This window comes from Anomaloglossus baeobatrachus, chromosome 2 (genome assembly GCF_048569485.1).
Source record: "Anomaloglossus baeobatrachus isolate aAnoBae1 chromosome 2, aAnoBae1.hap1, whole genome shotgun sequence".
Classification (NCBI taxonomy): Eukaryota; Metazoa; Chordata; class Amphibia; order Anura; family Aromobatidae; genus Anomaloglossus; species Anomaloglossus baeobatrachus.
Window position 1 is genome coordinate 66361322 of NC_134354.1, and position 144179 is coordinate 66505500.

The 144179-nt window shown below is 45.5% G+C and overlaps 3 protein-coding genes across 5 annotated transcripts in view; 2 read left to right on the forward strand and 1 right to left on the reverse strand.

Moving 5' to 3' along the window:
- Positions 1-4236: 4236 nt before the first annotated feature.
- On the reverse strand, positions 4237-20699 carry RBM11 (RNA binding motif protein 11). Its single transcript, XM_075333079.1, has 5 exons — positions 20429-20699; positions 12937-13099; positions 8139-8211; positions 6162-6258; positions 4237-4772 (listed from the first exon to the last, which is right to left on the reverse strand). The coding sequence occupies exons 1-5, from the start codon at positions 20579-20581 to the stop codon at positions 4452-4454; spliced, it is 807 nt and encodes a 268-aa protein (XP_075189194.1). The 5' UTR covers positions 20582-20699; the 3' UTR covers positions 4237-4451.
- On the forward strand, positions 20647-113409 carry LOC142282989 (stomatin-like). 3 transcript variants are annotated; one of them, XM_075333072.1, is made up of 8 exons: positions 20647-20827; positions 44961-45091; positions 66525-66622; positions 77507-77576; positions 87089-87171; positions 95023-95226; positions 98834-98968; positions 113144-113409. In XM_075333072.1, exons 1-8 carry the CDS (start codon positions 20784-20786, stop codon positions 113330-113332), a joined length of 954 nt encoding a protein of 317 aa, XP_075189187.1. In that variant the 5' UTR covers positions 20647-20783; the 3' UTR covers positions 113333-113409. The 3 variants fall into 3 exon arrangements, with proteins under 3 accessions (XP_075189187.1, XP_075189191.1, XP_075189192.1); XM_075333076.1 differs by lacking the exon at positions 44961-45091; XM_075333077.1 differs by lacking the exons at positions 20647-20827; positions 44961-45091 and adding an exon at positions 63476-63538.
- A 13524-nt stretch (positions 113410-126933) lies between these two features.
- Positions 126934-144179, forward strand: part of LIPI (lipase I) — a 94183-nt gene continuing 76937 nt past the window's right edge. Inside the window, exon 1 of the mRNA XM_075335076.1 lies at positions 126934-127089. Coding sequence (XP_075191191.1) covers positions 127023-127089 — 67 coding nt within the window. The 5' untranslated portion in view covers positions 126934-127022. The remainder of the gene's footprint in view (positions 127090-144179) is intronic.

Below are 144179 nucleotides of genomic sequence, written 5' to 3' on the forward strand. Positions count from 1 at the left end.
CTATTTGATGATTTCTATGGATATCGTTTATATTCGTTTTATATTGTACTTTATCTATGAAAACTGTTGGTGCAACTGTGCTGATGTGTATGTTATGTGTTGATGACATGTACATTAATATATGTTATATGATCTGTATATGTGTGATTCTTTTGGAATCTAATCATTCCATATGTGGTTTCCTACACGCTTCTTATATCTTCAGTATATATTATATATATATATACCGTATATGCCGGCGTATAAGACGACTGGGCGTATAAGACGACCCCCAACTTCTGCCCTAAAAATATAGAATTTGGGATATACTCACTGTATAAGACTACCCCGCTCCCAAATGAAAAAAAGTCTGCTTTGATTGCAACATGTTAATTTTAATTCCGCGAGAGCCGTACAATATGTTTTTAAAGGGCCATTGACAGATCAATCACTCCAATGTTCACTTAGTACAGCAAGGAATGCTCCTCCCTGCTGTATAAAGCCACAACTGGACTGAAACAATGGTACTACACTCTGCTACAAACAGACAAACACACACAACTCTGCTACAAACAGACAAACACACACAACTCTGCTACATACAGACAAACACATACAACTCTGCTACATACAGACAAACACATACAACTCTGCTACATACAGACAAACACATACAACTCTGCTACATACAGACACATACAACTCTGCTACATACAGACAAACACATACAACTCTGCTACATACAGACAAACACATACAACTCTGCTACATACAGACACATACAACTCTGCTACATACAGACAAACACATACAACTCTGCTACATACAGACAAACACACAACTCTGCTACATACAGACAAACACACAACTCTGCTACATACAGACAAACACACAACTCTGCTACATACAGACAAACACACAACTCTGCTACATACAGACAAACACATACAACTCTGCTACATACAGACAAACACACACAACCCTGCTACATACAGACAAACACATACAACTCTGCTACATACAGACAAATACACACAACTCTGCTGCTCTGTGGGGCCTGCACCCGCGGCTCGGCGGGTACAGCACCCGCGGCATCGGCGGGGGGGGGGGGGGGGGATTGGCAGGGCATACATCTGGGGGGTTAGAAGCAGCTCACCGGGGCCCATAATGGGGAGGCGGGGAGGGCATTTACCCGATTAGGTCACGGTGGAGAGGGGGCCCACACAGCGCCGGACAGAAGCTCGCCTCCTTCATCTGTGGGACTGAGAAGGCGGTAGCTCCGCCCACAGATGAAATTCAAAACAGGATGTCTGCGCGCCTTAAAGTGACGGCGCCGCAGATTGCTGCCGAGGACTGCGGTCCCCGGAACTCGGCCGGGGGCAGCAGAACTATAAAGGCGAGTGGGCCCCGGCCAAGGGACAGGAGAACTGACGAGGCCGAGTGGGCCCCCCCGGCTCTCCAGGGCCCCGGCATTTGCCCATAGACAGGTAGGAGCCCTGTCTGCGAGCCAGATACGGCCATCAAAAGAGCCATATCTGGCTCGCGAGCCATAGGTTCCCGACCCCTGCTGTATGATATATACCGTATTTTTCGCTTTATAAGACGCACCTGATTATAAGACGCACCCCCAAATTTGGTGAAGGAAAAGAGAATTTTTTTTTTTTAATGTTAAATGGGGTCCATCTTATAATGCCAGTGTCCCTCTAACAAATCATATAGGGTATATGTCCCTCATAGCCCCCCATCCTAAAATTAGCCCCCTTAATCTGGATATGGCCCCCTTATATTGAATATAGCCCCCTTGTGATGGCACACGTTCCCCTGTGCTGCCTATGGTCCCCTATGGATTGCACACGTTCCCGTGTTAGATAACGCCCCCATGCTGCTGCCCATGGCCCCTATAGATCGCACAAGTCCCCCTGTGTTAGATATCGCCCCCATAGTGCTGCCCATGGCTCCTATATAGATCGCACAAGTCCCCCTGTGTTATATATCGCCCCCATAGTGCTGCCCATGGTCCCTATATAGATCGCACAAGTCCCCCTGTGTTATATATCGCCCCCATAGTGCTGCCCATGGTCCCTATAGATCGCACAAGTACCCCTGTGTTAGATATCGCCCCCATAGTGCTGCCCATGGTCCCTATAGATCGCACAAGTCCCCCTGTGTTAGATATCGCCCCCATAGTGCTGCCCATGGCCCCTATATAGATCGCACAAGTCCCCCTGTGTCAGATATCGCCCCCATAGTGCTGCCCATGGCCCCTATAGATCGCACAAGTCCCCCTGTGTCAGATATCGCCCCCAGGCTGCTGCCCAAAGTAAAATAAAACCCTCTTTCCTTATCTCCTGCAGCGCTGAGCTCCCTCCTGTCTGGCTCCGTGCTTCTGTTCTTCCACTTCCTGGTTCTCAGTGCGGTCATGTGATCGGCACAGCAGCCTGAGCTCTCTGCCTGCCTGATCACAGTGGAAGCAGGGACACTGGGAGAAACGCTGCAGGGGTAAGTAAAGCTTTTTTATTTTAGAATGAGCAGCAGCCTGGAGGCCAAATCCAACACAGGGGTGGGCATGTGCGATCACACTGGGACGCAGGCTCATATAATATGCACCGCTGCCCCAGCCCCTCACTGCGTGCGATTTCAGCACCATTGGAGATGGACAGCGGCTGTGCATATTATATGAGCGGGTGCAGGAGATCAAAGGCTGCAGCCCGCAGCGTTCCCCTGTGCTCCAGAGCTGCTGCCCCCACCTCCCCTGGACGCTGCAGTGTACATATATATATACACCCCCCCCCGTATATCCGGCGTATAAGACGACCCCCCACTGTAGCCATTATTTTAAGGGGGTAAAAAGTCGTCTTATACGCCAGTATATACGGTATTTAAGTTACCTGATTAATATATGGCAGGATAATAGCGCCTATCTTGTGGCGATTGCTGTACGCTCGCGCTTTCGGGCCTGCGGGCCGCCGACCGGCCTGTCGCGTCATTACAGGTCATCTGACCGGGAGTTCCCGATCATGTGACTCTGACGCGGCCGCCGCTCTGCGTCCCGTGATGACTCGTCAGCGCGAGCGTCACTATGCACTTCGCCTCTGATAGGTTGCGGCTGAGGTTAAATACCCGGCACTCCCTGACGCCACTACCGCCCCGTGACGAAGGTACTCGAAACGGCCGTCGGGCCGCTTCCTGCTGGCTACTGCACATGTCTCCCAACTTTCCATCAGGTATGGTGGTCACCATCTAGGTGCTTTTTTATGCAAACACTTACTAATGGGATTCAGTGACTACTATCACTGGGATATGCTAAGCAGTCAACCGCGGCTCTATTGTGAGCTATTTAGCTAGTCATTAGGTATGTTAATTATCATTCGCCGTATGTGTGACTGCTGACGTATTTAGCTTGTTGTTTGACATGCTAATTTTTTTCTGTCTGAATCCCTTAGTATATATATATATATATATATATATATCTCTTCTTGGCTCACAAATTAGGTATTGTTGGGGATTATCTATCAATACCACTTAGCTATTGTGGTTAGGGTTCACACTGGTTGGTTTGTTTCCCCCCCTTTTTTTGATTAGTATACTTAGAAGGGTAGCCGACCATTACTTATTTGAATTATATTAATTGTGTGATATATATACCCCATATTGGTGGCCATGGGATTTTTCCTATGACTCAAAATAAGTATTTGTATATTATAGGTGAATTACATGTGAGGTTTCTGGGACTGCTATGTAGTTGTGGCTTTAATTGTTGCATTGATTGTGATACCCCTTTATACGGTGGTGATTCTATTCAGTGGGGGATTATTTATCGATGCAACTCAGCTGCTGTGACTTATTGAATTTCTAGCAGACTTCTATAGATTGGTCTTGGGAGATTGCATTGTTATATTAGCGGCTGCAGGAACCTCCCATGTATTTACATACATTTTTTTCCCCTTTTTGCCACTATTAAAATACTAGATGTGAGCCTATAAGCATCTCTTGTGACAGTGATACCATTGGGCCAACATTTCCATACATTGTGGATGTAATTCTGCTTTGGACCCTTTTATGTATACGGATTTGTGTACTTTATTTAATGTTGGGTCCTACGTGCAGCGCTCAGTGGGACATATTTATATCTACTACTCACCGCTATTTCCTTCATACCATATATTTCCATTCACTGTTCCATTTAAATCTATTTTTGATATATAAAATATTACTGAATAAATTATTTTCTTGATGATATTGGACGTTGTTCGCCTCTTTTTCTTTCTTACTACTTGCCTTAGCGAATGTCCTTTAGAAATTATTATATCCATGAATGTCTTGACGAGATATTTATTATTATGAATATTTCACACTGTTCATTGTTGTTCTTATACATTTAGCAGTGTGTACGCTGTGGCCCGGGTTATGGGTCCATTCTGCACCATCTCTGCGGTACACCCAGCAGTGGACGCAGATTGTGCTCTTCTCAGTCACGGCTTTCTCCTTTTGGACTTTTGGCGTTTTTTCAGTTTCTGTGTAGACTTGGATTTCTCAGCCTCTGACTCCTCATTATCGGTATCGCTGCTCTCCGCCTCTCTTTGTCGCTTTCTGGCCCGGGTAGACTTAGATTTATACTCGTATAAAACCTTTAAATTCCGTCTCTGAGAACTCGGGCCAGCGCGGAAATTCTCCGTGGGTTCGTTACATGGGGGAAAGGTCTCGTTGGTCCATGGATGAGTTGTCCTGCCGGGATGAGGTTCTTGAGCGGTGGCACCAAATGGAGGCTGCTGGAAAGCGAAAAACTGGTTCATCTAAATGGGGAAACAGATTACATTCACATGTTACAGATGAAATCCCAACAAAAATATTAACGTCAGATGTTGTCCTAATTATCCACGCAATTACATGTATTCATTTATTTACCAATCACCATCTTCCCCGGTTCCCAGCATTGCTATGGTCTTTTTTTTTCTGCACACATGACCTGCCAGCAAACTAAAGCGGGCTTTACACGCTGCGACATCACTAGCGATAGCACCCGCCCACGTTGGTGGCGCGTCACAAGTTGATCCCTGCCGTAGCGAACAATATCGCTACGGCAGCGTCACACGCAATTACCTGGTCACCGACATCGCTGTGGCCGAACAATCTCTCCTTTAAGGGGGGGGAGGTTGGTTCGGCGTCACTAAGCGGCCGCACAATAGAAGCGGAGGGGCGGAGATGAGCGGGAAGTAACATCCCACCCACCTTCTTCCTTCCTCGTTGCCGGCGGCCGCAGGTACGATGTTGTTCCTCGTTCCTGCGGTGTCACACATAGCAGTGTGTGCTGCCGCAGGAACGACAAAAAACCTGCGTCCCAAAACGAGGAACGATTTTTTAAAAATAAACAACAAACTATTTGACACCTTTTTGCGATCGTTACTGAAAGGTGTCACACACAACAACATTGCTAACGAGGCCGGATGTGCGTCACCAACACCGTGACCCCGACGATATCTCGTTAGCAATGTCGTTGTGTGTAAATGGGCCTTAAGTCCCTCACACAGGGTTTGTGTGTGAGCCAAGGGGTGCTCTCTCTGTATAAGTCTATGGAGCCACATAGGCTTACATTGAAGGAAGAGGCTCCCACACAGAAAAAAAAGAGGAGTGGGACCGTCACTACGCTGGAAACCAGAGAAGATGGCGATCGGTAAGTATGCCAATACACAAGTAAATTAGGACAGTTTAGGAGATAAAAAATATTGGGTATGGACAACACTTATTGCATTTGTGGTGGAAGGTTCAGTGAGACAATTTACCATTTACTGTATAGGTTAAATAATCTTATAAGACTTTTACAAATGTGACCAAATGTGTTTTTAGGGGGGGAATTTGGTAGGTTTTTACTATAATATCTGATAATGTAGTAATAAGTAAGATAAGTAATGCAGGGGCGTAACTCCCTTATTTAATGTTTGCATGCTATAGTGCTACAGAGTGCAGCTGTCTATTTTTTAGTCATGTGCAGAGCAGTCAGGCATCACTAGGTCCACCTCAGTGTGTATAGAAGGTGTCAAGGAAATCAGGTCCCACGGGCAGCGAATTCTGGTTTGGGCCACTCATTGACCACGGCATCAGCCAAAGACACTAATTTGAATGACCGTTGTTTCCCACTTCTGGACTGAATGCTAAAAAGATTTCTTTCCCCATTAGTCACTTACCATGCCTTGAAAATAGTAATATGCATCTGAGAAGTAGTTACTGTTCATGCAGGGCACAGGGCAACCGGGTGTGAACGGTTCCGCCACTTCAGGCATTCTGGGGAGACAAAAAGCAAAATGTCTTTATTCCTAGCTAAAATCTTCTTTACACAATTTGGGCAGAGGGGCAGCATATTGGCCATGTGATCCAATCCACCAATCCAGGCAGTACGATCAATACGCCACACGAGTGTTTCTTCTGCGCTTGTGAATAGAACAAGCTAACACTGTCCCTCAACTTCCTATATTAAAGGCTGCTTTACGCACAACGATATCGCTAGCGATCTCGTTAGCGATGTGACACGCCAGATCGTAGGTACGATTTGCCAAGATCGCACATCGGCGCTACAAAAACGACCTATGTGCGATCTCGGCAAATCATATCTACGATCTGGCGTGTCACATCGCTAACGAGATAGCTAGCGATATCGTTGTGTGTAAAGCAGCCTTAAAGGCACCGCAGATCTACAGATGGGTTGTCCGGTGAAAACACGTCATCACCTACCCATAGGACTTGCTAATCGATTGGTCGGGTGTCCGAAAGCTGGGACCACAACGATCAGGAGAATGGAGAATTGTTATCACCATCACAAAATGTCATCTGAACGCGGCTTTACACATTATCTATGTGACTAAGCCGAGCGAGGCACTTTGCAGCTCCGTATGGGACGGATGGAATGGCATCAAGTATGGACACTGCGGCTCCGTTCTAATGGAGATTAAAGTTCCTCGTTCTACCGGTGAGGGTCCAAGTAATCAGACCCCCACTGATCAATGCGGATAGGTGATCACTGGTTTTCACAGGACAACCCTTTTAAAGCAGAGTCCATGTAGGTCATGCAACAAGAGCCTTTTCACCAACTTACGGATTCACAAATATGCAAGGCCTGCGATTTGCTTTACAGAAAAAAAGCAAACAAGACTTAGGGGTACTTCACACATAGCGAGATCGCTGCTGAGTCACGGTTTTTGTGACGCAGCAGTGACCTCATTAGCGATCTCGCTGTGTGTGACACTGAGCAGCGATCTGGCCCCTGCTGTGAGATCGCTGCTCGTTACACACAGTGCTGGTTCATTTTTTGGACGTTGCTCTCCCGCTGTGAAGCACACATCGCTGTGTTTGACAGTTGAGAGAGCAACGATCTGAATGTGCAGGGAGCCGGATTCTGGCAGCCTGCGGTAAGCTGTAACCAAGGTAAAATATCGAGTAACCAAGCAAAGCGCTTTGCTTGGTTACACGATATTTACCTTGGTTACTAGCGTCCACCACTCTCACGCTACCAGTGCTGGCTCCCTGCACAAGTAGCCGGAGTACACATCGGGTAAATAAGCAAAGCGGTTTGCTTATGAACCCGATGTGTACTCTGGCTACGAGTGCAGGGAGCCAGCGCTAAGCGGTGTATGCTGGTAACCAAGGTAAATATCGAGTAACCAAGTAAAGTGCTTTGCTTGGTTACCCAATATTTACCTTAGTTACCAAGCGCAGCGTCGCTTGTGGCTGGGGGCTGGTCACTGGTGAGATCTGCCTGACAGCTCACCAGCGACCATGTAGCGACGCACCAGCGAACCTGACCAGATCGGATCGCTGGTGGAATTGCTGGAGCGTCGCTAAAGTGCGACGGTACCCATACACACAGTCAAATAGCAGATAAGCCACAATCACAATGTGACAAAGTAGGAAATTATCAGGCGAGATATTGCAATAGGACATATACAAGTAAGGTACTTGGTTAACTTGTTTTTTCTTTGTTATTAGGGTCTATCCACATGGATGTGCTGACGCACACTGTCCACAGATGTCCAATGCGACACATAGCCATGGCCTCAATGTCATCTCTCCCAGTTTGTATAGTGGTTACAGTGGAAACAATTATTTGGGACAAGTTTGTTTTTAGATTATCACCAAATTCTGTATCTGAGAGCCAACTACAACCTCACCCAGCTTGGTTTGCCACAAAGCCGTTTCCAGGTCCTTGGAAGACATTGTTCGCGTCACCAGAATAGGAGCTACCTAGAAGAAGAAAACACCAACATTATTGAGTAAAGCAGCAGCGATGAATGGAAACCTCCACACATTTGTGACTAATGGGATAAGTAAATGTCTCTCACACCACGCTCCATCCTACAAAGTGACAGATATAAAAGGGCAAGGTCTATTTTTCTACATTCAATTTAGATAAATCTAAAACATGAGAAAGAGAGGGAATAATTTAATGTACATAAAAAAAAGCAGTCTGACACAGTGGAGGCAGGACTACGCAATGGACAGAGCATGGCCTCATCATGAAAGCTGCAGCGGTTTGTAAATAGATTAAATTCTGAGCGTTATGGATTGTTTTCTGGTAATGTGGCGCCTCAACTGATTTCTCATATTCCTTGTACCTTTAATGGCACCAAGGCTCAGCCCCATACAACTCAACAGCCTCAATATGCAAGTGCACACGAACGCCAACAACCTCAACGGACATACATAGGTGCGGCTTAGCACAGGGATGCACAATCTGCGGACCGGACCTCACCAGGGGGCTGCCATGCTATTTGGGGCTCCTCACACATACTTGTCTGTATCTGGTGGCTACTCATGTCTCAAGAGAGAAGCGAAAAGGGGAGCGAAAAGAGGAGCGAAAATAGAAGACACCCCATGTGTAGCCTCCTTTACTGTATATAAACACATACACCGTGTGCAGAATTATTAGGCAAGTTGTATTTTAGAGGATTTTTTTTTTATTCTTGATCAACAACTATGTTCTCAATCAACCCAAAAGACTCAAATATCAAAGCTTTCTGTTTTTTTGGAAGTTGGAGTGTTTTGTTTGTTTTTTTTAAAGATTTGGCTATCTTAGGAGGATATCTGTTTGTGCTGGTAACTATTACTGTGCAGAATTATTAGGCAACTTAATAAAAAACAAATATATTCCCATCTCACTTGTTTATTTTCACCAGGTAAAACAATATAACTGCACAAAATTTAGAAATAAACATTTCTGATATGCAAAAACAAAACCCAAAAAATTAGTGACCAATATAGCAAATTTTCTTTCTGATGACACTCAACAGCCTACCATCCATAGATTCTGTCAGTTGCTTGATCTGTTTACGATCAACATTGCGTGCAGCAGCCACCACAGCCTCCCAGACACTGTTTCGAGAGGTGTACTGTTTTCCCTCCCTGTAGATCTCACATTTTATGGGGGACCACAGGTTCTCTATGGGGTTCAGATCAGGTGAACAAGGGGGCCATGTCATTATTTTGTCATCTTTTAGACCTTTACTGGCCAGCCACGCTGTGGAGTAGTTGGATGCATGTGATGGAGCATTGTTCTGCATGAAAATCATGTTTTTCTTGAACGATAACGACTTCTTCCTGTACCACTGCTTGAAGTTGTCTTCCAGAAACTGGCAGTGGGTCTGGGAGTTGAGCTTCACTCCATCCTCAACCCAAAAAGGTCGCACAAGCTCATCTTTGATGATACCAGCCCATACCAGTACATCACCTCCACCTTGCTGGCGTCTGAGTCGGGAGTGGAGCTCTCTGCCCTTTACTGATCCAGCCTCTGGCCCATCCATCTGGCCCATCAAGAGTAACTCTCATTTCATCAGTCCATAAAACCTTTTGAAAAATCAGTCTTAAGATATTTCTTGGCCCAGTCTTGACGTTTTATCTTATGTTTCTTGTTCAAAGGTGGTCATTTTTCAGCCTTCCTTACCTTGGCCATGTCCCCGAGTATGGCACACCTTGTGCTTTTTGATACTTTAATAACGTTGCAGCTCTGAAATATGGCCAGACTGGTGGCAAATGGCATCTTGGCAGCTTCACGCTTGATTTTCCTCAATTCATGGGCAGTTATTTTGTGCCTTTTTTGCCCAACATGCTTGTCGCAACCCTGTTGGCTATTTGCCATGAAACGCTTGATTGTTCAGTGATCACGCTTCATAAGTTTGGCAATTTCAAGACTGCTGCATCCCTCTGCAAGACATCACCATTTTGGACTTTTCAGAGCCCGTCAAATCTCTCTTCTGACCCATTTTGCCAAAGGAAAGGAAGTTGCCTAATAATTAAGCACCCCTTATATAGGGTGTTGATGTCATTACACCGCACCCCTCCTCATTACAGAGATGCACATCACCTGATTTACTTAATTGGTAGTTGGCTCTCAAGCCTATACAGATTGGAGTAGGACAACATGTATAAAGAGCATCATGTGATCAAAATGCTAATTTGCCTATTAATTCTGCACAGTGTGTATACGTACGCACAGAAAGTAGCAAAGCTCAAGAGCAGCTGTCCTGGAGAGCGAGTAAGAAGTGTGCCCGGTCTCATCAATCTGGAGAACCCATCAGTCCCTGATATTAGCCATTACCGGAGGTGAACCCGACATCTAGCCGATTTGTTAAACATCGGTCGTTTAGTATTTTATGAAAGAAAACCAGGCATCAGGTGTACACCGAGATCTGTAGTAAATCACATAGGCGGCCATTGGCCATTGTTCTCGGCAGCACAGCTTCTGTCTATAGTGCACTGCCGAGAACAATTATTTTTTGCGCAAACTCAAAAATTATTTTACCTGATGAACAAGCTTTTGGTTGAGTCACTGGCAGCCTGATTACACTGCAGGGTTATAGGGAACCGGGCGTCCAAGGAGTGTATATGGCCCTTAGTTTCTGTGACTAATTTTTTCCCCAGAATCATCACCATTTCTGCATTTTCTTGTCTAAAGGTGGTGTCACACAGAGCGACGCAGCAGCGATCACGACCAGCGATCTGACCTTATCAGGATCACTGCTGCGTCGTTACATGGTCGCTGGTGAGCTGTCAAACAGGCAGAGCTCACCAGCGACCAGCCCCCAGCGACGCGTGGAAGCGTAACTAAGGTAAATATCGGGTAACCAAGGAAAGCACCTCTTGGTTACCCGATATTTACCTTAGTGACTAGCTTCCGCAACTCTCACGCTGCCAGTGCCGGCTCCCTGTTCCCTGCACTGCTAGCCAGAGTACACATCGGGTTAATTACCCGATGTGCAGTCTGGCTATGTGTGCAGGGAGCCGGAACTGGCAGCGTGAGAGTGGCGGAAGCTAGTCACTAAGGTAAATATCGGGTAACCAAGGAAAGGGCTTCTTGGTTACCTGATGTTTACTGTGGTTACAGCTTACCGCAGGCTGCCAGACGCCGGCTCCCTGCTGCCTGCACATTCAGTTGTTGCTATCTCGCTGTCACACAAAGCGATGTGTGCGTCACAGCGGGAGAGCAACGTCCTAAAAATGAAGCAGGACATTCAGCAACGACCGGCGACCTCATAGCAGGGGCCAGGTCGTTGCTGGATGTCACACACAGCGACAGCGACAGGACGTCGCTGCTACATCACAGAAAATGGTGACTTAGCAGCGACGTCGTTGTCGTCGTCGCTATGTGTGACACCACCTTAAGCATGTGTAAGGTGGTAAAGGTTCTCTCTGCTCCTTTAGCAATTTATTTGCTAAGCGTCAAACATTTATCCTGCGCTCTGCCTGACTTCATTTATGTGTCACTTCAATGAAAGGACTTTTCAATCCCACTACTCAATGCTTTCCTGCATATATACAAATAATATATGAAAAGATTACCTAAACTAGTGGATAAAGTTAGGAAAAATTAACAAAGATTCTTTGCCCTTTAACCAAAAAGTGGTAGAAAAGCATAATCTGCTGCGCTTCTCCCCTAAAACAAGGTATAAATATTTCTGGTGCATACACCATATCTTGCTTTTTAGATTTTTGAGTGGTTGATTCTTCATCAGTATTCTGCCAGCACTATGTGACCTGGAACTTCCTTTTCCTCACTTCCCAGCATGCACTGCCACTGCCTAAAATGAAAGCCTGCCTCTCTGTTATGCTCGTATTGCAGGTTCACAGATAGAGAAGCACGAGCAGAGAGACAAAAAAACGTCCTAGCCTCCTGTAATCTTTCTTGATGTCTATGTTGCTGGAGACTGATTTACACTTGATAGAGGGGACACACCTGATGGCTGGACCGGGGAATGATTTTTGGGTCAACAAAAAAAAAAAAAAGAAAAAAAAACAAAAAACAAAAACATGACATGCATATTGTCTATATAGCACATTCAGGGGCTTAACTACAGTGGGTGCAGATTCAGGGGCTTAACTACAGTAGGTGCAGGAGTTGCAATTGCACCTGGGCCCTGGAGCCTAGGGGGGCCCCAGAAGTGCCTTTTGCCTATATAAAGAGACCAATGCTAGTTAAAACTTCCAATAATTGGGGCCCTTTGGAGCTTTTGCATTAAGGCTATATGCGCACATTGCGTATTTGCATGCAGTTACGCTGCCATCTGCACCGCAGCGTAACTGCATGCGTCCTGCGTCCCCTGCATAATCTATGAGGATTGTGCCTAATCCATGCCCACGTGGCGTATTAGAGCGCAGCGCTTCGGCTGCTGCTCGAAGCGCACGTTCTAAGAAGTGACATGTCACTTATTCCGTGTGCTCTGCCTGCAGCCCCCGCTCTGTCTATGGGAGGGGCTGCACTCAGAGCGCATGAAATCGGCTTTTCATTACGGACTCTTTCTGCAGCGATTTGAAGCGCACGTGTGCTGTTCAAATCGCTGCAGAAATTTCTGCAGGGACACAACGCTACGTGCGCACATAGCCTAAGGCCCATTAGCTTCAAGTTTCACCACTGAGCTCATTATCAAATAGAATCAAGTAGCGTGAAAGCTCAGCGTCAGTACAGTGTGAACTTACCGAATCGATACTGGAGTTTAATGGGTCTCCCGAATAAGCGGATGCCATTTAGCAAGGATATGGCATAAGGCACAGACTCGGTGTGTTTGAAGCAGACGAATCCAAACGACTTCAGATTTCCATCTTTATCTTTTGCAATATTCACTTTGGTCAGTGGTCCGGCCTGGAACATGAAGACAATGGTGATTGTGCGGTGCTGGCTCTGGGCTTCTATGTACTAGGCCTAGGGGGTAATTGTGAGAGTGAAATCCCAGCTGTTACCAGGATCCCAGCGAGGGCAATTACTAGAATGTCACAGACCAGCCTGTTACTATATAAAACTCACCGGATCCACCCGAGGATTCTCATGTCACAACAATGCCTGTACCGCCTCATCTATACAGAACAGATCCTAAAGCATCACTTCAGCACTATAGTGGTGCTTTAAATGTAAGCCCCCTGCCCTCTAGTGTCTTCACCTTTCACCAACGCCGCTGTGGACCTGCAGCGCCATCTTGTGCCAGTAGCGCCTCACTAGCTGGAGGTCAGAAGATTTGTTACACAGTCTAAATTTAAGTCTATAAGAGCCATAATGAGGCTCTCATAGACCTGTATTGAGTTGTGACCTCTGATACACCATGAGACACTGGAGAAGTCGGCAGGTCACAAATCAGAGAAGGCCAGCGATAGAAGATGAAGCCGGAGGAGGGCGAGTATAATACGGGGGGAAAAGAGACTTGGATTTAATGCACCACTCCAATTGTGTTAGAGTGAGAAAGAGTCCATATCTGCCTAGTTCACGTGTGCATTTTTAATTTTTTCTTTACAACATAATAGTCAGCTGAAAACGCAGTTATTTGGACGGTGTCACTATAAGGCTGGGGACACAAGGGCATTAATGCGAGTCAATCACATGACACTTGGCTCCCACTCTGCTGAAGCGTAAGCAGAGTGTCATGCCACTGTACTGCGATCCTGCGATCACACCACAGCCGCGGAGGAAAGGGCGTGTGCTGCGGAGGAGAGGCAGGGAGTAATCTACTACATTGTCAGCGGATACGATTGTCGCACTGCACTTGCATTACACCAGTGTAATGTGAGTGCAGAGTGATGTTTCTGTCGCACCCATAGACTTCAATGGGTGTAAGTGAAAACGAATCTGATTACACCCGCAGCATGCGGCGATTGTTTTTTCGGTTTGATTAGGGCTGAGAAAAAAATAAATAAATAATCGCTCATGGGAGCTGCACATAGAGTAACAGCGGTCCAAGTGGAATGTGATTTTTTTTTTTCGCATTCCACTTGCTCCATTTTACTTGCCGCGTGTGCTCAGCCTAACTAATAAAGTGACCATTTATCGTCTGATGTTCGGGTGAACCCCTTTAATTGTCCTTTAGGACCCCGATTAATCACCAGCTACACAAAGCTTTAGTCACAAGAGCTTTTTAATAAAAGCAGTTTCATGTCTGTTGGAGAAAGAATTTATTACAGGCTATTGACACTGCTAGAGACATTTTATTTACTTCTAGAGGTGTAATTAGGGGAAAAGTACATTTTTGTATTTGAGCTTCATTAAAAATGTTGCAGTGTTTGCCTTATATGACTTCTTGTCCCCTTTATCTTCTGGTTCCTTCCTCTTCATGTACTTTTATGTACACTCTGTACCTGTATAATTTCTGGCTGGTGACCGGTCCATGCAGCTGGTTTTGAATCCACTATTAAATCGATGGCTGGACCATATATGACAAGCTCCCCCCCCCCCCTCCATTCACCTTTTATGCCTCCCCTACTCCCTCATAGACTGAGGGTACTTTCACACTTGAGTTCAGCGGAGTCCGTCACTATGGAGAATAGCGCAGTCCGTTAATGCACTGCACTATTCTCCATAGACTTGTATGGACAACGCACTGTAATGCAAGGGTCAGCGTTGCATCCGCTGGACAACACAGTGTCGTTATTTTGACGCTGCGTCAGGCGGAAGGAACGCTGCATGTAACGTTTTTTTGAGCAGCACAATCCGTAGGATTTCACTGCGCATGCTCTTTTTTTTTTTTAAAATCACAAACTTTATTTTGTCTCACAGTGGCCGAATGTTCAGCTGAGCGCCCGGCCGCCGGCATGCGAGAGCGATCAGCTGAGCGCCCGGCCGCCGGCATGCGAGAGCGATCAGCTGAGCGCCCGGCCGCCGGCATGCGAGAGCGATCAGCTGAGCGCCCGGCCGCCGGCATGCGAGAGCGATCAGCTGAGCGCCCGGCCGCCGGCATGCGAGAGCGATCAGCTGAGCGCCCGGCCGCCGGCATGCGAGAGCGATCAGCTGAGCGCCCGGCCGCCGGCATGCGAGAGCGATCAGCTGAGCGCCCGGCCGCCGGCATGCGAGAGCGATCAGCTGAGCGCCCGGCGGTCAGCTGATCATTCACAATAGTCTGCTGCCGGTAAAAACTGTAAAGAAGAAAAATAAATAAATAAAAAAAAAAAAAAAGCTTTCCGTTGTTTTGTACGATCCGTAGCATCCGTTGTGCCACTATATGCAACACATCCGTTGCATCCGTCACACAACGCAATGCTATGGAAGCCGTCCAACGCAAGTGTGAAAGTAGGCTAAGCAGCGAGCAGGGCCCTCACTTCTCCTCTTGGTATTTGAATTTTGTTACTTTGTATTGTCTCATAGTCTGTACATGTCCCCTCTGAATTGTAAAACGCTGTGGAATATGTAGGCGCTATAGAAATAAAAATGATTATTATATTATTCTATGTTGCAGGCTGCAAAGGGAGTTAAGGCTACGTTCCCACAATTAAGTTAAGAGTTGCTAAATCCATCTGAATGAGCTCACTGATAGATTCTCAGATCTCTCCTTCAGGCAGCAACAGACAGTACAAAACAGAGGCCATAGAAGGCAAACGGTGCAACATTTTCATTTAGACCCAATTAAAAAAATGATTTTTAGCCCAAAATACAAACACTTAAAGGGTTATTCCCATCTCAATATGTAGTAGGTGTAATAATAATATTAGCAAACGCCTCCAATTAGAAATGTAGTATAGTTCTCCTGATTCATTGTCGCTTACCTCATGTGCAGGGCATCGCAGAACACAATTTTATTGCTCAGAACAAAGAAAAAAGATTTCTACTAAATGTTTTTTTTTTTTAACATTGCAGTCTATGGAGAATGGATCTGTTAATGGATTGCTATTGTTATTTAGCTATCACTTTTTCATTCATTTCTAAAAGGATCCGTTTTTTTTCTTACTGGATCCGACTGAAATAGAAGATAAATATCAATCGATTAGCGGATCCGGTTTCCTTAAACTCCTATGTTAAAAAAACATCCTGTAAAAATCTATTTTTTCGAAATGAACAAAAAAGTTGTGTTTGCAGCACTTTTATGCCAGCGGATCCATTCTACCGGATGATTACTGGACATGTGAAATCAGCCTTACGCAGTGTTCGCACGTACTGTACCTACTGAATATTCTGCAGTGATTTGCCAGCATATGTGCGCTTCAAATCGCTGCAGAAACAATGCAGTGTTTCAGCAGAAGAAATGCCGATTTCATGCGCTCGGGATGCTGCCCCCACCATAGACAGTGGGAGCAGCATCCAAAGCACACAAATTAATTGACATGCTGCTTTTTTGTATACACGGATTTGGGTCAAAATTTTGGCGTCCAAATCACTAAGTTCAAAAAAAGCAATGTGCGCACATATCATGCATAATCTACATAGATTGTGCAGAGGACGCAGGACACATGCATTTACGCTGTAGTGCTAAACGCAGACGTGCACACATGCCCTTAGGCCCTGTGCACACACTAAAGCAGCATGTCACTTCATTTTACAAATTTTCCCTAGGTTTTCCCATTGAATATAGTGAAAAAAATGTATGGGCAAAACGCAGCAAAAATACATACGTTTTTTTTTTCAGCTACAGAGTGCTTTTTTTGCTGAAGAAACATAACTATAGTGTGTGCACATAGCCTTAGACTGCTGGATCACGTTTTCAGCAGTGCTTGGTCAGTTTCTACCACCTTAGTTTCTTCAGGTCATCAGTTTTTCTTTTTCTGGTCTGCTATTTCAGCTTCTTCTAGTAAACAACCAAGAAAAGGCAGCAGCAGGACGCAACTAGCATCTGAGATTTTCAGAGTTAGGGGTACTTCTCACATAGCGAGATCGTTGCTGAGTCACGGTTTTTGTGACGCAGCAGTGACCTCATTAGCGATCTCGCTGTGTGTGACACTGAGCAGCGATCTGGCCCCTGCTGTGAGATCGCTGCTCGTTACACACAGCCCTGGTTCGTTTTTTTATTGTTGCGCTCCCGCTGATAAGCACACATCGCTGTGTGTGACAGCGAGAGAGCAACAATCCTGAATGTGCAGGGAGCAGGAGCCGGCGTCTGGCAGCCTGCGGTAAGCTGTAACCAAGGTAAATATCTGGTAACCAAGCGAAGCCCTTTGCTTGGTTACCCGATATTTACCTTGGTTACTAGCATCTGCCGCTCTCACGCTGTCCAGTGCTGGCTCCCTGCACAAGTAGCTGGAGTACACATCGGGTAAATAAGCAAAGTGGTTTGCTTACTAACCCGATGTGTACTCTGGCTAGGAGTGCAGGGAGCCAGCGCTAAGCAGTGTGCGCTGGTAACCAAGGTAAATATCGGGTAACCGGGCGCTTGGTTACCCGATATTTACCTTAGTTACCAAGCGCAGCATCGCTTCTATGCGTCGCTGGGGGCTGGTTACTGGTGAGATCTACCTGATTGACAGCTCACCAGCGACCATGTAGCGACGCTCCAGCGATCCTGACCAGGTCAGATCGCTGGTGGGATCGCTGGAGCGTCGCTAAAGTGTGACGGTACCCTTAGGCTAGTTTCACACTTGCGTTCAGCGCATTCCGTCACTTTGGAGAATAGCGCAGTCCGTTAACGGACTGCGCTATTCTCCATAGAGTTGTATGGACGTCGCACTGTAACACAAGTGTCTGCGTTCCATCCGCCCGACGCAGCGTCAAAATAACGACACTGCGTCAGGCGGATGGAACGCTACATGTAGCGTTTTTCTGCGCTTGGCGGAGTGTCAAAAAAACGCAACCTGCAGGAATCTGTTAGGCGTCCGTTGTTTTTATAATGGACGCCTATGGTGGCGGATTCCGTTAGAATGCGTCATTTGACGGATTCCATTAACGCTTCCGTCTTTACACAACTGCGTATGCCCAGATGTGTAAAGTCAAGGAAAAACACTATAACGGATTGCGTTATTTTGTACGATCCGTAGCATCTGTTGTGCCACTATATGCAACGCATCCATTGCATGCGTCATACAACGCAATGCTACGGATCCCGTCCAACGCAAGTGTGAAACTAGCCTTACTTTAAAGGGTGCTTGAGCCGTGACTGATCAAAAAACAATGTGAATAGCCTCATAGTTTATAATATGGTGTGTTTGTGTAATATACACACACATTGTAATTATGTGTGTATATATATATATATATATATATATATATATATATATATATATATATATATATATATATATATATATATATATATATATATATATATATATATATATATATATATATATATATATATACACACACACACACACACACACATATACATACACACACTATTAGATTATATCATAGCTCTGGCAAAAATTAAAGAGACCACTACAAAATTTTCCCCTTTTCCCTTTATAGGTATATTTTTGATGAAAAATGTAATTTGTTACTTTATTCTATAAACTACTGACAATGTCTCTGAATTTCCAAGCAATAAATTTTGTATTTATTTTCTGAAAATGAGAAATGGTCAAAATAACAAAAACAATGCACAGCGCTTTCACACCTGAAATAATGCAAAGAAAACAAGTTCATAATCATTTAGAAACAACAATAATAATGTTTTACCTCAGGAAGAGTTCAGAAATCAATACTTTGTGGAATAACCATGATGTTTAATCACAGCTTTCATGCGTCTCGGCATGCTCCAGTCTTTCACACTGCTTTTGGGTGACCTTATGCCACTCCTGGTGCAAAAATGTAAGCAGTTCTTCTTTGTTTGATGGCTTGTGACTATCCATCTTCCTGGAAAGCAGCGAAGACGCATGAAAGCTGGGATTAAAAATCATGGCGATTCCACAAAATATTGATTTCTGAACTCTTCCCTAGTTAAAGGGAACCTGTCACCAGTTTTTTTCACTATGAAACCAAAAGTCTCCCCTTCTGCAGCTCCTGGGCTGCAGTCTATGAAGGTGAACCTTGTGCCCCGACTCCCCTTACAAAACCCGAATATAACTTTATAAAATCTGACCACCACATATGCTAATGACCTGTTCAGGTCATATGGGCGTGCTTATTTTCGTCTCCTGTCCCTCCTTCTGGCCTTCTTCGCTGTCCTCCTTTCATGATTGACGTGATGACGGCGCAGTCATCATGCACGCTGCTCAGCCAAATCTTGCGTTTGTGCGGTATTCCCCCGGCAGGTGCAGTGTTTGCGCATGCGCGATACTATGGTTGGCAATGTGCATGACATCCCCTGCGTCATCCTCGTACCCGACCATAATATCGTGCATGCGTGAACTGCGCAAGTCGGGGAATTACCGCACAGACGCAAGATTTGGCCGAGCAGCGTGCATGATGACAGCGGAGTCATCACGTCAATCATGAAAGGAGGATGGCGAAGAAGGCCACAAGGAGGGACTGGTGCACAAAATGAGCATGCCCATCTGAGCCCCACAGGTCATTAGCATACCTAACAGTCAAGTTTTATAAAGTTATATTTGGGGTCTGCAAGGGGAGTCAGGAAGAAGGTGCACATTCACAGAACGCAGCCCAGGAGCTGCAGAAGGGGAGACTTTTGGTTTCATAGTGAAAAAAAAACAGTCAATTTTGCAGTAGGCATTTGTGGTTTTCCTGGATAAATCTTGGACCCAAGTGTCAGAAGGTAAAAAAAAAATAATTTTGGGGGATCCAAATCATGGATGAAAATCCCCCATATAAGTCTACGGCGGGTCGATGAGAATCATATACGGCGCATGGATGAAATCTGCCCACGACTAACATTGTTCTTTATAGGAGAAACTTTGCCATATATATTTCCGCTTGAGAACAATGATGGCTGAACATCGATCCATGTTTTTACAAATGGGGAAAAGCAGTGAGATGTCAATGACGGCTTAGTGGAGTCCAGATTTAGGATCTGCGGCCCCCGGGGGAGCACGGGACCCCCGGCCCGTTACATGGCCAGTTATGAGCACGGATCCCACAATACAAAATCACGGTCGCGATTGGCTCCTAGCTTTATGGCTAACAATGCGCCAAAAGTTTTGGAAGCATTTTATTTTATTTTTTTTGGAGGGGGGAGTGGGCGCCTTTTATGCCTTTATTGGAGGCCAATTAAAACTTTTAAGATACAACATACATAATTAATCTCTTTAACCCTTTCCTTTCTGATAGGAGGGAAAAAAATTTAAGAAATAGAGCAGCCCCCCTATATGAGGTTGTTGTGCCCGGTACCTGCAGGAAGAGCTCGTACAGGATCTCCTCCTTCACGTTACAGTCCAGGTTCCCCACGAACACCGTCCTGTCCGCTTCCTCCTGCCTCCGGAACATGATGCCCGAGCTCAGCTCCCCGCATCTCTCACTGAGCGGCTCCACAGCTGCGGCCATGAACCGGTCACTAGAGCGCCTGCTGACGTCACCGCTCCGAGGCGGCGGCCATTTTGGAGAAGACCAAATCCCTGCTGATGACCATAGTATCTGATGTGTGCGGTAAAATTTATTTGTATGAGGCAGCATTTTACCACTATAATGAAATGTTACATTCAGATTTGTCTCATTACTATTTATTTTCAATATTCCACTTGGTGACATGTCTCTACAAAAATGGAGGTGCGGTTCCTGGAGTGCAGACCAGTAAGTGATGATATTTTGATGTAAAAATAAATACATATATAAGTGCTAGACCAGTGAAAGTTACCCATGGCGACCAATCAGATTGCAGCTTGCATTCCTCAAACGACTTATGGCAAATGAGAGCTGAATTCTGATTGGTTGCTATGAGCAACAGCTACCATAATAGCTAGACCAGTGAAAAGTAACCATAGCGACCAATCAGATTGCAGCTTGCATTCCTCAAAGGACTTATGGCAAATAGCTGAATTCTGATTGGTTGCTATGGGTGACATATACCTATTTTTCATATTTAGGCCATGATTTCAGTAACATAAATACTGCATTTTTGCTAAATTTTCTTTCCTAATGGCTTCCATGGAAAGACTATGAAAATATATGTGTAAAAATAAGTTACATTTTTAAGTGCAGAATAAAAGCTTTTGGCCATGTTCCCACCTAGCATAAAGAGTGCAGTTTTTTCCTCAGAGTTGTTTATGCAAACACTGTCCAAGATTAACTTTGGTTTGTCAACAGTATAGGTGATTGAGGTTTAAAGGGAACCTTTCAGCAGAATTTTTGCTTTAAACCTAAAAGATTCCCCTTCTGCAGCTCCTGGGCTGCATTCTACAAGGTTCCTATAGTTTTTGTGCCCCCTTTTAGACCAAATTAAATACTTTATAAAGTTGTACCTTTTGGTATGCAAATCTTCTAAATTATCAATGGGAGCGAGCTGTCTGGTGTCCGTTACTGTCCCTCCTGCCGATTTACGCCGTCCCCCAATGCTCTATTTCATACCTCAGGATGCCGCCCAGTGCGCCCGAGGTCCTTCGCATGCGCCATGCGACTGTACCGGGACTGTGCACTGTGTGCACAGTGTGACCGCTGGTTACGTGTTGCGCAGGCACAAGATTATGGGCGGCGCTGTGATTGTCATCAGCAAGTGCCTGCCCATAATATCGTGCCTGCACAACACGTCACCAGCGGTCACACTGTGCACAGTCCCGGTACAGTCTCACGGCGCATGTGCGGGACCTCAGGCGCACTGGGCGGCGTCCTGAGGTATGAAATGGAGCGTTGGGGGACGGCGTAAATCGGCAGGAGGGACAGTAACGGACACCAGACAGCCCGCCCCATGGATAATTTAGAAGATTTGCATACCAAAAGGTACAACTTTATAAAGTATTTAATTTGGTCTAAAAGGGGGCACAAAAACTATAGGAACATTGTAGAATTCAGCCCAGGAGCTGCCGAAGGGGAAACCTTTAGGTTTAGAGCAAAATTTCTGCTGACAGGTTCCCTTTAACCCCCTGAGATCCTCACCGATTGGCAGAATAGGGCGCTTTGACCCAGTCAGAATCAAGCAGCATGCTCGACCGCCACCACATTCATTCCCTATGGGGCTGCTGAGCGCTGCGTTTGGCCATTTCTATTAACTGAATGGCGGTCGGGCTTCCATTTTGCAAAGGGGATAGGAGTGCCCCGTTGGGGATAAAAATGTCTTGATCTACTGATCAGTTTGGGTCTCAGAGGTCCGACCAGTACCGGTCACCAAGTTCTCACCTATCCTGTGAAATTGGTGATAAAGGAGTTTTCCTTAAGGAAACAGAAATGAGAAATTCCTGGTAAATTCTAGAGCCAGGCTGTGATCATTCCACATTTGAGCCTTTCGTCAGTATATATTTGATGGCTCCAATACATAACACTGTAACCCATAGACCCCCATGATGGAGATACTTCTACTGCACGCCATACATTTTTCTGCTGCGCAAGGTGTACATTACATTTTGTATACAGTTGAAAAAGAGGTGTACTGACATAATACCAGCTGATTAACGCCAAAGGAACGCTCTTGGCATCCGTTAGGGAATGTATAGCGAAGGTTTTTATGTTGAAGGGTGTAAATTCAGTGTGAACACAGACTAAGGCCCCTTTCACACATCAGTTTTTTGCCATCAGTCACAATCTGTTTGCTCGACGGATTCGTCACAGATTGTGGCTAAACTAATGCGACGGATCCGACTAGCTGGGGGCTAAATAATAAATTGGAGCTTGCTCACTTAAAAAAAACAAAATCTGTCGTCAAATTCTGTCATGTGATGGATGACGACGGATCTTGCGCCCATAGGCTTCCATTCCATCATACGACGGACGGTGACGGTTCCGTCGTTGTCCGTTTTTTCGACGTACACAAAAAACATTACATTGGCCGTCGACTCGGTCCGACGGACAAACATTTTTCGACAGAGCCGTTGAATGACGGATGAATTGTGAGGCCAACCGTCGCTAATACAAGTCGATGAGAAAAAAAAACGGATCCAGCGACATCAGTCGCCGGATCCATTTTTTTTCCAAAATTCGACGAATTGTGACTGATGGCAAAAAACTGACGTGTGAAAGGGGCCTAAGAGAGATCTCTCATATGCCACGTTTGGGTTGTATGTCTAACAGAACTGGTCCTAAAGATACATGGGGGCCATTACCATATATGACCTATGCCTATATGCTATATGGCAGCACACATTGAGGTTATACATTCAGCACATATACTATAGCCTTATGGCTCAATGTGAAAATATTGATTAAGGGCTGCTTCTCACTTGCGAGTTTCTCGCATTGGAATCGGACACATGTTAGTGAATGATTCAGCTCGCATTTGCGATTTTTTTCTCAGTCCAAATCGGACTGCGAAAAAAATCGCAGCGTGCTGCTTTTTTGCGAGTTTCTACTGCAAGTTTCTCCAATGCAAGTCTATGGGAGCGTGTAAATAATCGGATGTCACGGGACGGCACTCACACCATCCTAGTGACATCCGATTTTCTAAATACATTTCTCGCATGTTTCCTAAAACACTGGAAACGAGTGATGTCTCACAATGTCTGTCAATCACTATTCTCTGTCAGTCGGTCTCTCCCTCTCAGTCTCTATTCTCTCTCTGTCTGTCGTTCTGTCGGTCGGTCACTATCTCTGTCGCTCACTCTCTGTCTATGTCAGTCTATCCCTCTCCTCCCCTCTCTCATACTCACCGATCCCCGATCACCAGCGTGGTGCTGCACGGCGTTCACACTGCTCCGGTGGCTTCTCCTCTTTTGAAAAAGCCGTCCGCTCATTATTCAATCTCGTATTTACCTGCCCACCGGCACCTATGATTGGTTGCAGTCAGACACGCCCCCCCACGCTGAGTGACAGCTGTCTCACTGCAACCAATCACAGCAGCCGGTGGGCGTGTCTATGCTGTGCAGTAAAATAAATAAATAAATAATAAAAAAAAAAAACGGCGTGCGGTCCCCCCAATTTTAATACCAGCCAGATAAAGCCATATGGCTGAAGGCTGGTATTCTCAGGATGGGGAGCTCCATGTTATGGGGAGCCCCCCAGCCTAACAATATCAGCCAGCAGCCGCCCGGAATTGCCGCATACAATAGATGCGACAATTCTGGGACTGTACCCGGCTCTTCCCGATTTGCCCTGGTGCGTTGGCAATCGGGGTAATAAGGAGTTAATGGCAGCCCACAGCTGCCACTAAGTCCTAAATTAATCATTGCAGGCGTCTATGAGGCACCCCCAATGATTAGCCTGTAAATTAAAGTTAATAAACACACACACTGAAAAAATCCTTTATTTGAAATAATAAACAATAACAAAGACCCTCGTTCACCACGTTATTAAGTACCCAAAAAACCCATCCATGTCCGACGTAATCCACGGAGGTCCAGTGTCGCTTCCAGCTCTGCTACATGAAGGTGACAGGAGCTGCAGAAGACACCACCGCTCCTGTCACCTCCACGCAGCAACTGAGGTGAGAAGCGCGATCAGCTGATGTCACTCAGGTTACTCGCGGACACCGCTGGATCCTCCAACAGTGACAGCAAGTCGCCCGGGTGACAGCAATGAAGTCACAGGTGAGTTGCGGTCACGGGGGGAGAATACAGCTGGCCGCGGGTAGCCTGAGTGACAGCAGAGCTAATTGCGCTGCTCAATTCAGCCACTCAGGAGATTAGCGGTAACCGGTGAGTCCTGCACGGGTGACTGACCGCTAATCAGGACGCGACACAGACAGAGCCGCGGCATGACAATGAAGTCGGGTGAAGTTCACCCGAGTTCATTCAGATCGTGCGGCTCTGTCTGTGTCTGCTGTCATCTGCCATTCAGCTCTGCTACATGGCTGTCTGTGGCTGCTGTCAGCGGCCATGTAGCAGAGCTGAATGGCAGATGACAGCTGCTGAGAAAAAAAAGGATCACACACGGATCACACACGCATTGCACACGCACTGCAATCATGAGAAAAATCTCAGGATCGCAGTGCAGTTGCATTGCACTCTGACCTAACGTGAACTAAAATCAGCCGAGTTTTTTTCAGCCAACTCGGACCGATTTTACACGCATAGATGTGTTTCCAGCCTAAAGATCTGTATGTTGTCGATCTTGTTTCTTTGTATCTGGACCCATGCTTGCGACTCCTCTTTGTGAAGTATCCTGCAGACAGGTTTATTACACATACGAGGTCTCTGAGGGGCTGATTCTCCGGGGTCTGGTTGTTACCATTGTCACTTCTGTTTCTCTCACTAGTATTTTACTATTCTCATAGCAATTAAATTAGAGGTCCATAGTTCTTTATGCTGCACCGTGCATGATAATTTCCTGCACACCGTCACCTGTCTCTTCACATCACATATGTGCAAACAACGATTTTTTTAAGCTGATCAAGCTTCAGGAAGTGCCGGTGTGTTTAAACTGCTAAAAAAAGCAGCTAGGCGTCTTCAGTGAGTCTTTTTGGGCTCCATATGGACTTCTTTATTTAGTTTGTGGCAAGTGGCATTGCACATGAAGAGTACGCAGGTCATTTTTTTTAACCTCTTTGCGTCTTTCATGAAGCGATTAAAAGGCGATCAAAAGACTGAACATATGAACAGCAAACCCATTTGACATAAACATGTATACAGTGTCCACCCATATCCTGAAACCATGAAACCACCTATAGCGCCACCTGGTGGAAAACAACGGAGTTAGCATTTTTATCTCAAAAACGGAATGAGATAGAGAAAAAAAAGTTAATTACCAAGTTGTAGGCCATCATCAAATCGAATCGACTCCTTGCATACAGAAATGCTATGACTAGAACGTGTAAAACTCACAAGGCTGCGGACGTGAAGCGATACCTCATGGAGATCTTCCTACAAGTCATTGGGTATGGTGGCTGTGTGGAGTGGCCTCCACGCTCACCTGACCTGACCCCATTGAACTTCTTTTTGTGAGGTCACATCAAACAGCAGGTGTATGTGTACTGCCCCGCGGCCTCGGCTGCGGCCGCCGAGCCGCTCGGATCCGTACTCGTGTACTGCGGGTGGTGGCTCGAGCCTCTCACGGACCTGGGGGTCACGTCGCTCTGAAAGGGGGTAGTGGCGGTGCACACAGGGGTTTTGGATGGAATAGGTAAAGTTCGTGACGCCACGATTGCTTGGTGGACACCACCGCTGCGGTGGAGGTAGGGGGACTCCCGGGAGCAGTGTAGCGGCGCAGCTTGGTGTTAACCCCTCCGTGGGTAGGGGCGGTGTGTCCCGGGGCCCGGTAGGGAGGTTGCAGGGCGCAGGGTTGCAGTACGGTTCGGTGCCTGATGGCACTGTGGTACTCACGATTAAATCATACAGAGTCACTGGTAAACCAAGTTCGGTGATGATCGGTGCCCGCAGCCGGCTGCGTGGATTCCCAGTAAGGATGGTTGGGTCGCCTTTCTCCTGCACCTCTAATTGTGTATTTGACTCCTATGCTTCAGCAACGTTCGTCCGCTCCCCGACTTTTAGCTGCCGGAGGAGCCCTCTTGCCCACAGGCGCCGGCCCGTTGAATCTCTGGCCCTTGGCGGTGGCTGTTATCCGGAATCGGTGGGCTTTTGCCGTCAGTCGGGACTTTGGGTGGGAATGAACCCCTGAGGTTCAGACCGCAATCAGTGAATTCGACTACACCTAGTAGCTTCTAGGCTAGTTCTGGGTCTGAGTACCCTGCCTGGTGCTCCGGTAGACAAGTTAGCTCCCCGGTTTGGGTCCGTTGGGCCACCACCCGGTCACGGTCCCTACGGTTCCGCAGTTCTGTCCCCCCCGGACTCCTGCAGGCGGCCACCACCAACTGCCTGCCTGACTGATTCAGGGTCCTAGGCTCCAACCTAGGCCCTCACAGCTTCTGCTACTCCTCCTAACTCCTCTCTCTTCCACTCCCTGAACTTGACTCTCTTTTGTATTTCCTGCCTCAGGCCAGCAGACTCCTCGGGAGGCATGTCTATCTGCCTGACTCCGCCCCGCTGGTGTGCCTGTCTAACACTGAGGGAGGCAATCAGGTCTTGATTGACGGGTGTTACCTTACTGGGATGGGGGATGTGTGTGGTGAGTGTTATGACCTGTGACCCCTGGGGGTCCAGGGCGTCACATTCCCCCTAGGTTTAATGCAGACCGTCCGCGGGCTGCCCGTCCATCACCGGTTTTATTTTTCTGTAAAAGATAAACACATAATCAACATTTCAACATTTTATGAACATTATGCATCTCTTTCTCAAATCTTCCCTTACGGGAGGCACATTCTTGAACTGTTACAAACGGGAACATTTTTATTTGCAACAAGGGAACGGGTCCATGTCTTTCCGCTTTCCCACCCAAGCAACCTAGCCCTGATGCTGCCCCTAAGAAGTGGGCAGCACCCCTTTTCCCCAGTCCGGAACAGGAACCTGGCCAGGCCACCCAAGCGGGAATAGGTACGGTACTTCGCACCCTGCAGTCACTCAGAGGCCCCACGTCCAGGGAGACCCCTGACCTGGAGGATAGTCACCGGTTCTGATGGTGACCGGACCCTAGCCTACTCTGCTACAGGTCCCTCCTCCAACCAGCCTCTCCGGAGACTGGTAGTTGTGAGAAGGGCAATTGGGGCATTATTTACAAGCCTAATAGTTATTGGGGTGGCTTGCAAGTTCTCAGCCTTGTCTTTGGGAAAGGGGGACAACAAAAGTCCCAACAGGGACGGGCGCTTCAGTAGCCAGTTCCGCTACCATAAAAACACTGTAGGTCCCAACACGGACTTGCTGTAGGGTCCCAACAGGGACTGTCCTTTAGACAACGGGGAACCGCTGCCCTATTTTAGGTCACCTTCCTCGTACTCCTCCAGCTCCACATCAGGGCTGTACCTGGGAGCGCCCCGGGCCTTCTTGGCGTGCCCGTCTCTGGACGCTAAGGGCAAACCAGCCCCTCTCCCGCAGTGCCGGGTGTAGGTGACTAGCTCTCCCGGGATCAGGTCACGGTCCAGGTGACCCATTGGCAGATACACGTCCCGACGGGTTACGAAGACCTCTGCTTCCAGGCCGGGCTCATACACAAACCCCCATCCTCTGTCGGGGTCAAATCGCCGGACTTGGCCTTCGTACCTTGGGCCCCTCACCCGATAGGTGGCGCACCAGAGATTTTCTTTCTCCCTAATCGTCCGGGCCAGGATCTCGGCTCGCCTCTTTTCCCGGGCCGCTATTTCCCGGCCCAGCTGGCTAGGCTGCCACTCCCAGTACGGAGCGTCTGTCTGCTCCCATTGCACGGGGGTTGGGCCCAGTCGGCGCTCCCCGATGCTGGCTACGACCGGCACCATCTGTGGTTGGGAGCTCCGCTGTGTTGCGGCCTGCTGTGCTGCCTCGCAGTCACGACCCTGCGCCGCCTCCGCCGAGGCCTGGGGTTTGGGAGAGTCCAGCTTTGCCCGCCAGGCGGGCTTCCGGGCAACATCCGCCTCCTCCGTGGCCAGGCGGACTGCCGGGGCCGGGACTACTTTGGACGCGGTCGCTTCCGGGACCGGCGGCTTCACCTCGCGGACGGGCACCTCCCGGGGAATCTTTCACGGCAACGGGATCGGTGCGGGCTGTATGAAGGGCTGTCCGCGGGCGGCGTCCACAGGCTCGTCCTCATGGGCGGATGGAATGAACTCTGCGGCCGGTGTCGGGGGCAGCGGGCCGACTGGCGGGGCGGCGGCAGTCGATACAGGCGGCGGGGGAAGCAGCAAGGTAAGCGGGAGCAGGCCGAGCCCCTCAGCCGCAGCAGCCGGTCCTTCAGGGACACAGGGACGTGGGTCGCTTACCCGCTCCTCTAACACTGCCTCCACCTCGCGTTTCCGCACAGCCGCAGCCACTTCCTCCATTTCGGCCACCCACCTTTCCATAAGGAACCAGACTTGGGCCTGTAGACGGCAGCACATCTGCGCTGTCTGGGCTTCCACCCACACCGCTGTTCCTTGCGCGGGCTGCGGGATTTCAGGGTTGCCTGACGGGATGGACATCTTGCAGAGTGCTTGTCCAGGAACCAGACGGGTGCAGGGTCATGGCGTCCCTGCTCTTTATCTTCTTGGTCACATGAGGCAAGGTCTTCGCCCCCCCCCTTGGTCTTTCCACAGCACCTCTCTCTCTGGGGGCGGGGCTTCACTTTCGCGCCTCCACTGCTCGGGGAAGACGACTCGAGCGGGAAACCTTTGCGCCCAAGATGGCGGATTCTCAGATTTTTCAGCGGGACGCCGCTGACGGGGACTACAAGGTGCACTTCTACTGGTAAGTAGACTGGTTCATTCCTGTTCGTGACGCCAGAAGAGTCGATGTGTACTGCCCCTCGGCTGCGGCCGCCGAGCCGCTCGGATCCGTGCTCGTGTACTGCGGGTGGTGGCTCGAGCCTCTCACGGACCCGGGGGTCACGTCGCTCTGAAAGGGGGTAGTGGCGGTGCACGCAGGGGTTTTGGGTGGAATAGGTAAAGTTCGTGACGCCACCCACGGGTTGTGGTGATTGCTTGGTGGACACCACCGCTGCGGTAGAGGTAGGGGGACTCCCGGGAGCAGTGTAGCGGCGCAGCTTGGTGTTAACTCCTCCGTGGGTAGGGGCGGTGTGTCCTGGGGCCCGGTAGGGAGGTTGCCGGGCGCAGGGTTGCAGTGCCTGATGGCACTGTGGTACTCACGATTAAATCACACAGAGTCACTGGTAAACCAAGTTCGGTGATGATCGGTGCCCGTGGCCGGCTGCGTGGATTCCCAGTAAGGTTGGTGGGGTCGCCTTTCTCCTGCACCTCTAATTGTGTATTTGACTGCTATGCTTCAGCAACGGTAGTCTGCTCCCCGACTTTTAGCTGCCGGAGGAGCCCTCTTGCCCGCAGGCGCCGGCCCATTGGGTCTCTGGCCCTTGGCGATGTCTGTTATCCGGAATCGGTGGGCTTTTGCCGTCAATCGGGACTTTGGGTGGGAATGAACCCCTGAGGTCCAGACCGCAATCAGTGAATTCGACTACACCTAGTAGCTTCTAGGCTAGTTCTGGGTCTGAGTACCCTGCCTGGTGCTCCGGTAGACAAGTTAGCTCCCCGGTTCGGGTCCGTCGGGCCACCACCCGGTCATGGTCCCTACGGTTCCACAGTTCTGTCCCCCCCGGACTCCTGCAGGCGGCCACCACCATTGTCTGCCTGCCTGACTGATTAAGGGTCCTAGGCTCCAACCTAGGCCCTCACAGCTTCTGCTACTCCTCCTAACTCCTCTCTCTTCCTCTCCCTGAACTTGATTCTCTTTTGTATTTCCTGCTTCAGGCCAGCAGACTCCTCGGAGGGCGTGTCTATCTGGCTGACTCCGCCCCACTGGTGTGCCTGTCTAACACTGAGGGAGGCAATCAGGTCTTGATTGACGGGTGTTACCTTACTGGGATGGGGGATGTGTGCGGTGAGTGTTATGACCTGTGACCCCTCGGGGTCCAGGGCGTCACATTTGCGACCCCTCCACCAACATTACAGGACCTATGACGACATATCACAGATGCTTGTGCAAACGTGTCACCTACCATATTGCATAATGTGCAGCAAGATACAGTATGCTGTCCAGAGTCCAGATGTGTTGCAGCTGACGGTGGCCACTTTGAGCATCAAAGTTAAATGAGTGCCATATGCGTGACCAGTATTCAATGTTTTGGGGGGTGGGGTCATGGGTTTCATATCATAGCATTTCTGTATGCAAGGTGTCGATTCGTATTGAATTGATGATGCCCTACAATTTTTTGATTCACTTTTTTTCTCTATCTCGTTGCGTTTTCGAGATAAAAATGCTAACTCCGTTGTTTTCCACCAGGTGGCGCTATAGGTGGTTTAATTGCGTAGCGCATGGCTACTTTACTATACCTAGACACCACTTCTATGCCTATAGCTGCCGCCGTTCTCAAGTTAATGGCGGTGGACAGGATATGGGTGGACACACTGCATAATCAATCTTTTAAATGTATGACCTTCGGGTATGTGCATACGTCTTTTTCAGGAAAATAGAACGTACTGTTAATATCCTCAGCATTTCAAGCTTCTTTTACCAGTTCATGTTTCCCAAAAGGCCAAATTGTTAAAAGATGTGACATGACCATCCTTCTGGCAATTTATGCTAAGAAGACACTATATGCTTAAAAAGGACCAACCAGTAGGATTTTCATATACAAAGTAAAGCCAGTGCTATATTGGCGCTATGATGCTGAATCTTAGCATAGCGATTGGGTGTTTTAGACCCTCAGCTTTAATTTGAAGGTACTCACATTCTAATTGGAGTAAGGGTTTAGCAATTACAGCTTTCTAATATGTAGCTGCCTCTTTTTCAAGGACCAAAGGTTGATGGAATTATCTCAAAAGCTTTTGAATGGGCAGCATGAGCTATTCCTTTAATAATCCAGCAGGAAAAAGATCTGGAGCTGATTCCAAGTGTGGTATTTGCATTTGGAAGCTGTTGCTGTAAATCCACAACATGCGGTCAAAGGAGCTCTCAATGGAAGAGACATAGACCATCATTGATAAGTTTGGTACATTCTACAGCAAAAAAGGGCGCATTGGTGAGCTTGTGAACTCAGAAAGGCCTGGGCGTCCACCGAAGACAACAGTGGTAGATGATCGCACAATCCTTTCCACGGTGAAGAAAAACCTTCACAACATCCACCCCAGTGAAGAGCACGCTCCAGGAATTTGGTGTTTCAGTATCTAAGTCTACTATAAAATAAAAAAAGAGAAAACTTTATGAGAGCAAATATAGAGGATTCATCATAAGATGCAAACCATTAATCAGCTTTAAAAATAGAAATGATAAGTAAGGCACAACACCAAAACGCGTAGATCTGTAAACTATACTAGCCGTGTCTATGACTGTTTGCACACCAATATTTTAATGGATAGAATAAAGGACTACATTTTAAAGAGAATTTCAAGGACTGTGCTGGATTATTTTCTTCATTACTTTTCATTAAAAATTAAAAGGCCAGATTAGAATTTGCCAAAAAAATCTAAAGAAGCTGCCCAGTTCTGGAAAAGTATTGTATGGACATATGAAACTAAGATCAACCTGTACCAGAATTATAGGAAGAAGAACGTGTGGAGAAGGCTTGGAGCGGCTCATGATCCAAAGAACAGCACATCATCTGTAACACAGTGTGATGGCCGGGCATGCATGGCTTCCAATGGCCCTGGGTCACTAGTGATTATTGATGATGTGACTGAAGACAGAAGCAGCCGGATGAATTCTGAAGTGTACAGGGCAAGACTTTCTGCTCAGATTCAACCAAATGCAGCAAGGTTGATTGGAAGATGCTTATAGTACAGATGGACAATGACCCTTAAAAAACCGAGGAGTTTTTTAAGGCAAAGAAGTGAAATATTCTGCAATGGTCGAGTCAATCACTGGATCTCAACCTCACCGAGCTGCATTTCACATCGCGTATCGACCCGGTGTTAGTCGGACTGCTCAGATCCGGGATCGTCGTGGCTCGAGGGGTCCGGACTCAGCTTGGCGGACACTTTGATCCGTAAAAGGGGTATTTACAGGGGATTAGTTCGTGACGCCACCTGCGGGTTGCGGTAATGGGAGTACCGCCGCTGCTGGAAGGAGTACCGGGGCAGATGGTGTTAAGCAGACAGGTGTCAGTCCCTCCGCAGGTAGGGAAGGCCCCGGACTCAGGGAGGTGGTAGAGTAGATTTGGGAGAACAGGGTGCAGGGGACCAGGGTACTCACTGTGGGTAGTCGTGGTGCTGGATGAGGTTTAGAAATAAGACACACACAATGTAGGTAAACCAAAGTCTTTGTGTACAGCTGCCGCTGCCGGGAGCCCGTCCAAGTACCCGGTCCCACCGATGTCACTTAGTGATCCGGAGCCTGCCTCCGGGCACAATTTATTGTCCGTTGGTAGTCCCCGTGGCTTGAAGCTGTTGGGGGCCCTGCTCACTATGTGTAGTGTAGCCGTGCTCTTGAGGGCTGGTATGTGGCACTTTAGTGGGTTACTGTGTCTGAAAACACCCCTGTCCCCCTCATTGTGCTGATGCCCTCAACTTCTGAGCTTGTAGGGAAGTCCTTGAAGATCTTCTCCCTTTCAGGTGAATTGTCAGGACGTTAAATTGCCTCCTGACCTAGGGTCCTGTACCCCGTCGTGCTCGCTACCGGTCAGTTCTGTTGTACTCTTCTGGTGCCAACAGTCCTCCAAGACTATGTGTCGCCCTGGACAAGCCAGGGGCCACAGAGCACAACACCTACACACGCCACACTCCCTGTAGGCACATCAAGGTCAGACACAAAAATCCTTGTTGCCTTCCCCAGGGGCTGATGTCCACACCAGAGGGTGGAGCCAGGCGGTTGGTCTCCACCCACCAAGGAGTTCACAGTCCTGGAGGAAGGAAAAAGTGGCAGTTAGAGTTTGGAGGAGGAAGTGAGAGGAGCAAGTGTGAGGAGCAAAGTAGCAAGCAACTGACTGACAGAGTCCGGGTGTGTGGCCCGTACAGAACAGCAAGGTTGGCAGACGGTGGTGACCGTCTGCAGTGGAGGCCGATTGGAGTCTGCCGTAAGGACCGTGGACGGGTGGTGACCTGGCGGTACCGGACCAGTATACAAAGAGAGGCCAGCACCAGTGGCAGAGGCTTTTCGGACCCCGGCAAGGCTTGTAGTCGCCGTGAATTTGCCAAATCCGTTAGTGAAGGGGACCTCCGGGTTTCCAAACAGTCAAGTCCTGACAGAAGGCAACCGTCCAACCGTGAAGGGGAGACACCGCCACCGCCAAGGGCAACTGTTTCCCAGGGCCAGCGCCTGCGGGCAAAAGGGGCTCCTCCGGCCCACATCCAGGTCGGGGAGCGGGTTACCGGTGGGAACCCATCGGAATCAACATAGAACATAGGTGCAGGGAGAGACAGTCATCACTAACCTGCAGGGAACAACAACACCGCAGCCGTCCGAGGGACCCGTCCATCCAGCCGCTTGTTTTACCGTGAACTGTGTCATCATCATTGGGCTGAGTGAGTACCTCCGTGCCGTGCGGCACAGCACTGCCCCTGCGATCCTGCACCTCACCAGGCCCCGCAACCCGCCTGCCATCCTCTCCTACCCCATCACCGGGCCCCGGGACAACCAACCCCCTACCCACGGAGGGGAGAACTAACAACCAAGCTGCTCCCAGTCACCGCTCCCGGGATCCCCGTCCAGAGCAGCGGTGGTGTTACCAAAATCACCACAACTGTGGGTGGCGTCACGGACAATATCCCTAAAACCAAAACTACCCCTTTTCACTCACGGGCGAGGAGCGCCGCTCGAGTCCCCGGGATCCGGCCCATCGCTTGAGCCACCGAGCAGCAAAGGCCGCAGCAGCGGCAGCCGGACCCGAGCAGTGGGAGAGCGCAGCGTCCCCTCCTCCGCCTGCGACAACTTGGCGTCACGAACAGGATCTTACCGCTCTGCCATCTGGTAGAGGTGCGCCTTGTTACCGCCGGAGGTGTCCGGCCGAAAAATTTCAGAAGCCGCCATCTTTGGTGCGAAAACTTCCCGCTCGAGCGTCTCCTCGAGTAGTGGAGGCGCGAAGGCCAAAAACCCCGCCCCTGGAGAGGAGGAGCGGAAAGAGGCTAAGGGGGACGAAATGGCGACTGGTCGCATGTAGCCGCGGCTATAAAAGCAGGGACGCCAGGACTCTGCGGCCATCTTGTTGCTAGTTCCTGGAAGGCACGATTGCTAAGATGTCCGCTCCAACTAACAACGGCGAAACCCCCGCACCCGGCACAGCGGCGTGGATGGAGGACCGAACTGCCCCGCTGAGTCATCGTCTGCAAGCTCGGATGCAGCTCCTCCTGGAGGAGTGGGAGGCCGACATGGCGGACGTGGTGGCTGCTATGCGGAGATGCGAGGTGGAGGAAGATTTGGAGGAACGGGTAAGAGAGCCACGTCCCTGTATTCCTGAGGGATCGGCCACTGCGGCTGAGGGGCCCGGCCTACACCCGTTCACCCTGCTGCCTCCCCCGCTACCCGCGTTAGTCACTGCCACCCCGCCACCAGGCCCGCTACCTGTCCAACCGGTAGCGGTACCCTGCCTGTCCGCCCAAGCGGACCGACCGGCTGCAGACGCCCGGGGCAGCCCTGAACTGCTTCCCCAGAGGCCACCGGAGCCGCGGCCCTATAACGAATATGTGTTGGAGGCCCAGGCAGTGATTGCACCAGGTTCCGTGCCCGAGCCCGGGACCGTGGCGTGGATGAGGGCCAGAGTAGTTGAGTTCAACCAGCGTCAGCAGAATCAGATCTTCCAGATGATGGAGCAGTGGACCAGTGAGGTGGAAGCGCTGGTTGCGACTGTCCCGATGTATGTGATGGGAGCCGGCGTGATGGAACCGACGGGTGACCCACGTCTCCATGTCCCTCAGGGACCGGCCACTGCGGCTGGGAGGCCCGGTCCAGTTTCGGCTTTTGCACCGTCTCTGCCATTGCCTATGGGGCACCCCAGTGTTGGTCGATCTGATATGCTGCACCGTGCTACTGCGGTAGAGCCTGATGTGCTGGATGTCGGTGGCCTGGAAGCTGCGGCAGTTGGCGGCAACCCGCCTGACGCAGGAACAATTGATGATGGCTCCGGCCCCAGCGCCGAGTCCACCGCTGAGTTTGAGGGGGCAAGTGAGCGTCCCCGCTATGAAGGAGAACCAGTGGTTTTCTACACCCCGCGCACCGGTGGAAATGGATACTAGGCACCCCTGTCACAGCAGGCATGTCAGTGCATGTTTGATATGCTGGTGGCAGAAGATGGGTCCGCCTCAGTTGAAGACTCTGAGTGATGGCAGCGGAGCACCGTTGTCACCGTCCCCGTTGGGACCACCTGTGTTAAAAGTTTTAAAAGTTTTTGAAAATGAAAATAATTAAACCGAAGATTTACCTGATTAACCTGCTGATTGGAACCGGTCGTAGCCGGCAGCTGGTCCCCGTTGGGACCCACTTTACAAATTCACATAGAAACTTCTATGAACATGCCTGAGAACTTGCAGGGCAACCACAAACTTGTGGAATGTAAATAAAAATGTTTATGGCTTTACCGTTACCACCTCCGGAGAGGCAGATTGGAGGAAGGGCCCGCAGTGGAGTAGGCTGGGGCCCAGCCACCATCTGAACCGGTGGCAATCCTTGGGGGGTTTCAGGGGCTCCCCATGGACGTAGGTCCCCTGAAAAGGACAGAACCCGCTCGGGCAACTTGTGCAGGACTGGGGTCAAGGGGTGCTGCCTGTTTGCTTAGGGGCAGCATCAGGGCCAGGTTGCTTGGGTGGGTGAGAGCGGAAGCCGTACCGTTTACCGTTGCAACGTTTAAGTAAGAGTACCTCCCGATGTGGGAAGATGTTATTTTAATTGTAAGTGTGTTACCGTTTTACCTTTTCATATTTTCCAGTTGGTGAAAATAAAACCGGTGATGGACGGGCAGCCCGAGGACGGTCTGCATTTTGCTAAGGGGGAATGTGTCGCCATGGACAAGCCAGGGGCCACAGAGCACAAAACCTACACACCCCACACTCCCTATAGGCACATCAAGGTCAGACAAAAAATCCTTGTTGCCTTCCCCAGGGGCTGATGTCCACACCAGGGGGTGGAGCCAGGCGGTTGGTCTCCACCCACCAAGGAGTTCACAGTCCTGGAGGAAGGAAAAAGTGGCAGTTAGAGTTTGGAGGAGGAAGTGAGAGGAGCAAGTGTGAGGAGCAAAGTAGCAAGCAACTGACTGACAGAGTCCGGGTGTGTGGCCCGTACAGAACAGCAAGGTTGGCAGACGGTGGTGACCGTCTGCAGTGGAGGCCGATTGGAGTCTGCCGTAAGGACCGTGGACGGGTGGTTACCCGGCGGTACCGGACCGGTATACAAAGAGAGGCCAGCACCAGTGGCAGGGGCTTTTCGGACCCCGGCAAGGCTTGGAGTCGCCGTGAATTTGCCAAATCCGTTAGTGAAGGGGACCTCCGGGTTTCCAAACAGTCAAGTCCCGACAGAAGGCAACCGTCCAACCGTGAAGGGGAGACCCCGCCACCGCCAAGGGCAACCGTTTCCCAGGGCCAGCGCCTGCGGGCAAAAGGGGCTCCTCCGGCCCACATCCAGGTCGGGGAGCGGGTTACCGGTGGGAACCCATCGGAATCAACATAGAACATAGGTGCAGGGAGAGACAGTCATCACTAACCTGCAGGGAACAACAACACCGCAGCCGTCCGAGGGACCCGTCCATCCAGTCGCTTGTTTTACCGTGAACTGTGTCATCATCATTGGGCTGAGTGAGTACCTCCGTGCCGTGCGGCACAGCGCTGACCCTGCACCTCACCAGGCCCCGCAACCCGCCTGCCATCCACTCCTACCCCATCACCGGGCCCCGGGACAACCAACCCCCTACCCACGGAGGGGAGAACTAACAACCAAGCTGCTCCCAGTCACCGCTCCTGGGATCCCCGTCCAGAGCAGCGGTGGTGTTACCAAAATCACCACAACCGTGGGTGGCGTCACAGACAATATCCCTAAAACCAAAACTACCCCTTTTCACTCACGGGCGAGGAGCGCCGCTCGAGTCCCCGGGATCCGGCCCATCGCTCGAGCCACCGAGCAGCAAAGGCCGCAGCAGCAGCGGCAGCCGGACCTGAGCAGTGGGAGAGCGCAGCGTCCCCTCCTCCGCCTGCGACAACTACGTCCGTCACACCCTTGTTCAATGCCCCTGCTACCGATCCCCGACTCCTCTGGACCCAAATCACCGCTTGCGACCCAACCAGTTTTCCGTAGCTCTCCAGGAGCTCACTCTTCCAGCTCCAATCTCTGGAACCTACTTCTCTACTCTCCGTCTCCCTCTCACAGTCTGCTCAATCCCCCAGTGGCTGGCCCATTTCCAGTTAGTCCAACCCCCTGGTGTGTCTGGCAGTGACTGCTATGAGGTGATTTGGTTTTGTTGCAGATGGGAGAGACATCGGTTTCTTGGGTACCTGGCCCATGCGGGTTAGGTCCTGCACCCTGGGTAAGGATGCAGTTCCCTGTGGCACCCTGATGTATTCAGGGGAGCCACACATGTTTATGAAAAAACCTAATCAGAAAGATCCACAAACCAGGAACAACTGATGTCAGCTGCAGTAAGGTTGGAAAAGAATCACAAAGGAGGAAGCCCAGAGTTTGATGATGTCCATGGCTTCCAGACTTCAGGCAATCATTGCCTGCAAAGGATTCTCTACAAAGTATTAAAAATGAACATTTTATTTATGGTAAAGTTAATTTCTCCAACTACTTTTGAGCCCCTGAAATGAGGCTTTTTATAAAAATGGTTGCAATTCCTAAACGTTTCAGAGGACATTTTTGTTCAAATCTTTCAAAGAAACCTAAGGCTGTGTGCACACGATGCGTTTTTTACCGCGGAAACGCTGCGTTTTGAACCGCAGCGTTTCAGTGGCAAATTGCATGCGTTCAGCTTTCCCAGCAAAGTGTATGGGAAAGCTGAAAAATCAGTGCACATGCTGCGTTTCTTTCCGCAGCGTTTTGGATGCCAAAAATCGGTGCGGAAAGAAAAGCAGCATGTCACTTCTTTTGTGCGTTGTGGCTGCGTTCTCCCCCCCATTGAAATCAATGATGTGGGGTCAGAACGCAGCCACAACGCATGGACCTGCTTTTTTGTTGCGGTCCGCGGCCTTTGTCGGCACGCCAGAACGCAGGCATTTACCTGGAAGTGAGGTCAAGAGGCTTCCTGTTGACTTCACTTCCTGGCAAAGCCCCCGGTGTCGCCAAAGTGCCCGCCCCGACCCCCGACCCCCCTCCCGAAAATCCAACATGGCCGCGCGCACAGTAGCGCACCGGCCGCCCTGCTCCTATGATTTCTGTCGCATGTGCAATAACACATGCGACAGAAAACTGTTCCCCAGGCCCTGCCCGTTCACCCCAATTCCCCCCCCCGGTGTCATACATACCTGTCCGGTCGCAGCGCTGATCCCCCGCGGCTCCCTCCTCCTTCACAGTGCACGGTGGCCGGTCACATGAGCAGAGCAGCTGACAGCCAGCACTGTGTTCAGAGAGCTGTGCTGGCTGCTCGCACTCTGCAGCTGTGACCCGGTGAGAGTGGGTGCAGATTTTTGCACCCACTCTCCTCAAATGGAGGGTCTGCCCTCCTAGAAAATGGGGGATACGTTCCCTGAACGTGCCCCCATATTCTAGAAGGTCCAGAGGCGACGTGGGACATCCATATGGATTTCTGCGGACCCATTTTTTTTTATTAAATTGGAGAACAAGGGAATGATTTGGGGAGTGTTTTTTCTAATAAAACATTTTTTGTTGTCTTTTTTTGCTTTTGTTTACTGTCAATTAGTTATGTCGGGTGTCTGATAGACGCCGTGACATCACTAATTGCTGGGCTTGATGCCAGGTGACATTACACATCTGGTATCAACCCCATTTATTACCCCGTTAGCCAACGCACCAGGGCGCGGGATGAGTTGGGGCGAAGCGCCAGGATTGGCGCATCTAATGGATGCGCCACTTCTGGGGCGGCTGCGGCCTGCTATTTTTAGGCTGGGAAGAGTCCAATAACCATGGCTCTTCCCACCCTGAGAATACCAGACCCCAGCTGTCAGCTTCACCTTGGCTGGTGATCTAATTTGGGGGGACCCCACGTTATTTTTTTTTTTATTCTTTATTTATAAATAAAAAAAAAAACATGGGGAGCCCTCCAAATTGATCACCAGCCAAGATGAAGCTGCCAGCTGTGGTTTGCAGGCTACAGCTGTCTGCTTTACCCTGACTGGCTATCAAAAATAGGGGGGACCCCACGCCATTTTTTTCATTTTTTTTTTTTTTTTTTTTTTATTGGATAAATACTAAGCTAGGCACCCTTTAGTGCCACATGAAAGGTACTAAAGGTGCCAGCTTAGAATATGCAGGCGGGGGTAGGACGTTCTATATATTTGACATCCCTTCATCCATTGACGCTTTTTAGGCTGTGTGTCCACAATCAGGGTTTGCAGCGTTATGGGCGCTGAGTGTTTTCCCTGCGTCCATAACGCTGCGTTGTGCAGTAGAAGCACAGTGGAAGGATTTTTGGAGATCCCATGCCCACTGTGCTTCTTTTCTCCGCAGCATAAACTGACCGGTAGCGTGGCTTCCCGAGCCTCAGCATGTCAATTTATGCTGCGGAGACGAGTGTTCTCTGCAGGTACCATAGAGCTCCACAGCAGCCTGAACCCAAATCGTGGGCATGGGCAGCTGCAGGAAGGCTGACACTGTGTACTAGACGCCGTGTCGCTGGATCATGGCCACATAGCCTTAGGCCCCTTTCACACGTCAGTGATTCTGGGACGTTTGTGCTTTTTTTTAAACGTACCAGGATCACTGACATACGCAGACCCATTATAATGAATGGGTCTGCTCACACGTCAGTGATTTTTCACTGCACGTGTCTCCATGCGGCGTACCCGCGTGTGCGTGATTGCCGCACGGAGACATGTCCATTTTTTTCTGGCATCACTGATGTCCCACGGACCACGCAGTGGTGTGATCCGTGAAACGCGTGCCAGAAAAAAACGTGCTTTTAAAATAAAAAACATTTTAACTCACCCGGCGTCCAGCGATGTCCTCTGCAGCCCGTCCTCCCTGTTCCTTCTGTGCCGGCTCATTATTGTCGCGCATATTCATGATGCACGACACAGCCAACCCGGAAGCAGCTGCTGCGGGGGTCAGCGCCGGCCGGATGCGGCACCGTGGGAGCGATCAGCACCATGGAGAGCGGGAGCGGGTGCAGGTGAGTTAATCTCTAAGTGCAATCACGGGCCACGGAGAACGGAGCCCGGATTGCACTTAGACAACCCACGTGTGCCGTGATTCACGGCACACGGAGGGACATGTGCGTGTTTTACACGCCAGTGAAAAACGTCAATGTTTTTCACTGACATGTGAAGCGGGCCTAAAAGTGAGAATATTGTTGCTACAGCAACATTTTGGGTGAAGTAGCTATGGATTCAAAATGCTTAATATACTCCTGAATAAAATCCTTGAGGGGTGCAGATTCCAAAATGGGGTCACTTGTGGGGGTTTTCTGACGTATAGGTACCTAAGGGGCTTGGTGCGCGAAGTTTATTTCAACTTTTCCAAAATTCAAATGGTGCTCCTTCCATTCCAAGCCCTCCCATTTATCCAAACAGAATGTGGAGAAGGAAATGACATCACAGGTTTTTTTTTCCAAAGGTCTGTGTTCAACCAACTTTATTATCACTGACAAGTCTTAAAAAACGCACCTAAAAAAACGCATGAAAAACGCATGAAAAACGCATGAAAAACGCATGCGTTTTCGATGCGTTGTTTCTCAAAAAGCATTGTTTACAATTCTCCCCTCTGCCAGAGGGTGCGTTTTTTTCCGCGCGGAAAAAAAAAGCAACGTGTGCACATACCCTAAAAGTCTCCACTTCACTTGCATTTTAATTATTCCATTTGAAATCTAAACTAGTTGCTTGCAGAGCCCAAATAAAGGAGCGGCCACTGTCCAAATATTTCTGGACTTAACTGTAAATAATATTGATTCTGGTCATATGGAAATGTTAAAACTGCAGCCAATCACTGTCTGCAGTGGTGAGCCGTTATTCACTGCTGCAGCTATTGTTTGGCTGTAGGATTCACAATGTTTTTTCTGCCAGAAGAAAAGGATCCAAATTTGGCACAGTAGATGGGTAGTGGTATCATGGAGATTGGCTACTGATAAAATGAAAATATTATGTTTTGGGCACACTAGGACATTTAGTAGAAAATAATAAATCAGAATTATTGTGAATGAAATGCCCTTTAGAGTCCAAGCCAGAGTGATTCTTCCAGTATTTTGAGTGAGTGTCTCTGGTTCTGACACGGCTTGTTTACACACTATGGCCCTGATAGGTATGCTGGAGTAAGAGGCGTCAACCTCTCAAGGTATTTTCTGCATCTTTTAGCTGCTATGCGCCACCTAAAGAAATGGGGTACGTTTCTGTTGAAAAATTTTTGTTGTATGAATTATGAATTTGTCAGCCATGCTCCACCTGTTACGTCACCACTGGAGTCCGCTCCAGCGACTTCTGCTCCGATCGCCAGGTGATGCCGTGTTCCTGTTGTGGATGGTGCTAGTGATGGGAGAGGAGTCGATGCCAGCGGCACCGGTGGGCACAGGCTCCGATCATCCACTGGGCTGGGTTATCTTGGCATCTGCAGTACCACTGGCTGACTGTAGGTGGCGTGTGTCTTCCAGCTGAAGTTGCCAGCGTTCAGCTACAGCCAATGGGAAGACACCACACCCTTCTTAGTTCCCCTCCTGTCTGCTGACCTCTGCCAGAGATATTTCTGATTTCCTGGCTCCTGATCCGCCCTATTCTGTTTTGTGATTCCTGTGTGCTGACTTCTGAGTGTTTTCTGACTACCCATCTGCCTGCTGTTTTTGGACCTTTCTGCCCGATCCGGATTTGACCTCTGCTACGTTTTCTGATTACGTCCTTGCCTGCCGTTCCTGTCCCTGTTCTGCTATTCCTGGTTTGACCCTGCCTGACGACTACTCTCATCGGACTGCAGCCTTCCACAGGTAGTGATCTCCAGGACCCTGTGTAATTCCAAATCCCTGTATAGGGGTTAAAGGGTTTCAGGGTCCTGGGGGACCTGCTTGGTGAGTGGCTTCCCTCTAGCCTGTCCATTACATCCCATCTGAGTCTGTTGATCCAGGCAGGCGTTACACAACCCCACCCAGCTAAGTGTTGCAAAAGGTTGACGGAAATGGTCCTCGCTGTCGTAAAAACACTAAAAGCAGCACATTTTTTTTACTCAACAAAGATGTGCAAAAAGCTTGATATTCCAAAAAAGTGGGGGTCCCCGAGTGTTGAGTAGCAGAGGGCATAAAAGTTGCCAACGTTATGCACAAAAACTAGGCTCTGAATGCATGGGTTTCCAAATCTGATCAGCAATGGCAGATATAAAGTCAAGTGGTGTAAAGCCACCACCACTGGAGCAGTGGAAACGTTATGGATCACGCTTCTCTATCTGAAATTTGATGGACAGGTCTGGGTTTGGCCAATGGCAAGATTATGTTCCCTCCCGACTTCAGTGTCCAGCTGTAAAGTTAAATGGACCAAGTATAATATTATGGGCTTTTTTATCAGGGGTTTCTTAGTTCCAGCAAAGGAAAATCCTAATACGTCAGCATACAAAACATTTTGGACAATTGTATACTTCCTAGTTCTTGGGAACAGTTTGGCAAAGATATGGTTGGGTAAGTATGGCTTGAAAAAACTTGGCCAACTGCACAGAGCCCGGACCTTGACCCCTAGAGCCTGACAAGAAACAGTAGGGGACCCCCAGATGCTCCAAGCTACGGGGTTCCACACAAGTAATAGAGAGCTGCGGGGAAAGAAGCCATCAGGGAACCACACCAGCATTGGAACTACAGGGTCCAGAGGTCTGAACCAGCCGTCCAGTGTTGCCTACCTCAGTGAGTAAAGACCAAAGTTGCACTGCATTCTTATTGTGTGGTCTCCGTTCTTCCACGCCGCACCCCATCATCTACACCCTGGGGCTCAGCCCTATTTGCAGAGGGCCCAACATCCCAGCTGCCATCACCACCAGCCCCAGCGGCCATAAACTGTTCAGCGGCAGCTCCCTCTACTTAGCCGCAACCCGCAAGTGGTGTCACGATATACAAACTCTTTCAAATCCCCTGTAAATATTTCCCTTGTCAAAAGCACCCCCAGGGTCACGGAACCGGGCAACGGCCACAGTACACCCGTGACACAGCATCCCCGTATATATATGGCCTGGGACCGAGTACCCCTTAGCCCTGAGGCGACACAGAAACAGCACAATGGGTTTTAGTAGAGAAAAAAGGGGAAAGTAGATGATCATATGTGTTCACCTCAGTGGATGAACTAGGGCGTATAAATGACCGCTGCTGCAGATCAATAGGCTCAAGGAGTCAATAAGTAGGAAAGCGGAATGATTAGTTTCTGTTCCCGCTGCCGGTCAATGATGATGCTGCACCATATTCCAAAAAACATGGTGTATTAATTCAACGCGTTTTGAAGCTGCCTCATTTCTTCATCTTGTAAAAGAAAATCACAAGTATTTTTTCTTTTTCCTGATGAAGAAGTGAGGGAGCTTTGAAATGCGTTGAATTAATAAACCATGTTTTTTGGAATAATGCACAACATCATGATTGACCGACAGCGTGGAACAACCACTAATCGTCCTTCTTTCCTACGGATTTAGAAATGCATATCAAAAAAGTTCCTGTATTTTTAATGTGCAAGTGACCCCATACTTTAGTCCATCTATTGTATTTTCCTGAACAAGCTCCTTCAGCCAGCAACTACTCCATGGACTCAACCAAAGGGCCACTGAACCAAAGGCCCGATCTATGTGTAATGTTGAAAGGATGCTCCTAGATCATGTTAGAGGGGATGATTTTGAGAAGTCTGTCTCAATTTGTAAGTTGATGGATCCTTCATAAGATTACAGTTGATCACTGGGGATCAAAGTAGCGCCCCTGTAATATCATTGGGGACTTTTCTATTTTTTTATATTATCCTATATCTCCTGTGCAAATACCCCCAGTGTCCAGCCTATTAATATCTTCTACATGGTAAATCCTGTAACCCAATAACCCGGTGACTTGTTCTTGCCATTATTGTGGGTGATCCTATTGCTGTACAATATATCATAGTGGAGGTTTATATTACAAAGGCTGTAAGTGACATGGAAATGATACCTTAGTTACCGCTTATTGTTTACAGCCATGGTCATGTTCTTCTGTATAAGACGGCTCACCCCACCACTGGCAAGTCCTCAAAGTATGACTGTGTCTGTCACTTTTGAAGATCAGATCTACATGAAGGTTCTCTGACGTCAGGCCTGTTCCTTGTTTGCATGCACAGTGAAGTAAGACCCCATACTCTGATATGTGTTCAGACGCATAACAAAGTGCAGCCAGATATGGAGAGCGACTATGGCCAGGAGAAGCCGGGAACATCTGGGGACAAACCGGCCAGTGCACAACCGGACCCTGGTAAGATCCGCATTTTTTATATCGTTCAAATCCTATTTAACATGAAATGTTTGATTAATATAAAGTTACTGTTATGTAGAGAAGGATTTATTTTGGTACTTAGGGGTTTAGTAAAATTCATGGCAACTGAGTAAATTTTACTATTTCAGCATTTCTCAAAATGCATTATGTCCATCCAATTACCTATCAGTTTACTTTATTTTGTAATTTTATGTCTCTTTTTCCAAAGGAATAATTCAAACAATTACGGTATGTCACAGTACTAGAATAGTGTTTTGGTTTGGCTAATGATGATTATTTTTGCATATACAGTTATAATTGATACCACAGTATTTGCATAAGGCACAGTGATGTCTCAGTACAGTAATAAGGCACACAGTGATGTCTCAGTACAGTCGTAAAGTGCACTGTGATGTCTCAGTACAGTCGTAAGGCGCACAGTGATGTCTCAGTACAGTCGTAAGGGGCACAGTGATGTCTCAGTACAGTCGTAAGGGGCACAGTGATGTCTCAGTACCGTCGTAAGGCACACAGTGATGTCTCAGTACAGTAATAAGGCACACAGTGATGTCTCAGTACAGTTATAAGGCACACAGTGATGTCTCAGTACAGTAATAAGGCGCACAGTGATGTCTCAGTACAGTCGTAAGGCGCACAGTGATGTCTTAGTACAGTATTAAGGCACACAGTGATGTCTCAGTACAGTAATAAGGCACACAGTGATGTCTCAGTACAGTCGTAAAGTGCACTGTGATGTCTCAGTACAGTCATAAGGCGCACAGTGATGTCTCAGTACAGTCGTAAGGGGCACTGTGATGTCTCAGTACAGTCGTAAGGCGCACAGTGATGTCTCAGTACCGTCGTAAGGCACACAGTGATGTCTCAGTACAGTAATAAGGCACACAGTGATGTCTCAGTACAGTAATAAGGCGCACAGTGATGTCTCAGTACAGTTATAAGGCACACAGTGATGTCTCAGTACAGTAATAAGGCGCACAGTGATGTCTCAGTACAGTTATAAGGCACACATTGATGTCTCAGTACAGTAATAAGGCGCACAGTGATGTCTCAGTACAGTTATAAGGCACACAGTGATGTCTCAGTACAGTAATAAGGCGCACAGTGATGTCTCAGTACAGTAATAAGGCACACAGTGATGTCTCAGTACAGTAATAAGGTGCACAGTGATGTCTCAGTACAGTAATAAGGCGCACAGTGATGTCTCAGTACAGTTATAAGGCACACAGTGATGTCTCAGTACAGTAATAAGGCACACAGTGATGTCTCAGTACAGTAATAAGGCGCACAGTGATGTCTCAGTACAGTTATAAGGCACACAGTGATGTCTCAGTACAGTAATAAGGCGCACAGTGATGTCTCAGTACAGTTATAAGGCACACATTGATGTCTCAGTACAGTAATAAGGCGCACAGTGATGTCTCAGTACAGTTATAAGGCACACATTGATGTCTCAGTACAGTAATAAGGCGCACAGTGATGTCTCAGTACAGTTATAAGGCACACAGTGATGTCTCAGTACAGTAATAAGGCGCACAGTGATGTCTCAGTACAGTAATAAGGCACACAGTGATGTCTCAGTACAGTAATAAGGTGCACAGTGATGTCTCAGTACAGTAATAAGGCGCACAGTGATGTCTCAGTACAGTTATAAGGCACACAGTGATGTCTCAGTACAGTAATAAGGCACACAGTGATGTCTCAGTACAGTAATAAGGCGCACAGTGATGTCTCAGTACAGTTATAAGGCACACAGTGATGTCTCAGTACAGTAGTAAGGCGCACAGTGATGTCTCAGTACAGTCGTAAGGTGCACAGTGATGTCTCAGTACAGTCGTAAGGTGCACAGTGATGTCTCAGTACAGTCGTAAGGTGCACAGTGATGTCTCAGTACATTCGTAAGGCACACATTGATGTCTCAGTACATTCGTAAGGTGCACAGTGATGTCTCAGTACAGTCGTAAGGTGCACAGTGATGTCTTAGAACAGTTGTAAGGCGCACAGTAATGTTTCGGTACTGTCGTAAGGTGCACAGTGATGTCTCAGTATGTGTTCACTTTTATGTCAATGGAGACATGTGAGGCCTTGTTTTATTGTGTGGCAAGCAAGAATAGAGAATAAAGGGATGTCCCAGTTTAAGAATAATACACATAGTGCTGGTCACTGTACAACAATAATGCATACAGCGATGTCACAGTGTAAGAGTTACTACAGTGATGTCACAGTAGAAGAATAATGCACACAGTGATGTAAAAATACAAGAATAATGCACACAGTGATGTAAAAATACAAGAATAATGCACACAGTGATGTCACAATACAAGAATAGTGCAGAGTGATGTCACAGTACAAGAATCGTGATAATAATCACAGTAATGTCATAGTATAAGTATAATGCACTTAATGATGTCACAGTGCAACAATAATGCACAGTGATGTCACAGTACAAGTTACACATATTGATGTCACAGTATAAGAATATCAAAAATAGCAACAAAAAGAGGAGATAAAAACTCCCCCAAAAATGTATTATAAAATGTACTCACAGCAAAAAAGGGCAACCAGTCCAGTTAGCCCAGGCCAACACATCTAATGCACAAACAGGATGCAGACAAGCCTCTCAACATGATGGACACTTCACAGGTGCAAGGTAAATTGCACACCAGTGGCGCGCATAGGGCACTGTTCACACTTGTATGCGCATGGTGTCCAGCCAGCAACCTATTACCACGCCCTTACTATTAGATTAGGCGGGTTACTCGGACACTACTCACTGCAGCACGCAAGGGACAGAAATTCCACTATGCACGGCCGTATTAAGAAGCCCGGCTGCACCCCGCATAGTCAAAGTGCAAAAAATACATATAAAATATATGTGAGGTATTAGTTTGTAAATTGGCCAATGTACGTAAGCCCACAATCCTCATCACGGATCCTCACGCTTGCGGGTCCCTACACTGATAAATATCAAAAATACAGTATAAGAATACACACATTGATGTCACCGTACAAGAATAAAGCACATAATGATGTCACAGTATAAAAATAATGCACACAGTGATGTCACAGTATAAGAATAATGGATCATACACAGCACAATACATGCATAATGCACCTATATCTCACAGTTTCTATTACAGCAATTGTAATTGTAATGACCTGTAAAATAAAGTGAAAGTGAAATGAACTTTCTACACTGCCCAAAACATGGCAGCAATAAAATCACCAAAGAAATGGTAGATTAGCTGTTCCCTCTCCCAACCGACCCCTCCCTTAAAAAAAAAAAAAAAAAAAAAAAAAAGAGATAAAACGTTTATCATTAAATGATCTATAAATGCCATCATCAAAACCCATTCCTCACATTGCTACATTGGTTAGGTTAGTAAAATAAAAATTGTTGTTTTTTTATGTTATCAGATAAATTTACTTCTTTCTCCTTCTGGATTTATTCGTTCACTCTCAATTCATGGTTAAAATCTGTTTTCAGTGAAGATAGATTTTCCCATTAATGAGATGTCACGGGTATGACACAGTAACCAGGGGTATGGGCACCTAGTACCCACATAGTCAATATCAGACAAGTGTCATATAAAGGTGACAACACACAGTGACGTACTAGGTTGGGTAGAGAGCAATAACCAGGTGTATATAGCGTAGTGCCGCTCCTTATCTATCTATATATATAATTGCCTTATTCTGTCTGTCTGTCTGTCTGTCTTGCTCCAAAATTGTGTCCTACAAAATGTGTGAAAATACACACACGCACACACATAACAGCACACACACACACACACACACACACACATACACACACACATCAGATCGCATCCACATACTCACAACATCCTGGGATATCGCTTGCTTCTCGGCGGCGATATTGTGCTGTGAGCTTCCAGGACCTGCCGGAGGATCACATGGCCAGAAGCATGTGGTATCTCCGAATGTTGTGAGTATGAGCACGTATGTGCAATATCGTCAATGTGTGTGTGTGTGAGTGTATGCGATCGGGTGTGTGTGGGTGTGTGTGAGTGTATGCGATCGAATCTGTGAGTGTCGGCAGAGGAGCACGGCGTGCTGGAGGAGGCCGGGAGGAGAGAGGCTGATCCTGGGGAAGGCTGGGATGGGGAGGCTGGGAGGAGAGAGGCTGATGCTGGGGACCGAAAAGGCATCAGCTGGGGACAGAAAAGGCTGATGCTGGGAGGAGAGAGGCTGATGCTGGGATGAGAGAAGCTGATGCTGGGATGAGAGAGGCTGATGCTGGGGACAGAAAAGGCTGATGCTGGGAGGAGAGAAGCTGATGCTGGGATGAGAGAGGCTGATGCTGGGATGAGAGAGGCTGATGCTGGGATGAGAGAGGCTGATGCTGGGGACAGAGAGGCTGATGCTGGTAGGAGAGAGGCTGATGCTGGGGACAGAAAGGCTCATGCTGGGAGGAGAGAGGCTGATGCTGGGATGAGAGAGGCTGATGCTGGGGACAGAGAGGCTGATGCTGGGAGGAGAGAGGCTGATGCTGGGATGAGAGAGGCTGATGCTGGGGACAGAGAGGCTGATGCTGGGAGGAGAGAGGCTGATGCTGGGAGGAGAGAGGCTGATGCTGGGAGGAGAGAGGCTGATGCTGGGGACAGAGAGGCTGATGCTGGGGACAGAGAGGCTGATGCTGGGGACAGAGAGGCTGATGCTGGGGACAGAGAGGCTGATGCTGCGGGTAGAGAGGCTGATGCTGGGAGGAGAGAGGCTGATGCTGCGGGCAGAGAGGCTGATGCTGCGGGTAGAGAGGCTGATGCTGGTGCAGCATGGGGGATGGAGCACGATGGGGGGTGCGCAGCATGGCGGATGGAGCACGTTTGGGAGTGCGCAGCATGGCGGATGGAGCACGTTTGGGAGTGCGCAGCATGGCGGATGGACCACATTTGGGAGTGCGCAGCATGGCAGATGGACCACATTTGGGAGTGCGCAGCATGGCGGATGGAGCACGTTTGGGAGTGCGCAGCATGGCGGATGGAGCACGTTTGGGAGTGCGCAGCATGGCAGATGGAGCACGTTTGGGAGTGCGCAGCATGGCGGATGGAGCACGTTTGGGAGTGCGCAGCATGGGAGATGGAGCACGATGGGGGGTGCGCAGCATAGGGGATGGAGCACGATGGGGAGTGCGCTGCATGGGGGATGGAGCACGATGGGGAGTGCGGAGTATGGCGGATGGAGCACGTTTGGGAGTGCGCAGCATGGCGGATGGAGCACGTTTGGGAGTGCGCAGCATGGCGGATGGAGCACGTTTGGGAGTGCGCAGCATGGGAGATGGAGCACGATGGGGGGTGCGCAGCATAGGGGATGGAGCACGATGGGGAGTGCGCTGCATGGGGGATGGAGCACGATGGGGAGTGCGCTGCATGGGGGATGGAGCACGATGGCAAGTGCACACCTCCCCCCAACACACACACACACACACACACACACACGCGCACACTGCACAACACACCACAGACACACACTGGGAACCACAAACAACTGCCCTACACAGACACCCACACACACAGACAACGCTGCACACACAAATATACGCACATACCGCACAACACACACATTGCACAAAACATACCTCCCCCAAAACACACCACACACACACAAACCACGCAACACACACACAACGCTACAGACACACAGCGCTCCACAAACAACGCAACACACATACAACACCGCTCTCACCCCCCGTCACACCCAGACAACACCCAGAACATGTACAGCGCCCTACACAAACACTTGGTAACTACACACAACAACATCTATATATATATATAACAAAAATCATACATGAACTACACAATACGTAAATTCTAGAATACCCGATGCGTAGAATCGGGCCACCTTCTAGTACAGTAATAATAGCTGAAAAACAGCAGTATATTAAGGGCAGAGATCTAGGATTCCCTTAAATTAGCCCCTGCTCCTATCTCCTTAATATCAGATGGTGAAACGCTGATCACCAGGCACAAAAGGAGATCTGTCTGATTGTTAAAGGGAACTAAACATCAGGATTTTCGTGTATAAGGTGCAGCCATTGCAGTATTGGCACTATCAGGCACAGGCTGTATACACCATCAGGGGGCAGCTCGGGTGTTTAGGCAGTGAAATCCAACTTTATAAAGTTTGAAAAATCAAGCACTTTTTGATTGGCGTGTGCACCACTCTCCTGATGTCCGGGCGGGTTATGCACATTTAACCCCGCCCCCCCCGCCTGTTCCTCCCTCTCTCTGGTTGTATTCAAATTTCTCTCTTCAGAAACATGGCGCCGGAGTTGGCACCTGCGCATAGCGCTTATCTCCGGTGCCATGTTTCTGAAGCCCGCAGTAGCCAATATTACCTGCAGCTACGATATCGTGCCGCCCCAGGACACCGTGCCAGCACAGCAGCCGCCTAGGACACCGGGACGCCACAGGAAAAAGCCGACAGCATCCTGCCAGCGACATCGGGGGTCAGGTGAGGTAAGTTCACAATGGACTCACATGACCCCGTGACGGCAGTGCTGTGAGACCCGGTCACGGTGTCCTGGGGCGGCACGATATCGTAGCTGCAGGTAATACTAGCTACTGCGGGCTTCAGAAACATGGCGCCGGAGATAAGCGCTATGCGCAGGTGCCAACTCTGGCGCCATGTTTCTGAAGAGAGAAATTTGAATACAACCAGAGAGAGGGAGGAACAGGTGGCGGGGGGGCGGGGATACACGTGCATAACCCGCCCGGACTCTCCATTAGGAGAGTGGTGCACACGTCAATCAAAAAGTGCTTGATTTTTCAAACTTTATAAAGTTGGATTTCGTTGCCTAAACACCCGAGCTGCCCCCTGATGGTATATACAGCCTGTGCCTGATAGTGCCAGTACTGCACTGGCTGTACCTTATACATGAAAATCCTGATGTTTGGTTCCCTTTAAGACCCTCCTGTTGCGATTCACCTCTGGAAGCATCAGGTTGCCTGCCAGACTCTGCAACGTGAATAGAGTCTGGAGTCGCCATGACATGAGATAGAAAATTATTGTTGGTGTTTATAAGATTCTATGGAGGGAGGAGCTAGAGGCCGACACAGACATTCTGCTGCAAGTTCTCCTGAAATAACAGCATTCTCCATAGAACATTATAGCCACCAACTCTCATCTGCCATCTCAGTGATGGGAACATTTGTATTAATTGAAAACAGATTGTCCCTGTTTTCCTGATAATTGTAAGACCACTCCAGGAGGAGAAAAAGCTGATTTTTCTATATTACAAAGTTTCTTATCTTCATTTGTACTGCTGATTTTATAAAAGCAAATAAATTAGGATGACGTATACTCTTTAACAAAAATTATTTTTCATTCCATTTAATATACAAAAGTGTAAAAATATATATTTCCTAGTCATCATACGGCAGCACACAATGGGGTTTAACTCCTTATCCCTAGCTGGAAAATAAATTAGCAATAACACATGATGATTAATTGAGTAGATATTTATTCATCCTCTACCATAAAGGACCTCTTCGAATGTTTTTCACTGTCCGTGGTGTAGATACGTATGTCCATCCATGTGTGTATGTTCTGTGTGCTGTTCATGCGCTATCTGTGTGACATCCGGATAGCACACGGACAGCATGAACTTCTATACTTAACTGTCTCCAACCCTGCTGTCACACTTGCTTCTGGTTCCATAGTCAGTGCAGTGAATATTTATGAGCATAATGAGTGGGCCCAGAAGTAACAGCAATGCTGGAGACAGCAGCTCCGGAGACGGGAAAGTATAAAAATACATTTATTTTTCAATGACATGTGTCACACAGATCAGATCAGTAATGAAGAAAAAGATTAGTCCAGCTGAGTGCTAACGGTGGTTTTATTCGTGCAAATCAGACAGTGCCCAGAAGACGTTTACGCGTTTCTGGCTTAACGCCCTTAATCATAACTATTATTATGGTTATGATTAAGGGTGTTAAGACAGAAACGCGTAAACGTCTTCTGTGCACTGTCTGATTTGCACGAATAAAACCACCGTTAGCACTCAGCTGGACTAATCTTTTTCTTCATTGCTGTGCAGCCGGAGCAGGGCCGATGTCCGAGACTGAGGCACGGTGAGGTCAGGTGGTGGTGAGCTGGAATCTTTGAAGATCACATCAGTGTCCGGTCCATGTGAAATGCGTGCTGCCAGCAGCAAATGGACATGTTGTCGTGTGGAGCAGACAGACATCTGTGTGCTTCACATGGACACACAGTCCATGGCAAAACACGGACGTCTGCTCAAGCCTATTGATTTTAATGGGTCTACGTGTGTCTTGTGTCCGGTACGTGTGAAAACGGATGTTACACGTACTGGACATACGGATGTGTGAAGGAGGCCAAAGGGAGTGAGAGGACTCCACACCATGTATTTTTCTTTCTTCTTGCGGAATAGAAGTTTATCCGGATTTGCACGGGTCCTGTATATACATGCATATGTGTCCTTCGCTTCCTGCTGTGCATTCCTCCCTGTATACAAAAGGTGTCTCCTGTCACTCGGGCTAGAAGTCCTAGGCGACTGTATACAAATAGAAATTTATCCCTCAGTCATGAAGTGTGCCAAGTGATCAGGCGACACTCTCAATATAAGCCTGTTTACCCTGCTGCCCAGCCACCTGTAAAGCTGGGTTCATACATAGCGACAGCGACAACGACGTGGCTGTTACGTCACCATTTTCTGTGATGTAACAGCGACCTTGTATGTCGCTGTTATGATCGCTGCTTAGCTGTCAAACACAGCAACGCAGCAGCGATCATAACGTCGCTACATGTGCAGGGAGCCGGGCACACTGCTTAGCGCTGGCTCCCTGCTCTCCTAGCTACAGTACACATCGGATTAATTAACCCGATGTGTACTGCAGCTACATGTGCAGAGAGCAGGAGCTGGCAGCACAGGCAGCGTGAGAGCGGCGGAGGCTGGTAACGAAGGTAAATATCGCTTCATTTCGTCGCTCTCTCGCTGTCACACACAGCGATCTGTGCGTCACAGCGGGAGAACGAGTGTAACGAGCAGCGATCTCACAGCAGGGGCCAGATCGCTGCTCAGTGTCACACACAGCGAAATCGTTAATGAGGTCACTGCTGCGTCACAAAAACCGTGACTCAGCAGCGATCTCGTTGTGTGTGAAGCACCCCTAAGCCCCATGTTGGACTTTAAATTGTTTTTTCCCCCTCTTTTTTTCTCTTTTCACTTACATGTATCCATGTGCATAGTTTCTGGGGAGGGATGTTGGTGGGCCCTACATCTTAGAGAAGTTCCATCACTCACTGGAAGCAGGTACTGTGTGCGCACGTCGCACTGACCTCGCTCATCCGCACTGCAGCTAGGGCGGCAGGAAGGGATGCCCTGGCCGGTGAGGTCACGTGGGCTACCTGTTTAAAGCAGTGCTGCACAAATTTGGTCAGCGCTCACACCAGTCAGCCATTCCATCTGGGTGCAAAGAATATACGTAGTCCTGTATCCCGACGACAGGTTACTGAAGGCCGCCTCCAAAGTGCAGTTGGAGGAGCATCTGCAGAGAGTCCTGGGTTTACTAGCCTCTCGAGGGTTTCTAATAAACAGGGTAAAATTGCAGCTGGTGCCTTCCAGGAAGTTGAAATTCCACAGGTTTGTCATAGATTACCTTTATCTTTCAGTAACATTGTACAGCGAGAGAATTCAGAAGCTTTAGAACAATTTCTCTCATTTTGTCCACTCTTTTCAAATTTCCATTAGAGCAGCAATAAGGTCATGGGGACATTGACCTCATCCATAGATGCAGTTTCATGGGCCTAACATCATTTTCACACTCTAAAAGCAGATATCCTGGCTTGGTTCAGAAACCATACTTCTCTATCTTCCCTGGTGTGGCTCCCGAGAGCCACCAGGAAGAATGTACGTTGGTGATTGTTTCCAGGTCGTCTGATTCAGGAAAGATCTTTTCTTCCTCGTCAACCTGTGGTTCTCAACTCAGATCCATCAAGCTTAACCTGGGGCGCCCATGTCAGCAACAGCTGTGTTCAGAAACCCTGGTCAAGCCAAGAAGATCGTCTGTCATCCAGTCTCAAAGAGTTGAGAGCGATAAGGCTAGCACTTCTTCATTTTCATTAACTTCTATACTAGCAAGCGGTAATAGTCTGCTCCAACAATCTAGCTTCTGTGTTCTACATCAACAAACAGGGGGAACCAGAAGTATCTCGTTGGCAGCGGAAAGTCGATTGATCTTTATCTGGTCAGAGAAAAATCTTCACATCATTGCAACAGTCCATATTCCGAGGATCTACAATGTCAGAGCAGATTAGTTGAGCTGCAACAAGATTCTTCTGGGAGAGTTGGGTCTCAACAACAAAATACTTCATGAGGTTATGGCAATATAGGCTTTCCCGATGTGCACGCAATGGCTACGAGTCAGAATGCGAAAACTCTACATTTTTGTTCTTTTCAAATAGGCGATCATCCATGAGCCTTGGACAGTTTGTCTCTGCTCTGGTCATGCTTGCTGATCTACATCTTCCTACCTCTGAAGTTAATCCTAAAGGTGTTGGACAAGATCAAGGAAGATGGCGCAGAAGTAATATCAATCATTCCCTTCTGGCCTCAAAGAAATTGGTTTCTTCTCGTGTAGCATCTATTGAGAGGAAAATTCTGGAAGCTTACGCCAATACCAGATCTCCTGAGCCAGGGAAACAACTGTCACCCAGATCCAACCAGACTGCACGTGACGGCATGGAGATTGTCTGGGAAAATTTAGCCACCTATTGTCTCCCAGAACAGTTTATAACCACCTTGTCTGCAGCTAGAAGACCAGCAACTCTGAGGGTTTATGCAAGGATATGGATAATCTGTAATGGTGCTTGGCAGATAATGTAGATAGAAAATCTATAGCCTCAGTATTGCAGTTCCTTGAAATAGGATTTATATAATAATAATAATTTTTATTTATATAGCGCCAACGTATTCCGCAGCGCTTTAAAATTCAGATTGAACATGTACTTTGATAAGGGATTAAAGCTCAACACTCTCAAGACGCAGTTTGCAGCCATTGCTCACTTGGATGGCTGACTTACAAAGCACCACCTGGTTAATAAGTTTGTTAAGGTTTTCAAAAATCTAAGGCCTCCCTTTATACCTCCAGTTCCCTCATGAGATCTAACATTGATTCTTAAAGCCCTACAAGGTCCTCTCTTTGAACCTGCGGAGCAGGCATCTACTAAACATCTCTCCTGGAAAGCCTTATTTTTAGTGGCAATTACAATGGCCAGCACTTAGGAAAAATCCAAGCATTATTATCCAGAGAACCTTACCTACGTATAGGTGTAGATCATGAAGCCCTGAGGCTTATACCAGGTTTTCTTCCGAAAGAAGGCTCTTCCTTCAATATTAACCAAGAGATAATCTTGTCGGTGCTGCGCCCTAATCCTCAAAACGATGAAGAGAAAGGTCTTCACTTGCTTCACTTTACTTCACACAAAAAAGTTCATTTTTTTTTCTCATTAATGTACACTCTTCACTTGATCTTGTCAGAAAAAAAACAGAAATGTTGACTGTAAAAACCTTAAAATTAATACATCTAGTTATCAAATATGTTATAGTAAGACATACAAGTCCACAGTTCTGTTTATGTTGGAGGGATATATTTAAATCCTTCCCGAAGCTTCTCGAAGCTTCTAGAAGCTTACGTAATATGGAACTATATTCAACTGTGTTACACTAGAATGCCCTATATGGTTTGAACAGCTGGTATATAATACACGATGGAGGGGGCTACGGGGCGCTCTCCACACTGCCTGCGGTGAGAAGACTCCAGTGCTGCAAGATATGACACGTTGTCCAGGCTAAGAGATGACATCCCCAGCATTGCCGTTCAGGAGCCAAAGAGAGATGGGTAAAGACTTCCCATTGTTCAATATGGACTAAATGAACTCTTTTTACATAAGCTATCAAAGTATATTATTTTTTTTCCTTTCTGTAACTGAACCTTGGCAACCATTTTTAAATAGATAAAATACATTTATTTTTTACATTTTTGAGGTCTTTTCTTTCATGCGGCTTTACGTATTTGAAGAAAAATATATTTAAGAGTATATTTTTTAACATTTGGCGAGTCAGCTATTCGTGATTTTTTTTTTATATTTTTTTTTGTTGTTCCTTCACTTTGCATAAGGGGGGTCGAAGTTATCAAAGTCATAAGTATTTTAAGTATCTCCTGCAAAGGATCAGGAATCAACAATTTATAAAAATCACGTAGAACCTAGGAAATACGTATAAGTCAAGTTGCATGAATGTTTTTTTTTTTTTTAAATTAACTTTAAAGTCTTTACAAAGTTACAGGAGTTAACTTTCGACGTATTTTTGAGCAAGAAAGATAAAGTCAGTCCATAAGAAGTATTGGACGTGTTGAATAAGGTGGATCAAGTCTTACAGGATCATCCATCAGATCATCTGATCATTTCAGGTAAGAAAATGGATTTTATCTCTTCATATGTGAAGCAAAGTAAACTTCAGTTCACTTATCCAGATATTTCTAATGTAGAAGAGATTTGGTTACGCTTTTATGAGGAGTGTGAACTTGAGAATTCACGTATAGAATGTGCAAGGTCTTTTAATAGAGAGAAACAGAAAATCAGAAATGTCTGTCATTTAGTCTATGATTTTCACAAGTTAATCGTAGAAAAGTGTAAAAATGGTGGAAATAGACAACCTGAATTGTCAGGAGAGTCAGTGACAGAGAGATCCAAAGACTGCTTAGAACCTGGAATGTCAGTCAGTGATATTGTGAATTCTGACTGTAATGTTGGCTGTAATTTTGTAAATCAGAATTTTGATAATGGCGGCAGACATGTGCTACGTAATCAAGGTGCCTTTCAAGATACTGAGAAAGAAGCAGGAAATGACGTAGTGAAGCCAGAAGGGGGAGGAGCCAGAATGGGACACGTGCAGAAAAGACACGTGGAGAGAGAAAATGGCGACGATCAGTTTCTAAAAATAGAACAGGCTAAGTTAGGGATTACACTTAGAAAAAATTTATTGGACATATGCAAATTAATTCCCGCATATAATCCTAAAATACATGTTTGCAGAAATTCAGAGGTTTTTGAAGGTTCCATCGAGAAGTTAAATTTAACCAATAGTGAGACGAATCAGTTATTCTGTATGTGGTTACCTCAGCATTTTTTTAGACAATTGGCATTAAAAAAGTCTTCTGACAATGAGACATTTGATTGTTCAAATGATAACGACATCATAAGGCTGAAAAATCTCATATTCTGTACAAGGAATGAATCTGATCCAAACTATGAGATGTTGAAGGAATTACAAATTGAACAGAATGAGAGTACGTTCTCATTTATGTCCGTTTTTGAACGTTTATATAGGGCGGTTATTCCAAATGTCAGATTGGATGGAATGATACGTTTATTCATCAAGAAATTTAATTTCCTTGACAATGCAGCCTGTGCGGTGGCATTAAATAAAAAGTCCCTATTCGAATGTACGACATTTATCGATTTTGTTAGAAATCGCCAAAGTCAATCAAAACAGAAATTAATTAATTCTGAAAAACCAACACAAAAAAGGGTGAGTTTTTGTGAAAAACCAACAGTGTCTCCCAGATCCAAATATTTTTGTGACAAAATTTATGAAATTCGCAGGAAATTTCATGTGAATTATAAGTCATACACCCCCCCTCTTTCCTTGTCACCTTCAATGAAAGAGAAAATTGTCACAAAATCTGATACCGATTATCTCAGACAAGCGATTTTTAAAAGCCCTGAAAGACAGAAACAGGTGTCTTGTGCGGATTCTCTCCCCTGGTCACTAGTGAAAGAAAAAAAGTCGTCCAGAGAATTTGATAGGCAGCGACAGCTGGGTGGTTTTCCAGAGAAAGATATTTTTCCTCATTTAAGGAAAAAAATTGAGTTACAAAATAACTTCAATTCCAATTTTCTGGAAATTACTGTAATAAATCGAATCTTGCAAAAATTGAGGTTTGGTTTTTAGCTGGATAAAAGGGGATTTCTGGATAAATTAATTTTGCTATTTGATAATCATAATTTTTCATATACAGTGAATATATTTATATATTAGAAGTAGTGATAGTAAATCAAGGTCATATTTTCATTTAGTCAAATGATAGTTTAATGTTATAAATTTAATAATTTGATCTCTGTATATGAATAATAATATTTAAAATAAAATAATAAGAGAAAGTAACGGATTTTAAGTGTTTCATTTTTATCATAAATATGATAATAATTTTATTCTTTTATTTCCCTCAGAATTTATCAGTAAAACAGATTGATGAAGTATTAACTTTTTATTTTTACATATGTTCTTGTCTTCAATCAGGTAACATATATTTTCTTGTGTAAGGTTAATTCGCGAAAGCATGATTGAATAATAATTATTATTTTCTCAGGTACCAATGGTCAGAGAAGTATACTTGAACGTTTTTTTTATGAATATATATATCTCCTTTAGAGTTATTAGAAATGTAATCTGAGCTTTGGAATGTAGTAAAACTGCTTGCTGTCTTGGAATGGTGTTCCTTGCACGTGACCAGAGCATGACTTGATACTAAAAGCTAAAAATAAATGTTTGTTCCATGGTCATATGTACAGTGTGTAATACATTGGAATTTGTTTTTTTCGAGAAGTACTTCAAATTAGTAACATAATCTTTGAAATGCGCATAGAATAATTGGGAATACAGGGATTTGAGTCCGTCAATGTTTTTATGTGAAAGTATGTTACAGTCTTGTGTGCATAGATGTGTCAATGAATGATTGATTGTTTGAGCAGCTGCTAAAGTCAAAGTATTTGGATCCAGAGAGAAAAAAAAAAAAAAGAGAATTTTTGTTTTAACTTCGAGGTTATATTATATTATATTATATTATATGTATGTATACTTTTAGATAATAAGTTATAGTACATAAGTATAAATGAAGGAATTTATACCGAATATATATATATATATATATATTATTCTTAGACATATTTCTTTAGTATAGAGATATTAGGATTTTTTATTAAGGGTTTATTCTGAATAGTTACATTCTAGAATAAGGTTATAACGTTTTGATTTTTTTTTTATGTCTTTCGTGTTAGTCACTTTTTTTATTGGTACATAGATTGGAAATCATTTTTCTTTTCAAATATGGAAGTGATATTTATAAATGGTCTTGAAGATTTACAACACAGATTTGAATTAATTTAATCTAAACATATTAATTCTTATAATATCATATTTCATGATATTGAAAGGGAGAGGTTTGGTCTCAATCACACACATTTATATTTGATAAATATGTGTTTACAGGATACTTTAATAATTAATATTTTAAGTACAAAGGAAGAATTGGGAATAAAAAAATATATTTAAAGTATATCATAATGCATTTATATACTAAGAGAAGTGTATTATTTGCAAGGTTACATGACTTAATTATTTTTATTGGTTATTGATAGGTTTGGTAATTTTATAAGATACTGGTAATATTAAGGTTATCTGGTAACATTAAGGTTATGTATTATTAAAGACATAGGTGTTATATACATAGAAGGCCTTATTTTTATTTCAAGTTTTATTTTTATTCCGATTTTCATTTTTCTTTTTATTCCTATTTTTTATATTAATTATTATTTAATATTCACATTTTTAATCAAAATCTAAATTCTACAATTTTTATTTTTTTCTTCAGATTTTAAATATCTCAATTGAGAAAACACTTCAATATTTAGTTCAGTAATATCTAATATAAGAATATTACTTTATTAAATATGAATCATATTAAAAGGGAAAAGTTCCACTTTTTTGGAAGAAAAGATACTTCCTTCATCATATATACAATTGTTTACTTTCTGGTAATACATTATTTTTATATTAGTATGTTAACACAATAAGGATGAAGCATTACTTATAGTTACACATTTCCTTATAGTAGGTTATTTAATAAATAATAGACAAATCAAATAAATTAAATTAGAGTAATAAAGATGGAAGATCGAGGTACATCTAGGTTTACCTTCCTATATTTACAAATAATATATATTATATTTTTAATCAATAATAATTTATAATGGGTATTATTGTGTTTGGATGGTATCATCCAGTCTTTTCTAAAAGGTTATTTGCTTTGGTTTATAATTTACAAATGATCTAACTAATAAGCCACATTGTTGCCTTTCATATTTATAATATGATACATGTTATAGGTACACATTATATTGTTTCATATTTTACATTATATTTTGGTCACATTCAACACATTGCCACCTATGGGTTTGGAAGGGTAATACACCAATGATAAAAAAAGGTCATTACAAGAAAATACTATTGTCTATACCATTATGCAGTATTTTATCATTCTGAGTATCAATTATATTAATACTTTTACGATAATAATAATGACATGGTATTATAGTATTAGAGTTATGATACGCTGTGACATTTATTAGTGATAGTTATTGCCATATTTGGTATCTAGATTAGGGAATGAATCAGTCTTCAATCAAGATTAGAGAAGATAAAAAGACTTTATATTTTTTCCTAAAGTTAAAAGGGATTTTGCAAAAAGGTCCAAAAGGTAACGTCTCAAATAAGACTGTGTAACATACAAAATACACTTACTGTGCTTGCATCTCAGAAACACAATAGTCCTATGATTTCAGGATGGACAATGACACATGGTCTGTGCATTAAGACCTCCCTAAAGTTACTAAGAAGAGCAATGACGTGTTAAAGTTAACCCCTGTCGTGCTGACCAAGAACGTCTTAACATCTGTTATTCGACAACAGGCAGCATGGAGGATAAAAGGTGACTAATGTAAATTGCACTGCACAGACATCAAAGACTTTTGCTATTCTTCTTCTACACTCATGAACTGTGGTTTATCAACATTGGCTATGGACTTTGTAATAAAGAATAAAGTTTATGGACTTTGATCTAACAATGATAAACGCAATACGGGACTGTACTAAATCGGTAACCATTCATTTTTATCAAAGGATTTATTTCTAAGAGACTGTGTTTATGCCGGATTACATCGGAGATAAGAAGACATCAACTCAGAGGACATCATATGGTGACCGGATTTGGTTTTTGCATTTCTTTTTAGGTCTAGCGAAGTATAGTTATATACATTTTTATATGATTGATCAGTCACAGCCTGTCATAACAGGAATCCACAATATTATATTATTGAACTTACAACATGAATAATGCAAATTAATTATTATTCATCATTATTATTGATACTAATCCATTATCGCCAAATAAGGAAAGAAGATTTGTTGTTTTAATGATGTATTAATTAATTTCGGGGTTATTCTACCCGCTTCAAGGGGGAATTGTAAAAACCTTAAAATTAATACATCTAGTTATCAAATATGTTATAGTAAGACATACAAGTCCACAGTTCTGTTTATGTTGGAGGGATATATTTAAATCCTTCCCGAAGCTTCTCGAAGCTTCTAGAAGCTTACGTAATATGGAACTATATTCAACTGTGTTACACTAGAATGCCCTATATGGTTTGAACAGCTGGTATATAATACACGATGGAGGGGGCTACGGGGCGCTCTCCACACTGCCTGCGGTGAGAAGACTCCAGTGCTGCAAGATATGACACGTTGTCCAGGCTAAGAGATGACATCCCCAGCATTGCCGTTCAGGAGCCAAAGAGAGATGGGTAAAGACTTCCCATTGTTCAATATGGACTAAATGAACTCTTTTTACATAAGCTATCAAAGTATATTATTTTTTTTCCTTTCTGTAACTGAACCTTGGCAACCATTTTTAAATAGATAAAATACATTTATTTTTTACATTTTTGAGGTCTTTTCTTTCATGCGGCTTTACGTATTTGAAGAAAAATATATTTAAGAGTATATTTTTTAACATTGACATTTTTGCAAATTTATTAAACAACAAAAACTGAATTTTGGGCTGAGTTAGCGCACGTACTTCTGGATCATATCGGCAAGGCTGAGATGTGGTCTTCATTATGCACGTTCATGAAGCACTACCATCTAGACATCTCTGCTACAGATGGTTCAGTCTTTGGCAAAAAAGTACTAGAGCAAGCTGCATGGTGTGATACCCAACCATAGGGATTTATAAGTCGCCTATTGCTTGTCAATTCCCATTGTGTGTTGCATAGGATGACCAGGAAAGTCTAAAATGGATTTACCAAAAAATGTTCATTTCCTCGCGTCCGTATCCAGCACAAACTTCCCAACCATTCACTATTGCTGCAAAATCATACATGGTGTGGAGTCTTCTTATGCCCTTTATGGTAGAGGATGAGGGAGTGTCTACTAAATTAATGATCATGTGCTTATTGCTAATTAACCTATGTTCTGTTACAGCTAGGGATAAGGAGTTAACTCATTATGTGCTGCCTAAGGACTCCAGGAAATGAAAATTTCAGGTAAATAAATTTTAGACTATTTGGTGTCATTGTAGTGGTAACATTCAGTACAACATAGGGGTCTCTTGAATTATACCAAAATTTGTCTTCCGATGCTGCTAAAATGAACTTATATACTCCCCCTCTTTCATTCCCACTGCTCTCCACTGGTTTACTCTTTACTTTTGGCTGCAGAATTTATAGTCCATATACTGCAAGTCACATCCACAACCAATCCCTGTATTGTCTTGCTGTATGCAGCACACTGTAATATGCAGGTTGTGATGTCTGCAGCCAAAGTAAGGGGCACTTTGCACACTGCGACATCGCCGGTGCGATGTCGGTGGGGTCAAATTGAAAGTGACGCACATCCGGCATCGCATGCGACATCGCAGTGTGTAAAGCCTAGATGATACGATTAACGAGCGCAAAAGCGTCGTAATCGTATCATCGGTGCAGCGTCGGCGTAATTCATAATTACGCTGACGCGACGGTCCGATGTTGTTCCTCGCTCCTGCGGCAGCACACATCGCTGTGTGTGAAGCCGCAGGAGCGAGGAATATCTCCTACCGGCGTCACCGCGGCTTCCGTAGGATATGCGGAAGGAAGGAGGTGGGCAGGATGTTTACATCCTGCTCATCTCCGCCCCTCCGCTCCGATTGGCCGCCTGCCGTGTGATGTCGCAGTGACGCCGCACGACCCGCCCCCTTAACAAGGAGGCGGGTCGCCGGCCACAGGGACGTCGCACGGCAGGTGAGTGTTTGTGTGAAGCTGGTGTAGCGATAATTTTCGCTACGCCAGCTATCACCACATATCGCTGCTGCGACGGGGGCGGGGACTATCGCACTCGGCATCGCAGCATCGGCCTGCGATGTCGCAGTGTGCAAAGTGCCCCTTAGGCTATGTGTCCACGGTAGAATGTACCTGCGGATTTTTCTGCATGAAAATCCGCGACTTTCGCGGCAAATCTGCACCTTATTTTTGCCGCGGATTTGCCACGGATTTACCGCGGATTTGCCGCGGATTTTGATGCGGATTTTTTTTTTTCCCCATTCTATACCCAAAATCCGCACCAAAATCCGCAACAATAATTGACATGCTGCAGATTTTTCCGGATCAAAATCCGCGGCAAATCCGCCGCGGAAAAATCCGCAGCATGGACACAGCATTTCCAAAATGCCATTGAAATGGCTTGGAAGTGCCGCTGCTGCAGATTTTCGGAAAATCCGCGGTAAATCACCGGCAAATCTGCGGCAAAATCCGCGGTAAATCCGCAGCGTGGGCACATAGCCTTAATGTACATTGCCAGGGAGCAGCAGGCACGAATGCTCGAGTTCCCCATTGACTTCCGGTAAACGAGTACCAAGTACCAAACGGTTCACTCATCACTATTTATTAAGAATCCATCTGTGAGCTCTTTCTGATGGGGAGTTTGTAACTTTGGCCGGTGTTCCACTTGCGATTACCTCGCGTGTATCTAGCGTGAGTTTCGCGGTTCATCACCCGTCATGGACTCACATTCTCCTCACAGGAGCGGGTTGGTTGCATGCATCTCTATGCAGCTGAGACGCTCCTGTGAGGAGAGTGTGAGTCCGTGAAGGGTGATGCACCGTGAAACTCGCGTGAGATACACGCGAGGTAATCGCAAATGGGACACCGGCCTTTTATGTTGAGTTCTAAGGTCCTATCAGCTGATTCTTGGCCACATCAAAGTAGAACTCAACTTTGATGTCATGTCTGGTCCTAACTCAGCACAGTGGAGCTCATAAAAAGACAGATAAAAACTACAAACTATTCCAGCATGAATTCATTGGCGGATTCAAATAAAAAAAAAAAATCTCTGAAGATGTCGATAACTTTTAGGTTTCGCTCACACTGTGTATAGCCAGTGTATAATTTGGCTGAATGCTATCGAATGATTTATCGGATAGCACTTGCTCCAATGTTATACTATGGGACAGTGCCGACTAGTGTTTTTCTTCTCATGCCGACAAAAAAACCCCCAAAAACAATGCATGCTGCAATTGGCAGCTAATATCGGACAATGTGCACCCATACAAGTCAAGGAATGCGAGAAACTTATCTGACTGCACTCAGGTGACATCTAAAGGTACTTTCACACTTCCGATGTCTTGGGAATCAGCGGAATCCGTTAACGGATTCTGCTGTTTCCCATAGACTTGTATTGATGACAGATTGTGCCAAAAGTACCTGCGTTGCTTCCGTTGGCCGACGCTCCGTTGCTTCCGCCGAGCGGAAGCAACTCTGAATGTAACGTTATTTGCTTGCGTCAAAATGACGCCGACCAGCGGATTCCGTTGCTTCCGTTAAAATTTATAATGGCTCCCTATGGTAGCGGATTCCGTTGCAAAGTGCTTTACAACGGAATCCGCTGCTGGATTCCGCTAATTTCTACTGAGCATGCCGAGAATGAAAAAAATGGAAAAAAAAAAAACAAAAAAACAGAGCCGACGCATTCCTTTAGACGGACGCCAAACGGATGCAACGGGTCCGTTATTTCACAGGAATCAGCTAACGGATTCCTGTGAAATAACGGATCCGTTGCATCCGCTGACACCACAAAAATATCGGATGCGTCAAAACGACGCAGCAACGGACCCAGCGGATTTCGCCCAACGCAAGTGTGAAACTAGCCTAAGTGCAGTCCGATATATGCCGACAGATGATGGAAAAGATGGAGAAATTAATCTCTCTATCTTCTCTGCACCTGGGATCCGATTATCGCATACGAATGATCAAATCACAGTGACTGACGCTTGGATTACGCTCGCCACAGAGTCTCAGCCGAAAATCTTTACCATATCGCATTCGATGCTATACCCCATTGTGATTAGATCATTAAGTAGTAAAACAATTACTAAACCGTGGTACAATGAGATAGTAGAAATCGACCCAATAATGCAGGATGGTGAGTAATGTAACGCTCATGTTGCTGATGAGCCCCGCTGCTTTTTTAAATGGAATCTTTGTATTTTCTATCCTTTAGGAAAGAAAGGCGTAGGCTGCTGTGGATACCTGCTGATCTTCTTCTCCTTTTTGTTGGTTCTTTTTACTTTTCCCATTTCATTGTGGTCTTGCATCAAGGTAAATGTCATTATAAATAATTGTTTACTACTAGGACTCGCTCAAAATCAGTAAAAAAAAAGGATCTGCACTTGGACCAATGTTATACTATGGGGCAGTGCTGATCTGCGTTTTTTTTTCTCAGCTGTAGTTCAACATGAGAAAAAAAAACAAAACTCAGCATTGTGCAATTTGACTCTGAAATTGGTACAGTGCTAGAAAAAATTCAGATGCCAGATGGACCATCTGATTCTTACGGAGACATTACAAGTCTGTAAAATTGGTCATGTAAAAGATTAATAGCTGCTGAGTAATAACTGATTGCACACGGTGATAAAAAAAATCGTCCTTTCTGGATGAGAATGGGACTGTTTTTTTTTTTATGCACTTGTGTGACACCAGCCTTATATAAATGAGCCTTATGTCCTCATGGGACATTTCCACAGCAGATACGTGGTCACACGTGCGCTTTTAGGCTATGTTCACACTAGAAAAATGATTTTTCTTAAAGGGAACCAAACATCAGGATTTTCGTGTATAAGCTGCAGCCAGTGCAGTACTGGCACTATCATGCACAGTGTGTACATACCATCAGGGGGCAGCTCGGGTGTTTAGGCAGTGAAATACAACTTTATAAAGTTTGAAATTTCGTGCACTTTTTGATTGACGTGTGCACCTCTGCAGATAATGTCCGGGCGGGTTATGCAGGAGTTCCCCGCCCCCCCACCAGCCTGTTCCTCCCTCTCTCCTGATGTCCGGGCGGGTTATGCACGTGTTCCCCGCCCCCCCGCGCCGCCTGTTCCTCCCTCCCTCCTTCTGGCTGTATGTAAATATCTAATCTTCAGAAACATGGCGCCGGAGTGGGCCTCTGCGCATAGCGCTTATCTCCGGCGCCATGTTTCTGAAGCCCCCGCATTACACAACTTGGTGTCTGAGAGGGCGGCGCATGCGCCCTCGTTTCTTCACAGCCCGTTGTGACCGCGGGAGCGCGCGCGATTAGAACAGGACAGAACAGCTGACCGGAGGACGCGATTACCTGCTGCTCCTGTATCGTGCCGTCCCAGGACACCGGGCCAACACACCAGCCAGTGTGACATCGCTGTGGCGCCGCCCTCTCAGACACCAAGTTGTGTAATGCGGGGGCTTCAGAAACATGGCGCCGGAGATAAGCGCTATGCGCAGAGGCCCACTCCGGCGCCATGTTTCTGAAGATTAGATATTTACATACAGCCAGAGAGAGGGAGGGAGGAACAGGCGGCGCGGGGGGGGCGGGGAACACGTGCATAACCAGCCCGGACATCAGGAGAGAGGGAGGAACAGGCTGGTGGGGGGGCGGGGAACTCCTGCATAACCCGCCCGGACATTATCTGAAGAGGTGCACACGTCAATCAAAAAGTGCACGAAATTTCAAACTTTATAAAGTTGTATTTCACTGCCTAAACACCCGAGCTGCCCCCTGATGGTATGTACACACTGTGCATGATAGTGCCAGTACTGCACTGGCTGCAGCTTATACACGAAAATCCTGATGTTTGGTTCCCTTTAAGAAATTTCTTGAGAGTGAAGGATTAGCGGACCTGCGTTAAAAAACACACCAATAACGCAGGTGCGTTTTGGTGCGGTTTTGGTGCGTTTTTTTTTCAGGTTGGTCCCTGCATATTTTAATGCCTTTACAGCAATAAAGCACGTTGAAAATGAAAAAAAAAAATATAGATAGATAGATAATACAGAGATAGATAGATGATAGATAGATAGAGGGATAGATAGATGGATTGATAGATAGATAAATATAGATAGATAATAGATAGATAAGGCTGCTTTCACAGTACGTCTTTTTAACATGCGTCCTGAACGTTTTTTTGCTGCAAAAGCGGATCCTGCTTTTACAGCAAAAAATGCATGCAAACGCATGTGTTACTTTGCAGGATCCTGTCACTGGATGTTTAGGGGCGGGCATTGGAGTCATGTGATCGGGAGTGATGGGAACTAAATGTGCCAGACTGGGAGCCGGCATCTGACAGCTGCGAGGCTCGTAACCAAGGTAAACATCGGGTATACTTGCTTGGATACCCGATATTTACTTTGGTTACAAGCGTCTGCAGCTGCTAGGAGCCGGGCTCCCTGCACACGTTACCAACGTAAACATCGGGTAACTAAGATAAGTGGTTACCCGATATTTACCTTGGTTACGAGTGTCCGCAGCTCTCAGGTGGGAGAGAGAGACAGGAGAGGGAGGGGGAGAGACAGAGAGGGAGAGGGAGGAGAGAGGGAGGAAGAGAGAGGGACTGATCACCCGAGGCTGGTTTCTGTGCATGCTCAGTAGAGCAAGCAGGATCCTGTCTATCAGCACGCCAGCGTTCACATGCGTTTGCGTGCTGTTTAATCAGGATCCAGAAATTTGCAGAAGTTGGACGCAGCTCAAAAACGCTACAAGTAGCGTTTTTGAAAGATGTTAAAAAACTGCAAGTCGCTGGATCCTCACTATAACGCACGCAAACGCAGGTGAACGCATGTTAACGCGAGTCCATTGCAAATGCATTGAAATGAAAACACATTTGCACTGGATCCGTTTCTGCGTTAAAAAAACGTTCAGGACGCATGTTAAAAAGACGTAGTGTGAAAGCAGCCTTATGGATAGATAGATGGATAGATAGATAGATAGATATTTAGGGGAATAGATAGATAGATAATATAGAAAGATAGATAGATAGATATAGATAGATAGATAATATAGAAAGATAGATAATAGATAGATAATAGATAGATAGATAGATAGATAGATAATAGAGGGATAGATATTCCAGCTTTATTTATGATGTTTTCCCTCACACATACTGCACTTCTCACGGCCGGTAGTGTGTTCTCATCACCGGCCATGACAAATGTCCTGGAGTCACCTCTGCACTCGTTCAGGAGCCGCATTCAGCACTCGCTCCCTGACCGAGGCTGCGTGGAGAACTGTCACACGTGGCTGGAGCAGAGCTGGAAGCGCCACAGGACATCGCTATGGATTACATCGGAGCTGTGTGTTGCGGGGGGTTTAATACAGTGGAGAAAGAGGAGCTTTTTGTCTTTTATTCAAAATAAAGGATTTTTCGGTGTTTGTGAGTGTTTCTTTACTTTCACTTACAGATTAGTGATGACGGGTCATAGACACTGCCATTACTAATCTTGGACTTAGCGGCAGCTATTGGTTGCCGTTAACTCCATATTACCCTGATTGCTACCGCATCACGGCAACAGGAAGAGCCTGTAACATGCCGGGACTGCTGCATAATGGATGCGACAGTCCCGGGGCAGCTGCGGGCTGATATTCTGGGCTGCGGGAGGGGGGGGGGGGGCATTAACCCTGACCCTCGCCCTCCCCAGCCTGAGAATATCGGGCCGCCGCTGTGTGTTTACCTCGGCTGGACGGTAAGAATACAGCGGAGCACACGCTTTTTTATTCTCTTCTTCTTCCTCTTCCTGTCCTAGTGACATCTCTTCCCTGCAAAACGCAGGGCAGGGATGTACACTATGTCCCGAAAACGCGAAATAACGCGGGAATAACGCAGGAATAACACAGGAATAACGCACATCACTTGCTACCTGCGTTATTCCTGCGCTATTTGATGATTACGCAGTTAGCTGCAGAAAAGAAGTGACATGCTCATTCTTTTTCTTAAGAAAATCTACTGAAAGAATTTTCTTAAGAAAAAAACGCAGTGTGCGAACAGCTAATTTTTTTTTACATAGGTTTTGCTGGGAAATGTCTGCAGAAAGGTTACAAGAATTTCTCAAGAAATTTCTGCAGCAAAAACGGACCAAAAACGCGGGTAAAAAACGCAGTCTGTGAACATAGCCTTAAACCTGCAGTGCTAGTTCATTTGCTCTGTGGATTTTTTTCTGCAGAGTATGAATAAGATTTTATTCTCCTACAATATACAATGTATTTCCCCACATACTCTGCAAACCTCATATAGTGAAATCAGCAGCGGTATGAGTTAAGCCACGGGAGTAGTCGGTGAGTTTTTTACCTCATAATTTGTAAGCCAAAACCATGAGTGGGTGATAGATGTAGAAGTGGAGCCCGTGTTTCTATTATACTTTTATTCTGATTGTTCCACTCCTGGTTTTGGCTACAAATACTGAGGTAAAAAGCTCACGAAATACTCAATGTGTGCATGTGACCTAAAATTCATTCCCACTTACCATTCGTTAGGCCTCGTGCACACGTTGAGTATTTGGTGAGTTTTTTACCTCAGTATTTGAAGCCAAAGCCAGGCGTGGGTGATAAATACGGAAGTGGTGCCCGTGTTTCTATTATACTTTTCCTCTGATTGTCCCATTCCAGGTTTTGGCTACAAATACTGAGATAAAAAACTCACCAAACACTCAACATGTGCATGTAGCCTAAATGTCATCCCCACTTACCATCCATTAAGCCACGTGTATGTCGCGCCCAGGGATATGGGGTACTCAGTCCTGGGCAGTGTATATCTGGGGAATGTCACTTTGGTGGCCGTTGCCTGGTTCCGTGCCCTGGGCCCTTTTTGTAAGGCCCGTTTCACACAGACGTTTTTCACTGGCGTGTAAAACACGCACATGTCCCTGCGTGTGCCGTGAATCTTGGCACACGTGGGTTGTCTAAGTGCAATCCGGGCTCCGTTCTCCGTGGCCCGTGATTGCACTTAGAAATCAACTCACCTGTGCCTCCGCTCTCCGTGGTGCTGAATCCTTCCGCGGTGCAGCATCCGGCCGGCGCTGACCCCTGCAGCAGCTGCTTCCGGGTCGGCTGTGTCGCGCATAATGAATATGCGCGACAGTAATCAGCCGGCTTAGAAGCAGCAGGGAGAACGGGCTGCAGAGGACATCGCTGGACGCCGGGTGAGTTAAAATGTTTTTTATTTTAAAAGCACGTTTTTTTCTGGCACGTGTTTCACGGACCACACCACTGCGTGGTCCGTGGGACATCAGTGATGCGAGAAAAAAATGGACATGTCTCCGTGCGGCAAACATGCACACGCGGGTACGCCGCACGGAGACACGTGCAGTGACAAATCACTGACGTGTGAGCAGACCCATTCATTAGAATGGCTCTGCGTATGTCAGTGATTCTGGTACGTTTAAAAAAAAGCACAAACGTACCAGAATCACTGACGTGTGAAAGGGGCCTAAAGGGGATATATTTACAGGGGATTAGATTAGTGTTCATACATGACGCCACTTGCGGTGTTGCGGCTATGTGGATGGAGCCGCCGCTGCACAATGTCCACTACTGGGGCTGGTGTTAGTGGCAGCCTGGATGTTGGGCCCTCCGCAAGCAGGGCCGGGCCCCAGAGGGTAGGTGTAATGATGGGTGCCGGAAGAAGATAGTCCACACAAGGGTTCAGTGCAACTGAGTTTTTACTCACTTTTGCTTAATAACTGTTTACCCGAGGCCGGCTGGTTTCACCTTCAGGTCCTCTTTGTCCCAGTGCCAGTTTGGTTCTCTGGTACCTTCTTGCCCTGCAACTGTCTCTGGTTAGTGGGTTCCCGTGGCGTAGCGCAACTGGGGGTCCCCGTCCGGTGGTGTTTCTTTCTACTGTTGTCCGTATGATGATAGCGTGAACCCTGTGGGGTTGGAATCTCTGGTCCTGTCCTCGGCTCTCTCTTTGCTACTGAGTCTCGGATTTTTAGGGTCAGCGAGGTTCTTGATAGTCTCTTCGCTGAGCAGGTGTTAACAGGCCTGCCTGGAGCTTCGGCCTGACCTAGGGTCCTGTACCACGTTGGTGCATAGTTCCGGGAGTACTCCACCAGCAACTATCCTCCTGGGTACCAGGTTACTGTCAACTCCTTGACAGTGCATCTCCTCACGTCCACCTTCACTCCTCTCACTCCTCTGACCGACTGACTGACTCTCTGTCCCTGTCTGCCCCTCCCACCTGGTCAACTAGCGCACTGGCTCCACCTCTAGGCGGCTATCCATTAGTCCGACCCTAGCCTTGTACCATTGTATGGGGGATTGTTAGGAAAAACTGGGATTACCTGGAGTTTTTGTGTGTGACCGGCACTGGTCTTCCGGGGCCCTAGGAGGTAGGCCCAGCATCCTGGTGGGGATGCAGAACCTTGTAGCTCCCTGATGGCTTCAGGGGTGCTACATGTACACGTTGACTACTTGGTGAGATTTTTACCTCAGTATTTGTAGCCAAAACCAGGAGTAGGTGAAAAATGCAGCAGTGGTGCCCATGTTTCTGTTATACTTTTCCTCTGAATTGTCTCACTCCTGGTTTTGTCTTACAAATACTGAAGTACAAAATCTCACCAAATAGTCAATGTGTAAACAAGGCCTCAGGCTATGTGCGCACGCTGTGGATTTACTGCGGATTTTCCGCAGATTTGCTGCAGAAAATGTTTATAACCTTTCTGCAGTCATTCCCCAGCAAAACCTATGGGTATTAAAAAATGCTGTGCGCACAATGCGGTTTTTTATACCTGCAGAGTTATCCGCGGAATTTCCGCTGCGGAATTAATGAGCATGTCACTTCTTTTCTGCAGGTCCCTGCGTTTTTTGCCATAGATAATGGTAAAAATCCGCAAAGACCAACCTGCGGAAAAACCGTGGCAAATCTGCACCAAACCGTGGCAAAACCGCATGTGGATTTCGTTGCGGTTTTGGTGCGTTTTTTTACCGCAGGTACGGGATTCTTTAAGAGGCTCTGGATTTTCCTTGAGAAAAAGTCACTTTCTAGTGCGCACATGACCTCAAAGTGAACCTGATACAGTCTGTCCGAATTACAGGTATAAACACCTATAAATGGCCAACAGCCAAGAGGGGTACTCTCAGAAAATATAGAGGTCCGATAAACAATGGAAGCAAGATACCCAGAATTACAATAATAATCTTTATTGATATACATCAAACAGACGAGAAAAAAAGCAATAAAACTGCAGTATAGAACAAAGAAACTGGACTCTGACCCGGAGACAGCTACACGGTTAATAATTACAATTGTGAGACTTTAGCAATCTGCTTCTAAAGGCAGTTACAAATCAAAGTAAACTGCTGCCCATAGTAATGCCAAGTCTTCAGTGTAAGAGTAGAAAAAGGGGTTAAACCTGCGCAATCCGCCAAATAAGATGTAGAGATGTTGATAGATTAATCACTCTTTTATTCCATAGGTCTATGCGTTTCAAGGTACTGAGACCTCTTCCTCAGGACCAGAAAATCAACAGGATTTTCTGGTCCTGAGGAAGAGGTCTCTGTACCTTGAAACGCGTAGACCTATGGAATAAAAGAGTGATTAATCTATCAACATCTCTACATCTTATTTGGCGGATTGCGCGGGTTTAACCCCTTTTTCTCCTCTTACACTGAAGACTCCCGCACGTGGGGCCGCGGCAGCCGCCATTATCTTATGCTATCTATGGTGGTTGTGACCCATCACAACCATTTTGGGTGAGTGTATTAATATACATTACTAACCTGTTATTTATGGGGTAAAACCCTATTAGCGCTTCTTTCTTCTAGCACACATAGTAATGCCAAAACATGGCAGCAATAGGAATACATCTTATTACCAATATCAGAAGGACATGTACATCATAATAACAACACATAGTGCTACATAAAAAGCGCAGGATAAACACTGGTAAATAGTGTCGGACTGGCTACCAGAGAAACCGCCAGTAATACCAGTCCTGGCTGTGGTTAACTGCATTGAACTCCAGAGCTCTCACCTGAGCTGCGGAGTTCAGCCCGGCCTGTCCACAGCTGTCATGAACTGAACTGCAATCGCCGAGGAATCAGTCGGCCCTTGCAGTTTGGCCCTGAAAACCCACTATTCAGTCCAGGCTGCACTCTGGAGCTCAGGTGAGAGCTCCGGAGTTCAATCCATCCAACCACAGCCAGGACTGGTATTACTGCCGGTTTCTCCGGGAGCCAGTCCGACACTGCTGGTAAAAGCGCTAGTGATGGGTAAACGTGTTTGGCACTGCTCAGAAACCAATTAAGCATTAGTGTGCTCTGGTACTTGTGGAGCTCAGCCAGGTATGGCGGGTGTTCAGATATTTTGTCCGTGAAACAATGAGCACAACACACAGGCTTGCTTCATTGCATGATGTGTGCAGGCACCCCAGGGAGATAAAACACCGTTCTCGGATGTAGTGTGACCCAAAGAAACGAAGAAAAAAAAACCCCTTATCCTCCCTTCTGTCAGAAATGCCCTGTTTATGGCTGGCGGTATGTGGGCGGAGACCTGAACAGGCTAATCATTAATTTTCCATAATGCTCGGTACTCACATTGAGCTTGTCCGAGCGTCTGACCAGCTTGAATCATGGAACAAGCACCCAAGCATTCTAGTGCTTGCCCTTCCCCAAAAAAATACCAATAACACCTCAGAGTGGGAATGGAAAAAAATGTATACCAGTAGTTGATAGGATCCTGAGCAGCCTAGGGGAGTGAGGTACAGATCCCAAACCACTACTGGGGCAATACTGGCATGTATCAGATGCAGGATGTATCATCTAAGCCAAGTATGTTTTATTCTGACACTGTGGAGTTTTAGAGAAAAACATACATTCAATGAGAAACTGTCAGCAGGATTTTGTAATGTAAAGTAAAGACATGGCTGTAATGTCTCTATAATGCTGATTACATTGATACCTTTGGTAAATAAATCCACTTTGTGGTTCTTCTTTACCCATTATTTGCAGTGTTCTGCTAATTAGTTTCACAGATGTGCAGAAAGCTGGGGACATGGGCTCCTAGACTGGCCTTTAGGGGTACTTCTCACATAGCGAGATCGCTAGCGAGATCGCTGCTGAGTCACGGTTTTTGTGACGCACCAGTGACCTCATTAGCGATCTCGCTGTGTGAGACACTGAGCAGCGATCTGGCCCCTGCTGTGAAATCGCTGCTCATTACACACTGCTCTGGTTCATTTTTTGGACGTTGCTCTCCTGCTGTGAAGCACACATCGCTGTGTTTGACAACGAGAGAGCAACGATCTGCATGTGCATGTGCAGGAAGCAGGGAGACGGCTTCTGGCAGCCTGCGGTAAGCTGTAACCAAGGTAAATATCAGGTAACCAAGCGAAGGGCTTTGCGTGGTTACCCAATATTTACCTTGGTTACTAGCGTCCGCCGCTCTCAGGCTGTCAGTGCCGGCTCCCTGCTCCCTACACACGTAGCCGCAGTACACATCGGGTAAATAAGCGAAATGGTTTGCTTATTAACCCGATGTGTACTCTGGCTACGAGTGCAGGGAGCCAGCGCTAAGCGGTGTGCACTGGTAACCAAGGTAAATATCGGGTAACCAAGCACTTGGTTACCCGATATTTACCTTAGTTACCAAGCGCAGCATCGCTTCCACGCGTCGCTGGGGGCTGGTCACTAGTCGCTGGTGAGATCTGCCTGATTGACAGCTCACCAGCGACCATGTAGCGACGCACCAGCGATCCTGACCAGGTCAGATCGCTGGTGGGATCGCTGGAGTGTCGCTAAAATGTGACGGTACCCTTAGGCTAGGGGGACCCTAGCTATCCCTTATCTCAGTTACCTCTGAAGGTGAGAATGTCTTATTTAGCCACCTTCCTTGCCTTACTCCTGTTATACCCCTTGCCCCCACTACCCCAGGGGAGAGCTGAAACAGGAGTGTGATAAAACCAACAGATAGATAAACAGGGGAATCCAAAAACACACACTCATACATAGGTATAAGACAATAAGAGCTAAGGAAGAAAATAAGAGCAGGGAGGAAACAAGAAGACAACGCGAGAATTCCGCAACAACTCCAAGCACCATGCAGTATAATCACCAGCAAGACTGGGACACAACAGCGCACTGACCAACACAGCAATAAACTATAATCAGCATGGGAAGACGAATCCACCATCTTAAAAAGGCGGGGAGTAAATGTGATAGATTTCCAATATGTCATCTCAGAGGTAACCAGCAAGTTAGCAGATGTTAACTCTTGTATGCCTGACCATGAATGAGCACACAGGTGGTAGATGCCTGAACCTGCCTGTGTAATACAGAAACACCAGAGAAACAATAGGGTGCAGTGTCAGAATCTGTAGTGTGAACAGCGTCTGATGCCGCAATGACAATCAGAGTTTTGAACAAAACTCCGTGTGACAATGATTGTCCGACTGTACACTGGGTCTTCTCCTTCCTGACTGTGATTCTTTGGTCCCCATGCATCATATTGACAGATCGCCACAGAGATTTCAAATAGAGGAGACAAGTCATTCATAGACTGGAGACAGGCAAGGAATCGCGGAATCACAGACAGGGAGGAGAAGACCCGGTGTACAGGATGACCCCTGTGCATCCAAACCTAATAAAGAGAAAGCTTCAAATGGAGATTAAAGAACAACAAGGTGGATTTCTTCACCAACAGTGTCAATGTATTCAGGGGCAGACAGCTGTATTGATTATGCTAAAATTTTGATCAACATTTGATCTAAGTATCAGGATTGTGTGCTCCAATTCTCTCGGATGTCTGAGGAAAAAATCTGAATTGTAATTGGCCCCATGGTCTAACATTGGCCCAAGTGTGTTCCAAGATTTGGTCAGATCGCACTCAGATGGGTATTTTCCATCCAAGTGCGATCTAACAAAATCTCGGAATACGCTTGGGCCAATGTTAGACCATGGGGCCAATTACAATTCAGATTTTTTATTCAGACTCGAATAGAAAATACGCTTGTCTGCCTCTGCCCTTACAGCAACATTACAGCCATGTCTTTACTTTACAAAATCATGCTGACAGGTTCTTTTTAAAAGCTGCCTGAGTCCAAACAACACGGGTGACTAGTCCAAAAGGCGGGTCCCCAGCAACTTCTCCCCACCTCATTCTTCTTGAGTGACAGGTTTCTTATTATTCACATGAATAACTTTATAAATGCTCTAAAGACTAATAAGACATGTTCTCTTTCTAGATTGTTCAGGAATATGAGCGAGCCGTCATATTCCGGTTGGGGAGGGTTAGATCCGGAGCTAAAGGACCAGGTATGTATCTGCATATTGGAGCCATTACATGAGATATTCTGTAATACAAGATTTAATCATAAGTGAATATATGAAGCAAATAGTCCTAGAAAATAGAGGACAGTAAAAAAAAGAAGATAGAAGCTGGCTGGTATGGCCACACATAGAAATATAGCAATGCATCCTGGCCTTCTGTGATTGTAAGTGTAAAATATGGGCACTTGGGCCCCAATTCATCATTTGTTTTTTAGCCACTTTAAACATTTTGTCTTGTTGTATTCATTATTTTTTTTAGGCACACAATATTTTCATTATGGTGCATGAATTTTGTTGAAAAATAAAAATGCTCTATATTTCTGTTTACCCCTGTTTGTACATTTTTAGCACAAAAAATTGCATGTTCCACAAAAAGGATTTGCAAAAAAATTTCAGGCATATAAAAAAATCAATGGAGAAAGGGAAAAATTGACCCAGCACCGATTCCAAAAATATAATAATTTTTTTTTTTTCTTTATTGATACATGATTAAAAATTTATATGAAGACCATAATGGAAAGTGTAGTACATAGCACTTAACGCGTTTCAGACTCCATGAAGTTAAAAGCAAAAAAACTAGTCCTTAATCATAACTAATCACTTATGATTAAGGACTATTTTTTTTTGCGGACACGTGCATCCCTGTGATTTTGCGGCTTTGGTTGTCAGGTGAGCTGAAAACTTTTTCTTTTTCCATATAAAAAAATCACTCTGGGAAGGAAGAGGGAGGGGGTAGGTGGACAGGAGTACATATTCCCCAAAAGTTTACAATTTTAAAAAAAGTTGTAACTGATCAAGCAGTCAAAAACACCTGTAAAACGCAAACCTTGCTCATAATGGTGAGCATTTAAAGGGAATCGGTCTGTAGGCTTTTGCTTTATATGCTGAAGCCAGCATGCTGTAAGGGTTAACATAGAAAGTTCAAGCATGCCTGTGTTGTCACAGTCTGATCTTTTATTTGCGATGTTTGTTTTGCAACCAGACCCTTATCATTGCTGTTGGTTAGCTGGCTCATACCATGTTGTCCGGCACACACCCTCCTCTGTTTGGCACCTCACAGCCAATCTTTATAGAGAGCCTTGTGTGGGTGGGAATGGCATTCTGGATACTGCTACATGGCTACATCTAAAAAGGCACATTGTGTCAGAACAGCTGCAGTCAGTAATCTAAGTGATAGATCTTCTGATTCAGAATCTCCCTCTCCTTGCCTACATTATGCTGCTCTCACATGTGGTAGCAAAAACCTGTTGACAGATTTAATTTAAGAAGAAAACAGGAGAACTCATGCAAAATCATCTTTACAAAAGGTGCAGATTAAAAGAAAAATATGTTGCATTTGCGCATGTTTTTTAGCCTAGCTTTTCATCTGCTTTTCATGTGCAATAATTATTCAACCTTTTCTGTCAACCAGAGCTGATCCCATTTTCGGGGAAGTTCACACTCATCTTTTTCTAGTGAATTTTGACTGGAACTCATGTGAAAAAAGTGCTAAAAAAAGAATATATGTACAGCAATTCCAAAACAACTTGCTGTGCACATATTCTGTCTTTTTGAACTTCTTTCAACCACTTCAATCTTTGAAAGCCTTTAATTGACCTAAAGAATGACCGTTCTGCTGGCGGCTTCTTCTTGGAAGTTGTCACTTTCTGATATATGGCAGCAAAGCCAACGCAAAAAGGATACAAAAGACGTAAAAGCGTCTTCCCATAGCAAAGACGATGCGGCTACGCCAGTGTCTTAAAAGTCACCTTGTGCACCTATTTCTACAAGGAATCCTCCTTTGTGATGTCCAAACACCCTAACAGAACTTATGGACAAGGGTTGTTTTTGTTAGACACCCTCTTTAGCACAGGTTTTGTAGTAACAGCAGTTGTCTGCACAGCTTCTTCTCTAGTGAACTCTCAGTCAGTACAGGCATTGAGTGTGTCACACAGTGTTCAGCTCTAAAGTCACTAAGTGTCATGGGGACTTCTGACTGTTCACGCCGCAGAGTGTGGCACGTCACACTATGCTTTCTCTGGTGCTTTTAAGTTGCACAGGGAGGCTCAGGCTTCAACCAATTCTGCGCTTATTAGTGATCATTTTAGCAGTAGCAAATTCTGCTGGCCTGTGAATTGCTGCTAGGGTCATAGTTTACTGGAGGCCTATCACAGCAATCTCCTCCCTTAATGGTGGAGCCTGTTCCCCCATGCCGATTATAGCTTCATTTGCAATGCTGTGTTGATCATGTTCTGGGGATCTCCTGTGCGTTATTTGGAGTGTTGTGGAAATATTCTCGTTGTCCGTTTACTTCCTCCCTGATTCTTTATTTCCTCCTGAGCATATATTGTCTTTTCTCTGTGTGTGCAGTGAGTTTGAGTTTTGTTTTTTCCCTGTCTGTCGATTTGTGAGGTAAACCACTCCTGTCCTGGCCCTCCTCAAGGGTGGGGGAAAGAGGGTGTAGGCCAGGGCTATTCAGGAGCTAAGGTTAGGAAGGTAGATGTATCTATGGGAACAGTGACAGATAGGGCTCCCTAGTCCTAGGGTCAGTTTAGGTGCCCCTGTTCAATGTTACCTCGTCACACCCCGTGACAGACTGCTGTTAAGTTCTTTAAGTTTCTGTCATCTTGTCCATTAATTTACAGACAAAAATAAAGCCTGTTGCTCTTCCTATTTTTGTCCAGCATTTATGGTAAAACTTGTAATGAAGGTTCCCATGAGCGTCTGATGCTGTCACAGTCGTCTCCCTGCTGTTTAGAGACTAGTCACAGCCTTAGGACTGGAGCCCCTGTTTTCCATCTTGACTCCTCATTTAAATGAAGTTTCCTTTCTTTTGGTGTCTCATGAGTTAATGTCAGTTTTGTTGCCAGCAGCTCTTAGCAGTGCAGTTCAGCTGTAGCGGCTTTGAGCCCACGCCTCTTTAGGTTTAAATAGTGGGGTTTTCCCAGAAGTCCTTGCTGTTGAGAGAATTCTTTCTACTCTGGACATCCTTGTGGAAGGAGCTGCTGATGAATTGTCCAGTGCACATCCAACTTCTTGTTTGTAGTCTGTCTGCAGCTGTGGATTTTGGTGTTTAGACCCCTCTATTTACCCCCCTGTCTGTCTTTCCTTTCGCTCTGTTTATTAGTGCAGTGGTGGGACTAGTGCCTCCCGCCGGCCATCTCCCTAGCCAGGGGTGTTTGCAGAGCTAGTGAGGGATTAAGTATCCTTCTCAGTGACGCATTGCAACTCCTCGTATAGGGACGCTAGGGAGCTCAGATAACAGTTTGAGGTGAGTTCAGGAGGTGTCCCCTTACCCTTCTTCCTTGGCGTAGGGCCCACCATTGTTAGAGTGTCCCTGGTGTCCCCCCTTTGATTATGGTGTTTTTTATAGTGCGTCAGATGCCCATCGGCCTGAACGCCTGAACGCGTGTGTCACATGGTGCATATGGACTTCTCCTACTCCGTATGTGACAGATGCGGATTTGAGCCTTGTGTGCAGCTAAAACAAATTATAAATTTGCATTTGCACAGAAATTTTGTGACTAATTTCCCTAGTGCCAGTCCTCTTTACAGAAGACTGGACAGGAATAAACAAAATGGGTGTTTTAAACTGCAATGTAACTAATTTTTTGGAATTTATGCCAGGAAACTGACACACCATGCCTGATTGGATTTACTCAAAACTGACACATGAAACATAGCCTTGATAAATTCCACCCTTGGTGTTTGGGCGCACAGCATCCCCGCACCTAGCACCAATGTAATCAGCACAACACCTGGATGTAGACGTCCCAGGAGTCATCACTAATTACCATGGTATGCTCATGAGATCCCGACTAGTAATTATCTGTAACGTGATCCGCTCCTCACCCCCCTCTAACAAAAGCTTCATAACCTTATATCTCAAAGCTAGGTTCACAAGACCGTATAAAACATTGTCAGTTTCATCCATGAAAACTCGGCTGATTTTTTTGCTTACTTGTCATCCCTTTGTAATTACATTGGTCCAAGTGCGTTCCATGCTTTTTATGGCCAGCAATTGGAGCGATAATTCAGACGTGTGAAATATTAGAATTTCTCATTCAGCCTTTTTTAGCTGTAATTACATAAATATAGATAACAGACCACAAAATATAAGTATAGTAGGTTTACAGCAAAGGGGTGCATTGTAATTGAAAGTTTTAAGTGGATGATGCAAGCAACCAAGGCCTGGTGTATACATCTGCAACTGGGGGATTCTCCTATTCAATGAATACCTTTGGTCAGCCCGGTAGCTCAGTGGTTAGCACTGTATGGTGGCTCAGTGGTTAGCACTGTACGGTGGCTCAGAGGTTAGCACCATACAGCGGCTCAGAGGTTAGCACCATACAGTGGCTCAGAGGTTAGCACTGTACTATGGCTCAGTAGTTAGCACTGTTGCTTTGCAGCGCTGGGGTCCTGGGTTCAAATCCCACCAAGGACAACATCTGTAAGGAGTTTATATGTTCTCCCTGTGTTTGCGTGGGTTTCCTCTGCGGGCTCTGGTTTCCTCCCACACTCCAAAGCCATTGTAATAGGGACTGTAGATTGTGAGCCCCAATGGGGACAGGGATAATGTAGCGCCCCTGAAGCCATCAGGAGCTACAAGGTACTGCATCCTGTCAAAGATGCAGGGCCTACCCCCAAGGACTCGGAAGGCCAGTGCCAGTAACACCAAAACATACTATAATCCCAGTTTTTCCCCATCCCCAAGGACTGGTGACAGACTAGAGTTGGACCCAAAGGATGGCCACCCAGGGGTGGAGCCGATCCAGTCCACTAGACGACAGCCAGGTGGGAGGGGTCGGACAGTCAGTAAGTGGAAGTGAGAGGAGACTGACGTAACCGTACTGACAGGTGTGTGTGACGGTGACCTGAGGGCCCAGGCGTGTGGTTGCTGGTGGAGTACGATGGAGTACTCCCGAAACCATAGCACCAACGGGGTACAGAGCCCTAGGTCAGGCAAATGCTCCAAGCAGACCTGATAAAATCTGCACAGTGAGGGGACCATCCAGGACATCACTGACCCTAAAGTCTGGGGGCATCAGCAGTGATGGGAGAACCAAGGACCGGAACGGAAGACCGACCCTACAGGGTTCAAACTGCCGCTGTACGGACTAAAGACTGAGAGACTACCGGGGGGGACCCTCAGACGCTCCAAGCCCCGGGGACCCACCGACTATAGAAGGGTGCAGGGGAAAGACGCCACCAGGTCACCAAACCGGCACTGGGACTAAGGGAACTAGCGATGAGGACGAGCCTTCCTCCGGGTATCAACTATCAAACTGCTGTGAGTAAAGAACCCAGTTACACAGCCACCCCTTGTGTGGCCTACCTTCTTTCCGCGCCAAACTCCATCATTTACCCCCCTGGGGCCCCGGCCCTACTTGCGGAGGATCCAACATCCTAGCATCATAGCTATATTACTAGAAGAGACACACAGAAGTTGTGATGGATTAAAGGGCACTTTACACGCTGCAATATCGCTAGCAAGCGTACCCGCCTCCGTTGGTTGTGCGTCACGGGCAAATTGCTGCCCGTGGTGCACAACATCGCTTACACCCATCACACGGACTTACCTTCCCTGCGACGTCCCTGTGGCCGGTGAACTGCCTCCTTTCTAAGGGGGCGGTTCGTGCGGCGTCACAGCGACATCACACGCCAGCCGTCCAATAGAAGCAGAGGGGCGGAGATGAGCGGGCGGAACATGCCGCCCACCTCCTTCCTTCCTCAATGCCGGTGGACGCAGGTAAGGAGATGTTCGTCGTTACTGCGATGTCACACATAGCGATGTGTGCAGCCGCAGGAACGACGAACAACCAGCGGCATGCACCACCAACGATATTATGAAAAGGAGCGACGTGTCAACGATCAACGATTTTTGACGTTTTTGCCATCGTTGATTGTCGCTCCTAGCTGTCACACGCTGCGATGTCGCTAACGACGCCGGATGTGCGTCACAAACACCGTGACCCCGACGATATATCGTTAGCGATGTCGCAGCGTGTAAAGCACCCTTAAGAGTAGCCAGGGGCCCAGGCAGTTTTAAAGGTGAGGACCCCCTCCCCCTATATACTGTATGAGCCCAGACACAGACCTCCTTATATATAGTATGAGACTATAAACAGCCCCCCTTATATACAGCATGAGAGCCCACATAGCCATCTATATACAGGATAAGCCCCAACATAGCCCTCTATATACAGGATAAACCACCACCTAGTCCCCTTTATACTTGCACACATCTCATACATATATAAAAAAACCCAACTCATTCCTGCTCTCCGGGCACTCTGCTGTCATTAACCCCAAAAATATTACCTCGATTGTCAGCGCAGCAGGACAATTGGGAAGAGCTGGGCAAAGCGCAAGAATTGGTGCATATAATGCGATGCGCCACTTCTGGGGCTGCTGTGGGCTGCTATTTTTAAGCTGGGATTGGGCCAAATAACCATGAGCCTTCCCAGCCTGATAAAGCTGACAGCTGGTGGCTGGTGTTATCTTGGCTGGTTATCAAAAAATAAGGCAAAGCTCATGCATTTTTTAAAAAATTTACTTAAATTCCCACTATTTTTTATAACCAGCCAAAGTAAAACTGACAGTGAGGGTTACAGCCCGCAGCTGTCTGCTTTACCCACACTGGTTATTAAAAGTAGGCAGGAGCCTACGTCATTTTAAAAAAATAAAAATGTATTTCCTATACACATTTGTTTCCAGGGCAGTCAACCCCTAGCCTTTACTGCAACCATTTTACAGCCATTTTACATTGCCAAAGAACACAGCCAATGGAAAGTGACAGATTGGTCTAAGGTGTTGTGGTCGGATGAATCAAAGTTCAATCTGTTTGGTAGTGATGGCAGCACAATATATACTCCTCAACTGGAAAACATAATGATGTAAGGTACCAAACGCCTACAGTGAAACATGGTGGTAAACAGTGAAACATGGTGGTAATGTCATGATTTGGGGCTGCTTTTCTGCATCTGCCATTGGCCCTCTGCATAGAATTGATGGAAATATGAATGCTACCATGTACAAGGATATACTGAAGAATGTAATGCTGCCACATGGTAAAACCAAAGTAAGCAGGGGCTGGAAATTCCAGCAAGACAATGATCCTAAGCACACATCCAATTTAGTTTAGTTAGCAAAGATAAATGTTCACCTGTTGCAATGGCCAAAGTAAAATCACCGGATTTACACTCTATAGAGCACCATGTGATGAGTTCAGGATAAAAGTTGGGGCCCGTACTCACAGCAAGAAAAATGAATTGTTTGCAGATTTGCAAATAGAATGGAGCAAGATTCCTCAAGATGTCTTGAATTCCCCAGTGGCTTCAATGCCCCGTCGGTGAGGTGTAGTAAGCAAGAGATTATGCTACAAAACGTTATGGCATTGTAAGCAATAAATTACTCTCTGGTTTATGATCATTAAATAGTATATGACCCGTCCTATATTCAGAAGCAAAATTAAAGCGCACTAATCAGCAGGATTTTGCTATATAACCTAAAGCCAGTGCTATATTGGCGCTATCAGGCTGATTCTACAGGGTGGGATATTTATATGGATACACCTAAATAAAATGGGAATGGTTGGTGATATCAACTTCCTGTTTGTGGCTCATTAGTATATAGGAGGGGGAAAGCTTTTCAAGATGGGTAATGACTATGGTGGCCATTTTGAAGTCAGCCATTTTGGATCCAACTTTATTTTTTCTAATGAGAACAGGGTCATGTAACACATCAAACGTATTGAGAATTTCACAAGAAAAACAATGGTGTGCTTGGTTTTAACATAACTTTATTTGTTCATTAGTTATTTTTAATTTTATGACCACTTATAAAATGTGTTCAAAGTGCTGCCCATTGTGTTGGATTGTCAATGCACCCCTCTTCTCCCACTCTTGACAAACTGATAGCAACATCGCAGAAGAAATGCTAGCACAGACTTCCAGTATCCGTTGTTTCAGATTCTGCTCATCTTGTATCTTCACAGCACAGACAATTCAGATGACCCCAAAGATAAAAGTCTAAGGGGGTCAGACCGGGAGACCTTGGTGGCCATTCAACTGCCCACGATGACCAATCCACTTTCCAGGACACTGTTCATGTAGGAATGCTCAGACCTGACACCCATAATGTGATGGTATTCAAAATGGCCGCCATGGTCACCACCCATCTTGAAAAGTTTCTCCCCTCCCATATACTAATGAGCCACAAACAGGAAGTTGATATCACCAACCATACCCATTTTATTTAGGTGTATCCATATAAATGGCCCACCCTGTATACATAACTTTAGTTCTCAGCTCGGATGTATAGGTTTTGAAACACAAGCAAGTAAAGTCTGTAAAATGAGCATCTTGTTGAGTGACAGCAGCTGCAGCAACTGATATCTGGGGTGGGTATTCATAGTTATCCCCCCCCTGTTATTTATGCTAATTCTATTATACAATCATTTTACTTGGTGCCTAAAAGGACCTGTGCTGATGTCATACCCATGTGACCAGAAGGGGCGGGGCCTCAGCCAACATAGCTTATACTAGGAAGCAACATTTTTCTGTTGGCTGAGGACCTGCCCCTTCTGATCACATGGGTATTACATCAGCACAGGTCCTTTTAGTCACAAAGTAAAATTATTGTATAATAGAATTAGCATAAATAACAGGGGGAGGGGATAACTATGAATACCCACCCCAGCTTTCAGCTAATCAGCAGCTGCTGTCACTCAATAAGCTGCTCATTTTACAGACTTTACTTGCTTGTATTTTTAAAACCTATACATTTTAGCTGACAACTACAGGTATGTATAGACTCGGCCTGATAGTGCCAGTATAGCACTGGCTTTAGGTTATATAGGAAAATCCTGCTGATTGGTGCGCTTTAAGGTCTCATGATGACAACTTCATGCACTTTCAACTCATCACCAGGAAAATGGCCTTACAACAACCAGACAGAAATAATCACACTTTAAAAAAGAATACTAAACTTTTGGCCGCTACTATATATGGGGTTCTGTGTCATCTCACTCTAGCGGGCTTTTTATTAAGATCGTGCTAAAGAATACGGTTTAAATAGATTATTCTTAAAAAGTTGCAACAAAATACAGAAAAATAAAACTGCGAACAAACTTTTTAAAAAAAATGTTTTACATGCATTTTTTATTTTTTTTATTTACAAATTCTTTATTTAAATTTTTTTAAGTCATAACAAGGTATAAGACAAGAGAGAAAAGGAATGGCATCTTAACAAATCTTTTAGAAGATATAACATAATATACATGCACGGAGTGTAATACACATTGCGACGTATATGATTCTATATCAATAGAGTACAAAAGAGAGAAGCTTTGATGCCTGAGAAGATATGAGAGTAAGGAGAAGAAAAGGAGGGAGGAGGAGTATTAAGTTTAGGATACGGCAGAAGATGGGTGAATGATATATAGGGGAGAGAGTGTGTTATGGTGAAATGTTACGATATCTTACTCTTGTGAAACTTATTTTGTTTCCTTTCCACAGGAATTTTCTGGATTCTCCCTTGCACAGATGATTTCTGTAGACTCGACTTAAGAACTGTGTCATTCGCCGTCCCTCCCCAAGAAGTAAGTATTAATTATACGTTCTAGTGAAATTAATTGTCAGGGAGAACGGCAAAGACAGGGATCTGGTTTATTGCAGGAAAGTGACCTAGATATTGCTATTTAATTATTTTGTATTGGGCCACATTTATAAAAGGTTTCATTTAGCTAATAGAAAAGAAACAATCTGGAGGAGAAAGTGCAGATATACGGAGAGACACAATACATTTACCAGTAATAGTCTATCCTCCGACTACCATCTAGTGGTCATGGAAGATAATGCATCCTCTGTCTGCCATCTAGTGGTCATGGAAGATAATGCATCCTCTGTCTGCCATCTAGTGGTCATGGAAGATAATGCATCCTCTGTCTGCCATCTAGTGGTCATGGAAGATAATGCATCCTCTGTCTGCCATCTAGTGGTCATGGTAGATAATGCATCCTCTGTCTGCCATCTAGTGGTCATGGAAGATAATGCAGGAATATTGGAAAATACGTTCTGCAGCAATAATGTGCTCCCTACGTTAACTTTGTGATCTGCTGCTTTGTGATAGTAAAACAAGGACCATATGAGTGTCCAGTCTATGCAAATACATGAGAAAGAACCCTATTCCCTCTCAACAGGCAGAGAGTTTGAATATTATGAAAAATTGAAACACAAAGCACAATATACAATGATTAAGCTTTATTGGTTATCATAACTAACATTTTAGTAATCCATATTGGATATTTTTAGTTTGGGCCATGAATATCTGCTAGAAGCCCCACTGCTGGGCAATAACCCTCAGAAATTAAGGAAAAAAACATGTAAGGCTACATTCCTATAATGGGTTTTTGATGCTGTGTATCTTCACTGTGTCAAAAACACAGCATCTTACCGTTTCACTAAAGTGGATGGGATGTATAAAAATCTCCTGCCCACTGCGCTTCTTTTTTACTCCCTGTAATGTGACCTGCGGTTGCGGTTTCAAATCCCTAACATGTCAGTTTCTCTTGCGGATCCGGTGAATTTTCTTGGGAGATTTTCCCCATAGACTTGCATTAGATGCAGGAAATCCGCAGGTAAAAAATGCACATGTGGTTTTAGTGCACTTTCGCAGCGGAAATACATCAAAAACTCATGTAATCTGCACAAAATTATAGCAATAAGATTTTGTCAGAGCTAAATACCAGGAAGTTTCAAAAACAAAGCAGCTTTATGTAAGGCCCGTTTCACACGTCAGTGAAAAACACTGACGTTCTTCACTGACATGTAAAACACGCACATGTCCCTCCATGTTCCGTGATTCATGGCACACGTGGGTTGTCCATGTGCAATTCGTGATCCGTGATTGCAAATGGACATTACTCACCTGCCTTTGCTCCTGCTGTCCATGGTGCTGAACTCCTCGGCTCTGCAGCGTCCGCCCACTGCTCTCTGCAGCTACTTCCGGGTCAGCTGTTCCTGCTTTCATGAATATTCATGAGCCGGGCAGGAGCTGCAGAGAGCGGAGGCTGCACAGCGAATCGCTGGAAAGGTTAGTTGAAAATGTTTATTATTTAATATGTCAGTGTTTTTCTGGTACATGTTTAACGGATTCTCAAGGTAGAGATTTTGGGTAAAGATAGCTAATGGTATCTTCATACAGGGGATACAGAGACCGGTGCCGTATACCTGTATATCAGTGCCGATATTAATGTATCAGACAATGAACACATGAGATATGTTCTCTCCTTGAGCCATTGTCATCAACTGACTTTCGTGTATTCGATAGATCCAATTATACAGGAGGATTCTACTCCCCAATTTCTCCCAGCATGTTATGAAACACATCTTTGATAAAACATTCTTTCTGTGTGAAAGCTACTGATAAGACTTTTGCTCATTATTATAAAACTTTCACTGTTTGTACATCTGTTCACTTATCCTTGGTAACCCCTTCATGACTATACAGCTTAGAATCATATTATGGGCCTATGCGATTGCTACATAGACAGATAATTATGCAACTACATCTATATTTTGATTATTTACATACACAGATATTCTTATTACGTTTAAACAAACAAGCTATAGCTCAGACCACTTCCACAGGATCACACACGGATCACACTATAGTGCCAGAAAAAAACAGACTCCGTGCAGAATCATGGACACGCGTGTACGCTGCACGGAGACATGTTCAGTGAAAAATCACTGATGTGTGAGCAGCCCCATTGATTATAATGTGTCTGCGTATGTCAGTGATTCTGGTACGTATAAAAAAAAGCACATACGTACCAGAATCACTGACGTGTGAAGGGGGCCTAAAACATAACATCCCAACAAGAGATAAAAACTGTAGCATCAAAAACACGATAAAAATACACACAGACACTAAATGAAAAAAAACGCATGTAACCTAATTTACATAATAGGTGCAGAAATTCTGTAATATGAAAAACTCACTAAGAGCTCATTGTGGGAGCGTAGCCTTAGAGAGTTGAAGATCTGTTTATTTAAAGAGGTTGTCCACTACTTTTACATTGATGGCCTGTCTTTAGGATAGGTCATCAATTTCTGGTCGGCCAGGGTCCAACACTGCTCACCCCTGCCAACAGGGCCGGCTCTTGGTTTTTGTGGCCCCCGGGTGGAAGAGTCTCAGTGGGCCCCATCCACACACAGACACACATACGTACATGTACATATACATATTTAAAGACAAACTCACAAAAATACATATAAACAGACAAATCTATACAGTCATATACACTGACATACATAGATACACATCGCACATGCATACAGACAGATACCCGCTTGTCTCCATCCAACTCCTCCTGGGCATATGGCTGTGCTGCATGATGGCCATCACTAACAGACATGGCCGTGCACACTGACACTGCTGTATATACATCACAGGTGGAGCTGGGGGCTACAATATATCCATCCCAGGAGGGGCAGGGGGCATAGACATTACTGGAGGGCATAGATGTTACTGGAGTAGCAAACAGCTCTGGGGGTATACACATTACTGGGGTGGGTTGCATAGTGCTCTTTGGGGCTGCACATACGGCTCTGGGGGGGCGCACAAATGGCTGTGGAGGGGCCACATGCACAGCTCTGATCCATACATACACACTCACACAGCTCTGCTACACACACACACACACACACACACACACACACACACACACTATGATAGCACTGTTGTACACATCTCTAATGCATATGTACAGACACAAACACACACACATAGCTCTGCTGCATATATATATATATATATATATATATACACACACACACACAGCTCTGCCCAAATAGTACATATTCACAAAGCTCTGCTGCATACACAGCTCTGCTGCATACAGACAGACACACGCACACACAGCTCTGCTGCATACATACAGACATACACACACAGCTTGCTGCATACAGACAGACATACAGCTCTGCTGCGTACAGACAGACACACACACACACATCTCTGCTGCATACATACAGACAGACACACACAGCTCTGCTGCATACAGACACACACACACAGTTATGCTGCATACAGACACACACAGCTCTGCTGCATACATACAGACACATACACACACACACAGCTCTACTGCATACAGACACACACAGCTCTGCTACATACAGACAGACACACACTGCTCTGCTGCATACAGACAGACAGACACACACAGCTCTGGTGCATGGATACAGACAGACACACACAGCTCTGCTGCATGCATACAGACAGGAGAAATATACATTCCATAGGGAAAATACAATTTGATAAACCTGGTGGGCAAGCCAGCTCAGGTTTTCAGCAGCTCAAAATACATGGAAAAAAGGAGAACCAGAGCAAAAAGCTGAAAAAAATTTTTAAAAATTTATTTTTTGTTTTATATTCAAGGTGCACAGTGCAATACATGAAACATTGATGTACAATAAAAAGAGGGGGTGGGGAGCATCAGTACAAGACAAGTAAACATTAGCCGGGTGTGGACCAACAGGCAAAAAATGTTCAAAGATGGTAAAACCCCTGATTGCCTACAATGAATGAAAAAGATCAATATGCTATATAAAAGCACTCGAGTGCGGTTAACCTGGGAGAATGAAAACCCAGAGGACCAAACCTGTTGGTGGTCAAATGTGGTTTGGCAAAGAAATGATTGACAGTCAGGAGACAACCCACATTGGGTTGTCTCCTGACTGTCAATCATTTCTTTGCCAAACCACATTTGACCACCAACAGGTTTGGTCCTCTGGGTTTTCATTCTCCCAGGTTAACCGCACTCGAGTGCTTTTATATAGCATATTGATCTTTTTCATTCATTGTAGGCAATCAGGGGTTTTACCATCTTTGAACATTTTTTGCCTGTTGGTCCACACCCGGCTAATGTTTACTTGTCTTGTACTGATGCTCCTCACCCCCTCTTTTTATTGTACATCAATGTTTCATGTATTGCACTGTGCACCTTGAATATAAAACAAAAAATAAATTTTGAAATTTTTTTCAGCTTTTTGCTCTGGTTCTCCTTTTTTCCATGCATACAGACAGACAGACACACACAGCTCTGCTGGATACATATAGACAGACAGAACAGACACACACAGCTCTGCTGCATACATACAGACAGACACACACGTGGCTATAGGTGGCCCACACACGCAGCTCTGGGAGGCCCACACACGCAGCTCTGGGAGGCCCACACACGCGGCTCTGGGAGGCACACACACACGGCTCTGGGGGGCCCAAACACACAGCTCCGGGGTCCAGCACATACGGCTCCAGGGGGGCCAGGGCATACATCTCGGGGGAGGAGAAGCCCATACAGCTCACTGGGTCCCATAAATGGAGGGGCAGGAAAAGCACATACAGATCAAGTGGGGAAGATGGGTGTAGCACATACTGCTCAGGTCACAATGGAGAGGGGGCCCACACAGCATCAGAGGGAAACGCTGTGCTGGGGGTGGGTGGCTGGCACTGCGCCTCCTTCATCTGTGGTACTGAGCAGGACGCCCTGCGGTAGCTCCGCCCACAGATGAAGTTCCAACTAGGAGGACGCAGCGAACACTGTGGTCTGCGCACCTTAAAGGGACAGCAGCTGCAGTTTCCTGCTGAGGACTGCGGTCCCCGGAACTTGGCCCGGGGGCAGCAGAACTAAAGGCGAGTGGGCCCAGGCCCAGGGGCAGCAGAACTGATGAAGGCGAGTGGGCCCCCCCGGCTGTCCAGGGCCCCGGCATTTGACCGGGTGTGCTGGGTGCTGATGCAGGCCCTGCCTGCCAATCAGCTGTTCTCGGCCAGTGACAGCAGCAGGCGGCTGGAAATGCTTAGATCCGGAGCTACTGCATCACCTGATAGAGACCGGGTACTGCATATCTGCCTCCCATTCAAATCAATAGGAGGCGGATATGCAGTACCCGGCAGCGGCCACTATCAGAAGACTGGTCAGCTCCGGAACTGAGTATTTCCTGACACCTGGTGCTGCCTCTGTCACTGAGAACAGATAATCCGTGGGGGTACAAGGTGTCGGACCCTGGCCGATCAGACATTTATGACCTATCCTAAGGATAGGCCATCAGTGTTAAGGGTGCTTTACACGCTGCAACATCGCTACCGATATATCGTCGGGGTCACGTCATTAGTGATGCACATCCGGCGCCGGTAGCGACATCACAACGTGTGACACCAAGGAGCGACGATCAACGATCACAAAATCGTTCAAAAACGGAGATTGTTGACACGTCGCTCCTTTCCTTAATATCGCTGCTGCCACAGGTCCGATGTTGTTCGTCGTTCCTGCAGCATCACACATCGCTGTGTGTGACACCGCAGGAACGACGAACATCTCCTTACCTGCGTCCACGAGCAATGAGGACTAAAGGAGGTGGGCGGGATTGTTATATCCCGCTCATCTCCGCCCCTCCGCTTCTATTGGCCGGCTGCTTAGTGACGCCGCAGTGACGTCGCTATGACGCCGAACGCACCTCCCCCTTGAGGGAGGCATTATTCGGCGGTCACAGCAACGTCGCTGACAAGGTATGTGCTTGTGATGCTGCCGTAGTGATAATGTTCGCTATGGCAGCGAGCACCAAATGTCGCTTGTACGACGGGGGCGGGTGCTATCGCGCTCGACATCGCTAGCTATCGCTAGCGATGTCGAAGCGTGTAAAGCACCCTTTAAAGTAGTGGACAACCCCTATAATGCCCCAATGCGCACGGCAGATCAAAGTATTGTAGTGCACCTGCGCATGATCTCAAAGCTGGCTAGTGTGGGTGACATAGGATGCATCATGCACGCCGCTGCCCCCCATTTGACTCACCTACACCGGAGCGACCTCCTAGGTGAGTATTTTAAAGTGTTTTTTATGTTCTACACAGCGGCCTGAGCTCTTATATACAGCATGTTAGAATGCTGTATATAAGAGCCCACTGGTGGTGGCCGCAGCTAAGGAAAGGAAAAACTCCTCTAAAAAGTTCCCAAAGCTGAAGTGTTTTCTGAAGTGGTTTCCACTACAAAACACATTTTTGACTGCCTCAAAATGTGTGCACGTACAGTAGCTTAACAAGTCAGCCTTCGTTATTCACCCATCAGATGCTGTTCTTGCACGTATGTCATATCTACCTGTTGGGGGATATCAACCAACAGTTATTGTAATAAGGTTATTTTGTTACTGTATTTGTGGGTCTGCTGCATGATTGATGGTGAACATGGTGAAGTGATGTGCAAATGTGGGAATCCATAGGTATTTGGGGATGGGAGAGTTTGCCCCATAGGTACAATGAGCTGGGTTCTCGGGAAGCACTGGGTTGAGGCGCCAGTGTATTAGATGGGATAAAGCTAAATATGTTTTGGCAGCATGTGGTTTGGTAATGTTGCCCCAAGTTTAAATTGGGAGGTTGCATAGACGTAATGTCCCAGGCAGAAAATGATTATTCACCTGTAACGAGAGGACAGGTCGCCCCCATCTTGGGAAGTAAGGTACCACAGCAAATGACTGTGGGGAAGAGAACAGTGGCTGAGTGGAGGCCAGAAAACAGAGTAGGATGGACTGCTTCTAGGCTATAGGGGTGACATATACCACCAACGAACTTGGAATGAGAGAGCAGGGTTTTCTATCATAGTTCAGAGGAGGCCGGAGTGAAATAAAACCCGCTGAGGAGAGTCCTGGTGAGTGATGGGTCTGGAGGACTGGCACATGGTGAGAAGCCTGTGCACAGTACGTGGGAGGGTAGCAGGGCCCAGGTCATTTATCCACCATTGCTTTTCTGGACAAAACTGCAGGGGAGGACTGACAAGTAACACATGGATGTGATTGTGGTAGACCGCTCCCCAGGGACCTGACACTCTAAAGATGCTCATGTCATTATTCATTGACAGACTATTCCCTGACAGAAATGGGGATAATAGTAATAATAATATTTATTCATTTATATAGCGCTGTTAATTCCACAGCACTATACATACATTAGCAACACTGTCCCCATTGGGGCTCACAATCTACGTTCCCTATGAGTATGTTTTTTGGAGTGTGGGAGGAAACCGGAGAACACAGTGGAAACCCATGCAAACACGGGGAGAACATACAAACTCCTTGCAGATGGTGTCCTTGGTGGGATTTGAACTCAGGACCCCAGCGATGCAAAACTGCAGTGCTAACCACTGAGCCACCATGCCGCCCGGAATGGCTACATTTTTGGTGTGATTGGTGACGGTACACTACATGCCTTACACCTCTATGCCTGGAATTACTCTTTACATACAGTATTTTCACCAGTGGTGTACACGTCCTTATATAATTACACATGCATTTCAGATGAGTAGATATTTAGAGTGGCTGTGATACAATACTGAGGTGTCTCACGGCGGACAGTGGATTACTTATAGATTGTTTATGTCCTTTTTTTATTGCAGGTTCTCACCAAGGACTCTGTGACCATCATGGTGGACGCTGTGGTCTTCTACCGTATCTTCAATCCAATTGTTACAGTAGTTAAAGTGGACAATGCCAATCAGGCCACTCAGATGCTGGCACAGACCACACTGAGAAATATGTTGGGCACCAAAAGCCTGACAGAGATTTTAGTCGATCGTGAAGAAATGGCTGATCATATGAGTGTAAGTCAAGGGAAACACCACTGAAAGGGATAATATTATGGGACTCCATTGAAGGCAATAACATTTTCATGGGAGTCCACTGAAAATTCTCATGGGATTGCACATAACTCCAGTATTATAATACTTTGTGACGCTCACAGGGATGCAGTAGTTGCTTGGTCGGATTCTCACAGTGAAAAGCTGCCGTTGCTGTCCCTGTGCCTGCCTATGACATTGTACTATCCCTTGGGTCTGATTTTTTCACCATTTTGTTAATCAGGGAAATAAAATGATCAGTATGTCACTGCTGGGAACTGAAAGCCACAAATGACCAACCTACTGCTGGTCACTAGAGTCCCTCACCACCCTAGATAGGTTCCACACCTATGCGTCGAGCCAGATATCTGACCCTAGGTATCCATAGTGCTGGGCCCTAAATTGGAACGGGTGGAATGAGCTCTTCGCCAACCCGACTAACCACTATAGACGAATACAAGAAGGACACGTAGGAGGAAAATGCATGAACTACTTATCCACGGATGACTCAGGGAGAAGTTCAGGAACGTTTCAGCACTGATACTACAGAGGAGCACAAGCCACCTGCTTGCAACCAGAGCTTCAATGAGCTGAATAATACCACAAGCAAAAGTCTAGGGAAGATGGGAGTATTTAAGCACAAGGGGAATACCGATAATCAGCAGCTGGACCGAAGGAAGGTTCTGCTGGGTCCTAAAGGGTAAGAGATGAAAACCAAACAGGAAAGCTATCTAGTATAATGAATACTTACAGCAGGACCAATGGAAAGTCAGGGAGCTGTGACCTTCTATTGTCAGAAACCACATGACTATTTGTCACTCGCAACACATGCACTTTTGAGTGTGCTATATAGAAAGTGGAAGTTATCTGCAATTTGCAAGTTTTGATTGCAGTTAGGTTTACAGGGGATGCAAAATAAGGTTAAAGGACTCTTGCCTGTACCCATCTATACAGTCTCCACATGCTGCGCAGTGAGAATGACTCCATAAATAAAACGAAACAGGCCACAATTTAAATTTGGAGGCATATGCAGACGGGAACACTATGGTAGTCATATTACACCTGTCTACATGAGCTTTTCAATTAGTATATCTACCCACAGCATAGGATAATAAATACTAAAAATATGGATTCTGCCATATAAAATTACGCTTACGGACAAAAGTATTGGGACGCCTACACATCACACCTACAGGAGGTTTTATGATCTCCCATGCTGAAGCCATGGGTATTAATATGGAGTTGCTTTTCAATTTGTAGTTATAACATCTTCCACTCTTCAGGGAAGACTTTCTACAAGATTTTTAAGGTGTTAATAGGATTTTTAGCCCATGTTTTGGAGGAGAGGCCCTAGCTCTGATTCTCCATTCTAGTTCATAGCACACAGAATACTTTTCCCTTGCGCTGTGTGCAGGCAGTGGTTAATGATCACACACAGTTTCAGTGTGGCTAATTATTACACCGATGATTACTGTGATCTTGGAGAGTGGAGGTGTGATAATGTCAGCCAGGCATAAAGGTGCATAATGCTTTAAAGGCTATTTACATCTTCGCACAGTTGTTTTTTTCAATTGTTAATTTGCTAAATGCAAAGTTAAGCAATGTTCTAAATAAACAATTAAACATATTCCACCGTTTCTCATCTCTGCTTCTACTTCCTTATTTCAGTTTTAGGCTATGTGTGCATGCTGCGTTTTTTTGACGCTGCGTTTTTGTGCGTTTTTGGCCGTTAAAAACGCACAAAAACGCACCCGCGTCGAAAAAACGCGCCAAAGAACGCATGCGTTTTTACCGCAATTTGGTGCGTTTTTGGCTGCGTTTTACTGCGTTTTTGATCTCTGCGTTTTTCCAATGCATTGCAAGGGTGGAAAACACAGAAAAACGCAGGAAAGAATTGACATGTCCATTTTTTTTTCTTAAGCTCAAAAACGCAGCTTAAAAAAACAGTTGTGTGTGGACAGCAAAAATGAAAACTCATACACTTTGCTGGGGAAGCAAAGTCATGCAGTTTTGAGGCCAAAAATGCACCCGAAAAACACGCAAAAACGCCGCGAAAAACGCACTGTGCGCACATAGCCTTAGAGATAGCAGGAGGGATGGGAATACACACAGATCTGCTTTAGTGAGGGGAGAAATGTCCCCAAGCCTCTAGGAGAGCAAAGAAAACAAGCTATAGACAAGGAGGAAAGCACATAAACTAGACATAAGTGCTGGATAGAAGCTGTGCTGGTATACAAGGTAATAAACATAGCAGTATCCTGGTTGACAGAGACTTCACATCAGGCCTATATTACTGGGAGAGAAAATCCCACAAGATAAAAATCTGAAACTCAACTCAGACTCCATATTAAATTGTCTGAAATACAGTGTAGCTTGGATTATGAGCATAATTGGTACCGGGAGTGTGCTCTTTAACTAAGTTACTCTTATATCAAAGTGAATTTTCCCATAGGAAATAATTGAAATGCAGACAATTCGTTCCACAACCCAAAAATATTTAGTGTATTTATACAAACATATTACAGTAATATATAATGTACTGTATTCATATAAAATTATTACAGTACACTAATGCAAAATACTGTACAGCGCAGTAAAAAACAAAGCAAATTAAACTGCACAATAGCTTCCAATAGAATTGTTGGTGTGCGGGAGGTACAGTACAAGCAATGTGCTGGATAGCAGAAAGAAAGTACAATACTATATCCACAAATGCAAATTGATAGACATGCTATATAGTATTTAATGTACTGTGCAATGGTATACTGTATACAGAACATATGGACAGAAAGTTACCTCCAGAGCGAGTCAGAACGCGATAAAAGGACGGAACCGGAGGTGTTACACGGTGAATATTTGCTCTTATTGCAGAGCATTGCTCTTAAACCAAGTTAGGCTATGTGTCCACGTTGCTTTTTACCTGCTTTTTACCTGCTTTTTTGCTGCTTTTTCAACTGCAGCGTTTAATGGCAAAATAGATGTGCTCTGCTTTTCAAGCAAAGTCTATGGGAATTTGGGTTTCTTGTGCCCACTATGCAGTTCAAACTGCAGCCATTTTCTGGCAGAAATTTGGGCAAAAACTCTGCTTTGCAGTTCAAAACACAAATGGCAAAAACAATTGACATGTCTATATATATATATATATATATATATAGATATGAATATATATATGGCTATATATATATATATATATATATATATAGACATGTCAATTGTTTTTGCCATTTGGGTTTTGCACTGCAAAGCTGAGTTTTTGTCCAAAGTTCTGCCACAAAAAGGCTGCAGTTTGAACTGCATAGTGCGGACAAGAAACCCAAATTCCCATAGACTTTGCTTGAAAAGCAGAGCACATCTATTTTGCCATTAAACGCTGCAGTTGAAAAAGCAGCAAAAAAGCAGGTAAAAAGCAGGTAAAAAGCAACGTGGACACATAGCCTTACACATTTTTAAAAAGCTTTACTTGTCTTGCAAAACGCTCTCAAACCAAGTTACTCTTAAACCAAGGTTCCACTGTATTTATTTCTCCATTCTAATGATATGTATGAGTTCTGTAATTACTTATATACTTTTGTCATTATTGTTGTATCTGCAGAGAATCTTATACGATGCCACAAAAGAATGGGGAATTAAAGTGGAGCGCGTGGAAATAAAGGATGTGAAGCTGCCATCAACGTTACAGAGAGCAATGGCGGCTGAGGCGGAAGCAGCCCGCGAAGCCAGAGCAAAGGTATCAGATGTCATTTATTTCATGACTTTGAATTAGTCACAATTAGGACTGGCATCATCACATCCAACATAACGATGGTCATCAGTCAGAGGAAGATGAAAGTGTCAAGTACTGTACAGTCATTCATTCATTTTATTCATTTATATAGCGTTATTAATTCCACAGCGCTTTACATACAATGGCAACACTGTCCCCATTGGGGCTCACAATATAAATTCCCTATCTGTATGTCTTTGGAGTGTGGGAGGAAACCGGAGGAAGCCCACGCAAACATGGGGAGAACATACAAACTCCTTGCAGATGCTGTCCTTGGTGGGATTTGAACCCAGGACCCCAGCACTGCAAGACTGCAGTGCTAACCACTGAGCCACCGTGCCGCCCTGTACATCTTGTTTAGCTTAATTTTTCCTAGTATTTTGTGCAAAAACAATTTTTAGCACACATCATCCTACCTACAACAGACAGCGCTGCTGTGCTTGCATCTCCATACCCATCCTCAAGCGACTCTTGATTAAGACCTGGGAGAGTCGAAACGTTGAATTGATTTAATAGTCGCTCCTCTTATTTGTTCAAATAAATATCACTTCTTTTGCAACAGTTGGAGAGTGCAGTGAATTTCTCAGATATACTGTTCCCGGTTCATAGACCTGTTTTCATTGGCACCCCTACAACTATAGACTGAGTGCAGACCATATCCTATCACTACTGCCAGGTCATGGCACTGGATTCATACATTGGCTGTGTGCCAACCATTGCCGCAGCGATAGTATAGAAGCAGGGCGAGTGACCTGGTGCTCCAAAGTACCCATGCTGACAGGGCTGATCTCCCCCATGACTCCAGGCCACACTACCCTACAATCACCGCAAAAATGGCCACCAGACATCACCAGCGCCAAGTGAAAGGAGCTAAAAGACTCACCATCCATATGTTCCCAGATATTGTAGTCTCCTGGTAATTAAAAACGCCCTGGCCAAATGGGAGAAGTGCTAGTCCAAGTAAGGCTATGTCTGCAGGCTGCGTTCTGGTTTGACAACAAAAATTCACCTTCTGGTAGACTCTTGATAAATGTAAACACTGCGTTTGACAAAAAAACTTGGTAAAATGGATGCATTTTCGATGCGTTTTCCCTGCGTTTGGGCTGCGTTTTGGACAGTGCGTTTTTAAATGTGAAAATAAATATGATAGGATAGGATTTGATAGATAACTAGAATACATAGATAGAGGGATAGAAAGAATAGAAAGAATAGATAGCATGACTGCCCACTGACAGAGACAGAGCAATTCGATGAGAATGAACTCTGGTGAACCTCTGACGTCAGTGCTGCGACACAGGCAGCTTCACCCAAGTTCATTCTCATTGCGCGGCTCTGTGTTGCGGCCTCATTTGTGGTCACAGGGGAAGGACTCACCTGTGACTGCAAATCATCTGAGTGACGTCCCGCTGATCGCACAACTCACTTCAGTCACTCGGGCGACTTGCTGTCACAGGTGGAAGACTCCAGCTGTGGCCATGGGTAACCTGAGTGACATCACCGCTGATAGCAAGACTCACTTCTGTTGCTGCGTGGAGCTTACAGCAAGCGGTTGTGCTCTATGGCTGCTCGCTGTGAGCTTCCAATGTAGCCATGCTGGAAGCGTCGTGGGACCTTGTGTGGATTATGTCGGAACTGGAAGGGTGTTTGGGGGTTAATAAAGTAGTGAAAGAGGGTGTTTTTTGTCTTTTATTCCAAATAAAGGATTTTTTGGGTGTATTTGTTTATTTACTTTCACTTACAAATTAATCATGGAGGGTGTTTCATAGATGCCTGCCATGATTAACCTAGGACTTAGTGGCAGCTATGGGCTGCCTTTAACTCCTTATTACCTCGATTGCCACCACACCAGGGTAATCGGGATGATTGTCACATCTAATGGATGCGGCAATTCCGGGCGGCTGCTGGCTGATATATTTAGGCTTAGGGCAGCCTAAAAACGATAGGCCTCCCCTGTCTGAGAATACCAGCCAGAAGCTGCGAGGCTTTATCTTGGCTGGGTATCAATTGGGGGGACCGCACATATTTTTTTTTAATAATTTATTTTACTGCACAATATAGACTCGCTGACCGGCGGCTGTGATTGGTTGCAGTGAGACAGCTGTCACTCAGCATGGGGGCGCATCTGACTGCAACCAATCATAGGCGCCGGTGGGCCGCGGAAGCAGTGAGTATGAGATGAGCCTAATGAGTGGCCGGCACTTTCAGAAGCAGAAGAAGCTGCTGGAGCAGTGTGACCGCCGCATCGGTGATCGGTGAGTATGAAGGAGGGAGAGAGGGGGGGTGAGGTAGAGACCAACAGAGAGAGAGAGAGACCAAGGCCAACAGAGAGGGAGAGACCGAGAGACTTGCATTTTTGTTGACAAGAATGGATGCAAAATACAACCAAAATGCAATGCAAGCGCACAGCTAAACATTTTGGTTATGTTATGACATACCTCATTCATTTCAATGGGTGGAAAATGTTCACAAAACGCAATGAAGAAGTGACATGCTGCTTTTTTTTACGCAATGATTTTGACAAATATTTTTTAAACAAAACTCTGCCTAAAAAAAAGCAACGTGTGGATGGAAATTTTGACTCATAGAATTTGCTGGGAAAGCAAAACACATGCATTTTGTCATTGACACGGCGCAGTTAAAAACGCAACCAAAATGCAAGAAAAAACGCAACGTGCGCACATAGCCTAAGGGCTCACATGGCTTTTAAGCAACACACTAAAACACTGTGTCTGCAAATTGAGCTTCTGGTTTGGCTTTTATTCCAAGTCATATGGCAATGCTCATTAAAGGGTTGATATTGACTTTAAGGATTTTTACTTCCAGTAGGTGGCACTAGCGTTCAAGTCCTCTTCCTCTATGAAAAGGCAATTTACATATTGTTATGCTCACCGAAGGGCGGCGAGCGTCCGGGGGTGGACCCAATGGACCGTGTACCGGACTCCCTTGAGGATGTGACCAGCAGCGAAGCCCATACAAAGACTGTGCGGCGCTTCCAACAAAAGGCCTAAAAGCATGGCGGCCAGGGACCAGAGGGGGCAGTCTCTTACGGATGGATATAGTAACAACGTCCAGGACTGGAGTCCGAGATATAGTGGCACCAAGTTGGAGGCAGAGAGGACATGGCACCAATGAGTAGGTTTGGACGAGAAGGCACTGTGGTGCAGGCTCAGGTGACGTGACAATCAGGAGATAGCTGAGACGGACGGTACTGCGGTCACGGCACTGACGTGACGGCACACAGGCGATGAAGGTGATGACACTCTAGGACGAGACAGCGGTTAGTAACTTGGAATAGGTACAGGGATGAGACAAAATAACAACTGGGGACCTGAGAACTTGCAACGCGCTACTGGCAACGTTGCTCAGGTGCCTCTTCTTAGGCGAGGCGTACTAAAATACCCTTTAGGTGACCTCTGAGGTCACTTCCAGGTAAAGGGACGCTACCACTTTAAGAAAGGGGGTGACGTGCCCACCGGGGCTTGGGGCGACTCGTTACTGGGCCGCGGTTTTGCTACTGGGACACCGTGGTGGCAGGGCCTGGGTCCGTGACCCCTGCGGTGTCGGTTAGTAAAAAATAAAGGGGATGATGACAGTTTACAGTATTTTTGACGCCACCTGTGGTATGCGGCAAGTTAGGTTCCAGCGCTGCGAGATGGGGGACCTCTGGGGCAGATGGTGACGCAGCTTAGATGGTATAGCTCTCCACAGGTAGAGCTGGGCTCCAGGGCGGATGGGGGTGGTAGTAGTAGTCTAAGATGGCGGGAGTTGCAGGGTGGAAAGCGCAGGCGAATAACGGAGCAACACAGGAATGCAGTCTCAAGGTCTTTACTCAGAGTAGCCGGTTCCAAGGTTACACAAACGTCAGTGACCGCCTTTGGAGTGCCGGGATTCACCGTGATGAGCTCCAGCCGATCCCGGGTAGTTCGGAGGTCGAATCTGGTGCACCTTTCTGAAGTTTTCCCCTTTCCTGGCCGACTCCTGCGCTTGCTTCTCCCTCCTGCTTTGCAACTTCGCTCACCGGAACCTGTATCAGTGCCCTTGAACCCTGTGGGGTGGCATGAAGCTCTATCCCTTGGTCCTTGAGGGTCAACTTCCTGTGAATTTGTGTGCGGTGGTGGCTTCGGTGCGTGCAGTCACCTCAGCCGTTGGTCTTACTGGTAGAGTATGTACAGTTAGGTCCAGAAATATTTGGACAGTGACACAAGTTTTGTTATTTTAGCTGTTTACAAAAACATGTTCAGAAATACAATTATATATATAATATGGGCTGAAAGTGCACACTCCCAGCTGCAATATGAGAGTTTTCACATCCAAATCGGAGAAAGGGTTTAGGAATCATAGCTCTGTAATGCATAGCCTCCTCTTTTTCAAGGGACCAAAAGTAATTGGACAAGGGACTCTAAGGGCTGCAATTAACTCTGAAGGCGTCTCCCTCGTTAACCTGTAATCAGTGAAGTAGTTAAAAGGTCTGGGGTTGATTACAGGTGTGTGGTTTTGCATTTGGAAGCTGTTGCTGTGACCAGACAACATGCGGTCTAAGGAACTCTCAATTGAGGTGAAGCAGAACATCCTGAGGCTGAAAAAAAAGAAAAAATCCATCAGAGAGATAACAGACATGCTTGGAGTAGCAAAATCAACAGTCGGGTACATTCTGAGAAAAAAGGAATTGACTGGTGAGCTTGGGAACTCAAAAAGGCCTGGGCGTCCACGGATGACAACAGTGGTGGATGATCGCCGCATACTTTCTTTGGTGAAGAAGAACCCGTTCACAACATCAACTGAAGTCCAGAACACTCTCAGTGAAGTAGGTGTATCTGTCTTTAAGTCAACAGTAAAGAGAAGACTCCATGAAAGTAAATACAAAGGGTTCACATCTAGATGCAAACCATTCATCAATTCCAAAAATAGACAGGCCAGAGTTAAATTTGCTGAAAAACACCTCATGAAGCCAGCTCAGTTCTGGAAAAGTATTCTATGGACAGATGAGACAAAGATCAACCTGTACCAGAATGATGGGAAGAAAAAAGTTTGGAGAAGAAAGGGAACGGCACATGATCCAAGGCACACCACATCCTCTGTAAAACTGTAAAAAAAAATGGTGGAGGCAACGTGATGGCATGGGCATGCATGGCTTTCAATGGCACTGGGTCACTGGTGTTTATTGATGACATAACAGCAGACAAGAGTAGCCGGATGAATTCTGAAGTGTACCGGGATATACTTTCAGCCCAGATTCAGCCAAATGCCGCAAAGTTGATCGGACGGCGCTTAATAGTACAGATGGACAATGACCCCAAGCATACAGCCAAAGCTACCCAGGAGTTCATGAGTGCAAAAAAGTGGAACATTCTGCAATGGCCATGTCAATCACCAGATCTTAACCCAATTGAGCATGCATTTCACTTGCTCAAATCCAGACTTAAGACGGAAAGACCCACAAACAAGCAAGACCTGAAGGCTGCGGCTGTAAAGGCCTGGCAAAGCATTAAGAAGGAGGAAACCCAGCGTTTGGTGATGTCCATGGGTTCCAGACTTAAGGCAGTGATTGCCTCCAAAGGATTCGCAACAAAATATTGAAAATAAAAATATTTTGTTTGGGTTTGGTTTATTTGTCCAATTACTTTTGACCTCCTAAAATGTGGAGTGTTTGTAAAGAAATGTGTACAATTCCTACAATTTCTATCAGCTATTTTTGTTCAAACCTTCAAATTAAATGTTACAATATGCACTTGAATTCTGTTGTAGAGATTTCATTTCAAATCCAATGTGGTGGTATGCAGAGCCCAACTCGCGAAAATTGTGTCACTGTCCAAATATTTCTGGACCTAACTGTAGGTTCTTCTCCTATAGCCTAGGGACCAGTCCCCGTGTTGCAGCCAAGTCCTTCCACCTGTAGATTATATGTGGAACAAGGCCATGAGAGGTTGACTCCTGTGGTGTCTAGGACCCCTTCAGTCTGTGCCCGGGCCGTGCGGTACCTGCTCCAGGCCGCGGGTCTTAGCTCCTACTGCTCCTCTTTCTCTCCTCCACACTCTACACTGTGTTCCCACTTGTACTATTCCCACTCCTAAGACTCCACCCCCCCTGCCCTGGCTTCGGGTATAATCACGCCCTTACCATGTGTGATGAGGTGTTTCTGAGCCTGGTTGTTGTGCTTTGTGTGAACTGGTGTTGACCGCCTCCTTACCCAAGATGGAATACCACACCTCTGGCTGAGGTGCAGTACCTCTGTGGCGACTAAAGCCTCAGGAGCACCACAGGGCCATGGCCACGCGTGCACCCCATGATCACTTACTGAAGACTTGCGTGTGGCCTGGAAGCAAGAAGAAGCTGCAGCAGACTCTGGAGAAGAGCGCATGACACGGGAATGTGAGAAGACCATGGCAGGACCTGAATCAGGAGAGGAGGCTACAGAGCCGTGGGGCAGGTGAGAGGAAGGACGCCACCGCCTGAGGCTGGGAGCGTGAACATGTGTGGGAGCCATGCTGGAACCGAGCAGGTGAGAAGAGGAGCACCCCCCCGGGACCTGGTGGGGATGGGTGCTACACATATTTAGGCGGGCTTTGCACACTACGACATCGCAAGCCGATGCTGCGGTGCCGAGTGCGATAGTCCCCGCCCCCGTCGCAGCAGCCATATCTTGTGATTGCTGCCGTAGCGAATATTATCGCTACGGCAGCTTCACATGCACTCACTTGCCCTGCGACGTCGCTCTGGCCGGCGAACCACCTCCTTCCTAAGGGGGCGGGTCGTGCGATGTCACACGGCAGGCGGCCAATAGAAGCGGAGGGGCGGAGATGAGCGGGACGTAAACATCCTGCCCACCACGTCCTTCCGCATAGACGCGGTGACACAGGTAGGAGATGTTCCTCGCTCCTGCGGCTTCTCACACAGCGATGTATGCTGCCGCAGGAACGAGGAACATCCTACCTGTCGCTGCTGCCAAATTATGGAAATGTCGGACCCTACACCGATGATACGATAACAACACTTTTGCGCTCGTTAATCGTATCAAAAAGGATTTACACACTACGATATCGACTGCGACGCCGGATGTGCGTCACTTTTGATTTGACCCCACCGATATCGCACCTGCGATGTCGTAGTGTGCAAAGCCCGCCTTAGTTTTCCAGGAGAGCATTGCATAGCTCATAAGCCTCCTCACATAGGCATGTCAGTTTCCGCAAGGAGTTAAGTTACCCCTTAGATCTTAGTCAGATGCCTCTCATACACCCAAATGAGATCGCATTATTTGCACTGACAAGGGGCAACACTCTGAAAAACCGTGTCTGCAATTTTAGATTCTGTTGTGGATTTTATCCTAAGTCAAGTGTTTTGAATTGTCACGGAGTCGATATTGACTTTTAGGACTGCTATCTCCAATAGGTGGCACTAGAGTTTAAACTTTAAAGCATCGCTGAAATGGGGTTGCTAGTTTTTTTTTTGTGTTTTTTTTTTGTGGGGGTGAGGTTTAGTGCGGAGTGGTGCTTTAAATCTAAAGCGGGCTTTACACGCTGCGATCTCGCTAGCGAGATCGCAAGCGATTGTACCCGCCCCCGTCGGTTGTGCGACACTGACAAATCACTGCCCATCGCTCACAACCTTACTTACCCCCGTCACACGGACTTACCTGCCCTGTGACGTCGCTGTGGCCGGCGAACCGCCTCCTTTCTATGGGGGCGGGTCGTGCGGCATCACAGCGACTTCACATGGCAGCCGTCCAATAGAAGCGGAGCGGTGGAGATGAGCGGGACTTAAACATCCCGCCCAGCTCCTTCCTTCCGCATTGCCGGTGGAGGCAGGTAAGGAGATGTTCCTCGCTCCTGCGGTGTCACACACAGCGATGTGTGCTGCCGCAGGAACGAGGAACAACATTGCTAATGAGAGGTAAACGATTTTTTGTTTTAAGGCGACTTCTCCACGGCAAACGATTTTTGCCGCTTTTGCGATCATTTTACACATAACTGTTACACGCTACGATATCGTTAATGTTGCCGGATGTGCGTCACAAACAACGTGACCCCGACGATAAATCATTAATGATATCGTAGCGTGTAAAGCCCGCTTAAGTCCTCCTCTTTTATACTTACCTTCTATCGACTTCATCCTTTTTCAGTGCTGCTCCAGTCCCGCAGCGCCATCTTGTGCCCGTAATTTCTGATTGGCTGAAAGTCAAAAGTTGCATCACAAGTGCTCAATGCATCTCTATGAGCGTCAGATCAAGGGCAGAATGAGGTTCCCATAGGCTTGTATTGATTTGTGTCCTCCTGCACTCCATGAAACACTGTGCACTAATCGCCAGGGACCGATGACTGGAAACATATGAAGACTGTGGCAGGTGTGTTTAACACGGGGAGGGGTAGGAGTCTTAAGCTGGCTTTACACGCTGCAATGTATCTTACGATGCGTCGGCGGGGTCACGTCGTAAGTGACGCACATCCGGCATCGTAAGGTACATTGCAGTGTGTGACAGATACGTGCAATTCCGATTGAACGGTAAAACGTTCATCGCACGCACGTTGTTCATTCCTCATGGATTGAACGTCAGATTGTTCATCGCAGTGTGTGACACCCCGGGAACGATGAACAGATCTTACCTGCGTCCTGCGGCTCCCGGCCGGTAATGCGGAAGGAAGGAGGTGGGCGGGATGTTTACGTCCCGCTCAGCTCCGTCCCTCCGCATCTATTGGCCACCTGCCGCGTGACGTCGATGTGACGCCGAACATCCCTCCCACTCCAGGAAGTGGACATTTACCGCCCACATCGAGGTCGTATGGAAGGTAAGTACGTGTGACGGGGGTTAATCGTTTGTGTGGCACATTCAACAAATTGAACGTGCCGCACATACGATGGGGGCGTTGCAAATCGCATACAATATCGTATGCGAAATTGCAACGTGTATAGCTGGCTTTAGATTTACAGCACCACTCCAGCTGTGAAATAAAAATAAACACTAGAGTGCTGCTTTAAGTCCTCTTTTTCCCTGAAGAAGCAATTTTACGTATTAGCTATGAGAAGTGTTAGGTTCCTGTTTTGAACCTCCATTAATACAGATATGTTTTCCTGACACCAAGCAGAGATTTGGAGACAGCTAATATGGGGGGGTCTATCTGCCCAGCAATAAATTACACTATTAGATGCTTCTTGTTTAAATGAACCCAGTTGAGGTACACCAGAGAAAGTGGAAAGTTAGTTTTCACAAACCTAGTTGAACCCAGTCGACAGAACTCATGTCAGCATTTCTGATGATTGTTTTTGTACTTAAACAGTGCAAATTGTTTTTATGACTTATTGGAGGTCAATCACCTGTAATTGAACTCCAAATGTTGTAAATGATATCATTATACTGTGTACAGGATCAGTGCCAGGGAACCGGTCACTACTGCCAAGTAGTTGGTATTGTATGTTCTGCCGGGATAAGACTTCATTATTCTAAAGGTCATCATGAAAACTTAACGGTCATGTGTAGTATTACATCCTCACCCGATACTCATGCATCTAAGAACTAGAATATACAGACAGTCTATGATATGTGTGCCGCCCCAGCAGCGGATCAAACCGCTCGGATCCGGGGGGTAGTGTCCGTTCGTGGCTCGAGGGTCTCTGGACCCGGGGGCTGAGGGGCCACACTTTAAAGTAAAAGGGGATATTTACAGGGGAGTTATAGTTCGTGTCGCCACCTGTGGTGTGCGGTAACTGGGAGTACCGCCGCTGCCGTTGGGTGATGGAATGGGGCAGCAAGGTGTCGTTACCCTCCACGGGTAGGGGCATACCCCGGGAATCTGGATGATGATACTTGGTGCCGTTACGGGGAGATCACTCATGTACTCACTCAGCCAGTAAGCAGACGCTGACAACTGGGTAAACCAAGTTTCTGGCTGCTGCTGCCGCTCAATGGGAGCTCGTCCAGGTCCCGTCCCCTGCAGTGCTGCCTGATGGTCCGTGACCTGCCTCCTGGCACAAAGTTTACCGGTTTGTCTCGAACTTGCCGAGCCCCGCTCCCCACTATTGCTAAGTGTGGGAGCCTGCTCTCAGGGCTCACGCTTGGGATTTTAGTGGGCTGCTTATATGGAAGGCCCTATCCCCCTCGTTGCGCTAGTGCCCCGATTCTGGAGCTGGTGGGAACAGTCCATGAAGGCTCCATTTTCCACAGGTTAATTGCCGGGTTGCCTGAAGCTTCTCACCGACCTACAGTCCGTGTACGCCGCCGTGCCTTCGGTCCAGGACCAGTGATAGGACCAAGCTGCTGACCGTTCTCTTTAACAGGTCCAGGCACCTTGCCTCAATCCCCTGCGACCGGGGTCTGACTCCTCTAGGTCCAGACCACCGTCTGCAACCTAGACAGTTACTCTTGGGAGCCACCGCTCCCTGCCTCCTCCACTTCACTACTCCAGCACGCTACTCTCTCTTCTCCTCTCTGATACTCCTCACCTCCCCTTCCTGACCCCTAGGTTGGCGACCCTATTCCGCTCAAGCCGCCCACTGGTGTGTCTGGTGGGTGTGGTGCTGGGTGTATCTAGGATTTGATTTGCTGTTGTTGCACTGTAAGATGGGGACCCAGAATCAAGAGGGATTTAAATACTGCACTAAAGAGAAAGAGCGTGCAGTACCCTGTGACAACCTGATAGTCCAGGGGCGTCACATATGCAGTAACGGCTATTCCCGTCCTCCCTCTCCCCCTAATTCTGTAGTTGGGGGCACTTCAGATTGTCTAGGCACTACTAATCTTATTTGTTGTCTGACCACAAACACAGACTTCAAAGGAAGTAAATATAACATACATAGCAAAAAACCTTCCTAAAAATATACGTTTATTGATAAATATTAAAATACAATATGAGATGTATTACTAGCCAGGTAGTCACAGATAGCGCCCCGCACAACACCAGTCCCACACAAGGTAATACCAGCCAACCACATTAAACCCTAGTCACCTCCCGCAGAGCTTGATGGACACACCAGGGGGGCGGAGACAGGCAGTTGGACACGCCCACCGAGGAGTTCAGAGGGCCTGAGGCAGGAAACACAGAGTAGTTTGACAGAGAGTCTAGTTTGAGAGCGCAGTGGAGGAGGTCAGGCCTGTAGTACAGGCCTGTGACAGACTGACAGGTGCCTGGGTCGGAGCTCTGGTACCTTGGCTAGGAGGCATACGGTGGCCTAGCCTGCAGGAGCCGGGAAGACGGCTCGGTGGAACCGTGGTGGACCGGGACAGGGTAGTGGCCCGCTGGTACCGACCCGGGGAACCATACTGCCCATCCCCGTTGGGACTTTGTTGATGTTCCCGTTTTAATATGAGCAAGACTGAGAACTTGCAGGCCACACAATAACTTTTGGGCTTGTAAATAATCCCGGACCACCCTTTCAGGTCTTGCAGCCCCCGGGAGGCTGGTTGGAGGAAGGGCCTGCGGCAAAGGAGGCCGAGGTCCCGTCACCATTGCAACCAGTGACTACCCTCCGGGTCAGGGGTCCCCTGGACGTGGGGCCTCTGAGAGACTGCCGGGTAAAGAACTTTGTACCCGGCCCGTTTGGGCAACACCCAAACCCGATTCCTGGACTGGGGAAAAGGGGCGCTGACCTGTTTTTAGAGGCAGAATTAAGGTTCAGGTTTGTTTGGGTGGGCAACTAAAGGACCCGGTTCCGTCCCGTTCCCGGTTTAATAAAAATGTGTTTTTATATGTTTGCAACATTGAAGTAACATGCCTCCCGCAAGGGAAGAAACAAAAGCTTTCATAATTGTAAATATGTTAGTATGCTTGTTCACTGTTTTATCTTTTTCAGTTCAGAAAAATAAATGGTGGTGGTCGGACAGCCCGCGGACGGTCTGTAGTTAACCAAGGGGGGAGTGTGACGCCCTGGACTAGCCAGGTAGTCACAGATAGCGCCCGCACAACACCAGTCCCACACAAGGTAACACCAGCCAACCACATTAAACCCTAGTCACCTCCCGCAGAGCTTGATGGACACACCAGGGGGGCGGAGCCAGGCGGTTGGACACGCCCACCGAGGAGTTCAGAGGGCCTGAGGCAGGAAACACATAGCAGTTTGACAGAGAGTCTAGTTTGAGAGTGCAGTGGAGGAGGTCAGGCCTGTACTACAGGCCTGTGACAGACTGACAGGTGCCTGGGTCGGAGCCCTGGTACCTTGGCTAGGAGGCATACGGTGGCCTAGATTGCAGGAGCCGGGAAGACGGCTCGGTGGAACCGTGGTGGACCGGGACAGGGTAGTGGCCCGCCGGTACCGACCCGGGGAACCGACTCGGAAACCGGAGCACACAGGGGGGGTACTCAGACCCTGAAAGGAGGTCCAGAAGCCACTGGACGGAGTTAATCAACTGATTGCGGTCTGTACTATAGGTCCTTTCCCACCCAAGTCCCGACTGAAGACAACAGCCCACCGAGGGGGATAGAAAGCCACCTCACAGGCAGAGAGATCCCACGGGCCAGCGTTTGCAGGCAAACAGGCTCCTCCGATATATACAAAGCCGGGGAGCGGACTCCCGTCGCTGAAGCGCAGGCAGTCTACACATACATTACATGGTGCAGGAGAAAGGCAAAGACCACCGAACCGGGTGGGGGACCAGACGCAGCCGGCTGCGGGCACCGACCACTATCAACTTTGTTCATCAGAGACTTGTGTGTGTCAATAACAGTGAGTACAACAGTGCCATCCGGCCGCGCACCACCCTGCACCGCTCAGCTACTCTCCCCAACGGGTCCCGGGGCCATCATCCCTGCCCACGGAGGGGTTAACATCTTGCTGCATCACCATCTCCCCCAGGTGCCCCGTAACCGCAGCGGTGGTGTCTACACCTTTACCACATCCCATGGGTTGTGTCACGAACTCAAACAAGGCTCCGGCCGTACACCTACGAGGAAGTGTGTATGAGGAAGTACACACCCATGTTCCTCATACCCGCCTACATCATAGACATAGACAGATCAGTCTATAAATTAGATTTTCTTAATACCAGCAATGTAGATTATACCTGATGAAGGCTTTTGTTAGCTGAAACGCGTTGTCCGTAATTGTCCGTTTTTTATTGAACCTATTAATAAACCCTTGTTCTTGAAGTTTTTGCAAACTTGCACTGATATCCCATTTATCCTCCGGAAGCGCCGAAAGGGATTTTTTATTTACTCCAATATGTAGTAGGTGTATTAATAATATTAGCAAATACATTCAATTAGAAAGGTAGTATAGTTCTCCTGAATAGCTATGACTTATACCTCATATGCAGGGCATTGCAGCTTAGATAGCCATGGTTACATCCATTTATATAGTGACAGTTAAGGCCACTTTACACACAGAGATAAATCTGTGGCAGATCTGTGGCAGATCTGTGGCAGATCTGTGGCAGATCTGTGGCAGATCTGTGGCAGATCTGTGGCAGATCTGTGGCAGATCTGTGGCTGCCGTGAAATTGTGGACAATCAGTGCCAGGTTTGTAGCTGTGTACAAATGGAACAATATGTCCATGATTTCACTGCAACCACAGATCTGCCAAAGATTTATCTCTGTGTGTAAAGTGGCCTTTCGTTAGCTGCTTGTGGTTGAAACCATGGATACCTAAGCTGCAATGTCCTGCACATGAGGTATGAGACATAGCCATTCAGGAGAACTATATTACATTTCTAAATGGAGGTTTTTGCTAATATTCTTCTTATTATTATTATTATTATTATTATTACTATTACACCCTCTACATATTGAGATAGAACTTGGAGATGAGAATACCCCTTTAAGTTCCTAAATCAATCTGCAGCTGGTATATATAAACATGTCGTAAGTCCCCTTCCTAACGTTATGCATGGTTTAGTAGCCATCAGAAATTTCCCCTTAATCTCAAAAGATGACCTTGGACAGCCTCGATAGACTTTACATCACTGTCTTCTGCAATGTAGCGGTGCGCACACATGCTGACCGCATGTAAAAATAGATCTGGAGCGGTGCAGGAGGACCAAGACTGGATCACTGATGGAAAATATAGGTGACAAGTATTGCTTTTATTATTTTACGATTTTGGTAGCGATTTAATAAAAAAATATATAAATTGTATAACCCCCTTTAACAATATTACACAGTAGTCATGTAAGAATCTTGCGGTGTTAACCACATCTCCTCATTTTGTGTCCTGTACAGGTGGTGGCAGCCGAGGGGGAGATGAACGCCTCTCGTGCTCTGAAAGAAGCCGCTGTTATCATGTCTGACTCTCCAGCCGCCCTCCAGCTCCGCTACCTGCAGACTCTTTCACACGTCGCTGCAGAGAAGAATTCCACTATTATATTCCCCATTCCTATGGAGTTCACCTCACTATTATCTCGCAGCTAGACAGGAGCTGTAACAGGTTCCCGCAGGGTCATGCTTGCAGAAATCTTATCTATTTTTCTTTTTCTTTGTAATTACACAGTCGTGTTATGGCATGAAAGGAATAAAAGTTTTCTGTTTGAAACAGACTGCGGCGATGCTTTTCACCACTCTGGTATCTGCAGCTATGGGTTGTCCCACATATCTGTATAGATATATATATATATATATATATATATATATATATATATATATATACATACACACCGTGTATATATATATATATATATATATATATATATACACAGTGAGGAAAATAAGCATTTGATACACTGCTAATTTTGCAAGTTTTCCCACCTACAAAGAATGGAGGGGTAACTTTTATTGTGGGTACACTTCAACTGTCACAGAGAGGATCAAGAAAATGACATGATTTTGATGTATGATTTTTAAAAAGAATTTGCATTACAGTCATACAAAAAAGTTTGGGCACCCCTATTAATGTTAACCTTTTTAACAATTTTTTATATCCTTCCTCTGAAAAACTATGTTGAATAATCTTTGTTTTCAGATCATTTGAGAGTTGTTTTGAGGAGCCCATGATGCCACTCTTCATAGGAGATTCAAATAGGAGAACAACTTGCAAGTGGCCACCTTAAATACCTTTTCTCATGATTGGATACACCTGCCTATGAAGTTCAAAGCTCAATGAGGTTACAAAACCAATTTAGTGCTTTAGTAAGTCAGTAAAAAGTAGTTAGGAGTGTTCAAATCAAGAAATTGATAAGGGTGCCCATACTTTTGCAACGGTCAAATTTTGTTTAAATGCGGATTGCACATTTTCTGTTAGTACAATAAACCTCATTTCAATCCAGAAATATTACTCAGTCCATCAGTTATTAGATATATGAAACTGAAATAGCTGTTGCAAAAACCCAAATTGTTATAAAGAAAAAAGGTTAACATTAATAGGGGTGCCCAAACTTTTTCATATGACTGTATATTGCGTAAAATAAGTATTTGATCACCTACCAACCATCAAGAATTCTGGCTCTAACAGACCATTTATTTTTTCTTTACGATGCCTTCCTACTCTGCACTCATTACCTGCGTTAATTACACCTATTTGAACTCATGTGTATAAATGACACCTGTCCACACAATCAATCACACGCCAGCCTTTCCACCATGGCCAAGACCAAAAAGCTGTCTAAGGATACCAGGGACAAAATTGTAAAGCTGCACAAGCTGGGATGAGCTACAGGACAATAGGCAAGCAGCTTGGTGAGAAGGCAAGAACTGTTGGCACAATTATTAGAAAGTGGTAGAAACACAAGATGACTGTGAATCTAAAAGGGGCTTTACACGCTACGACATCGCTAATGTGAACTCGTTGGGGTCACGGAATTGGTGACGCACATCCGGCCGCATTAGCGATGCCATTGCGTGTGACACCTATGAGCGATTTTGCATCGTTGCAAAAACGTGCAAAATCGCTCATCGGTGGCATTCTCAAAAATCATTACTGCAGCAGTAACGAAGTTGTTCCTCGTTCCTGCGGCAGCACACATCGCTCCGTGTGACACCGCAGGAACGAGGAAGCTCTCCTTACCTGCCTCCCGGCCGCTATGCGGAAGGAAGGAGGTGGGCGGGATGTTACATCCCGCTCATCTCCGCCACTCCGCTTCTATTGGGCGGCGGTTCAGTGACGCAGCTGTGACGTCGCTGTGACGCTGAACGAACTGCCCCCTTAGAAAGGAGGCGGTTCGCCGGTCACAGCGACGTCGCCGGGCAGGTAAGTAGTGTGACGGGACTGGGCGATGTTGTGCGGCACGGGCAGCGATTTGCCCGTGTCGCACAACAGATGGGGGCAGGTACCCACGCTAGCGATATCGGTACCGATATCGCAACGTGTAAAGCGGCCTTAAGTCTGGGGCTCTATGCGAGATCTCACCTCAGGGTAAGGCTTGTTCTGAGAAAGGTCAGGATTCAGTCCAGAAATACTGGGAAGACCTGGTCAGTGACCTGGATACAACTAGAACCACAGTCTCAAAGATTACTGTTAGTAACACACCTCGCCGTCATGCATTGAAATCCTGCTGGGCATGCAAGGTTCCGCTGCTCACACCAGCATATGTCCAGGCCCATTTGAAGTTCACTAATGATCATCTGGATGATCTGGAAGAGGCATGTAATCATAAGAGATCAAAATAGAACATTTTGGTATCAACTCCACTCGCCGTGTTTAGATTTAAGGTTTGCCTAACAATAAACCCCTTTTAGTTTCAAACAAATGTATTCATTCATTCAACCATACAAATAATGCAAATAATAAAGTCCCCTACTTGGGGATTATCATGAATAATATCACTTAGGGGAACAAGAAGCTAATCACAAATATGAACCAATTAAAGGAAAAGGAAAAAAAAAGGAATAGAGAAAGGAAAAACAGACAGAGACTAGGAAAGAGAGGGGAGAGAAAAGGACGGGGAAGAGGTGGGTTGACAAGCACTTATTCTGTTTCACCAAGGATGCCTCCAGGTGAAAGTCTGCTTCTTGACACTTGGATTGCTCATGGCGATAAGCGCAATACTCGAGATAGGTCATTGCTCTGATTGTGATGAAAGTCCACCCAGGTGGTCCATATAGCATAAAGTTTTCCAACCTATCCGATCACGTTACATCTATACGTTCATAATAAACCCTTTTTAAATTCTTCTACCATTTTGATGTGCTTTCCAAAACTTCTAGACTAGCTTCTCAAAAAAGAGGAGACTTAACCATATTCCAGGAAGAACCGGTAAAGGCCCTCAGATACTGTATTTTAGGCCAACCCCACTGGCGGACACAGACAATCAAGAGCCCCTGTGCAAGAACATTATATGGGCATTTTGCAGCCTAAAAACTCCTCAAAATGCACAATTCCACCTTCTTTGAATATAGTAACGGGTCCCTCAACCTCTTGCACCCTGTGTGACTGCACAGGCTGCACCAGTGATATGTCTGCCTCTGGCCAAACCAATCAATATCAAGGAGTTCGACCAACAGTCTAATTTGTATGGAGGCCTCCTGACTGAGATGATATCAGAGTAGATAAGAATATTGCATGCTCAATTCTGGACAGCTGATCCTTTTGTTCTCTAAGAGATTAGCTGTTGGTAGAAATGTCTGGCAGCAGCTCTTTAATAGAGGACACAGAAGCGTGCAGTAGAGCTAGCACTCCGGGGTATAGGAGAGATTGGCAAGATAACTGTTGGCCAAATGATGGCTTGGTTGGTAGCTATCTAAACTATTTAAAGTGTATGGGGTAGGTAGGGATCCTCGTAGGTTAACTTGTTGGAAGCTTATATCATTTCCTAAAGTAGAGCAGAGATGAAGTATTCTGGTTAACTTTAATCATAATTGAAAATGGCTAAGACTAAGCATGTGGACACAGTGACCTTAGAAGGGCTGTCTAGATTAGAAAATCCATTTTTTTTACACCATCATACAATGGTAGAGTTGGAAGGGACCTCAAGGGCCATCGAGTCTAAAGCCCTGCGAGTCCAGGTTTTCCTAAATCATTCCAGCTATATGTTTATCCAGCTTCTGATATTCCCTATTAGTGAATTCTGAGGGTAGTGGGGGGTCCTCTGTTTAGGATCCCACTCTTGACAGAGTGGATAGCGGTTATAAAAGAGCATCTCTCACTCTGGAGGACCTGTTGTGTCCTGCATTACGCAGACATCCCTACAATGTGAATGGGCATTGTGTAATACTTCACTTCCCCTGTGGAGGGACTGCAGGGAAACTGAATATGGCCAGGTATTCCAACAGATTTATTATTCCACAAAGTTTGTCAAAAGACCCTTGTAACACGTAAAAATTGTCCAAAGTAGAGAAGTCATTTCACTTCTTATTGTTCACAGGTAGACTCTTATAGATGACTCTTATAGAACTGGGACGGACTGTTATTATGGATACCATGTACACTGTTGTTGGTGCGATCTTTTACACTGGAATTATTCTTGTATATCACATGGTTTCCTCACAGGGAAGTGATGGCATGGGAACTGTGTGCTGCATTCCTGCCAGTCTGACTCATGCTTACTCAGATCATTTTCAACTTCACCTTTTCACTCTCGATTTCCTATTGTGATGACTTACATTTATGTTAAATATATAATACAGACTTTTTTATTTAACCTCTTAATGAAAGTCACTCATCAGCGTGGACGGAAATGCAGGAGGCTCTCTCACAGGCATCTTGCCCCCACTCCAGCCCAGTATATGCATTCCCTTAGGGTTTATATGGAATAACCTGGTTGTCCCTTACCTATTACTGACGGCTGAGATTGATTTTGAGACCATTCCCTGAAAAAGTATTAGGACCCCCACTACCTCTACAGTACCTGTTGGATTGAAAACACCATTGCACTATACCCATCTCATATTCTGGACATGATTCAAGAATATCCCTATATCCCTATAGTAACTGTTGGTGAGATTAATCCTGGAAAAAGGACCATCACTAGAACTATAGCACCTGCTGGATGTAAATCACCATTGGAATTATACTTTTCATACACCGTGGTACACAGTGGTATATATCGTACTTCATTAAAGCTTCGATAAGTCTTTATTTACCTCTTTGACCCTCCGCTGGCTCATCTATCATAATCTATAGTAAACAGTCTCTGCCTGGGTTCCTGTCCATACACAGGCCTCAAAACAGATCCCTGACCAACCATTTTGAAGTCTCATAAAGAGTATTTAATCCCACCTAGGTTAGACGTCTACAATCCTCCTAAGCATCTTATGCTATATGTGAATATTCCTTACTTGCCTTATTCCTATAGATAATTTCACCCTGATTAAGGCCAATTTTTGATAGTCCGAAACGTCGGACTGAATGGACTGTATCTGTTATTTGCTACTTTTTTCACATTAAAGCATCACTAAAGAAAGCAAGTTTATCATACTCTTTATTCTGGACTATTCATATTTTCATATTCTCATTTGGTGTACCAGAATTATACTTTCTATTTTACTGGCAGGCACACATGTCAGCTGTAGAAATCAGCTGACATGTGCGGTGATCGCCGCAGGCTGCTTGCAGCAGCCCACGGGGATTAACACTATTACCGCTAGGACGTAATTTTACCGTCCACAGTCGTTAAGGGGTTAAGGAGTTTATGTAGGAGTGTGTTGAGCATTTTGAACTCATAGATGCTTAACAGAACTTTTTAAAAATATGGATGTGAAAATGACGATTAAGGGGTTTTTTTCTGCTAAAATGTTATTTTAGCCCAAAATTTGTAATGTTGACAATGGATAAAGGAGATAACGGACCCCATAATTTGTTCCGCAATTTGTCATGAACACAGTGATACCCCCATACATGTTCTAAAAAATGATATTTGGACACATGGGAGGGCTCTGAAAGCGAACAGCACTATTTGATTTTTGGAATGCAAATTTGGATATCATGTTGCATTTGTAGAGCCCCTGAGGTGCCAAAATGCAGAAACACCCACATGTGACCCCATTTGGCAAATTAAACCCATCAATGAATTAATCTATTGGTATGGTGAGTATTTTAAACCCACAAATTACACAGAATTTTATTAGAGTGGGTCGTGAATACTAAAAACATAGGGTTCTTCCTGCTAAAATTTTACTTTAGCCTCAAAATTTTAATATACACAAAGGATAACAGGAGACAATATAGAGAACTATTTGTTATGCAATTTTTTCTGAATGTGGTAGTACCCCATATGTGGCTGTACAGTACTATTTGAGTACACTGTGAGGATCAGATGGGAAGGAGCGCAGCTTGGTATTTAGAATGTAGATTCCATTTGAATAGATTGTGGCCTCCATTAGCTGATCCCCTGAGGTGCCAGATCAGAAGAAACCCCACAAGTGACCCCATATTGGAAACATAACTGCATAAAAAAAAATCATCTATGGGTGTAGTGAGTACTTTGAACACACTGGTGCCTCACAGAATTTTATAACACTGGGATGTGGAAATATAACATTTTAGTGGTAAAAATATAATTTTTTTATTAGCTGCAAATTTGTCAGTTGCACAAAGGTGAAAATTGACCCCACAATTTAATGTGCATATTCTCCTGAATGTGTCAGAACAGCAAAAAAAAACCAAAAGTGACCCCATTTGAGAAGTTGCACCTATCAAAATTTATCTATGGCTGCAGTGACTATTTTTTAGCATGTCATGCTCTTTTTCTGGAGAATTACATACAGTGGTACCTCGCTTAACGAGTAACCCACTTAGCGAGAATTTCGCTTAACAAGCAAAGCTTTCTGTAAATTTGTAACCCGCTTTACGAGAAAGCTTTGCTGTACGAGCGAAATTCTCACCGCACACACTTCCGGTTTCGTCCATCCACCACACTCTGACCCGCACTTGCAGTCCACACAAATACACACATGTACGCACAAACACACACAAACACACATGCACGCACACACATACAGTATTATGCTCACCTTACCTTCCGTTCCACCGCCGGTCTCATGGTTCTTGTAGTTCCCGGGTACATCGCGACGTCCTCGCGGCGAACTACAAGACCCAGGAGGCCGGCGATGGAACGGAAGGTAAGGTAATATGAGCATATAATATAACATAATATGTGTACCTTTCGTTTCATCGCCGGCCTCCTGGGTGCTGTAGTTCGCCGCTGCGCTCCACTCCACGCTGTGTATCTGTATCCATAGCGACGAGGGAGGAACTTCCTGTCACCGCTAATGAAAGGCAGCGCGCTGGCCAATCAGAGGCAAGCGGCTCTGCCTTTGACATCAGCACTCTGGCCGGGAAGTTCCTGCCTCATCATTATGGTAACGCGATACACAGCCCGGCCCCGTACCAGAGAACAGCAAGTCCCAGCAGACCAGCGATGGAACGGAAGGTAAGGTGAGCATGTAATATGTGCGTGTGTGTGCATGTGTTTGTGTGAGTTTGTGTGAGTTTGTGTGAGTTTGTATGTGTTTGTGTGCGTTTGTGCATGTGTGGAATGATAGAATAGGGAACCAGGATGGGACTTTTAACATGTTGTGGAACGAATCGTTTGCATTGCAATGATTTCCTATGGGAAATCTTGCTTTGCTGACAGTCCCAGAACGGATTGTTCTCGTTAAGCAAGGTTCCACTGTATATGCCACTTTAGTGTCCATACATTGTGCCCCCTTATATTGTAGCGCCTCCATACATTGTGCCCAGCTTCTGCTGCTGGAGACTTGCATGCACTCTTCTTACTACAATAATGCTGCACGTGTGGTTGCTTACTGTGGGTTAGCACACTGGAGGGAGCATTTGGATTTGGGAGCTCAGATTTCACTGGATTTTATTTGGGGGTGGGAGCCATCGCTTTTCCAGAGTCTTCGTTCTACCAGTAACGTGGGAGCCCTTATATTCCAGTGACCGATTACGGACCTGAGTGGGGGCTGGGTTTGTCGGGATAAGGCGGGCTTTGCACACTACGACATCGCAGGTGCGATGTCGGTGGGGTCAAATTGAAAATGACGTTCCTTCCGGCATCGCATGCGACATCGTAGTGTGTAAAGGTTTGATGATACGATTAACGAGCGCAAAAGCGTCATAATCGTATCATCAGTGCAGCGTCGGCGTAATCCATAATTACGCTGACGCGACAGTCCGATGTTGTTCCTCGCTCCTGCGGCAGCACACATCGCTGTGTGTGAAGTCGTAGGAGCGAGGAACATCTACCGGCGTCACCACGACTTCCGTAGGATATGCGGAAGGAAGGAGGTGCTCGGAATGTTTACATCCTGCTCATCTCCGCCCCTCCACTCCTATTGGCCGCCTGCCGTGTGACGTCGCAGTAACGCCGCACGACCCGCCCCCTTAATAAGGAGGCGGGTCGCCGGCCAGAGCGACGGTCGCAGGGCAGGTGAGTGCATGTGAAGCTGGCGTAGTGATAATTATCGCTACGCCAGCTATCACAAGATATCGCACCTGCGACAGGGGCGGGGACTATCGCGTGCGACATCGCAGCATCGGCTTGCGATGTCGCAACATGCAAAGCCCGCCTAAGTGAGGGTTGTATTGGTAACATTTAGGGGTACAGAACATTTTTCATTCGCCTTCAGTATAAGGCTGGGATCACATTCTTATGTTCTGCGCTGAGCATTTACATCAGGGTTTTAAATCCCCCAAAAAAGTGATTCAGATGAACTCCCCGACAGAACCACTCACTCTAATGATGCAGATGGAGACACTTTGGACTCTGTTTGGTGTCTGTTTCTCTGATGGCCATCTTTTTAGGCATGCAGAGAAGTGTGGTTGTCCACATTTTTGTGTTAAAAAGACGCCTAAATGGATGGGAAATTGCCTGGCTGAAACAGACCAGACTGAGTCCAAAGTATATTCATCTACCTCATTAGAGTGAGTGGCTCCAACGGAGCTTTTGTCCAAATCGCGATTTACACAGAAACCCCAACGTAAGTGCTCAGCGGAGAGCTCAGGATAAATGTGAGCTGAGCGTTATTCAGATTTTTGGGACGCAGAATGAAGAAACAGACAGCAGTTCAAGAATAGTTATTTTTTTTTTAATTTTTGCGTGGTGCACCATGCAGTATCAGTGAGAAGACAGACTTATTCTGCGGGTTGGTGCGATTATAGCAATACCAGATTTATATAGTTTATTTATGTTCTGCTTCTATCACACAGTAAAAATGCTTTTTTATGCTTTGCTACTTTTATACACTAAAATCTAAATTTTACAATAATTAATTTATTATTAAATCGCCATATTCTGAGAGCTGTAACTTTTTTATTTTTGTTTCCTCATGAACCATATTAGTCTTGTTTTTTTGCAGGACGGTTTGGTGTTTACATTCCTAACATGTTTTTTCAGATATGACTTTTTGATCGCTTTTTATTCACTTTTTTGTGTGTCAGTAAAATAAAAAAATGGCATTTTTGGCATTTTTTAGTTTTATTTATTTTATGGTATTCGCCATACAAAATAAGTAACATAACATTTTTATATATTGGGTTGTTCTGGATGCACAACACCCGCACGTTTCTTTATTTATTTTTGTTTGAACACTAAAGCTGCGTCTTTAGTGGCGAGATGGGTTTTTATGATTTGTCTGCTCTTTTTTGTGTTTTTTTATTTTTTACTTTTTTTACCCTTCTCATTTAACTTTTTTTAAAAAATTTTTTCACTTAGTCACACTGTGGAACATGATTTTTCTCACTTTGATCAGAGATCTCGTGCTGCTGCACTTGCGTATAACAGTACATGAGATCTATCAGTGGATTCACTGACAGCCTGTAATGCCGCTTTCACACTGTCTTCTGATTTCCATTCAGTGGTCCCATCAGGGCTCCCGTCCGAACCCACCTCAAAATGGGTTTCGGATGTATGCGCCAACGCAGCCATTGACTATAATGGTGCAGATGGAGTCACCATGTGATCTGTGGTGCACCATTTTTGGGAGTATAATTTTACTGGAGTTGCACACCTAGATGCATATATACTCCCAAAAATGCTGCGGTGACTGCATCTTCACCATTGTAGTCAATGGCCCCGTCGGTGCATACATCCGAAACCCGTTTTGCAGGGGGGGTTTGGACAGAAGCCCTGACAGGACCTCTGAACAGAAATCTGAACGCAGTGGGACAATGGTCTGAGACCAAGCTTATAGCTGGATCTTACAGGCCACAGTACCCTGAGGTCATCAGATGACCCCATGGTACTATGGCAATGATCGGCACCCACGATTACCATCGCAGGGGTCTGATCCTGCTAAAAGAATGTCTTTTAACCCCGTTTAACCACTTAGATACCGTTGTTGCAATTCACAGCGTTATTTAAGGGGTTAATTGCGATTGGTTCCAAAACTAGTCAGGGCTTATGCCTGCTGTCAGCTGTCATGTACAGCAGTCACCTTTGTTATTTTCATGCATGGGGCGCTGTTGTTTCCTTATTCCTCAGCGATATAAATGGCGCTGAGGAATAAGGTCCCTGAACAATGGCCGTTAAAAGGTGTATTGGCGGTCATTAATGGGTTAAACTATATAATTCACGTGTGAAAATGAAACGAGTTTGTCTATACCATACTATACAGTTCATATCTTTTTTTTGCCATTCAAAAGACCAATGGGAGAAAATACTTAATTTGTGTTTCATGTGGAACTACAGAAAGGGGTATTTTGGCTTGTTGTACAAGTCTGCAGTTACCCTATGTGCCTGCAGGCTTGTGAATTTTCACAGTGTGCATTGTAAGCACTGTTAGGATTCTCCAAGGCTGGGTGCCGGCAGGAGCGTGACTGCAAATATGCAATTTGGATACATGCGGTCATGTGCTGACTAGATATCTATGGCTTCGCTCCATATAAGTGAACTAAACAAGGCTCAGAATGTGGCAAATCGGACATGAATCATCACATGACTACCCTGGCACCAACACCAAGCAAACCTCACAGTGTGTAGTGTGCACGGTGTAAGGAATCACAAGTCTGCAGTTATATAGATTGACTGCAGACTTTTAAGGACACTTTACATGTAGCGATGTCGCTGCCGATCGCACCCGCCACCGTCGGGGCCCATGGCGCTCAATATCGTTAGTCCCCATCACACATACCTGCCTAGCGACGTCGCTGTGGCCGAAACATTTTTATTTCTTTGCCCCTCCATTTCAAAGATATACCCCCCCTAAATGATGTAGACTTTCCCTTCAACCAACTTGGCGTATACCACAGAACCGCTCTGTTGGCGTTTGCGTTTTCTCTCCTTTGATTGAAGTTCTGTGGTATACGCCGAGTTCGTTGAAGCAAAAATTTTCACCTTTAAGGGTGGCTTTACACGCTACAAGATCGCTAGCCTATGCTAGCGATGGTGAGTGTGATAGCACTCGCCCCTATTGTTATGCCGATATGTGAAGATCGCTGCCGTAGGGAACATTATCGCTACGGCAACGTCACGCGTACTTACCTGCTCGGCGACATCGCTGTGACTGGCGAACCGCCTCCTGTCTAAGGGGGCGGTTCGCTCGGCATCACAGCGACGTCACTAAGCGGCCGCCCAATCAAAGCGGAGGGGCGGAGATGAGCGGGACGAACATCCCGCCCACCTTCTTCCTTCCTCATTTCTGGCGTGTGGCAGGTAAGGTGAGGTTCCTCGTTCCTGCGGCGTCACACGTAGCGATGTGTGCTGCTGCAGGGACGAGGATCAACTTCGCCCAAGTGACAGCAGCGATAATTGAGAGAGGACCCCCATGTCAACGAGGAGCGATTTTGGACGTTTTTGCAACGATCCAAAATCGCTCCTAGGAGTCACACACAACGAGATCGCTACAGCGGCCGGATGTGCGTCACTAAATCCGTGACCCCAACGAGATCGCTGTAGTGATCTTGTAGCGTGTAAAGCCCGCTTAATGCACTTTTACAACTAATGTAGGTGAAAGCTCCATGAAGAATTATCACATTATATACTAATTGCTGCAATTCTGGAATGTGGTGTTATCTATTGTAGTAAAAAGGAAAAACATATAAAATTACCTTATTATCCAGTAACATTGTTATTGAATTATAACGCATTTCACTTTCTTTTAAGTCATTTGTCAACAAATGAGAAATTTGAAGTTAGTTAATGTATCTCTATTTGTAGACAAGGGTTTCGGGATATTTGCCCCTTCTTAGTACAAAGCAGGAGATCGGATTTGATTAGGTGAGGGGCCTACCACTAGAAGTCTAAAAGGGTATGTTTCTCATTGTGGAGCGTGTCATGTGGCAAGACTCGTTAAAAGGTTGACACTGAGTTTTAGGATTGTTACATCTAATAGAGTTCAAGTCCTGACAAGGCTATTTGCATATTTTAATTCGCAGAGGAGCATTGTATGGGCTATAAAGGGTGCTTTACAAGCTGCGACATCGCTAACGATTGCTAGCGATGCCGAGCGCGATAGCACCCGCACCCGTCGTTCATGTGACATTTGGTGCTCGCTGCCGTATTGAACATTATTGCTACGGCAGCGTCACACGCATATACCTTGTCAGCGACGTCGCTGTGACCGCCTAACAATCCCTCCCTCAAGGGGGAGGTGCGTTTGGCGTCATAGCGACGTCACTGCGGCGTCACTAAGCGGCTGGCCAATAGAAGCGGAGGGGCGGAGATGAGCAGGATGTAACATCCCACCCACCTCCTTCCTACCACATTGCCGGTGGACGCAGGTAAGGAGATGTTAGTCGCTCCTGCGGTGTCACACTTAGTAATGTGTGATGCCGCAGGAACGATGAACAACATTGTACCTGTGGCAGCAGCAATATTAAGGAAAGGAGCGACGTGTCAACGATCACAGTTTTTGAACGATTTTGCGATCGTTGATCGTCACTCATTGGTGTCACACGCTGCGATGTTGCTTCCGGCGCCGGATGTGCGTCACTAACGACATGACCCCGACGATATATCGGTAGCGATGTTGCAGCGTGTAAAGCACCCTTAAGTCTCCTTACCTTGGTTTGGCACACTTTGCAAGAAGACATTTGAAGTTAGGAAATGTGTCTCTATTTGTAGATAAGTGTTTAGGGATATTTGCCCCTTCTCAGTGCAAAGCAGGAGATCTGATTTGATTAGGTGAAAGGTCTCTGACTAGAAGTCTAAAGGGGAACATTTCTCATTGTTGAGCGTGCCAAGCTTAAGTTATGTGCCAAGATTTGTTAAAAGGCTGATATTGACTTTTAGGCTTGTTATTTCCAAAAGATGATGCTAGACTTCAAGTCCTGTTCCTCTCTGAAGAGGCTATTTGCATATTTAAATTCTCAGAGGAGCATTGTATGGGCTATAAGTCTCCTTCCCTTGGCTTGGTACTCTTTACAAGATGACATTACCCCTTAGACACCCCAGTGAGAGGCTTCTCACCTAGTCACCTCAAATCTCCTGCTTAGCACTGAGGAGGGGCAAATACCTTAAAATAAGTGTCTGAAAATGGAGTTTCTGGTTTGGCTTCTTATGCTAAATCATGTGGCAAACCTCGTTAAATGGTCGATACTGACTTTTGCATACAATAGATGTCTCCAGAGTTTAAGTCCCCATTCTCTTACGCTATTCGCATATTCATAGAGGGGCATTGCATGGCGTTCAAGTCTCCTTGTGCCAGTTTGGCTCTCTCCACAAATAGATGTTACCCCTTGGACACCAAGAATCTTAGCTGTGAGACTGAATGTCTTTTTTTAACTAAATCTATAACACAAAAAGCTTGAAATACTCTTTGATAAGGAGTTTGTAGCAGATTTGCTTTAAGATCTAAATGAATAAACCTTCTTGTGCTCATACAATAGGATTTCGAAGCATCAGACAATGCAGCATGGACCCATCAGATGGTAAGAACTTGCTTTGCTCCTCAGATCCATAAAACAGCACCCTCTGCAATCTGTCATTTGTGATCATTTCTTATGAACACCCAGAAAAAAAAATTATACTGTAAGTGGAAATACAGGTTCTACTGCAGCTGCCTGATTCCAGACAGTTTATGGTTAATTGAAGGTGCTATGAAATCAGCTGTCCTGAAGCTGCCCATCCCTCTTGAGGAGGAGTCCAGGTAGCCAGCACCTCAGAAGCTGTCACTTCAAAGCTCCATACTTCCTGCCTGTCACCCTGTGTGCACAGATCCTGATTTTCCTCTGCTGTTCCTGCCGCCAGCATATCTTCTTTCATGGTCTGTGAGGGCAAAAGCTTCACTTATGCTCTTAAAGCTGTGCCTGGGACTCTGCTTCCTCCTCGTCTGTCAGCTCTGCTATGTAAAACCTGGTAAGGAGTGGCACTCTGTACTACTGTAAATGTTATGTCAAGTTGTCAAGTATTGTATATACAGCATACAATATCAATCTATCTACATACTGTACATATATATATATATATATATATATATATATATATATATATATAAATGATAATGTATTATCTATCAGGATTGTGCCGGTTATAGTGCTGACCCACTCTGGTATTGCCTCCATAGCGGCGCCATTTCAATATTAATATTAAGGCAATGTTATGTCAAGTTGTCAAGTATTGTATATATACAATATCTATTATATATATATATATATATATATATATACATACAGTATATATATATATATATATAGATATAAATATATGGCTATATATATATATATATATATATATATATAGACATGTCAATTGTTTTTGCCACTTGCGTTTAGAACTGCAAAGCAGAGTTTTTGCCCAAATTTCTGCCACAAAAAGGCTGCAGTTTGAACTGCATAATGGGGTTTAGAAACCCAAATTCCCATAGACTAAGCTTGAAAAGCAGAACACATCCATTTTGGCATTAAACGCTGCAGTTGAAAAAGCAGGTAAAAAGCAGGTAAAAAGCAAAGTGGGGTCTTAGCCTAAAAGTTCTCCACTAGTTGAGGGGCCGGTCCCCTTTTGCGGTAGAGTCTCTCCACTTCGGTATGTCATCTCTGGAGCGAGACCACGGGAGTATGGTACACTTCCCATGGTCTCTAGGACCCTTTCTGTCGTTTGCCTGGACCACAGGTCTTTACTCCTCCACTGCTCCTTCCCGACTGCCTCACGTTATACAGTCTGCCCCTACTAACTAGACTCCACCCCCCATCAGGCAGCCATAACACTGGTCTGATGGAGTGTTGCTAATGAGAGTGTCTATGTTGGGTGTATACCGGTTTGTGACCTCCTGCTTACCCGGGAATGGGATACCACACCTCTGGCAGTACCTCTGTGGCAACTGAAGCCTCAGGGGCGCCACACATTCATTTTATTATATTTTTTGTCTGTATTTGTGGCGTCTCTGCTCTCTAGCTGTGATGTTGTTAATGAGAATATTAAAAGTTTGATTTTAATGACTACTCTATTACGAAAATATCTACTATTTTTATATAGTGGGTTTAATTTTTGCATATGATTTATTTCTTGTGCTGATTTAAAGGGGTCGTTCACCCATACTCATTTTTGGCTACATCGATATTATGTTGAGAAACAAGGTTTTTCTCAAATACCTTGTGTTGCCAATAGTGCAATGTGAGCGGCCAAACTGACCATATTTCAGACAGGTTTTGGATCAGATTTTGCAGCAGTGTTTGTCTAATGTGCCAGTTTTTACCATCAGTGATATTCTCATATACAAAAAAAAAATTCCTACTCTTTAGGACTCATTCAGCCATCAGTTTGTCATGAACATTATTCATACCTGTGACAGTCTATGGGGAAGGTTCACGTCAGGTTTTTACCTCGGACCTGTCTGTGCAAACTCATGGAGACATGCGATATTTATATTCCGGGTAGGGGAGGTGGGATAGAATATAAATTGTACAGAATGAAAAACCTGAAGTCACTGATGAAGAAATTTGTCCCAATACTTTTGTCTGTGCCTTGTATCTCTGCATAAACTAGGGAGAAGAGAGCACAATAGGGTCTTACCACATTAAAAAATAGTGGTGTATACAGGATAACACTCGCCTGGCGAGGTTGTGCAAAGCCACAACTCCTATGAAGGCATCAAAGATGATGGCGGTTGCTGCAGCCCCACGTGGGTTAATGTTCGGTGCTGGAGTGAAGAAGCAGGGTTAACGCCGAGCTACCGCCAATGAGGAGAAATGTTGATTAATAATAATAAATTCCTTTATTCCATAGGTCAGGTCTACTTGTTTCAGGGATCCAGTCCCCTTCTTCAGGACCAACAAAATCAACAATATCAATATTGTTGATTTTCTTAGTCCTGAAGAAGGGGACTGGATCCCTGAAACGTGTAGACCTGACCTATGGAATAAAGGAATTTATTATTATTAATCAACATTTCTCCTTATTGGCGGTAGCGCGGCATTAACCCCGCTTCTTCACTACAGCACCGAACATTGTATCTCTGCATGTTATACAGAGCTCAGAGCAGTGATAGAATCTCAATGTTTCTATGATTGCAAGGGATGAGTCAGTGTACACCGCCATACATCCATGTTTAGTTTTCTGTTTCTATGATTGCAGGGGATGAGTCAGTGTGCACAGCCGTACATCCATGTTTAGTTTTCTGTTTCTATGAACTTGAATTTCCTGTGAATTGTGTTGCTTGTTCGCCCGTGGGCTTGGTTTATCTTTGTGTTATTTTATGGGTGGATTTGTGACGTCAAAAACAGATTCCTGAGATTACTCATCTCTGTTGTCAGCATCTCTCTGTTAGTATGTCTTATACTGCCATAATGGATTCACTCTATTGCTAGTGAAGGCCTCAAAAACTTGAAAAACAGTAAAATAGGGCACACCCCTCAGAAAAACTGTACCAAGTGTGTAAATTGTACCAAGATATACAGTGTTAGGCCCGTTTCACATGTCAGTGAAAAACACAGACGTTCTTCACTGACGTGTAAAACACGCACGTGTCCCTCCGTGTGCCGTGATTCACGGCACACGTGGGTTGTCTAAGTGCAATCCGGGCTCCGTTCTCCGTGGTCCGTGATTGCACATAGAGATTAACTCACCTGTGCCCGCTCCCGCTCTCCATGGTGCTGAACGCTCCCACGGTGCAGCATCCGGCCGGCGCTGACCCCCGCAGCAGCTGCTTCCGGGTCGGCTGTGTCGTGCATTCATGAATATGTGCGACAGTAATGAGCCGGCTCAGAAGCAGCAGGCAGAACAGGCTGCACAGAGCGCGGCTGAAGCCGGGTGAGTTAAAATGATTTTTATTTTATATGCACGTTTTTTTCTGGCACGTGTTTCACGGATCACACCACTGCGTGGTCCGTGGGACATCAGTGATGCCAGAAAAAAATGGACATGTCTCCGTGCGGCAATCACGGACATGCGGGTACGCCGCACGGAGACACGGTTAGTGAAAAATCACTCATGTGTGCGCAGACCCATTGATTATAATGGGTCTGCGTATGTCAGTGATTCTGGTACGTAAAAAAAAAAAGCACAAATGTACCAGAATCACTGACGTGTGAAAGACGCCTTAGGCCAGGGTCACCAAGGTATATGAATTAGATGAGTGCAATGGGAGAAAATCTCGTATTGCATTTGGACCAATGTTACTCAATGAGGCAAAGCAGACCTGTGATTTTTTTTCTCATGCCAAATCGGAATGAGCAAAAATTTTAGCATGCTGTGATAGTTAGCGAGTCTCAGATCACGCACACCCATACAAGTTTATGGGAGAGTGTGAAACATCGGACTGCACTGTTGACATCCGAGTGCAGTCCGATATAAGCATATCAAGACAATGGAGAAGATGGTGAAATTAATCTCTCCATCTTTTCCACACCTGTAATTCGATTCTCACATACGAAAGGATCGGATCATAGTATATGACATTCAGATCATCTTCGTGCAGTGTTTGAGCCAAGTGTCATCAGCACATCATATCTGATTCTCTCACATCGTCTGACCCCAACCATAGGCTACATTCACATGACCGTTCCGTTTTTGCGGTCCGCAAAAAACGGTCCATTTTTTTCACGGATCCATCCGTGTGGTATCCGTGTGCCTTCCTTTTTTTTGCGGGCCACAAAAAACGGAAGCAGGAAGAAAGATAAATAGATGAGTAGATATAGAGATAGATAGATATAGAGAAAGAGAGATAGAGGGATGAATGAATGAATGAATGAATGAATGAATGAACAGATGGATAGATAGATAGATAAATAGATGAGGAAGACATATATAATGTCTCACCCCCCTGCATATTCTAAGCTGGCACCCTTTAGTGACTTTCATGTGGCACTAAAGGGTGCTTAAACTTGTATTTAGCCAAAAATTAAATAAATAATTAAAAAAAAAACAACTACGTGGTTTCCCCCCTATCTTTTGTAGCTAGCTAGGGTAAAGCAGATGGCTGCAGCCTGCAAACCAAAGCTGGCAGCTTCACCTTGGCTGGTAATCCAAAACAGAGGGCACCCCACGCTGTTATTTTAAATTAAATAAATAATTTAAAACAAAAAACACAGGGTCCCCCCAAATTGGTTCACCAGCCAAGGTAAAGCAGACAGCTGTGGTCTGGTATTCTCAGACTAGGGAGGTCCACTGTAATTGGACACTCCCCAGCCTAAAAATAGCAGGCCACAGCCGCCCCAAAAGTGGCGCATCCATTAGATGTGCCAATCCTGGCGCTTTGCCCCAACTCATCCCCTTGCCCTGGTGCGGTGGCAAACGGGGTAATATATGGGGTTGATGACTGATGTCACCTGGCATCAAGCCCTGGGGTTTGTGATGTCATGGTGTCTATCGGATACCCGACATCACCAACCCAGTCAGTAAGAAAAAAAAAATAGAGAGCAAAAAAGTTTTATTTGAAAAAACACTCCCCAAAACATTCCCTCTTTTACCAATTTATTGAAAAGAACAATCAAATCCGGGTCCGGCGTAATCCAATAAGAGGGTCCCACGATGATCCATACCATAGTCACTGTCCCAGTCAATGAAGAACAGAATGTTCCCCACTGGCTGGTAGAGTAGTGCAGTGACCTGAGCTGACATCAATAGGTCAGCCCAGGTCACTGCAGGAGATGATGAGCGCTGCCATCAGGAGGTTAGATGAGATCATTACCTGCTGTGACGATCTCCTGCACTCCTGACGTCAGCGCTGTCACTGACTTCTATGCCCGCCGCGTTCTCAGCAGTATCGTGGGAGCCCGTGACGTCACCGCTAGTGACAGTCTCGGGCCGCCCGCGAGACATGACGTGAGAACGGAAGTTCATCCGTGTGCTATACGATCCTACACAAAAGACATTGAAAAGATGGTCCTGGCCGTGGGTCTGAAAAAAACAGCTGAACAGGACAGGCGGAAAGGTCATGTGAATGAGCCCTTAGGCTAAATTCCCTCAATGAGGTTTTAGTAAGTTTTTGATGTTGCAGAATTTCTGCACCTCTTATTTAAATAAGGTTACTTGCGTTTTTTTTATTGTGTTTTTGAGTGTATGTTTATCGTGTTTTTGATTCTGCTGATTTTGTCTCTATTTGATATGTTATGCTTTAAATTAAGCTGCTTTGTTTTTGATACTTCTTGATATTTAGCTTTGACAAAACTTTATTGATATTCTTACGTGCAGAATACAGCATTTTTGATGTGTTTCCACCTTGGAAGTGCACTTTAAACTTATGTTCGTTATTTACATGCGGATTCTCCACATCTATTGCAAGTCTATGGGGAAGATCTGCACAGAAAACTCACAAAACCAGCAAAAGAAATTGACATGTTGCAGATTTGAAATCCGCACCGCAAGTCAATTTACGCTGAGTAAAGAGGAAGCGCTTACGTTTGGAGGAGAAAAGGAGAAGCTTTGAAGTGTAAGAACACCATCCCACTTGTGAAACATGGGGGTGGCAGCATCATGATGTGGGGTTGTTTTGCTGCAGGAGGGACTGGTGCACTTCACAAAATAGATGGCATCGTGAAGAAAGACGATTATGTGGCAATACTGAAGCAATATCTCAAGACATCAGCCAAGAGCTTAACACTCGGGCAGAAATTCCAAATGGAAAATGACCCGAAGCTTATTGCCACTGCTACTGGTTACAAAGTTGCATAAGGATAACAAAGTCAATATTTTGGAGTGGCCATCACAAAGCCCAGATCTCAATTCTATTGAAAATTTATGGGCAAAGCTGAAAAGACAGGTATAAGCAGGGCGACCTACAAACATGGCTCAGTTACACCAGCTGTCAGAAGGAATGGGCTCAAATTCCTACCAAGTATTGTGAGAAGCTTGTGGAAGAAGATCCAAAACGTGTGACCCAAGTCTTACAGTTTAAGGGCAATGGTACCAAACACTAATGAAAATAATAAAAATGCCTTAAACATTCTTTCTCTCTCTAATTATTCTGGCATTTGGCAAATATAAATAATTTTGGTTCCTAATTGACCTAAAACAGGAAAGGTTTATTCTGATTTGATGTCAGATAGTGAGAAAAACCTGCAGATGTGTCTTTTTAGATAGTGTATGTAAACTTCTGGTTTGAACTGTATATCAATAAAGGTTTGTCAAAGGCAAACACCAGGAAGTATAAAAAACAAAACAGCTTTAATTTAAAGAATGAAATAAAAACACATAGAGACAGAAAAACACCAAAGACAAGATAAAACGCACACAAAAATGCAAAGAAAAAATATAAGTAACCTAATTTACATAATATGAATGGAAATGATGCAGAAATTCTTCAAAGTTAAAACTCACCAAAGGCTCATGGTGGGAATGTAGCCTACAAGAGGATAATACAGCGTGCCATAATTCATGATATATGTGTGTAGGATCCACGCATTCACTGACTCTTGTTGCTTATTGCAAACAGACCATGTATTTACATTTAACGTGTCCTTGTCTTATTGCTGCATCCTCGTGTTTGGCCACCACCATGAGAATTTTGGCTAACATGTTGGTGTTATTGACTTGGCTCTCCTCTCATTGCTGTCAACGGTGTCTATGTAAATACCAACTAAAGCTCTTATTATTTGCCATCACTAAATATTATACATGCCTTACATATCAATATTACCTACAGTTAGGTCCAGAAATATTTGGACAGTGACACAAGTTTTGTTATTTTAGCTGTTTACAAAAACATGTTCAGAAATACAATTATATATTTAATATGGGCTGAAAGTGCACACTCCCAGCTGCAATATGAGAGTTTTCACATCCAAATCGGAGAAAGGGTTTAGGAATCATAGCTCTGTAATGCATAGCCTCCTCTTTTTCAAGGGACCAAAAGTAATTGGACAAGGGACTCTAAGGGCTGCAATTAACTCTGAAGGCGTCTCCCTCGTTAACCTGTAATCAATGAAGTAGTTAAAAGGTCTGGGGTTGATTACAGGTGTGTGGTTTTGCATTTGGAAGCTGTTGCTGTGACCAGACAACATGCGGTCTAAGGAACTCTCAATTGAGGTGAAGCAGAACATCCTGAGGCTGAAAAAAAAGAAAAAATCCATCAGAGAGATAGCAGACATGCTTGGAGTAGCAAAATCAACAGTCGGGTACATTCTGAGAAAAAAGGAATTGACTGGTGAGCTTGGGAACTCAAAAAGGCCTGGGCGTCCACGGATGACAACAGTGGTGGATGATCGCCGCATACTTTCTTTGGTGAAGAAGAACCCAATCACAACATCAACTGGAGTCCAGAACACTCTCAGTGAAGTAGGTGTATCTGTCTCTAAGTCAACAGTAAAGAGAAGACTCCATGAAAGTAAATACAAAGGGTTCACATCTAGATGCAAACCATTCATCAATTCCAAAAATAGACAGGCCAGAGTTAAATTTGCTGAAAAACACCTCATGAAGCCAGCTCAGTTCTGGAAAAGTATTCTATGGACAGATGAGACAAAGATCAACCTGTACCAGAATGATGGGAAGAAAAAAGTTTGGAGAAGAAAGGGAACGGCACATGATCCAAGGCACACCACATCCTCTGTAAAACATGGTGGAGGCAACGTGATGGCATGGGCATGCATGGCTTTCAATGGCACTGGGTCATTTGTGTTTATTGACGACATAACAGCAGACAAGAGTAGTCGGATGAATTCTGAAGTGTACCGCGATATACTTTCAGCCCAGATTCAGCCAAATGCCGCAAAGTTGATCAGACGGCGCTTCATAGTACAGATGGACAATGACCCCAAGCATACAGCCAAAGCTACCCAGGAGTTCATGAGTGCAAAAAAGTGGAACATTCTGCAATGGCCAAGTCAATCACCAGATCTTAACCCAATTGAGCATGCATTTCACTTGCTCAAATCCAGACTTAAGACGGAAAGACCCACAAACAAGCAAGACCTGAAGGCTGCGGCTGTAAAGGCCTGGCAAAGCATTAAGAAGGAGGAAACCCAGCGTTTGGTGATGTCCATGGGTTCCAGACTTAAGGCAGTGATTGCCTCCAAAGGATTCGCAACAAAATATTGAAAATAAAAATATTTTGTTTGGGTTTGGTTTATTTGTCCAATTACTTTTGACCTCCTAAAATGTGGAGTGTTTGTAAAGAAATGTGTACAATTCCTACAATTTCTATCAGATATTTTTGTTCAAACCTTCAAATTAAACGTTACAACCTGCACTTGAATTCTGTTGTAGAGGTTTCATTTCAAATCCAATGTGGTGGCATGCAGAGCCCAACTCGCGAAAATTGTGTCACTGTCCAAATATTTCTGGACCTAACTGTACCTGCATATAAAAAAACAACACCTGGACATACTGGTTCGTCCATGTTGGATGGCAAATCAGCTGATAAATGTGTTGCACTGGAAAAATCAAAACGTGAGAATCTGACTTAAAAGGTAATATTTGCACAGATGGCATTTGATAAAAACTCCTCTACTTTGCCATTAGTGTAATACATTGTGTATTTTCCACCCAGAAAACCTTCAGCGTACCTCCCAGGTGAACACGTGATTTCCCTGCGGCAATGTCACAGACCTTTTTTATTTTATTTTTTAAATATGTTGGTAGAGTACACCTTTAAACGATGGACTCTGCTAAGGTTTCATACTTGATGGGTGCTTTTACACTTAGTAGAAACACAGTAAAAAAGTTGCAGAAAGTTTATACCTTCCCTTGTGGTCTTGTATTGGTCTTTCACAATCCCCAGCCTCACCAGTTCTTTATCTTTTCTGGAGGGACTCATCTGAGAGCTTCTCCCCAAGACCTGTCACCCATTACTATTGACACCTCTTTTATTTCACAACCAGACTCCACTCAAAATCCCCCATACCAATCAGACTAATGTTGGCCGTACCTGCTGATATGGACAGGTTTGGCCAACATCCTAATACATAAAGCGGTGCCAGCCGGGAAGTTGATTTTGACATGTTCGATTTTGGACTACTAATCACTTTGTTCTCCTTGAGATAGGCTACCAGCTGTGGTGCCAGGGGTCTGACCCCCAAAGATTTGATATTGATGACGTAGAATATAGATAAGTGATCAATATCATAGTTGTTGAAATATCCCTGTCAGAGTTCCGGGATTTCCAGTTTTATTCTGAAGGATCTTGCCCTTTGTTAACATGGAGTTTTCTGTTCTGTTGCCCTACTTCCTGTTCATCTGTTTAAAAGCCCGCCCCTAAGCTTAGTTTAGTTGCCTGAGTATACTGCTTCCTGTCTACTCCTGCCCTGCTGCTCTTGGCTCTTGATTGCTATTTGGATCCTGTTGAAACACCCGACACCGGCTCTGGACTTCACCTGGTCTCATCAAGCTGTGCCCGGACTCCGTCTGCTGTCTCTGGTCGGCACTTATTCCCGGTTCCTTCCGTTTCATATCCACCCTAGGACTCCCATCGCGTACGGACATTTTTGGACTATACCTGTTGCCCTTTCGTGTCCCGGCTGCTGCGCATTTAGGCCTTCTGGGGTGATCGCCAGACAGCCCCTGTATAGGGGTTTGCTCCTGGTGGTCTCCCTGGGGGAGTCCGGTGCGCGGCCCCGGGAATTCCCCTTTGCTCCGAACCTGGCAGGTATTTACTGTGTTTATGTTCTACTGTGTTTATGTTCTGTTCTGTGTACATATTGTTGGTTGCATATTATAAACGTCTTTGCACCAAGAACCCGTCTCTGGTTGTCATTGCCCTAACGCAATCAAAATCCTCAGTTCATACAATAGTATTACAATCCCTTTCATGCTGATTGAAACACCTTAAATAAAAAACAAGATCTTGTGTTTTGTTTTAAGCATTTCAATCGACATGAAAAGGGTATTTCATCAATTATGATGGTTCGGGGTCTGGGAACAAGTTTAGGTCAAGTCTGGGTCCCGAACCACACAACAGATACATGGAATGCAATCAAATAATTAATATGGTGTGCCCCAATTCTTTATATGCATAAGACCTTAAGTTGGGTTGTCATTAGAGATGAGCAGATCTGTCGATGTTCAGGTTCGGCGGGTCTTCAGTTAAAAGTTTGTTCCAGGTCTCAGACTTGACCTAAACTTGTTCTCTGACCCTGAACCACATATAAGTCATTGAGGACCCGAACTAATGGGCTTGACTTGAGTAACAGTATAATGGAAGTCAATGATTGGGCAGTTTGGTTCTCTGCCTACATACAGCCAGCCATAAATAGAGCATTTTCAGCGGAGGGAGGGCATTTTTACTGTTGCTTTTTTACATACAGAATCTGAAAATGTTTTTATCGACAGTGAGAGGCATTCAGAGACTGCAAGCAGCTCTGGGCCGAGCACTGAGCGTACCCAAGCACAGTGATGCTCGATCGAGTGTTTAGCAACCGAACAGCGTTCAAACTTGGACGCAGACTTTTTTAAAACACCGTTTTCAGGTTTGAGCCCCAGACACCAGGTATTCAGTACTAATTCTGACCTTTACAGTTTGGGTTCACTCATCCCCAGTTGTCATCTATTGAATCTCATTATCTGATTAGAACCTGTCATATTGGAAGATCTTTCAAGATCTTTCGACACTCCAGTACCGAAATGAATCTTTGATATGTATGGATGAACAAAGCAAATCTGCTGTGTTATGACTTTCAAATGATCACATAATCATGACATAGTAGGAGTAGAGGACCTATTCCAGCTGTTCAATCTACCTCCTATGTATGTGCATACAACGTCTTTTAAACATGATCAAACCCTTCTAGTTTTATTGGACAAAGACGCTTCAGGACATGCAGCATTATTTTGTCCTAAAGTGTCTTTTCAGTCGTTTTGTGAGCACTTTCTGTGACATCTTTGGCCAACGTCTTTTTTAAAACTTTTTTTATATAACCTAGTTAGCTGGCAGCTTTAAAAAGAAATCCGCATAAAGGATGGTCAGGTCTACTTTTAATTGGGTTGCATCTTTAGCAACCTGAAATGGTTAATATAAGTTCAAGGACTGAACATATGAACAAAAAGTAATTTTTACAAAAAAATACATATGTTCAGTGTTTTTAGCATTTTCTCAGCATTTTTTAGGTGGTTTTAGGAGCATACCTGAGTGAAAAAGATATTGTGTTCATACCCTTAAATTAATGGTATGGAAAGTGTACACTCCTAAACTTTAAAATTGGAACACCAAGAAGGAAAAGTTATTGAATTATGGAAATCACAGGATTAATAGACATGTTAATGATATGCAAATGATGAAAAAATGGAAACTACATTTTCAATACATCTAGATTTATTAAAATTTCGAGAAAGAGTGTCAACTGCAGAAACACAAGCACTTGTGCCGCGCCCCTGGGCTATGGGGTACTTGGTTCCGGGCCTAGTTTCTCTGGGAGATGTCATGAGTGTAGAGGCTGGTGCCTGGTTCCATGACCATGGGGGGGGGGTCGCTTTTAAAAGGGGGTATTTACAGGGATTATAATAAAGTTTTTGTTGTGACGCCACTAGCGAGTTGCTGCTAAATGGATGGAGCCGCCACTGCACAGTCTCTCACTGTTGGGGATGGTGTTAGTGGGAGCCTGGATGTTGTGGCCCTCCGCAAGTTGGGCTAGGCCCCAGGGGATAAATGATGGTATTTGATGTTTAAGTCCGTTCATGATACCGGGGCGTGGAAAGAAGGTAGACCACACAAGGGATAGCTGTGTAACTGATTCTTTACTCACAAAGATGTTGTTGGCAACCCGATGAAGGCTGATCCTCACCACTGGTCCCCTTAGTTCCAGTGCCGGTGTGGTGACCTGGTGGCTTACTTCCCCTGCACTCGTCTCTAGTTGGTGGGTCCCCGTGGCTTGGAGAATCTGGGGGTCCCCTCCTCGTTGTCTTTCAGTCTTAGTCCGTATGGCAGGCAGTTTGACAGTTTGAACCCTGCTGGGTCGGTTCTCTGTTTCCGGTCCCAGGTTCTCCCATCACTGCTGGACCCCAAACTTTAAGGTCAGTGAGGTCCTGGATGGTCCCCTCACCATGCAGAATTTATCAGGTCTGCCTGGAGAATTTTCCTGACCTAAGGCTCTGCACCCCACCGGTGCTATGGTTTCGAGAGTACTCCACTGTACTCCTTCGGCAACCACACGCCTGAGCCTGACAGGTAACTGTTACACTCTCCTATCAGTACTGTTACGTCCGTCTCCTTTCACTTACACTTACTGACTGTCTGACCTCTCCTCCCTGGTTGTCGTCTAGTGGACTGGATCAGTTCCACCCCTAGGTGGCCATCCATTGGGTCCAACCCTAGCGTGTCACAAGTTCTTAGGGAAAGGAAAAACAGGGATTATATAAGTGTTTTGGTCTTACCGGCACTGGTCTTCTGGGTCCCAAGAGTTAGGCCCTGTATCTTTGACAGGATGCAGTTCCCTGTAGCTCCTGATGGCTCAGGGGCGCTACATTTGCACATCTTGGCATGCTATTAATGAGGAATGTTTTGCCCTGCTCAATACACTCAGGCCTGCAAATCTTCAAGATCTGCTTCTGGCATGTTGCTCTTGCTACTATGAGTAGCCAGGCAGGTCTAGATCTGCTACCATGACCTGCAACCTCTCCGAACTTTTCTTCCATTGGGTACATCTGTGACATCGTTGGCCTTCTAATGCAAAGGGAGCTGCCAGCAGAGGATCTTGATTATTTGCTCAAGTGCATTTAGCGTGGCAGAACATTCATCGAGTCATAGAATGGTAAAGTTTGAAGGCACCTCAAGGGCTATTGAGTTCAGGTTTTCCTAAATCATTCCAGCTATATGTTTATCCAGTTTCCGCTTGAAGATTTCCATTGATGGAGAGCTCACCACCTCCCGAGGCCGCTTGTTTCACTCTCTGTTCACTCACTGTCAGAAAGTTTTTCCTGATGTGTAATCTGAATCTCCTTCCTTTTAGACAACCTTTGTTCCTTCGGACAACCATTAATAACTTCATTGATAGCAGCCAAGGCATGTAATGTAGATACAGGGTTTTCTGCACATGGCGCTCATACTTCACACTGTAGAAAATCAAGATGTTCTTAAAATATTTCCATTTCTTCCATCCAGCGATTCCATAATTCCACAATTGTTCATTCTTGATGTTGCAATTTCAATATTGTGTGCATTTAAGAATATAGGGCGTGCATAACAGAAGGGGGTTTGCTGGCAGTCTCTTCAATATCTGTTGACATTTCTTTTTTTTTTCTTTGTACTTCCCACATCTAGACAGGGTGTGATCACGAACAATGTTTGTTCTGGAATGCGTTGTATTGTATGGTTACATACCGGAATTATGTTATCAGTGGTGACCGCAGAACTTCCGTGTCAGGGCAAATATAGCTGCAGAGCAAGATAATTCAAGGATTTACTGAGTGATTAACATACTATAATCCAATTCTCCCTAAGGAATTATTTTTCATTCTGCTCTAATTTTAATATTTTTGAACTTTGTTCTATTTCTGTGTTTTGTTTTGTTTTTTTTTTCTTCATTTTTTTGAGCTTCTTGGGTGATCTTTTTTTTAAAAAAAACTTTTGTCTAGCTTAAAAGGGTTAGGGCATTTACAGTGCCTTGCGAAAGTATTCGGCTCCCTTGAATTTTTCAACCTTTTCCCACATTTAAGGCTTCAAACATAAAGATAAAAATTTTAATGTTATGGTGAAGAATCAACAACAAGTGGGACACAATTGTAAAGTTGAACGAAATTTATTGCTTATTTTAAACTTTTTAAAAAATAAATAACTGAAAATTGGGGCCTGCAATATTATTCATCCCCTTTAAGTTAATACTTTGTAGCACCACCTTTTGCTGTGATTACAGCTGCAGTCTCTTGGGGTATGTGTCTATCAGTTTTGCACATCGAGAGACTGAAATTCTTGCCCATTCTTCCTTTGTAAACAGCTGGAGCTGAGTGAGGTTGGATGGAGAGCGTTTGTGAACAGCAGTTTTCAGCTCTTTCCACAGATTCTCGATTGGATTCAGGTCTGGACTGTGACTTGGCCATTCTAACACCTGGATATGTTTATTTGTGAACCATTCCATTGTAGATTTTCTTTTATGTTTGGGATCATTGTCTTGTTGGAAGACAAATCTCCGTGCCAGTCTCAGGTCTTTTGCAGACGCCAACAGGTTTTCTTCTGTTGGCTCCATTCATGTTCCCATCAATTTTAACTATCTTCCCTGTTCCTACTGAAGAAAAGCAGGCCCAAACCATGATGCTGCCACCACCATGTTTTACAGTGAGGATGGTGTGTTCAGGGTAATGAGCTGTGTGGCTTTTATGCCAAACATATCGTTTGGCATTGTGCCCATATAGTTCAATTTTGGTTTCATCTGACCAGAGCACCTTCTTCCACATGTTTGGTGTCTCCCAGGTGGCTTGTGGCAAACTTTAAATGACACTTTTTATGGATATCTTTGAGAAATGGCTTTCTTCTTGCCACTCTTCCATAAAGGCCAGATTTGTGCAATGTACGACTGATTGTTGTCCTATGGACAGACTCTCCCACCTCAGCTGTAGATCTCTGCAGTTCATCCAGAGTGATCATGGGCCTCTTGGCTGCATCTCTGATCAGTCTTCTCTTTGTTTGAGATGAAAGTTTGAATGGACGGCCGGGTCTTGCTAGATTTGCAGTGGTATGATACTCCTTCCATTTCAATATGATCGCTTGCACAGTGCTCCTTGGGATGTTTAAAATTTTGGAAATCTTTTTGTAACCAAATCCGGCTTTAAACCTCTCCACAACAGTATCACGGACCTGCCTGTTGTGTTCCTTGGTCTTCATGATGCTATGTGCGCTTTAAACAGAACATAGACTATCACAGAGCAGGTGCATTTATATGGAGACTTGATTACACACAGGTGGCTTATATTTATCATCATCAGCCATTTAGGACAACATTGGATCATTCAGAGATCCTCAATGAACTTCTGGAGTGAGTTTGCTGCACTGAAAGTAAAGGGGACGAATAATATTTCACGCCCCACTTTTTAGTTATTTATTTTTTTAAAAAGTTTAAAATAAGCAATACATTTCGTTCAACTTCACAATTGTGTCCCAATTATTGTTGATTCTTCACCATAACCTTACATTTTTTACCTTTTTGTTTGAAGCCTGAAATGAGGGAAAAGGTTGAAAAATTCAAGGACGCCGAATACTTTCGCAAGGCACTGTATTTGAGATCAATGATGGAATGATGTGAACAGAGCTGACCAGCATATATCCGTTGAGAACAGCTGATTGGTGCGGGTACTAGTACCAAATCCCCTCTGATCGGATATTGATGACCTACGCTAAAGGCCGCTTTACACGTAGCGGGCAAATCGCTGCCCGTGGTGCACAATATTGCTGGTACGCGTCACACTACTTACCTTACAAATGACGTTGCTGTGGCCGCCGAACAACCTCTTCTTTAAAGGGGGTGGTTATTGCGGCGTCACAGCGACGTCACCCAGTAGAAGACCAATTGAAGTGGAGGGGCAGAGAGGAGCCGTAGGATCGTCACTCCCACCTCGTTGCCGGAGGACACTAGTACGCTGTTGTTCGTCATTCCTGGGGTGTCACACGTAGCAATTTGTGCTGCTTCAACCTGCGTCCAGAATGAGCAACGATATTATGGAAATGAACAACGTGTCAACAATAAACGATGTGGTGAGTATTTTTCATTGTTAGCGGTCGATCGTACGTGTTACATGCAACGATGTCGCTAACGAGAGCTGATGTGCGTCAAGGATTCCGTGACCCCAGCGATATCTCGTTAGATATGTCGTTGCGTGTAAAGCGGCCTTTAGGATAGATAATAAATATTGTAAGCCGGTAAATGCCTTTAACCTATGGGGATAAATAGAGGGGTTCTATGAATTACCGGTATGTAGTACAATATTGTTGGTATCTCCTTCTATACACAGGGATATTCATTAGGCAAAAAGTTGTTTTTTTTACTTACTGAAGTGGCTTTCATGGTCTTTATGTTTTTATTCTCTTTTGTTTAACTTTTTACAACATTCTCGTTAATCCCTCAGATAATATTATTAATTATTAGGAAGATCAAACTTGTGTGAGCCTAGCTAGGTCCACCAGAGTCTTCTCCTCTGTTTTCTTGATAGCATAAAGTCATCGGGTTGCTGGTCTTCCTTTTCACCTTGTTCCTTCTATTCTTCCTACCATAATGTCCTTTTCCAGTGATTGCACTTTTGGTATAATGTGTCCAAGTGTCCAGCCAAGTTGTTGTAGTTTGGTGATCCTTGCTTTAAGTGACATGTCTGTCTTTATTTGTTTCAAAATTGATTTGTTCTTCTTGCCATCCAAGAATTTAAAACATCCTCTTGCAGCACCCCATTTCAAAGGTGTTGTTTCTTCTTCTGTCTTGTTCCTTTATCGTCCAGGTTTCATATCCATATGTTACCTCAGAAAATACCAGTGAAATGTTTCTTGATTTCAAAACCTAGTCCAGTGACTTCATTGTTGATTTGCCCATAGCTATACTCCTATTGACTTTTAGTGTCATCACTACATCTTGAGTGATGATTGATCCGAGTAGGTTGAAGACCTTTACAACTTCTATTTTGTCGCCATCCATCTCAAGTGTGTCCTGGTCATACCTGGTAGTAGTCAATATATTTGCCTTCTTTGTATTGAGTAGGATCACCATGTTCGAGCTTTCCAGCTTCACACTCTATAAGTCCTCCATTCCATTGTCTGACACCTCGCTCTACTTTGAACCATGCCGTTTCACCATGTTTTGTTCGGACTGTTGCTTTTTGGTCGATGTAAAGGTTCCTGATGAGGCTTATCAGATGGTTTAGCACACCCATATCCTTCATGGTATACCAAAGTTTCTGGTGATCGATGAATCAAAACTAGAGCTCCTTGTTATAATCTTTGACCTTTTCCATTATTAATTTAATGTTAGCAATTACATCTCTTGTTCCTCTGCTTTTTCTGAATCCTGCTTGTTCCTCTGGCAGCCTTTTGTCAAAGTAAGGATGTAGCCATCTCTGTAGGATCTTCAGTAGTATTTTGCAGACAATTTTTGCTGGCAATAGTCCAA

Coding starts and splice junctions, on each gene's coding strand:
- RBM11 (XM_075333079.1), bottom strand. CDS start 20,581: ATGGCCGCAGCTGTGGAGCCGCTCAGTGAGAGATGCGGGGAGCTGAGC. Junction 13,100..20,428: donor TGTACGAGCTCTTCCTGCAG/GTACCGGGCACA, acceptor TTCATGTTCCAG/GCCGGACCACTGACCAAAGT. Junction 6,259..8,138: donor TTTGTGGCAAACCAAGCTGG/GTGAGGTTGTAG, acceptor TTGTCTCCCCAG/AATGCCTGAAGTGGCGGAAC.
- LOC142282989 (XM_075333072.1), top strand. CDS start 20,784: ATGTCTCTACAAAAATGGAGGTGCGGTTCCTGGAGTGCAGACCA. Junction 20,828..44,960: donor GGTTCCTGGAGTGCAGACCA/GTAAGTGATGAT, acceptor TTGCATGCACAG/TGAAGTAAGACCCCATACTC. Junction 87,172..95,022: donor TCGCCGTCCCTCCCCAAGAA/GTAAGTATTAAT, acceptor TTTTTATTGCAG/GTTCTCACCAAGGACTCTGT.